The 126398-nt window shown below is 39.5% G+C and overlaps 3 protein-coding genes across 5 annotated transcripts in view; 2 read left to right on the plus strand and 1 right to left on the minus strand.

The window, feature by feature from the left end:
* Positions 1 to 4528, minus strand: part of vgll2b (vestigial-like family member 2b) — a 7417-nt gene extending 2889 nt beyond the window's left edge. The window contains exons 1-3 of the mRNA XM_059353921.1: positions 4361 to 4528; positions 3567 to 3912; positions 31 to 477 (exon numbers count right to left, since the gene is read on the minus strand). Of these exons, the coding sequence (XP_059209904.1) occupies positions 31 to 477; positions 3567 to 3912; positions 4361 to 4447 (880 nt within the window). The 5' untranslated portion in view covers positions 4448 to 4528. The remainder of the gene's footprint in view (positions 1 to 30; positions 478 to 3566; positions 3913 to 4360) is intronic.
* A 12410-nt stretch (positions 4529 to 16938) lies between these two features.
* On the plus strand, positions 16939 to 25881 carry ythdf2 (YTH N6-methyladenosine RNA binding protein F2). Its single transcript, XM_059353240.1, has 6 exons — positions 16939 to 17132; positions 17333 to 17357; positions 19385 to 19467; positions 20902 to 22587; positions 24374 to 24439; positions 24852 to 25881. Exons 1-6 carry the CDS (start codon positions 17106 to 17108, stop codon positions 24873 to 24875), a joined length of 1911 nt encoding a protein of 636 aa, XP_059209223.1. The 5' UTR covers positions 16939 to 17105; the 3' UTR covers positions 24876 to 25881.
* A 26170-nt stretch (positions 25882 to 52051) lies between these two features.
* On the plus strand, positions 52052 to 116173 carry msrab (methionine sulfoxide reductase Ab). 3 transcript variants are annotated; one of them, XM_059353792.1, is made up of 6 exons: positions 52052 to 52364; positions 70618 to 70686; positions 70837 to 70956; positions 76740 to 76844; positions 94447 to 94553; positions 114698 to 116173. In XM_059353792.1, the coding sequence occupies exons 1-6, from the start codon at positions 52052 to 52054 to the stop codon at positions 114869 to 114871; spliced, it is 888 nt and encodes a 295-aa protein (XP_059209775.1). In that variant the 3' UTR covers positions 114872 to 116173. The 3 variants fall into 3 exon arrangements, with proteins under 3 accessions (XP_059209775.1, XP_059209776.1, XP_059209777.1); XM_059353793.1 differs by lacking the exon at positions 52052 to 52364 and adding an exon at positions 66120 to 66263; XM_059353794.1 differs by lacking the exon at positions 52052 to 52364 and adding an exon at positions 66122 to 66474.
* Positions 116174 to 126398: the final 10225 nt, after the last annotated feature.

Below are 126398 nucleotides of genomic sequence, written 5' to 3' on the forward strand. Positions count from 1 at the left end.
TATAAAAGCCTGACAAGGCTGAGTGGTTACCTGCATCCATGTTCAGTGCCAGTGTTTGGCCAACATCTCCTGGTGGAAGCAGGCCAGGCCAGGAGGCAGTGGGCTCCAGCTTGCTTACTTCGTAGTGGCTTGGCAGGGTGGCGAGATGAGGGGGCCTCACCGTGGGCATGAGCAGGGGCCCGTAGTGGGGCTCCAAAGCTGACGGTGAATACAGTTCGTGGAGAGGCCGTGGGTGGCCGTAGGCTTGGGCCTGGGGGTATCCCCAGCTTTCTGGTGGGTGAGGGTGGGAGTGAGGGTGAGCGTGTGGGTGAGGGTGAGCGTGAGGGTGCGGCAGGCCCGCGTGCAGTGCTGATGCGTATGGGTCCATGGAATAGGAAGGAGCACCCGTCTCACAGTGGGAGCGGCTCTGTGGCGAGGAGTAGTTACTGTCCCAGAAGGATGGAGGGAAGCTTCTTCGACTGCTGGGTGAAGGGGTGTCTAACGAGGGAGGGGGGGATAAACAATAAACACTTTTAGGCCAAGTCACGAACACAAGCGTGCAGTGAATCACTTGATTCATAGAGACAAATGGAAAAGGCTGGAGCATCCCGTGCTAAAACGTAGATGTCACTCACATGACTGCTACACCCTGTGGCCCAGATATCTTCCCCATTGGATCATACTGTCACACAGCCCTAGCCCCAACAAGTCACAGAAATAAACACAACCACGTTCTAGCAGACAGAGGGAGAGAGAGGAAGAGAGTGACAGCAGTGGCAGTTCTAGACCAATTTTACTGCCAAGGAGGGGCCAGTGTTTAATCAGAGGGGCACATTAAAATCGTCAAAAAAATGATATTTAAGCATTCAAAACCTTTATTTTAGCTAAAAGTCTCATATTTGGAAGAACTACATTGATTGAAGCAATGAGACTTACCAACATTAACCCTCTATGGTACGCATTATGATGCCAGTTAGGAAAAAAATGTTTGAAGTGTTTTTTTGTCTTAAAATAGACTAAATAAACATAATCTGAAGAAATTTTATAATTTTAAATTTTATACGTTTTTGGGGTTTGTTGCCCGTAGGCAACATTGTACCATAACGGTGGACAGTAATTTTTAACATTTTAAAACAGGTTTCTTGTCTTAATGTTTCCTGTAGGCATTGAACCAATGGCCCATTGAAATGATTGTCTTGAACAGTCTAAGTGTATGAAACTATCCAAACTGAAGGTTTACTCAACTATCAGTAGGAATATATTTTTTCAGATGGAAAAGGGCCAGGAAATTATGTTTTGAGTGATTTTTTGTGGTGCAAAATGCCAAAGCTGTTTCCTTTGGAAAAATCTGCAAAATAGGGTTTCAATCTGGCCTCCTGGAGGTCATGTGACAAATTAAAGCATTGCTAGTGGTTCTCGATACTCTTCCCCTTTTTTAAAGTATTGCATCACTCAAAAACATGCATTGTAGAAATTTGACAGGCCAAAAATGGGTATGTTGCCTGCGGGCAACACCGTACCATAGAGGGTTAACAGTTATTTTTGTACGACAATGACATTTCTCATTTTTGTGCACAATTACTTTTTTTGATTTTGAAAGTGCAGTACAGTGAGAATGATCTTTATATTTAGCTTTTATTGCACAATTAAACTATTATACAATGTACACATTCTGGGTTCCTTTTGTGTACAATGAGATATTGTTTGAACAAAAAATAGGTAAGAATTGTTCCGTCGTTCATCTTTATAAATTGATCATTTTACTATTAATTTGACACAGGGGCCACAGCAGGGGCCAAGGGCTTCTTCACAGGGGCAGTGGCCCCTGTAGGCCCCTGTGTAGAACCGCCACTGAGGGACAGACAAACAGAAAGAAAGAAAAGGTAGAAAGAGAGACGTACCTATATCCTAGAATTCTATATAAGGTAGAGGCTCTGAGCTGGAGGCTCACAGAGCTTTAAATCACTTTCTGTGGTGACATCTCTCACTCTCATGTCAGCCGAGTGCTTCTGAAAGTCTCACAACACACTTATACACACACACACACTCAGACATGCAACTCTGGTCTGTGCTAGCACCCGCCGCCCTCTCTTCTGTCTCCTGCACCCCCACCTGTTGTTTTCTCTGCTCCCCCCTCTCCTCGCCCTTGACAGAATGTCAGCGGGCCATTATATGTTTTTAGCAGTATACTTATATACATATACATATATATATAGAGGGAGAGAGATAGATATTCCTCTGAAAAGAGACACCATGCGGCACCTCGAGAGCTAGTGTTTCCCTCAGCCCCTATCACACAGACCGCAGCATGTATAAATCTGACCAGAAGGCAGGCAACTGACTGAGCAACCATTGTGGGGCGAGAGCTGGAGCGCTAGTCAGAATGGCAGCCGCAGAGACGTTTGAAGGGGATACGCTGGCGAGGCTGTGCGCTTACGGCCATGTATAAACATAGCATCTGTTGTGAGGCAGGAAGCGTGCGTTAGTGCCGAAATGAAGACGTCCGACTGAACTAGGAAAGAGACTAACAGCGATAGCAGAGAGAGGAAGAGAGGAGAGGCTCTGGGCCCTATATGGGTATTCAGGGGACATCCGCAGCCTGTTGGTAGGAAGGGACTGACTCAGTTTGTACTTTGCATTTAGGTGCATTTTTGCAAGCAAAAACAAGCAAAGAATAATATAAACATCCAATAATGCTGCTTATTTTCTTTTCTATTTTAAAGATCTTTTCAGATTAACAATTATAGAATATGTGTGTTTTTTTTTTTTTAAAGCCTTAAATTATCTAACAATAGGTTATGGACCCAGCAGTATCTACAGTTGCAAGGTTGCCAAAGCATACCACATAACCCCATGTAATGTCTAAACTGAAGCCAACAAAAGCTGTCTACAATCATCTTTGGATTCCTGATTTTCACAAGCACAAAAAAAGAAAAAGAAAATTGATCCCGATACACAGTGTGTGCTTTCTCTTGCTCTTTTTCTTCTCTAGCTGGGGTAACGATTTCAAGAAGTCCCTTTGGACTCTCAACAGCTCCTGACCTTGGTGACCTTTGAACCCTCCTCCTCGACCTCTCCAGGGACAACAGTCCCAACAAGCAGCTTTTGAATCCTGTCACCTGATCACATCACCTGTCTGACGCTCTGCTGTGCTCTGCACAACTGTCAGCTCACCCTGTGTGGCCTCAAAAGCAAGACACGACACAGACAACTGTGGCGTAAATAAATGGATATTATAAAGCTGCAGCGAGGGCAAAACCAAGCTGAACTCAGTTCATCAAACTTTTGGTTGGAGGGAATCTTTAGCTAATAAAGTGAGTCAGCTTAACTGGTGCAATAACATTCAGATTAGGTCCCTAATTAATTTAATGAGAAAAAAAATTGATGAGGAGTTTAGCAAAATACAATGGTGGTTGGTTTTTCTTTATTTGGCCAGAGGATTTACTGGAGTTTACGTTTGTGTTTTTCACAGAGAGTAGCCAATTCATTACAACTGGAAGATGCTACTGTTATGGACATGAAAAGCTCTTTTAGTGTCCGAGTCTCTCCAAACTCTCTCTCAAAACAAACTAGAAATAGTGATATACCTGTGCCCTGTTGGTCTGCTGCCCTGCGTTTGCCCTCTCCATCCATGTATGAGCTGAGAGCCCTGGAGAAGTGCTCGTCCACCACGCTGCTGATGTCTCCCTGGTAGTAGGTGAAGAGGACACAGCGAGACGTCAGGTACTCTGCCTCAGGGGCCTCCTGCTTCTCCTTGGGGCCCTCCTCTGGCCTTAAAGCTGCAGGTGTGTACGAGGAAGAGGAAGAGCTGGTTGAAGAAGAAGAGGAAGTTGATCCTCCAGTGCCCGGGCCCCCAGACATCCCCTCGGGACCCCTGGGAGTGTCCATAAAATCCCGGCTGAGAGGAGAAGTGCTGCTCAGACCTGCGGGAGCCTGCAAGGGGGGTTCGAGGAAAGGCGGGGGGAGGAGAGGGAGAGGGTTAGGACAGGTGTCGCAGTGGACAGTTCTGGAGCTGTCTATGAGACATTTTGACATAATGTTTTTCTTTGTGTGTGGCAGCGTTGGCATGTGTGCGTACGTGCGCGCGATCGAGCGTGCGTGCGTCAAGATATGAGTTTTGTGAGTGCAGGACGACTGTGTTCTGTGTTTGGTAAGACACAAACAGCTGCTATTCTAGACATTTGATATCCAATAAAAACGGATATTGCAACACATAGAAAACACTTTTAACGATCCATCCGGTTACTTGCTTTTACGCACAAGCTGCATAAATTATCCGCTGTTGCTCACCTCAATGACCCATCATCTCCAAGCTAACACTGAAAACACTGAGCATACAATAATTATCACGAAAACATTTGAATATGTGCTCTCTTCCTACCTGAAAGCTATTGATAAAAGCAGGAGCAGTCGGTGCGTACGGTGCGTAATGTCCATAGGCTGGGTACATAACATCCAAACAGCTCATGGTAGATGAGCGGTATCTTCACTGCTCTGTGGAAACCGACCTTCCTGCGAGAGAGAGTGACAACATCCCGGGGTTTTGCCGAAGAGAAGCGGGCTCGATGATCGCTGATCAGTGGGAAACAGCCGTTGGCAGACTCGACATAGTCCCCCCCAGAAGGAGCGCACCTCTCCGCTCACTGTGTGCGCCACAACAGCTGCGGCAGCAAAATGTGGTGAGGTTTATGGAGCAAGCATGAGGGTGTCCTGTCCTGTACATCTCTGTGTCAACCCCTCCCACCTTTACCAGCCCTCCACCCCCCCACATCACCACCACCAACACCCCCATTACCACCACCACCAAACATTTTAAGCAGATTATTAACCGCACTCGAGTAAAGTGATTGTTTCCTTTGATATTAACAATTAATTGGCTAATAGCTGTAATCATTGAAAGCTTTATGATAGTGATCCAAAAATCAGGGATTGCAACATTTCCATTCAAACATAAAACAGTTTAAAGTCTTTCTAGAAATATCCTGTGACTAATTATGGCTCCACAACTTCTTAATCCTGGTGTAAAATAAAGGTTAAATAGAATGTCATCCAGTTACACAAATAGAGAGGGATGAAGTCATTGATCTTTTTAACCAGCCACACGACAATGATCACATGATACATGCGATTAGGTGACGTTTTATTTCTTTCCATGTACTGTGGATACTTGAAAACTTTGTGCTCAGTCCAAGCTGAAAGTGTATCCGTGGTCTTAAAACAGCCGTCGGTTGCCAAGTAAACCTCCAAGCCATCTGAAGTATTTAGTGTGTTCCCAGAATGACACATAGGTGTCGACTATAGGTAGCATACACTGGCCATACCAACATAGAGGAGAAAGGGACTCTGCACAAATCTATGACAAATTATCACCTATCAGCAGTGCAAACAAAAAGATATTTTCACACACACACACAAACATACCCGATGACAATCACAACCAGACCCAGGAGCACAGATTTCCTCATGCAACCGTGTACAAAATGACTAAAAATGCAACATGGAAACATAAAACACCAAGTTAGACATTATGTAGAAAGTGTAGTCTGTTTCTCTTGTTTTAAGGGTTTACAGGTGCCTGATGTTTGGGCATGCCAGTCTTTTTGACGAGCACTTCAGAATGCCTGGGAGAATAGTGTGGAAAATTTGCAGAATTCCATGGACGAGTGTCAGATGAGGTGGAATGTCTCTGATGTATGCGAGTGGACGAGCTCCTCGGGAAGTTACATCGTCCCTCTGCTGCGTTCTCTAGATGGAGAACATGACCAACGTCTCACTATGCATACATCACACATAGTATGAATATCTAGTGGCTGGTTATTGGCATGCTAATGAATTGAACATGATGTTAAATAGCAGTGGATAAAGTTGACATGCAAAACGGTAGTTCTCACTCATACTTGATCCCCCATGATATTGATCATTTTACAGCATAACACTGCAATATAACACTATAATTTGTCAAGGATTGTATTGCATTTAGCATCAGGGGAGTATCAAAAGAGTATTTCTGTGTCTAAAACAAGCTAATGAAAAGGTTTAAATGTGTAAATCCACTTTTCAAACATACCGGTGTTAATGTTAATGGGGTATTTCAGCCCATTACCCTCGCAGCATGATGTGCAACCTAACCTATTCGATCCATATTCATGCAGGGTAATGCAGGACAGCATCGGAGGGAGGGAGAGAGAAAGAGAGTGATGCAATGCTAGAAAGCTCCCTGTTACACCAGCGTGATCAACAGCTGCAGCTGACAGAAGGGAAGGGAGGCCACTATTAGTATTAATGGCCATGACTAAATTTCTCTCTGTGTCTCTGTCTCTCTTTCTGTCTCTGCCTCTCCCTCCTACTTGTCCTCCCTAGTGATACACACACCTTTTCTCTATTTAATCACCCCGTGTTCCCCCTGGAACAGCCACCCCCGACTGTCACACTGTGTGTGTGTGTGTGTGTGTGTGTGTGTGTGTGTGCACATACATGCCGCAACAGTTGTCATTGACTGACCAAACTAGGAAGAGAGATAGAGAGACAACCAGCTTGCAGAAACATGGCAAAGATCCCAACGTTCATTACTAAGTCAGTACATTTGTGTTGGTCAGTGATACTGTACTGTGCATGCTGAAATCTTTGCATGTAAAGAACAGTATGTGCGGGCGTCTACAGTTGCTGTTGTGTATGTGTGTGTGTGTGTGCAAGTGTGCACGGAGGTGTCCGTGTGTCTACATTTACGTGTATATGCTCAAAATAAACACAGGTTACATCACTCCTTGTGACCCTGCAACACATCTAGGCCCTGCCTCTCTTAAAAGAGGTCTGACCAGGCAAAGTCTCCCATTGGCTGAGATGTTGCAGGGCCTGTTGCGGTAGTAATGGCAACCTAGTTTTATTTAGACCACTATTCACATTGCAACACCACCATTAATAGTTTATATTCTATGCTGCAAATACCTTGAGTACATTAAAGAAATATAAGTGCACACATGAACTGTTATCAACCCTTTATGTTACTGTTAAAGTGGCCTACATGACATTCAGCACGTTAATATAGCAGTAAACACATATTTGGCATGGACAGATATAGTTGAGTAATGGCGTCCGGAGCAGAGAATGAAGTCACGCTCCATCTGAGTGTTGTAAGCTTTCTGGTCCTTGTTTTGGTAGCCAGTCAGACTGTTGGCCCTGCTATGTTTATGTCCCACTGGGTAGCTAATCGCCGCCACTCTGGATGGCGGACTACCCAGACTGAGACGACCTGGCTTCCACAACGACGCCGTCCCACCAAGCAGGTTGGGTAACCTTACTGTGGGTCAAGATGGCGTCGTCCCAGGAGTCAGGTTGCCCAAATGAGTGTGAGCTAACCCTCATTAACACTGTTAGCTCTGTCAGCACTGTTAGCTCTGTTAGCACGGCTGCTAATGCCACCTGACGTACAATGGCTGTACAGCATAATAAGCTAGGTTGCCACAGTGAGTGTGAGCTCCAGTAGCATAAGGCCCGTTTCCATTAGATACTTTTCCCTCTAGTGAGCCGCTATGGGTGTGGCTTGGGAGAGAGAATCCGCCAAAGATCCGCCCAACTTCACCGGTTAGCGGCTCAGGTAGCGGGTCAGAAAGTTCCTGTCTCGGGTAGGTACTTTTCTGAGCCGCTACTGAGCGGCGATTTCGTGCATGCGTGATTCATTTGCTGACTGGTGCAAACTGGACGCTGAGGGGTTCACATCTCCTGCTCTGCTGACTGCAGCTGGGGGAGACTGCTGCGGGAGGACAGGGCCGCTTGTGAGTGCTTTGGGATGGCGCCTGCTACTCGTTAAGAAGAGTAGGAACGGATCTCAAAGTTTCAAATAATGCCAGAAAAAGTCGCTAGATTTGCAGCTATTTGCTTTTTTTGAAAAAGCTAGAGGTCTCTAGAGGTCTGAATAGTCGCTAAATATAAGTTGACAGCACTGCTTGCTGCGTCGGTCTGTTGTCACATTAACTCAGTTGGTTAGCCGCTACAAAAGTACCTGTATGGGAACAGAGGCCGAGGGGAACTAACTGGTGGGTGGAACCAAAACACTCAGCCGGTTTCCAAAAAGTACTCAAAAAGTTCTCAGTGGAAACATGCCTATAGTTAGCTCTGTCGGCACCGTTAGCTCTGTTAGCACTGCTCATAACACCACCCAACACATGATAGCGGTATGGCATAATCAGCCAGGTCGCCCGATGTGTGCGAGTTAACCCTTATTAGCACTGCTAACTCTGTTGCTGTTTTTATAATGCTAATAGTGCAGCTAGCATTGCTAGCCGCTGCCATTTTGGCTCAGCTACCTCCATGTAGATTAGATTAGATTAGATCAGGTGAGAGCCATGTGCAGATAGTGAGTTCTTGAATGATTTATTCCAAAAGAAGGGATTACTTGGCAGAATGAAAGGTACTGAATCCCTTCCTGAAAAGTTTCGTTCTTTTCTCAACTCCCGTCCCGTCTCGTGTCTCTCTCTCCAGAACATACTTGCAAAGTAGCATGCGAACGGAGTTGCTCAAGTCCGCCCCTCACTCCAGACTTCTTCTTCTTTTTTGTTTTAATTTTTCTTATTTTGTGTTTTACCTGCGGTTGGCAACCAGCAATAGGTGCTCTAGCGCCACCTTCTGCCCCGGAGCTCCCTCTCACCCTCTCCAAGGAACTGTCATTGGAGCCCTGTGAGAGTCGCCTGTTTTGATAACGGGTACTTCCTGTATATCGGAAAAAACTAAATCAACTGAGATTAAACTGTAAAGATATCGCCAAGGAGGTCAGTGTTTTATGTTTTAGCCCCCGAAAGAGGCATGAGGTTATTTTTCACAGTAATCTTGCATATTTAATAATTTTTTGTGTTTAAATAAGTTTTGGATAAAATTAAACCTAGTAATTCATGCTAGCAAGGTTTGATACTGTAAGCTAGCTTTGCTCCAATTAATAGTCTTGTATTTCTGTGTGTTTTATAATTATTATTGCAACTCTGACTTTGCAAACTGTAGCTTTATCCAACTTTATTCTCAGCATATTGGCTTTTTCATGTTTGGCCGTTAGCGAGCAGAACGGATCGCTCGGCCGTGTTTCAGTTCAGTGAGTACTGATACACAGTCAGAGCTCCGGTTAAGAACTGAATGATTCGTGGTACGAATCTTTTGTACTTATCTTTTTAAATAACGGATTCTAAAGATTCAGTACACTAAAAAGAAGTGCCGTTCCCACCACTATGTGCAGCTAATCAAGACCCAGACACTGGATGTCAATCAAACCTTGGTGAGAGCTGTGTGGAGGCTTTCGACAGAGACCGGGCCCTGACTGGATCCGGTTCCAAATTTCATGCACAGCACCGTGAAACTATAAAAAACTAATTAAAATTATTCATGTATATAAATACAAATCAGCACAATGTGTTCAGTAGTGGTCTGTAAAATGGGGCTTGTTGAGAACCTGAAACCACATAAGCTACCTCCTGAAACAACAAGGCCTTTATTAAGGTCCAAGTCTGGCTTGGTCCCAAGGGGGTCGGACCTCAGGATTCCACTGTTGTTTATGTGCCTCTATCTGTATGTGTGTCTGTGTGTATGTGTGTATATGTCCAAGACAGAGATGTACAGCTGCCCCGTTGTCCAGTTCCACACAAACTCATCTCAGCTGTTCAAAATCATCACCGAGTGTCATCGGAAACACAGACACACTTGCACACACACACACACACACACACACACACACACACACACACACTCACACTCTCACACACAAAGGGCCACATATGGACAGGTCTGGCTCATTCATCCTTCCACACAAATGTTGGTGATAAATCTTCTGTGATAGAATGTGCAAGTGTGCAGCTATTTTCTTCCTAAAACAACTCCCTCATTGTGTCTACACAGACCACCAGAGCTTCAAGTGTACAAGTCAGTTAAATAAATAAAGTGAATAAAGAATTTTAAGGATCATATTCGTTTTAGCAGCATTATAGGACTAAGATTTTACATTGATTAATGCATTTTGCATTTATTAATGCATCAGTTTGAGTTCATGGCAGCAGAGTTTGTAACTTGCAGGGACATTGTCTTTTCCTGCTCTTAACACATTGAAGTGACTATAAGGGGGACGGAACAACTGCAAAGAGACTTAAAATGAGTACAGAGACACAGAACAACTACAAAGATAGACAAAATTGCTACAAAAAAACAATTACAAAGAGACACAAAATAATTACAAAGAGACACAAAATAATTACAAAGAGACACAAAATGACCACGGACCCAAAAAAACAACAACAAAAGGAGGCTAAACAACTATAAAGTCTGTGTCTTGTTCCTATATATGAGGTGGTGTGCAGGGCCGGTTCTAGCCCATTGGCTGCCCTAGGCGACATTGAGATTTTGCGCCCCCCCCCCCGAACCACATCCATTCCATGTATTCATTCTGATATAGGTACACTATGTTATATGTATTATGCTGTACACTAATATTCGATACATGAACTACAAGCAAGGTAATGGTCTCAGAACATTTTTATTTTTAGAAACTTTGGAACTTTACCAACAACTGAATTGAAAATACGAATAAATAAAAAAAACACAGATCTTCATCAAATTAAGAATGGCAAAGACTGAAAATAAATAAAATGTAGACATACAAATGCAATAAAAATAAACACAAAAATGAAATTTAAATTGCCCATGCTTTTTAAAAAATGTTTCGTTAATGAATCTTGTTAAAACAAAGATGTATGCTTGTGGCGCCCCCTGCCAATTTGGCGCCCTAGGCAGCCGCCTTGGTGGCCTGTAGGAATAACCGGCCCTGGTGGTGTGGCCTTTTGCACGCCTTTGCCTAGGGGCCCATTATCTCATAATCTATCCATGCTTAAAATATATTAATAAAATTCATAAAAGCACCAGCAAAATACTATCCCATCATATCAATTTTCAGTATTCCGAATCTTGACTCTTGTCCTTATCTCCCACCCCTTTATTGATTGTTTTTCTTGTATCCACGTTGACCGATTTTTCTGTAGTTCCAAAACTTTTCTCAAGCAAATTCCAAGTCCATGCAAGTTGGTTTTCACACCAACAATACTGTAGAGCAGGGATGGGCAACTTAAATGCTGGAGGGGGCCACTATTTTGCATCAACACTACCACAGGGCCACATATAGGACCGTGCACTTAACTAGATATGATGAAACTGTTATTTTAAATATGTTTACAGTGCGGTAACTTAACATATTTCATGCTCAAATGCATGTATAACAGTATAAATAGGAATGCAAAAGGTTTGAAGCAAATAAAAAATAACCACTTACTGTGGGTTTTTTTTCAGTGCAAGAACAGCAGACCCTAATTTTGTGCATTTTTACACTGCACTTTTAAGATTTCATGCTCAAATGCATGTAGTTGTACTGAGGGCCACTTCAAGTGAGGGTGCGGGCCGTATGCAGCCCCCCGGCCTCCAGTTGCCCATCCCTGCTGTAGAGTATAGTGAAAACTCTATAAATATATGCTTTAAAAGTGGTTAGCAGAACTATATGTCAATTTGGCTTAAACATGCAACAAAACAGGTTTGGTTCTTCTATCACTGCATTCTGTTGGTAATGATTCCTGTGTGGTAGCTTTAGGGGATGCAAGCTGTCTGAGAAACTGTGTAATAAAGCTGCAGCAAATCAGCAGAGCCTTAAATCTCATTAGAAAAAGGAAGAAGTTAGCACAACACATAGAGAGCTCGTACACAGGTAAATACACTGAATGTTGACGGTTTATTAAAGGCTAACCTTCTGAAATGGACAGAATGTGAATTAACAGCATCCTCGGAGAGGCTGACAAGTGCTACATTCCTGACATCCTATTACCGAGAGTACCCTGCTGCCACGCTGCCGCTGGGTCACTGGAGTTATGCACACACAATCACAAATTCAAACACTCAAAGACACACAGATATAAAGCCATAGGAACTTGTACAAATGCATGAAAGATGCACACAGAAACACTAATCTGGGCATGTGGGATTGTCACCTTGCTGCCTGACATTCTTGCTACAGCGTGCGAGAGGGGGCTGGAGTGAGAAGGGCGCTATGGGTGGTGGGTGGAGGGTAAGAGACGCGGAGGGTGGATGAGAGGGCAGAATCACAAATTTGGCATGTCACATGGTCAAACAGAGAAGATTTACGACTGATCAGGTTCCACATCGGCAGCATGGTGTTGTGGCTTCAGAATGCCAGGTATGGGAGTGAGATCAGACTCCGGCTTTAGACTGTACACGGTTTCTGGCAACTGCAGCCACTGTGACTGGCTGAAGATGGCAGTGTTATTGGGGTTTGGCGTGGGGAACGTGCTCTCTCTTTGTCTGTATTTGACGTGTACCTTGTAAAGGTTTACATACTTCTGAGCTTGCATATGTAGCGACATAGGTGTGAGGAAATGCACAGAAAGACATGCAGTGATGCATGCTTGGAGGGAAAGCAAGAAGACAGAAAGTAGTTTGAAATCAGTTTCATCCTTAGAAGTCTAAGCATTCACATTACTTAACCCTTTGGAGTTTGGGGCTATTTTGTTGGTTTTTGACTCCTTTTCATTCTGCCTGTATAAACCACTTAAAAATGTTACCATGACGTGATGGTATCATTGTTTTCAGCACAACATCACCTATATGACCTGATTATTATTTTTTCATTTTGACTTACTGGATCAACATTTTGAACACAAAAAAACACAAAAAAACACAAAAAAATTACAAAAAACACATACAAACACACGAAAAACATAATAAAAATACAAAAAAACACACAGAAATGACAAAAAACACAAATAAAAACACACAAAAACACAAAGAAATTACAAAAAACAGTAAACACAAAAGATTGCATTACAAATGCTAAATGCACAAAGTTAAATTAGAAAAATATCTGCAAAAAAGTAAAATCATGTTATTACACTTCGAGGTGTTTTTTTTAACCTTTGCTAAAAAAAAGGGTTGATGCATTAAATTGGACATGGAAACTTCTGGAAAGGCCAAAACTTTAGAGAAAAGCTGACAGCAGGGCTCCATCCTGCTTAGTTTTTACATTGTGATGTCATGAAGAAGTCGTGCTCCAACGCTTTCGTGGACTCCAGAGGGTTAACCAATGAAGAAACATGAAACTGTTCCTTCACAACAAAACTCCTCTTTTTTTCTCCTATTTTATTATTCTCCTTCCAGTCAGGAGCCATGATTTACTCACCGGTGACATCATGGAGACCACAGCTATTTTTATTGGCTGGTTAATGGCCAGCTCTTCTCCATGATATGCCACCTGTCCAATCCGCACCAGTCAACAAGCCCCTGGGAAAAAAAAGTCAAGCACCCAAAAATGATTGAGAGTTGAAAGGCAGAATATGATACATGCATGCCATGCTACTGTCCTAGGCATGTTTCACAAGTCAAATGTCTTGTCACTGCTACTGGTTTGCTTCTCCTATTCACCCTCAGTTAGTCACACACTCACACACACAGTTTCATGTCTTTTCTGTTTCATTCAGCATACATTCTTTTGAGATTTGCATTTCAATTTTGAATAATTACCCCACTTTTGAGTCTCAGCCATACTCTGCCCCCCTTGTTCTCCCTTGCAGTATGTTTGTGTGACTCCAATGGGGGGGTTATTCCTGGCTGTGTGTTGTGTGTTCGGAGGTGCAATTTAGTCACATGCCATCTGACCAACCCCTTGGCCCTGAAAAATGATAAGTACAGTGGGGTCATTGGATAACCCCGCTGCCCTGCATGATGTCAACTTTTAGAAAAAGCAGGTCAGGGGATCTCTATGCTGATATTTACGGTAAACAATGGCTTTTTTTTATTCTTTTTCATTCTGCCTGTATATGCAACTTAAATTATGATTACCATGCCATGCTAGTATCATCTTTTTCAGCACAACCTCACCTGATTATTATTTTGTCATTTTGACTTACTGGATCAACATTTTGAAACACAAAACACACACATAAAAAAACAAAAACATACACAAAATTACAAAAAACACAAATAAAACATGCAGAAACACACACAAAAATTACAAAAAACACAGGAAAAACACAAAAAACAAAAACACACACACACACACACACACACACACAAAATACTAAAAACATACAAAAAACACAAAATATACTCCAAAACCACACAAAAAAACTGTAAACACAAAAGATTGCATTAAAAATGTTGAAACGCACACTGCAAAATTTGAAAAATCTAAGTAAAAGTAAAAGTAAAATCATGTAACACTTGGTTGTGGTTTTGCTGAAAAAGAGTTGATGCGCTAAATGAGACATGGAAACTTCTGGAAAAGCCAGAAATTTAGAGGGAAACTGGCAGCAGGGCTCCATGCTGCTTCATTTTTACGTCATGACGTCATGAAGAAGTCGTGCTCCGGCGCGTTCGTGGACTCCAGAGGGAAGTAATTATTTGATCCCTTGCCGATTTTGTAATTTTTGCTAAATGTATCCACTGACAAATAAATGAGCAGTCTACAATTTTAATGGTAAATTTACTTTAACAGTGAGAGAATATTACCAAACAAATCCAGAAAATCACATTATAAAAAAAGTTATAACTTTATTTGCATTTGATTGAGTGAAATAAGTAAATCACAAAATCTGCAAGGGATCAAATAATTATTTCCCTCACTATAATAATAATTATCATCATAATAATCATAATCATATTAATAATTAATTTAATTTTAGTAGATAACAGAGTGAGAGAAACATTTTAAATAATTAAAATCATAAAATAATTAAAATTAATCAAAAATAGTCGAATAAGGATACACATAAAAAGAGAACATTTTTTAAAGAACATGTTTAAATATTTGAGGAAAGTATTTATGTGTAAATAGAAGCTTTCAAAAGCTGCTTGTTTACAGAATCACACAAAGGTGTCAGGATCAAAACTGACTAAAACTCGAAGAGTCTAATGTATTCTGTTTTGATGTTTGTAAGGGTTGTTGAATGAGCAGGCATCTATAGGCTCAGTGCATTTATAAAGGCTGCTCCACCAACTATAGAGACACTTCTAATTAGTATCAGAACCGCCGAAGCTTTGGTGGACACCAACAAGAGCATAGAATGACCTGTAGACCAAGATGTAACAGCCATGAAAGGATCTGCTCATTACATGTCTTTTATGCATATGTGAGTGAGCACAATAGCTCCCGGTGTGATTCATTAGAAGGGAAATAGAGGACTCAATGGTCATGTGTGACAGAAGCTTCTATTCCCCTTACTGATGTTACTTAAATCACAAATTCAAGACAGTGACTAGGAGTCCACCTTGTGGCAGAGGCATGGAACTGCAAGTAATGCTCTTTTTTCAGAGTTTCTGAGTAAGATAAGTTTATTCTGTGAAACAACACTAGTGGGTGCTAGAAGGTTTAATAAACGAGGAAGAACAGAGTGCTGTAACTGTACTTTGAGAAACTTTCATATTGTGCAGTGGTGGAAGAAGTATTCAGATCTCTTACTTCAGTAAAAGTACTAATACCACAATGTGAAATTACTCCACTACAGTAAAAGTCCTGCATTCAAAACTTACTGGAGTAAAAGTACAAAAGTATCAGCATCAACATGTACTTAAAGTATCAAAAGTAAAAGTACTCATTATGCAGAATGGACCAACTCAGACTGTTTTATATATTGTTAATATATGCTATTATTATTATTATTATTATTGATGCATTTATGTAAGCAGTGTTTCACTGTTGCGAAGGTAGGGCTCATTTTAAATTCTTAATATACTGTTATTTGCTTATATATATATATATATATATATATATATATATATATATATATATTCACACTGTGAAATTACTCCACTACAAGTAAAAGTCCTGCATTCAAAACTTGCAAGTATCAAAAGTAAAAGTACTCGTCATGCAGAATGGACCAACCCAGATTGTTTTATATATTTTAAATATAATATTATGTTATTTGTATTGATGCTTTTATGTAAGCGCTAATTTTTTTTCCCCCTGTAAATGTAAATTCTGCTAAATGACTAAATGTAAATATTAAGTCTAAAATACACAAATCTTTGAATAGAGTTGTTAATCACTTTCAAAATAATGTTATAGTTGCTGCACTCTGTTTGTGCATTACTATTATAACCTTTTACAGCATTGGAAAACCAGAGTGCAGTCACTACATTTTTGGGGACAAAGGTCAAATAAATCATCATGATTTTTGAGCATTAAAATGACATCATCAACACATGTGGAAATAAGTGTCATATCACTTATCTACCTATAATCTGTTTGGCTTGCCAATTAAAAAACATTTAAAAACTTTAACCCTCTAGAGTCCATGAAAGCACCTGCACATTACTTCTTAATGACGTGACGACATAGAAATGAAGCAACATTGAGCCTTACCATCATAAAGTTCTGGCGTGAAACTCCATGCCAGATTTTTTTGGGATTATATTCGGTCAAGTAAAAACGGAGATAATGTCAAATATATTTAGTATAAAAATATAGAACTAGAGATTATCCTCATTTTACCTGTTATATGTAATATTTGCAACCTATATTCATATTGGAACATTCAAAATTCTGTGTATTGAAATATAATTTTCAATTTCCGCAATATTAACCCTTCAGTTCGTATTGATGATTAAAATTATTATTTATTTATTTATAACTATATTATTTTACAGTACAGTAGTTATTTGTAAAAAACAAACAAACAAAAAAAACAACAACAAACGTTTATACACTACTTTTATTTGTTAAACAAATGCTTGGGCCTGTAAAAAGGTTTTGTTCCTTGCTTTCAATGTTTTATGGAGTATTTCATTGTATAATAACTGTAAAAAAATAAAGGTTTCTACTTCACTGTATAAATGTGACAGGTAGTGGGTTAAACGTGGCTCCTCCGCGCCACCAGGGGGCGCCTGTCCGCTGTAAATAAATGCCATCGTGGGTTGACGAGGGCCGCCCAGCCATGTTGAGGAGTCTGTCAAGCAAACTGCAGCCCGCCATTGTGTAGAAACCAACCAGGCTCTGTAGAGAGATAGGGGTGAAACTCTCCAATAGCTAGACCAATTCTGCACCCTGTCGCTTTTATTTAGGAGTAAATACAGTTACACAGGCTCCGGGGGGGAAAGACATGTCAGCCAGCAGCCTTCTTGAACAGGTAAAGAGAGGTATTTTCTGAACATTTACGAGGGCCAAATTTGTCAGCATCGCGACGGCTAGCGAGGTTAGCTTAGCTTAGCTCCGAGGCCTGACCACCTGCTAAAGGAACTGACTGCTGAAATATATCTCTTCATCTATTTTTCCCCTTCCTCTCTTCTCATAAATCAAACCTTCATGAATCACCTGGACCCAATCCAGAGACCGAAAGGCCAAGCTAATAAAGGTAAGGATGAATATTGTCTAAACATTATATATCGACTGCTTGTTGGAGTGAATGCGGATCTTTTTTTACGTGCGGTGCGCTTTGAAAATCTTACGTTGCGCGTCTCAAAATTGGGCCTTTGGTGTCTTTTTAAGTTGTAAATATGTTTGCATTTTATGTGCCACTTCACTGAAATGCATATTGTGTTTCATAAGAGTGTTCTCGCCCCTTGACTAACCACTGTTGAGTTTCCTTAACAACCCTGAAATGGCACTTGTAAGGTTAGCATTAGCTGCGTTAAATGGCAACATGATACACATCAGCATCCTTTTCCTGGTTAAACTTGCAACGCTTTTTATTGCACTGACAGGTGCGAGAGTGCACTGCTAACTCAGTATCTCTTTATATGGGTCATTGTAACAACATTGTAGCAGTGTTAAGCTACAGGTGCCTCATATCACGGCTAATGTTAGCCCGCTCCGTCATGGTGAAAGGACTCTTCGCGCTCGGTAACATGGAGACTCTGCGCATTGCACGCAGCTAACCACAACTAGCGTGCTAACGTTAGCTTGTTGCTAAGTTAACCCATTTTTTAAAGAAACTTTACTAAAGCAACATGGTGCAAGGCAATACACCAACAAAACACCGTCAGGGGGTTTCAACAATGCAGAGGCAAGCTTTCATACAAAAACATTGTAAAGTGTACATAAATTACAAGTTTGTATAGCTTTCATGTTGGTAGATTTCTTAATAGACTTTTTTTTATTTTTTTTATTTAACCTTTATTTAACCAGGGAATATCCCATTGAGATTAAGAACCTCTTTTTCAAGCGAGCCCTGGCCAAGAGGCAGCAAACACAGAATACAGTTACATATTTACATAACATACAGACCTTAAACACATCATGAGAAACAAGTGCATGTTGTGGAATTGGCCTCAATAACTCTTAGTTTGGATTTAAAAGTGCTCAAAGAAACAAATTCAGTTAATTTCCATTCTTTCTGGTGCATATTCCAGCATAAGGTGCAGAGTAAACAAATGCCCTCTTACCCAACTCTGTACGAGCATAAGGGACAGAAAGCAACAATTGATCTTGTGAACGAAGAGAATAAGATCCTGCATTTCTCACAGTAATTAAGCTGCAAATGTACGAAGGCAGCAGTCCCAATATTGCCTTATAAATGAAAGTATACCAGTGACTAGCCCTTCGAGTGGCCAGAGCAGGCCATCCTACCCGAGAGTATAATTCACAATGGTGACTTAATATATTGTTTGGTTTCATTTTCAAAGAAAGAGAGGTTTTTGATTAACGTAACGATATTTATGGATATGCCATTTGGCTAACTGTATCATGAGATTGATGATATAGTATTGTTTTTCTTTTGCAAAAGGAAAGTCAGTGAAAACAAACAGTATATGTTCAAAGCACCGGGAAGTTAACCCAAAATGACACGTCTTCCGACATGCTTTTCCTGTGACCAAATGGGCCTCCTGTTTTCCCGACATCATGCTGTTCTAACTGTAATATAAAATACAGTGTATTGAGTTACCTGTCTGTCATAATTTCACTTTTAAATGCACTCTAAAGCTCTCTATGAGCTCTCTCTGTCGCCCAACACAGCTACAACAAACCCCTCTGAAACTTCTCAAATCAAACCAGAGAGCACCTGCATTAAAAATGGTGTAACCTAGTATTCATTTTAGTTTTTCTATGTTGAGAGACTCATAATGTCTTAACTGTTATTTTGTATCAATATGTAACCAGTGCCAAGTGTGTTTAATTCTTCATTGGGGCTGATTCATCTCATATCCAATATTATGCTGTGTAATCTGAAGCCTATTAAGGAGTTTTTGATTTCCTATGATGCTCACCTTAGTAGCATTTCCTGTTACTCATAAGAATAAGTGCAAGGAGTGGTTTTATGTAATGATTGGTGATGATTCTGATATAAAATGATCAGATAATAAGGTCTTTCACCGCTCACGTATCTGTTGTCACACAAATTTGTATCTTCAGTTTACATTAGTGTTTTTTTTTCCCTTTCAGTGCAAAACGGAGCTGTGACCCAAAAGGATACTTTGAATGACGATGAGTTTGATCGTTACATGCATAATAGTCACCTCAGACAGGTAAGCTACAATTCGTTGCCAGTGGATGCTGCTTTTCAGTTTAACAACTTTTTTTATTATCAAAGAGAAGATTTAAGTTTTTGTTCATGGTTTATCACAGCTCTTTTAAAGTATGTCCCTCTGATGATAAAGTGGAATTCATAGCATAAGTCAACAGGTTCTAGATTTAACCTGGACTTCAATAGTCACATTTTGTCGAGTGTGTTGTTGGTTCTTTCTATTTGTTGGTATTTAGATCAGAATCCCTTTTTTTGGCCAAATATGTGTACACATCGAAGGAGTCTGACTCTGTCTTTTTATTATTGCTCTCAATGTACTTGCATAGAAATGGCTCAAACGAATGCAACTAAGCTGGGCAAATAAAGGTAAAGAAAAGATAAACTGCACAACAATGTGAAGAAATGGGTGTTTGTATTTATAACATAAATGCATATAAGAAACAATCAATAACAAACAATAAAAATACAATATAAACATCTTTATACAAGCCAGCTGTCTAAGTGACAGACTATAAATACTGCAAATAAATAAATAATGAATGGATGCAGTACTGGGTCATTGTGTACAGCTGTATTTAGCTGTATCTAAGATAAGGGAGCTTGATTCCTTAAATGACCTGCATTTACCAGTCAACAGTAATGGTGGCCTGATCGCTTAGGTCAGACTGACCTTGCAGTTTGGCTCAGAGCATCTGTAATATTGACATATACCTTGGGTCAATGTATTTTTGGTTGGATATATTTGAATGGGATCATCCAGTTTATTGTTGAATATGAGCCTTGGAAGTTAAGAGACTTATTTGTGAAACTTTTTGGCAACAATAAATCTGCCTACCAGATTATAATTACACACTCTTCTAGACTGCATTGAGGCTTCTTTTTGTATGCACATATCATTGCTTTTGCATCACTGAGAAAAAGGGGTGACCTTAAGGATGTGCAGCAGGAATGACTGCTTTGTTTAACTATCAAGTTTTTTTAGTGGCCTTGGATTTTTATTTCTCTTTGGTAGACTGATTCCCCTTGTGTGGTTACAGACACACTGTCTGTGAAGTGGGCTGTGGAGGAAATGAATGGAGCCTGTATTATCCTCCACTCAAAAGAATGCATAGTTCTTTTTTCAAAGAGACTGTTGCACTTTTCTTCTCTTTTTGTATTGTTTAGTCTTATGCATTTTTATATCAGGTCAGAGGAGATTGGGGAGGGAGGGGGGGTACTAAGAAAGCATCATTATTGTGTAGTGAATCCTTGGTTAATGATGACAATAATTTAATATATTTGCTCATCTTTTATCTTGGTCTGACTTTTTGGATCTACAAGAACAAGGTATAACTGTATGAAACAGATGGTTGTTTTAACAATTCTCAGTAGTGTTCTGTTTTAAATTGTTTTTTCTGTTTTTATTACCTGCTCACTAAAACATTTCTTTTTCTAGAGTGCCTATACGGCCATGTCGGACTCGTACATGCCCAGCTACTACAGCCCCTCCATAGGATTTTCCTACTCCTTGAACGAGGCAGCATGGTCCACTGGTGGGGACCCTCCTATGCCTTACCTGGCCTCCTATGGACAGTTGAGCAATGGGGAGCCCCACTACCTCCCGGATGCTATGTTTGGCCAGCCAGGCCCCCTGGGGAGCAACCCTTTCCTGGGTCCTGGTTTCAACTTCTTCCCCAGTGGCATCGACCTCTCGGCATGGGGCAATAACAGCTCTCAGGGACAGTCGGGGACACCGCAGAGCTCTGGCTTCAGCAGCAGCAGCTATGCCTACGCTCCCAGCTCGCTTGGGGGTGCCATGATCGATGGACAGTCCCCGTTTGCACCTGCTGCCAATGAGCCCCTGAACAAGGCACCTGGTATGAACAGCCTTGACCAGGGGATGGCAGGGCTTAAGCTCGGTGCTGCTCCTGGTGGTAATGGGGACATGGCTCCTAAGGTGGTTGGCTCTGGCTTACCTGGTGGGGGTCCCCTTGGCCCTGTATCATCAGTAGGACCTCCCAGCATGCCTCCTGTCTCAATTGCCCCTGCCAAGCCCGCCTCCTGGGCCGATATTGCCAGCAAGCCAGCCAAGCCTCAACCCAAGCTGAAAACCAAGGGTGGCATGGCCGGTGCCAATTTGCCTCCTCCGCCCATTAAACACAACATGGACATCGGCACTTGGGACAACAAGGGCAGCATGCCTAAAGCTGCCACCCCTCAGCAGGTGCCCCCTATTCCCAGCAATGGGCAGCCGCCCAATCAGGCTTCCCCACAGCCCGGAGCTACTGCTGTAGGGAACCCACAAATGCCCCTCAGCAATGGACAGCTCGTACCCCCTGTTTCCCAGATGGGGCAGCATCAGCTTCCACCCGGTGGGCAACCAGGTATGGCTCAGATGCCCCAGCCTCCCCTCTCCCAGGGTCCTCCTCCAAGCCAACAACAGCAACCTTCTCAACCTACACGTTGGGTCCCTCCACGGAACCGGGCCAATGGATTTGGGGATGGCAGCGGGACTGGTACAGGACAGTCACCTCCCACTTCTTCTGGGGTGGGTGTGGTTCCTGGAGTCCCTTCTGAGCCTCACCCAGTCTTAGAGAAGTTGCGCATGGTCAACAATTATAACCCCAAGGACTTTGACTGGAATCCCAAGCAGGGCAGGGTGTTTATCATCAAGAGCTACTCCGAGGATGACATCCACCGTTCCATCAAGTATAACATCTGGTGCAGCACGGAGCATGGCAATAAGAGGCTTGATGCAGCTTATCGTTCATTGGGTGGCAAAGGGCCACTTTATCTTCTGTTCAGTGTCAATGGGAGTGGTCACTTCTGTGGGGTAGCAGAGATGCGCTCACCCGTGGACTACAACACGTCTGCTGGCGTGTGGTCACAGGACAAGTGGAAGGGTCGTTTTGACGTGCGCTGGATCTTTGTTAAGGACGTTCCCAACAGTCAGCTACGGCACATTCGACTGGAGAACAACGAAAACAAGCCAGTGACCAACTCTCGGGACACACAGGAGGTACCACTGGACAAGGCCAGGCAGGTGCTAAAGATCATCGCTGGATATAAACACACCACTTCCATCTTCGATGACTTTTCTCACTACGAGAAGCGTCAGGAGGAGGAAGAGTGTGTGAAAAAGGTAACAAAGTTACTGTTGAATAAAGTGAATGATAAAACAGATGAATATTGAAAAGAGTGCTGTGCTTTAACTTGCGTTGAAAAAGGTGCAGAATATGAAGCCGGTCTGAATGTACGTATGCATGTACAAACTTTTCTTTTGCATTCTGAAATAATTAAGCAACTTCTCAAGGATTCCCAGCTGGATTGGGATTTTTATCAGATTTCAGTGTGATTATACAAACGAGGATATATTGTGACACTTCTTTCAGTTTTTTACTGTGGTGTTAGTTGTGTTTTCAATCACTTGTACTGATCTGCTTAAAAGAAAAATCAGACACTGAAGAATGAACACCAGAAACAATTTTACTGGGTGATATTACTCAAAGCTAATATAACTATATTCAATGGATTACATGAAAGCATATCTGAAACTTGAACTGATCGGTTTGTATTGTGGTTGAGTTGTTTGATTTTGATAGACTTATCAGAGACTGTTCCTGTCGTCAACACATCAGTTGTGCAGCCTTCTAAAAATATGTGAAATGTCTTTTATGCCTTACTGTCTGAACGCATATTTTGGTATTGGGTGAAATCTGTCGAGCTTATATTGTGTTTAACTGCAGCATCAACAAGGAACAGAAATAGAAGAGCAAATTTGTTTTCCAGCTGATAATGTAGTGATATTTGTTTGCATTTTGTTATCGTAAAAAAGTGTTTAATAATGGGAATTTGGCGTCCTGCACAGGTGTATTACACGTGCCATTATCTTTTTTTTTTTTTTTCCCAACTCACTGAGGGTCAAGTCAAAGTCCAAGATGACATAATATTCCCTTACCTTCCTGAACACAAGTCGTAAACTGTGATTGCAAATATTTTCCTACATGCTATTAGAAGTTTGTTTTATCCTGTAGATGTAGAAACATTTATCACCCAGTGTTGATCTTCGTGAGTTCATGCCAAGAACTGTTTATGTGGATCTTTTCTTTATATTTACTCCACTGTATCTTTGTATATTTTGAAGTGTGCTTTAAAAGCCACAAATGTGTTGCTAATAGGGGACTGATTGGTGCTGAAAAGCCAGCATACGTGAGATTTAGAAATAAGTGAGTTTATAAATATTTAGTGTTAGGAATACTTTACCTGCTGCTCACTTAACAGCAAGCAAGACATCTAAATCTATGTAGCAATTATAACTATATATTCCATAACCTATTCACAATTGTTGTGTATATATTTGGTTAAATTGAAATTGATTTTCAACACATTTTAGAGGCATCTGATGTAAAAAAAAAAAAAAAAATTTAATCGTAATAAGCAGGGCAGCATTTTTCTAAAACAAGTGATACATGTGAAATGTTATATTATCGACAGCCAGACATTGAACCTTTAGTGACTTGTGACCATGTTATTGACAGCATAGTGATACAAGACATGGTCTCTGTCATGTTTATATGAACTATCAAGCACACATTACTCCAGGTTATACTTGTTTGTTTGAGATTAATAACTGGTTAAAGTCAAATTTTGAAAGGTTTTAAATTTGGATGTGAGACATTTGTACGTAAATCTACTACCTGTGTGATATCTGTTGGCCGTTTTAATCTACGCTTTGGCCTTTCGTCACGAAGTGTTGTGGTTAATGAAAAGTTCAGACTTTTGTTAAAATACTCCTCTGTTCCAAAGGATTTTGATTAGGCCGCTTTCTCAATAATCTTGGGTCAATTTTTTTTTGACAAAGCTCTGATTTAACAATTGTGTTTTGTTTAAGTTGTGCTCCGTTTTCACTCCTCCTTAATGTGTGACAGGTGGAGGTCCAAGGCAGTGAGCCATATCCCAGCAACCCAAGCAACAGGAGTCATTACCGGCTTCAGGTAACTCGCTTCAACTGTCACTATGCAGAAGCATTTTTTGAGTCATTTTGTTACTTGGATACTGTCTGACGTCTTTTCAGATTAGCATTAAGTTGCTGGAGTTCATGAATCTATATAGTGTATCTGAACTCTTCATAGTTTTCATAATGAGCCAATGGAAGATAGGAGGGATGAACAACACTTGGCTCAAGATAAATGGCTTAATTTTCTCAAATTAATAGAATGACTATGGATATTTATTTGGGATCTAACTGTGTGCAGACTTTATTTGTGTCCTGCAGTGAAATGTTTTGCCTGGCTGTACACACTCGTCCCTGTTCATAAAATAATGAACCATAAAAATTCTGTCGTTGTCTCTGAAAAGCTTTGAAAGTTTAAATATTAACTTGCTGTCTTTGTTTCTTGTTTCCAGGAGCGCCAAGGACGAGTCAAGTAACAGTTGGTGCTTTGGTCAAAAGACTGCAATGGCCCCCCCTAAAGCCCTGTCCACCCCATTACATCATTACATCCAGATCTCTAAGAAATTCTAATAGGGGTGAAGAATTAACCAAGGACAAAAAAACTAAATGAAGACTTTCTTGATTTCTTTTGACTTTAAAGACTTACTTCGAACTTGTAGTAAAAAGAAAAGGAAACGATTATTCATAGGACTACAACTAAGTGCATAGCATCCTTAGGTGAAATCTTTTTTGCCCCACCCCATTCCACTACATATGCTTTTTCCCTTGTATGCTGCTTTTTCCTTTTTTAAATGAAAGGATCATCCTCTGTTTTTATGGTCCAAGAGCAAGTCTGTAATTCTCAAACACACAAATCCAATAGAAATTTGTAGTGTTGGCTTATAATAGTGTCCCAAAGTCAAGAATGGGCGGTTTGTCTCATTTTCTTTGTAAACCCCCTTCACCCCACCCCAGTCTTCTGAGGATGCTCAAATCGGCAACCAGGACCCGTTGGAGTTTCCTCCTCAGTGGATTTTTCATCGTAGACGGGTTTCAACGACGCTCACAACAGAACCGGTTTCCTACATGCTTGCCATGTTTTTGTTTGAGAGGACTGCAGATGTTCAGAATGGCCCTCTATTTTGTTTTCGCATGTGTTGGACAGAGTGTGTGGGGAACGTAGAGTACGGAGGATCTGGAGAGGAAGAGTAGGGAAGGGGGGTCAAGAGTTTGAAAGCAGAAGAAATGTTAAGTTGATGAGCCTTGCTCTGTATAATTTTATGGTCTAAAAAAAAAAATTGGGGCCCTCTGTTAACAGTCTCTATTGGACTTTATTTACCCTCTTTTTCTTGGACAAGTTAATTCATCATTGCTATGGGCTGCTTTCTTTTTTTTGTTTTTTCTCCTTCCTCCGTTTTTCTAAAGACAGTGATGCGAGTGGCCTTGCCCCCACTCTTTCTATTAATCAGTTCAAAAGTAATAAATGTGGTATATTCAGCAGAACTGGTGTGCATTCCCCTTGTTTGACTGTGTAAAGCAATTTTGTCACGCAGCGTGTCTGTGCATTCTTTTCATCTGTTTTTTTTTCTCCCAGATGGGTATAATGAATGAATGTTTTTCTGCTAACCTTCATACTCAACCCGTCCACTCCCCACCCTGACTTCAGTTTTTACCTGCATCTCTCACCTCTCTGTTCTCCTCCCCCACCTTGTCCTCCACACTCCCATTTCTGACTGCTCAGCCAACCATACATACTATAATATCACAATCAGCTTCCACCATTTTCAGAATGTCATTGTTGGTGAGTTAAAAAAAAAAAAACGCAAGGTCCTCTTTCAGAACTACTGGCTTTTATTTGTGGCATAATAAAGATGCTCCACAAAGTGGTGTGTGGGTTTTTCCTCAGTAGCTTTTTTCCTCTTTAGTCACGTGGGTGGCCTGTTGTACCTGTTTCCTGGTATGTTTTCATTTTCTTAAAGCAGGCGGATCATACTGTCTGTTTGGAATTTCCCAATGAGTAAAATCTGTTTTCATTATGCTGTTCATTTGTATTGTGGCAAAACATCACCTCTGACATTTTAAGTTATTTTTGCACAAGGTACTATATTATGTAATTTATGGTAATATCTGGGCTCAAACAAAGAAGTTGTGAAGATGTGATTACTGGGGGAAAATGTTAAAAATGCCGCTCCTTACCCGTATACCTGCATGTGTATTAATGACTTAGGAAATTATCTGCAATCCGCCATTTTCTCTCCCTGTCATACGGCTGTAATAACGTTAGCAGCCAGGAGAGGGAGACACAGCCTTAGTTTAGTCTCCTGACTGGAGGACACACTGCTAAACTCTTCAGCTCGGGGTCGACCGGGTTTCGAAACGGCTCCCAGCGTTACGGCCTCTACACTCGGCGAGTAGTGTCACTATTTGTTTAGTTTTATGTTTATTATAACCCTAGATGCTACCTCTTATCACTGGCAACAGAAACTGTAAACGCAAAAAATGTAGTGTAAAACTGTATCGACATATTGATTTACATTTTGAGATTTGATGGTTTTATGTGGCCTGTAAGTGCAGGAGCTGTTAAAACAGTCAAAAGCAGATTAAATTTACCTGAGCCATAAAATCACAAACTGGTAAACCTATCACCAAATTTAACAACTACGTCCTCAAATAAAAAATATTTTTAATAGTTTACAATCGACAATATGTCGACTAGAGTTGTCTCGTGTTAGATTGCTTTTATAGCCTATGTAGCCTATATTATAGCATCCCTCATAGTTTCAAACGATAACGTGTATTCATATATATATATATATATATATATATATATATATTGTTTGAAAATATTAAGAATATTCCATAGTCATTGTAAACCAAAAAGTCAATCCTTGCTTTCAGGTCAAATATAAAAAGTAGAAATATATTTATTAATTAAATCATATTTTAATTAACTCCGAATTTTGCACAAGTTGCACAGATGTCGCACTGCCACACAATTTTAGTTTAATTTGCTATTTTATTTTATTTTTTAAATATCTAAATGATGACATCCCTTCACCCCTGGCCAGCCTGGTGTATCCTAGGTCTGTATAAGAGTAGTGGGCCTACTTATAACCAGAGCCTACACAACGATGACCTTAATAGGCCAGATAATAATAATAATGTCATGACTCAATGTAGTCCGTCAAAGAAAGGCCTGTTTCAAAAGGCTGCGAAACTCTGGCTGGTGATGTAAACTGATGTACGGGGCGAGAAAACTCAGCTGTTTTGGGGGGCTAAAGTGCAAGTCTTAAAAAGAGAAGATCTGTGTGTGTGTGTGTGTGTGTTGTGTGCGGGTGTCAAGAGGGGGGTCGACGGCACGTGTCGTGTCTGCGTTGAGGGTGCGTGGCAAACACGCTGCCTGGAGGGGATCTCCTGTGACCCTTATCTGCGCGTCTCTGGGGACGCCTTTTAGCCCCTCCTGGGATGCAAATGAACGGCCATAAAAGAGAGGCAGATACAGCCACCGAGACGATGGAGGAGAAGAAAGGGAAATGGGACCATGGGGAGAAAGTGGAGGAGGAGGAGGAGGAGGTGGGTGGGGGGGTCTAAGAGGAGGGGAGGAGGTCAACACTCACATCTCAGAGCACACATGAAGCTAAAGAGGAGATGGAGAAACAAAATAAGTTGCCCTGCAGTGGTGAGAGGAGACATTCCTCCCTGTTAGGATGACGTGTGTGTGTGTGTGTGTGTGTGTGTGTAGTGAGGACTTGTTTCTTTATTATGTGCAGTCAGAAAGCTCCTTTAGACTATGAAAAAGTAAAAAAAAATGTATATGTCAGTAATAATTCACTGGCTATCCAATTTCTGCACGACTCATTTTAGAGATATGATACTTGTTTAATATTACACTCTTGACCTTGCATTTCTTTTATCATATGAGAGAGAAAAATATTTAAAATTATGAAATATTTTTCTGTTGTATTTTGTCATTGTTCAGTCACAGAGCTACATATTCGGTGTGTTGTGTCTGTGGGTTCATATTGCACTGCAAGGTCATGGTTCTGCTTTATTTTCCCTCATTATCATAAGGCATCCATCTCTTTCTTCCATTAGTGACGCTTCACCATGTCGCCAACCCGACCTCTATTTACATGACTAAATTAGATTTCTTCTCTTTTCGGGCGTTTTGCTTCATAAAAAAAAAGCCTGCCTCTCTTATTAAAAACCAATGTAAAGATGAAAAACCACAGCACTATAGGACAATAGCAATTGTCTGCTTCATTTAAAAACATATTTTATTTGGATTTTACACATACTAAAGGCAATAATGGGTTCCTTTTATATATTTCTATAATTTATTTTATTTATTTATTTTTCCCTCTTTTTTTTAACATTGACAAAGATGTTCCTGACTATAATTCTACACCTGTCACCATTTTATCAGCAGTATTTTGCATCATAACTAAAAAAAAAAAAAAAAAAAAAAAAAAGGCTTAGGGTATGTCATGATGATGAGTGTTTTTAGCATGTGAGGGGGCCTACATGCGGTCACCTGCTCTCCATCGCCAGGGGTCCCGCACTGTTGACATATTAGTTTTACCCCCTCGTTTCTCCTAGTGTTCCCAATTCTATTGAGAGTTTTTTTGAAAATGCATAATGTGCAGACGGGCGAAGGGGCCTTCAAACAGTTGATGACCTCTGTCTCAACATATGTGGCACACTTGCCCTCTGCACGCTCTAATTGTGTGGAGATGTCAGGCAATAATGAAATGTCATCCATTGATATATCAACACATAAAGGAGCTCACAGGCCTAATATAGATGCAGGGTGTATTCTAGGGGGAAATAGTTTTTATCTTAAAATCTCTCTAGCCTAAATTTTGTGCTTATTGTGATGCTATGGTTGCTTTAATGGCATTTTTTCCCAACCATAAACACACTGAGTCATATGTTAAATATACTTTAAAAAAAATGTAGAATTGAAGCTTCAGCAGTAAGTAAAATACATCTAAGAAATCTAACCAAAAAATCCACAATCCCTTTTTTTCTTTTCTTTTTTTTTTTTTTTTTTTTGCATATTCCGCCTCCATCATCTGAGATGTAGGTCAACTCACATCTCTATTGCCAACAGCGATTTACAGCCTGAATCATTTGATGCAGTTCTGTGATTATAGGAGTAGGAATGAAGCTCATTATTTAAATCACATGATGTGCTTTGGGCCTTTTTTTTTTTTTTTTTTTACTTTGAAAAGAAAACACTAGGTAGTACAAATAGAAATGCAGCAGTCTGTGATATGACTTCTTTATTGAGACTTTTTGCAGAACAAAAACACAAACAAAGGCGTTAATATTGAAACCCACATCACAAATAATAATTTGAAATAAAGTGCATTTCAGAGTATGGATGCTCATGGTAATATGCTCAGTTGAACTAAAAAAAAAACCAGCATGCATGAGATTGATTTAGAAAAGTATTGCCTTTAATGATAAAATAATTCTTCTACAACAGCACACCATGCTCTTATAGCATTCTCACCCTGTTTTCCCTTCTTCCTCTCAGACAGGGTGAGTGCACGCTCATGCGTAAACACACAGACCTTTGAAGTGGCCCTCTGTCACCACATGGCAAATCCCCCTGGTGTGATCCCTCTGTCCATTTGGCCGCAGGACCGACACCGGTAGGCTGCCTACGGCTCTGTCTGTTCTGTCATTATGGAAACCAGTACATTACCTCGATGATTCTGCTGTATTTCTCTCTACTGCTTCTTAACTGATCCGTTCTCATGCCTCGGGTCACGGCGCTGTAACCTCTCCGCCTAATGCTTCTCTGTGACTATTTAACGTCGTCGCTCGTTAATCTCATAGGATTGTAGGGAACATCCATCTGTGCAGCGATCAGCGCCACTCTGCTGTCCTGTAGCGGCCGGTCTCTCTCAGGTGAGCGAAGACTGTGGCTTCTCTCTTGGCATTCACCGCGTGCCTTAATTGTATTGAAATTAAATCAAGGTCCACTGTGAACACAAAGAGCTCAAACCCAAACTTCCCAAAATGTTCCTCATCATATCCTCTGTGACTTACCCAACACTTTCCCTCCTTTGCATTCACCTTGAACACTATTCGCTGTCACTTTCTCAATCTTAAAAGCACATCCTAATGTAGTGTTTCATCAGTCCATCTCTGTTTGACTGTCTCTTTCCTCTCTCCTCACCTGTGATCTGTCCTCCCTGTGGGCTCAGAGGCGGCTATGCGGTCCTTTCACACGTCAAAGTACATTGCATGCTAATCCCACACCAGCATGCGTTCTCCCCTTTTTTGCAATGGTTTTTCTATACAGACAATACAGGAAAAAATACATACATGATACAAGCCAATGACATTGTGATTGCTCTGCCTGGAACAGCCCAGAGTGTGTAAGTAAATGCATGCATGTAGATGTGCAAGAAAGGCTTTCCAGCAACAAAATGTGAACAAAAAAAAAATACATCTAGTGATCATCAAAGCAGCATTCGCAGCATTAAGGCATTCTCTGTATACATCATTAAAAAGCACCACAGAGAGAGGAGAGCACAGAGAAACAGGGAGGGAGATAGAGCGAGCGAGCGAGCGAGCAGCTACCTTTGTTGCACCATAAAGAGAGCAGCAGCCCAGCTACCTGATTGCTACCATTCCTGCAGACCATCTTCCCCTCAGAGCAAAACAAAGGATGACGACTAGATATTTATGAGTACACACTGCGATGCGCCGCTATGCCTTATCCTCACCATAGCACTGCCTCCGCTGCTCCTGGTTAAGAGCTTGGTACGGTTTAATCAGACCAAGCAGTTCTTCATTACAGTTGGTAAAGCTGTGTCGTTATCTCCCCCTTACCCTCCCTCTCTCCCTCCCTCCTACTCTCCATCTCTTCTCTACTGCTCTCTCTCTCTCTCTCTCTGTGCACTCTGCGCATGTAACCATAGCCATGTACAGACTGGAAAACAGGATCTAAATGACAACATCCTCAGATTAATAACTACATACACAGATAATTTAGCAAATTGTAAATACGGATGTATAGAAAAAGCAAAAAAAAGAGGAGAAATTTAGCTTCTTTGCCATTACGCATGACTGTCACATCCAGAAAAACTGTAAAAATCCCTTTTTTAACTCTTGACCGCTGCAATTTCTATCTATGTTTGCCTATAGAATTCTACAGTAGCACAAGCAGAATAGTTTTTTTTTTTGCTCAGATCAAATACATCCTTCCTCTCTAAAGACGAGGCGAAAAATAGCTGAGGAGCTGCAGAGTATTTCCTCCTTCAGGTCCTTGGTCCTGGTTTTGTTATTGTTGCTGTAGTTGTAGCTGTGACTGCGCAGCTCCATCCTGTGAAGGTCCTTGTGGGTTGGGAAGAGCAGGGGAGCACGGGGGGTGGAGGGATGGCGGACAAGGGGGCTGAAGGGACGGGAGGCAGGCAGGTGTCACGCATGCAGTCAGGGGAGAGAGGAGAGAGGGTAGCAGGAAAAAAAAACTAAATTCTACCCAGTCACCACCATTAGAAAAATCCATTTGGATCTGCTCAAGACAAAATCAGGAAGGAAGACAAAAAAGCCCAAGATGTAAAATATACATATATAAGCCAGGTAGGTATATATGTATAAGGATCCAAGGGAGAAGGAGGAGAAGGACAGAGAGGAGGGATGGACGGACGAGGAGGAACAGGCAACTGGCTCACACACAGACACACTGCGCCGAGGCGAAGGCACCGCTTCAATTTATGCTTTCTGGTCGACACCACCCCCCACCTCACACGCACACACACACACACACACACACACACACACACATATAGAGCGTCCCGCCCCTCTCTGCCCCTGTCCCTGTCCTGTCCCGTACTGGATGCGTGGCCCAGCTGATCAGTGCAGAGGGATTAGCCAACGGGGCCAGCTGGCAGGGATTACACAGGCAAAGTGGGGGAGGTGTGTGTGTGGGGTGGGGGGGTTGGGGGGGTGGGAATGGGAGGGGGGACGAGGGGTGAGGAGGGTAGGCCTAATACTGGGGGTGGGGGGGGAGGCCCTGTCTTGTCCTGCACACACACACACACACACACACACACACACACACACAGATGTGCATGTAAGCACAAATTTGCACATACACGTTTCATGGAGATGCACATATGTGTCATGCACAATATAAAACGCTTACAAATATGGCGTAGCGGTGGATGCACGAGCTGCAGCGGCGCAGACTGCGGGGCAGCGAGGCAGTAATGCATGCGCTGCATCCGCCATGGTGACGCACAGTGTTGATAAATGTATGTAAATGTGCAGGAGGCAGCGGGGGGATGGATGGATGGAGGAGGGGGAGGGGGGAGGGGGGGAACCCCACGGGAGAGCGCGGGGCCAGGCTGACAATGCAAGGCTTTGACCCTTGACCCCTCTCCGCTCCATCATCCGCGGCCATCAGCTGATCCCGGGAAATGGACAGCCGCAGTCACACCCCCACCTCCTCCTCCTCTCTTCTCCCCCTCTCATACACACACACACACATACTGGTCCACAAACAGAACAGCGCTGAATCTACCAGGGCACAACTCACCTTTTTCTTTTTTTTTTTTTTCTTCACCAATCCTTTTCCATCCCGCTCCCTCCAGCCCTCCGTTGCTCTTTCCCGTCTCATGCCTCACTTCACCACTTAGCTCATCCCGATATCCTCGCTGCTAACCTTTCTCATTATTTTGAAATGTGTCGACATCTACAACTGTCATATCTCTGCAGGAAGAGAGCCAATCTGTATGGGTATATTTTTATATGTGTTCATGTTTTGACTGATCCCACTCTATTCAAGAATTTCTGCTTATACTGGCTGTCAGTCTTAGTTTTACCCCTTTTTTTCCCTCAAGAACTGTTTAGACCAGGACTTTTAGACCTCAGCCGCAGTGCTCCCATATTAAATGTATTTTATATAGGAGTTAGGGCAATGATATTTAACAAATAAAATAACAGAAACACACTCTTTATTTCTATTTCTAATGCATTCATGTGCTTGAAAATGACTGCCGTGATTGTTTCATGAACACATATTTTAGGATAAATATGTCAGCTGTTTAGTTTTGCTTGCTTAAGTTTTATTTTTTGTGTTCTGTTTCGATCGTTTAATGTTCAGTTTATATGTTATAGTGCAGCAATGTTAGAAGTTTGAGTCGTTGGGTTCAGCCGCTGCTGCTTGTATGATATTTGTCAGGCATTCGCAGGCTTAACGGCTGCATGTCTGCCCAGCAGCGATTTGACACACATTTACTTCACACCCTTTGATCTCCATTTGAGTAAAGGCGTAAAATATCTATTTCAATATCAGGCAGAATTACATACCTTGATGGGATAAAATGTCCTCGTATTTGATATATTATTTTTCATGGAATATACGATCTGTCTCTCAGTCTGTCACCAAATCTGCAAAAAAAAAAAACTGCCAGGTGCAGCAGGATAATTCAGAGACACGTTCACTTAGCATTAGCTGCGTCAAGTGTTATTTTGTGAAAAGCTAAATGTCAAAAGTTTTTGCAGACTGTCAACAGCAGTTTGAGCTACAGTGTATAAGACAGAGACGCGGCTCAGTCCAAACACACAAACACAGAATCATGCAAACACACACACACACACACACACACACACACACACACACACACACAGGGAGAAGCAGACATAGAGTGATTTGTGTAAAATCAAAGAGACGTTTTGTAGGGCCTCGCAGGCAGAAAACAGCAGCAGTGTTTTATACTAAATATATAGAATCGGACATGGTTGATGTGTGACAAATAGGACATTAGTTTAGATCTGTTTACATGAAATGCACAATAATGTTGCAGCAGAGCTCTGGGCTGGAACGATAAAGACAGCTTGGCCTTCCACGTCTGAGGGATAGAGGGATGGATTTTAAGAGAAATATGAGTGAAGGCTATTTGAATGGAAGGGAAATTAATTCTATTTTCCTTTATTTGTTTTTGAGGAATACACTTGTCCACTCTTGTCAAATATTTTTTTGTCTATTTCTCGCAGAAGGCTGAAACCTTATTATTTATGGGCATAAATTACACACCATAAATTTCACACATTCTATCCCGTATGTGTTTAAATGTTTAGGTTGGGTTTTGTTTACGCTTGTTGGCACGGAGAGAGGAAAGGAGATTTGTGAATGCATTTTGATGTCCTGCTACCCCGTTCTCCATTTTAAAAGCTGGAACATGTGAGGATGAGAGCGGGCGAACGGGCACGCAACCCTGCTAGCAGACAGCTAGGGAGATCACAGAGAGGCAAGCAAAGGTTTTTATTTATTTATTTATTTTTGATCATACTGAGAAATACAAGGGAGCAGTTATACAAAGAGACAAGCTGCGAGAGACAGACAGGCAGGAAGACAGAGAGACAGACAGGCCGAGACGAGTAGACAGTGCTCGTCCCTAGTTCGGTAATCTGATGGAGAGATTAGCAAGCAGGCAGCATTTGGGTCGGATTATCGAGTCATTAGAAAAGACTGGTGCTCCAGAGCCTCTCTCATGTGTTAATGTGGCTTTACAGATCCTCAGTGCAGTCTGTGCAGATTGTGGAGATTGTGTTGAGAGTATATACTTTAGATAGTCTGTCAATATGTAAATAGGGCCACATAACCTAAAGCCCCACAGATTGATTTGCTTCTATGTATACATGTATTATTTAGGTCTTTCTTTGTTACTGAATTTTTATGTTAATTATTTCATGTTGGTATGTTAATTAGAATGTTTAATATTTTTAGTTTTTAGTTTGTTTTTTTTTTAGTTGAGGGAGTTCCACAGAGTTAATAATAGCAAGTGTATCACACAGAAATGTCCCCTATATGTCACTAAAACTAATCAGTATAAATCTTTTTTTTTATTTTTGGAATCTCAACTTTATTCGAGCAAAAACTGCTTAAATTTTTCTTATAATTATTATTTCTCATCCTATAATTTGCAATTCACCACCTGGCTGTCACCAGAATTTATTTTTATGTAAAACACTACTTTGCATTTTTATTGAAAGTTTTTTTTTTTTGACCCCTTAAAAAATGTAAGTGAGTTTGCAGCAATGACACACAAATTCCAGGCCCAGAGGAGAAGCAGGTGAACCTGGAGACAAACTAAATGTTGAAGGAGTCCATGTCTCAGTGTATAGCTGGATAAGCTGCAGCATTTAGCACACAGGTCAGTGGAGAATAAAGAGGTACGTGGCCTTCGTGCTCTTGCAAATCATACAGCTGTGATGTTCAGTGATGACGGGATTTATACAGGATCAGGAGGAAGCCGGAGAGCTTACGAGTGTGTGGGTGTCTGTGCAGGGGAATACATGTATTTACAGTAGGTTATGTGGATTTACTCTGTAAATATCAGTGGCGATACACACAGCTCGACTATGTGTGTGTGTGTGTGTGTGTTTAGTAGTGTCAGGAGTTGGGGGGTAGCTGGGCAGTTCATCGACAGCTGATCAATGCTGCTCACACTCTCTGTGTCAGATGTGCTGATATGGTCCAGTGACCGCAATATCAGTTTCAATTTCACCAGAGTGGGCAATGGAGCCTCTGATGAGTGTGTGTTTGTGTGTGTGTGTGTGTGTGTGTGTGAGTGTGGTTTGAAATATTTACTAAATACCAAAAGAAACGTAAATGTACATGATCATGTGTCAGCAAGAAGACTTTTTTTTTTTTTTTTCAATTCCTCACTGACCCAGCAGTTCTTGAATGAGCTTGTAACTTTACTTCCAGGTCGCACCTTAACACACTCTCTCACACACACACACACACACACACACATATATATATACACACACACACACACAAATCTGATCTGCGTTTCCAAAAAACCTTCCCTTTCGCTGCTGCCTCTGCATACACCATGCCCCAGTTCCCCACCCCCATCCCTTTTTGTCAAATAAATTGCTATGTGACCTACTTCCCATTTTGCACCATTTCTGTCATGTTCAGATATTATTGTTTGAACATGAGTGATTTGCTTTGGGGCATACAGTATCAAAGAAAACACGGTGTATATAATATGGGGCATATCGTACTGTAAAGTGCAATGAATGAAATGTGTTTTAAAAAATATTGAAGCGTTAACATCAGCATTGACAGTTTTTTTTTACCCCTCCGAATGACTATTTGGTGTGGTTGCAGCTTCTTCTAATGTGTGGGCAACATTTTTTTTAGCCTTTTGTTTTTAAAATTGCCCTTGTATGATTTGTAATTAAAATACATGGTTCACGTATTTTCTGATTAACACATACAATAATACTCACAGCCCTCATAATAACAGGATGTCTTTGTGATGGTCATAGACTGGGGAAATAAGGTAAATCAATTTTGCAGCCTAGTTAAGCAGAAAGCGCAGTGGTAATTTTCAGTAATAAGCATGGCTAATTCATTGGACCACATTGCATTTATAACCAAGTTAGGTCTGCACTAGTTGGCATCCAGTATACTGTTTGGACTTGAGGTGCATATTTAAAAAAAAAAAAGCTCCTCATGATGAAAGGGATCTTATGGCGCGGCACTCTGGATCCAAAATATCACATGTAGGCAGATTATACGGCGGTGTTAGGAGGGCTGCGGTGACTTTTATTTCATATTTCTGTTTATTTATTAACCCTCTGAAATCTTGGGCTATTATGTCCTCTAAATAAGCTGTTAAAAATATTTACCATGCCATGTTGGTATCATTTTTTCAGTGTTTCCTCACCTATATGTCCTGATAATTAATTTTTAACTTTGACTTCCTTGATAAAAATGTTGAACCCAAAAGAAACAAAGGAAAACATAAAATCTGATCTTGAAAATTATACTTTGATACACAGAATTTTAAATGTTGCAATATGAATACAGGTTGCAAGTATTACATATAACAGGTAAAATGAGGATAATCTCTAGTTCTATATTTTTATACTAAATATATTTGACATTATCTCTGGTATGGAATTTAAAGCCAGAACTTTAGAGGGCAGCTGATGGCTGAAGGCTCGACGTTGCTTCATTTTCATGTCGTCACGTCATGAAGAAGTAATGTGCAGGTGCTTTCATGGACTCTAGAGGGTTAACATCTCATTTCATGTTTTACACAATTTTTTTTTTCTGCTTCCACATATTTTATTTTTTATCTCAGAATTTAGTCAATACATGCATGAAGTTGAACAAAAATTGCTTTGGGATCATCACATTTCTCACAATTTGAATAACAGTGTGTGTGTGTTTGTGCATGCATATGAATGTGTGTGTGTGCCGATCAGATCGAGGTTCTCCCTGGCTTTTCCCAACCATGCAGGGATGGCACCGGAGACCACACTGACCCTGATTTATTGGGATCAGAATCCACATGACAGCAATTAATTTACATCCATTAACTACATCGCTCGCTCTCTCTTTCCTGCTCTCTGTGGACATTTTGCACTCTTGCACAATCACTTTGAACATTCTTCGTTTCGCCCCTCACTCTCCGACTTTTTCCTTTCTCAGCATGTTCTGTCGCTCTCTCGCCTTTAATCAGTCACTCTCGCTCTACCACTGTCTCCTGCATCTCACTGCTCATTTTGCCACTATTCCATATTCCTAATGGAATTAGAAGATCTTTAGCATCCCGCGCTACCTCTGCGCATTAAGGTCTGCTACATAAACGATAATGTCATCAAGTTGGTATTGAGCATGTGTGTTTCTGTTCATGTAGTGTGTGTGTGTGCTCTTGGAGGAACCTCCGGCTGTCTGGGAATCATAAGAGCGAACCCTATAAATAATCATTATGTTACATGTACTCAGACTTTTTTAATAAGCGAACAGACTATCTGTGTAATCGTAGCAAATTAAACAGTGCTCAACAAATTGGCTGATTATGATTGCGCAAGGAATTTGACATTAACATTATAAGCTCAGCATCTTGTGATCATTTCGACGGATCCTCCATGCCGTTTTCTCATTAAAGCGCCCAACTCATGCAGGTTCTCATGCTCAAGGGTCTTTCTCTCTGTCTTTCTTGCTGGCCTACATCCCTCGTTGCCTCTCTACCTCTCAATCTCCATTCTACCAGTTTCTGTCTGCCAAGTGCTTTTTGCTGGCTTTTCAACTCAAGAAAGGAGACTTTGCTTCAGGGAGAATTTGCCATTTATTTCCAGAGACAAAAAACTGAAAAGGGGCTTTAGCACTTTGTATCTTTTCCCCTTTTTGTCTTCATTCTCTACGCATCTTTGCTCTCTGCACCATTGTGGAGCCTCTTCATCCAACCCGGGCCTCCATGCCTCCACTGTGTCCTCGGGGTGAGCGCGGCTGGATAAATGCACTGGGGGTTGGGTGATTGGGACAGCGGAATGGAGGGCGATTTTTTGTTTGCACAAAAATGCACACATATACCATTAAACCATTGCATGCACGCCATTACGGCACTCTTTGTAAGTGTAGCCGTGCATTACAGCATGCTCATATGCACACATATACAAGCAAGCATTTCATTTCATCATGTGTCTGCCTAATTCCAAATTTATTCTATAGAGACAGACAATGCAGGAATCCTTTTCTCACATCTCTTAACCAACATAGCTTGGGGACAGGTTCTACCAGTATCTGTTTAAGGATTGGCTGAGGATGTGGTGCGGGAGGAAAAGTTGCAGTTGGCAGCAGGCAGAGAGACACTGCAAGGGGAGCGGCGGTTCACAATAAAGGATTTTAAACCAAAGCCTCTTTGGTAAAGAGGAGGGAGGGAGGGGGGGAGGAAAGAATGGGGCTGTGGGGGTGGTGGATAGATACAGGATGACACAAGGTCCAGATTAACCCTAATCTCAGGCCTGGTGGTTTAGGTGAGGCTAAGGGACTGGTGGAAGCTATCCCATGCCAGGTGGTCATGATGAGGTTAAAACTGGGAGAGGGTGGGGGGCACTGGGAGGATGAGGACGGGACGGGGTGTTGCTAGGGAAGACAGAGAGAGAGACAGAGGGAGGAAAAGATGCGGGGAGAATGACGTTTTTTCTGATATCGCAGCTTCCAGCACGCTTTATTCGGATAGAAATAAAACCGAAAATCCAAAATGACCGACCAAAGACAGAAACGGGGAAGATGTTAGGGATCGGGTTGGGGTGGGGTGGGGGGGTTGCACAACTAGCAGAACAGCAGGCGCTGTGACGGTGGCTGCAGGGTGATTGGGTGGTTGGTGCATGGTGACAGGGGCACATGCCCTGGTGCATGGGATTAGAGGGACAGTCAGTAATCTGCTGTTTAGGCTGTATGTAGGGCAAGAGTGGCTTAGCCCAGCCACACTTAGCCCGGGTGGAGCGCCACAGAGAGGGAGAGGAAGTGGACTAGCCTTATATAGCTGAACTCTCTGCGTTTGTCCGTCTCTTTTCTCTCCTGCTACTTGTATCGACATAACACGTCCTATGATTTAAAAAGTCGACAGGCTTTTCTGAAATAAAATGCAACACAAGAAATGTCTGAAAAGGTTATTTTAGAAATGACTGAACCCTCTGGGGTCTATGATCGCGCCGTCCTGATCAGATCACGTGAAGTTTAACAAAAAACATTCAACATTGTCATTCCCAGGTCATGTAAAACCAAATATATGATAATAAGATAAGATAAGATAATAATGATAATATGTAATTTTGCACATAGTTTGTTTTTGAAGAGTCGCAGCTAACAAGAAAAAAAACACCTAAAATATATATGGTTTTATTGGAGTTTTTTGTATATAGTTTTATTATATTTAAATTTTACCTTTTTATATGTGTATATATTTGCATCCTATGTTTACATTTTCAAGTTCCAAAAAAGTTCATTGAGCATATTTGTGGTTTTTATTGTAGTAAATAGTATAATTTTTCAACTCGGATTTCATGATTTTTGTGTATTTCTGGGCTCAATATGTTGATAAAGTAGGTTAAATCGAAAAAATAATTGTCAGATCATATAGGTGAAGAAAAAATGGACACCAAATATGGGTATAGTATACATATTTTTAATGTGGTACATGAAGGGCAAAATCAAAAGTATTCAAAAACGGCCAAAAACAGCTCAGACCCAGAGGGTTAAATGATAGGGTGAGGGGGGAACATGTGTAGTAAATATTTGTACTAATATTGAGTGAAAAAAGAATAAAAGTGTTCTGTCAAAGAGGCTGTGGGAGATGAGATTGTAGTATAAGTCCTATTCAGCAAATACGTACAAATGTAACCATTTGTCAGTAGTGGAAAGTCCCAAAGTACAGTTACTCAGACACTTTATGGCACTTTGGGTACATTGTATTTTTCAGAGTAAGATTCTAACTGCAAAATATATAAAATATAGCACACTGTTGTAGGTTAAGTTACCCGACAGTATATAAAGCTGTTAAAATGTGGCCCACTTTGATCAAATAAAACTTAAATTTCAAGGGATAGTTCAGATTTATTGAAGTACAACAAGTTCTCCTGCATAAACGGCACAGGAGGTTGTGTGTCAGTACCACAAATTACGACACGTAGGTACGTATCACAGCCATCGCGGCTCATGTTTCACAGCACAAATATACTATACACAATACAACGGCGTGTTCTAAAAATAGCTCACAGGTACGTTCCGCGGTTGTAAAAAAAAAAGGCTGCAGTTTCTGATTTATGTTGTAAAACCACTGACCTGATGGTAAGGTGTTATAAAAGACAGTTTAAACAGTAAATAAATGTACGATGCTGGAAGTTACGTACAAAACGTGATTCACGTAACTTATGTAAACAACATAACTTAAGTTGAAAATGGTTCACATTTGTTTTCAGGACCAAACCCTGCTCTCCTGGGTGAAAGTCCACCGTTTGTTTGACCCATCCATCACCCCAACCCCATGTTTCTTGTCGCTTGTGACTATTCCCTACTTCTCCGGCTTTTACAAATGTTGTGTGTTGTTGTGGCGTTGAGTACTACGCTACATCCTGCTTAGCGTTCTATCCAATCAGCAACCAGGCTTTTTTCAGGGGAGAAAAGTGGCCCTGCTCTTCGACAGGGCCAAAAAAAACGGCCGGTCAAGTGGCCGCTAGGGCCGACTCACATTCAGATTTGCGACGTTTCAGAGAGGGAGACCTGCCTTGTTCCGGGTATTCGATTACAGTGGCAACGCGGCTTATGCTTTTGTCAAGGCTACCAGACTCATTTGATTGGTTAATTGTTTCTTGTCTTTCTCTTTATGCTCTTCTTCTGCTTCTGTAGATGAATTTGGTATGAAAGTAGTAGTCTGACTCACCAGGTGTTAGTAACAAACCGTAGTCGGCTTCTCCTCCCATATGGCTCCAATCTGGCCTTAGTTTAGCCAAAGACAGTTATGATTGGTTAACCCTCTGGAGTCTCCAAAAGCACCAAATCATGACTTCTTCATCACATCCAGACTAGAAAACAAAGCAGCGTGGAGCCCTACTGTAAATTTACCTCTAAAGTTCTGGCTGTAAACTCCATGAGGCCAGTTTCAGTTTGATGATGATATACCAAGTAAAACTGGAGACAAGGTCAAATCTATTTAGTATAAAATGATAGAACTGGATGTAACCCTCTTATATGTTATATTTGACACCTTTGTTCACATTTGCAACATTCAAAATTCTTTATTGAGCACGATCATGTTTTGAAAGGAAAAAAAAGATTCAAAATCACATTTTATGTTGGACTAAAGGACTAAAAAAGACACAAAATTACCTAAAATAACACAAAATGACTAAAAAAGACACAAAAAAAGACACAGAATGACTAAAAAAAGACACAAAATGACTAAAAAAAGACACAAAATGACTTAAAATACACAAAATGACTAAAAAAAAGACACAAAATGACCAAAAAAGACACAAAATAACAAAAAATGACACAACAACAGAGACTTACAAAGACACAAAAAGACATGAAAAGGATTAAACACAAACAAGCCCAAGAGTTTCTTCCTTTATCCCAGAGTGATACTGGATACAGCCAGACCTCTCTCCAGTGCTGACACAGTGCTGTTGAGAAAGGTCTAGATTTATGAGACAAGCATAAAAGTGAATGATACCAAATAAAATGTGTTTGGCATTTGACTAAATTCTACAAAATTGGGTTATACAAAAATGGTGTAAAAAAAAAACTGTTGTGCTGCTGTAAAAAGGGACTCAACAAGTTTATTACATTTTATTGAAGGGACAAACATCCAACAAAGATCCAATATAAACCAGTCAGAAGAGCTCATGAGAAAGATTCCCAAACAATACATGTATAGCAGAGTTTCTATTATTCTTCTATTAAACAATAGCTTTTAAACCTAAGATCTAGACCTGAACAATCCCTGCAGTACTGTATAAAGCCCTGCATTGCAGAAGCTCTCCAGATATACAACATAAGCAGCCTTTACTCTGCAAACATTGTACAATGAACCAAAATCACTGAACAAATTAAATCTAATTATTTGAACCACTGAAATAACAAATCCAAAACTCACAGTAAAACGATTTGCTACACGGCTCTAAAGAGAGACTACAAATTGGCAGACTATCTCTTCAGAAACAGAGGCACCTCCCTCCCGCCCCGGGTATAGACTCATCGACCATTAAAACGAGAGGAATACACAAGAAGAAATGGCTTCCCGAAAAAGGGTTTGTAATCACTGCCGAACAGGAAATGGTTGAGACAGAGGTGTACTTCCTCCTTTACTGTGGAAAGTTTTCACAGTTCTGTAACACAATTAACAGTCGTCTGTCATGACTGAGAATATGTGAATAAGAGCAATATTTCTCTGTTTTGCGAATGATACCATGATACACACTTCTGGGAAAAGGCGAAGAGATGGACAGAAAATTAATCTGCAACTACAGCATATTTTGATAGCCACTTCAGTAGCAAAAAGGCTCAAACATGAACAGATATGATCATCTGATGATGAACAGATTGTTGACTTTTTTTGATCTTCTTGGACAGTAAGCTGAATATCTTTGAGTTATAGACAGTTAGACGGACAAAGCAAGACATCTGAATTATAATGGACATTTCCATTCGTTTTTGGGCATTTTATTGAAAAAAAAATCACAAAATAATCCAGAAAACAGTCTGCAGATGACTCAATAATGAAAATAATGGTTGGTTTCAGCCAGTGGCATAAGATAGTTATGATGGGCCCTCTAGTCATTGGAGAACATCATTACATATCTGAAGTGGTGGTATCTTGAGAGAATTAAATCGCTGCTTGCAAAAATGCATCAAAAATAATAATACATAATGTATTTGGAATATATAAAACAATCTCAGTGGGTTCATTCTGCATAATGACTACTTTTACTTTTGGAACTTTAACATTTTGATGCTGATACTTTTGTACTTTTACTTCAGTAAGTTTTGAATGCAGGACTTTTACTGTAGTGGAGTAATTTCACAGTGTGGTATTAGTACTTTTACTGAAGTAAGGAATCTGGATACTTCTTCCACCATTGCTTTTTTTTCTTTTTCTTTTGATGCTCGGCCAACCTGTCACTCAACACTGGGAGAATTGTATGGTCCATTTAAGACTATCCCATAAGTCATCTTGGCATTTTAAAAATATTATGGCGACTTAATATACATTTATCTCCTCACTATTCCATGTTGTGTCTCCTTATCTTTATTTTTTTGTAGTTTATACCTGAAAACCAGTGGTGGAAGAAGTATTCAGATCCTTTACTTCAGTAAAAGTACTAATACAACACTGTGAATTTACTCCACTATAGTTAAAGTCCTGCATTCAAAACTTACTGAAGTAAAAGTATTATAAAAGTATCAACATCAAAATGTACTTAAAATATCAAAAGTAAAAGTATTCGTTATGCAGAATGGACCCACATTGTTTTATATATTCTAAATATATTATTTGTGTTGACGCTTCATGTAAGCAGTGTTTTAATTTTGTGAAGACAGAGCTTATTTCACTACTTAATATACTGTTATAAGATTTAATTTTAAAAAGTCATCACTTTAAATTGATCATATATTTTATGTTAAATCTCAACCTGAAAAGTAACTAAAGCTGTCAGCTAAATGTAGTGGAGTAAAAAGTACAATATTTGCCTAAAAATGTAGTGGAGCAGAAGTAAAAAGTTAAATAAAATGGAAATACTCAAGTAAAGTACAAGTACCTGAAAATTGTACTTAAGTAAATCTAAATAAACTATTTGAGTAAATGTACTAAGTTACTTTCCACCACTGCATATATGACAAAAATACCAGAAAATAAGAAATGTTCCATTAAAGTGGAGATCTTTAACAGTTTATGTATAGTTTGTATAGTTTATTTCTTTCTTCATCTTTATTCTTCTAGTTTAGATTTCTAGTGACTCAAAACCATGACAGAGACCGGTTTGCCTATTGGAGATTATATGTTATATAGTAGCAATTATTGTTTGTGCTTTTTTTTCAATAGTTGCAAGAGTTATTGTTATTCATTTTGCACCTTGTGCCAATAAAGTTTACTGTAGACAGTGGTGGAATGTAACTAAGTACATTTACTCAAGTAAGTACAATTCTGAGGTACTTGAACTTTTCTTGAGAATTTCCATTTCATGTAACTTTATACTTCTACTTGACTCCATTTTGAGGCAAATATTGTACTTTTTACTCCACTACATTTAGTTGACAGCTTTAGTTTTTTGAGTTTTGGCTTTTAAGATTGAACATAGAAAACATGATAAATTTAAAGTGATTAGACATGTTTTTAAATGATACCTAATAACAGTGTATTAGGTAGTTAAAATGAGCCCTATCTTTACAAAATGAAAACACTGCTTACATAAATGCATCAATACAAATTATGTAATAATATATTTAGAATACATTTAACAATCTGAGTGGGTCCATTCTGCATAATGAGTACTTTTGATACTTTAGGTACATTTTGATGCTGATACTTTTGTACTTTTACTGCAGTAAGTTTTGAATGCAGGACTTTTACTGTAGTGGAGTAATTTCACATTGTGTTATTAGTACTTTTACTGAAGTAAAGGCTCTGAATACTTCTTCCACCACTGTGTAGAGAGAGGATGTTAGATATAACACACCATGGCCTAAGCAGAGTTTATTCTCCTCTCTGGACAAAGTGACTGTAAACACAACAACCATCTTGGAAAGGTACCACATGCATTCTCCCTTCAGCCTTTCAGACATTCAAATAAACCCCCGTCTCTTCCCTCCATTTTCCAATGAGCCAAGTGATTTATGTCAAGTGAAGTCAAGCATGGGCCACCGTATGAATCAAAATTTGTCAAGTTGGCTTTTCCTACTCAGGTCTATGAATTGATACGGCTTAGTTTTGAATATGAATCCCCGGAGAGCGGCGCGTTGCTTTTAACTGACTGTAGCTTCATCCGAGCAATCAAACCCTTTGTTTTTTTTTTTCTCGCACCATCCCACAATCCCACCTGCTTCGGTGAGACGATGGAGGGCCCTTTGAAAACAACGAGGCGGCATGATTTATTATTCTAATTAGGCGAAGTGAGACTTTAGCAAAGCCACAATTACACTAAATCGCCAAAACAGTTTTCTGGTTGGCTGGCTCCTGTTGTGTTCAGATGTTAATCAGAGGCAGCTATTGAGTCAAGGTGCAAACTGCTTGTGAGTCACACTATTGCTTGGTAATATCTCTCACAAACAAACAAATAAACAAACAAACGCTAGAGTCCTGTATTGAATTACAAATAGGCAATTTGGCTTATTAAATAAAATTTAAACCAACGTCAACATACAGCTTTCCAACTAGCTCTCAGTCGCAGAGGGCTTAACGTGCCGCGATACCCGGGAAAAATCTACTGCGGTGTTTAATTCCAGGTCATTTCATAATCTCTTTGATACTCACTCACATCTGCACATCTCTTCGCTCTCACTCACTGACAATCAAACAGCTGCAAGCTGGCAGACTCACTAAATCCACCGCTACGACACACAAACCACACACACCAACATATGCAATCACCCTCCGAATGCACACACACACACACACACACACTACAGTACATACACAAGAGCCCATTAGGCTGCACGCACACGATGGTGCACACGGGCTCATATACCCACATGCCTACGTGCACACAGGCACCCAGGCGCAAACACTTATGCATGCATATGTACACACACACACACACACACACACACTTCAACTCAAACTGCTACCGCACTCATGCAAAAAAACAGTTTTTATTCAGCGCAGATATTCTTCTGAATTAAAAGTCCTCCGTCACAGCACAGAGCAGAGACTTGGGGGAATGTATTGAACATTTGTTAAAGGAACGTACACACACACACACACACACACACACAGAGGGGAAATGAACACACACCGTGGGCTCTCTGTATACGTTGTTCCCATCCATCCCTGTGCTTCTCATCACCTTTTTGTCCCCTCCTCTCGTCTCCCCTTTCCTCTTCTTCCATCCCCACACACCCCCAAAACACCCCAATCATCCTGCATCAACAGGCATGTGAACCCGGTGCTCGGTTCGTCTCTTTCTTTCTCTCTCTGCCTGCTCTATTTTCATCTGTGTGCTTCCACTCTCCTAGCTTTCGGGTAATTACCTGGCATTTGCATTGCAAAGTCCCCTGTGCCGCCCTCAGCTCCTCCGCAGGTGATTGAGCTTCATTTCCCCAGCAGATAAGAGAGAGAGAAAGGGGAAGAGAGAGGAAGAGAGAGGGGGAAAGGGGGTATTGCAGCAGGGTGTGATGTTATTCTGGCTTGCAGGATATAGGAACAATGGCCCGGATTCTTTGTTACTGGTAAATTGGCTGGTTCAGAGCATGCACAAGAAGTTCCCACACGTAAATAATTGCCCTCATTACTATCACATTACTGTTCTGGCTCCATCTAAAGCAGAATGTAAAGCACATATCACTTTTGATGACTGAGATGCGTCGTGGACATCAGCATTCACGGTTGCACAGTTGTTCAGATGATTGATACAACTTGCTTGAAGAGTTGGGATTGCAATTTGCAGAATGACAGCAAAGACGACATAGCTTGCAGTGGTGGTGTTTTGGACCTCAGTGTTGTTGGCTTTAATTACCTCCAACCTGGTTATGTTCTGGGTTGGTTTGTAAATGGTGTAACATGGGCCAAGGTAGAACCCCATTACATTTAGGAAGGGATCAGAATCATGGGCCGGATACATGAATTCTAGTTGAAAATGCCATCGACGGACCAGGTATCTCAAAGGCAAATACTGTATACATAAAAAATCAATATCAGTTGAAGTGTAGGCTATATTTATACATTTTTTGCCACCTTACCATGGTGTCAGACAGTCTTGTTTAACTCAATGGAGTCTGGGGCTATTTTGTCCATTTTTGAATCCTTTTCATCCTGCCTGTATACACCACTTAAAACATGTTTAAATACCATTTTGGTATTTTGTTTTCAGCACAACCTCAACTATATGACCTAATAATATTTGATTTTTTATTCTGACTTACTGGATCAACAGTTTTGGTCATTTTGGTCATTTTGTTGTGTCTTTTTTAGTTATTTTGTGTCTTTTTTTTGTCATTTTGTGTCTTCTGTGGGTTTTCTTTGGTTATTCTGTCTTCTCATTTTGTGTCTTTTTTTGGTCATTTTGTGTCTTTTTTTAAAAGTAATTTTGTGTCTGTTGTGTCTTTTTTTTGTCATTTTGTGTCTTCTTTGGTCATTTGTGTCTTTTGTTGTGTCTTTTTTAGTTATTTTGTGTCTTTTTTGGTCATTTTGTGTCTTTTTTTGGTCATTTTGTGTCTTCTGTGGGTTTTCTTTGGTTATTCTGTCTTCTCATTTTGTGTCTTTTTTTGGTCATTTTGTGTCTTTTTTTAAAAGTAATTTTGTGTCTTTTTGTGTCTTTTTTTGGTCTGCTTTGTTTTTACGTCTGGATGTGATGAAGAAGCCATGCTTTGGTGCTTTTGTAGACTCCAGAGGGTTAATATCTTGCCCAAGGATCCATTGACATGTCGGCTCAGTGTATCAGTGGACTGCTCTACCAACTGAGCCACACCATGTGTATGTTTTGTGATGTGAACATGAACTTTGAGTCAACCACACATTGAGTGTCAGCAAAAGTCTGTTGGGATGTTTGGTGGTTTACATATAGTTAGTGATTAAATCAAGATAAAACAATCTAATAGGATAAAGTTCCGACACAGACACACTGGTGCTTTTAGGAAATATATATTCAGCTTCTACTCTTTAAAAGGTTGCCTAAAGTTAAAATTTAGTCAGTTTCAGTGCATGTAAACATGTTCTTCTGGCTCAAAATCTATCTATATGACAGATGGTTGTCTGACCCCGTCAGCAGCTCTCACATATCAGAAAACAGGTGTTGTTTTTTGTGTGGATGAACTGATCAGAAGTAGGAAAGCTAAATGGTTACTTTCTTGCCTAAAAAATATTGTAACTAAATCTTAAAATAGCTTTATGCAATCTAAGGATAATAAAGCTTGTGATGCTAAGCAAAGTAACCACACTTCTGCTCTAAATTGAAAGTTATGCTAAAAACGCAGCAGACAGTGTCAGTGTGGCCAAACTGGAAGTTGGGGATAGTCTATATTTTGAGGCCAGAGAATACACGCAGCCATCAGAAAACACAGTACTGTAACTCCTGTGACATGTTGACCTACGTTACAAGGACATCTTCCTGCCCTGTGTTTTCTGCATAAGATTACAAAATGACGTATTATAGAAGCGCCCTATTAGACAGAATACTGTTTCACTATGTAGTGCAGGGATGGGCAACTGGAGGCCCGGGGGCCACATACGGCCCGCACCCTCACTTGAAGTGGCCCTCAGTACATCTACATGCATTTGAGCATGAGATCTTAAAAGTGCAGTGTAAAAATGCACAAAATTACTTCTTGAAATTAATGTTGGTCTGCTGTTCTTGCACTGAAAAAAAAAGAAATCACAGTAAGTGGTTATTTTTTATTTGCTTCAAACCTTTTGTATTCCTATTTATATTGTTATACATGCATTTGAGCATGAAATATGTTAAGTTACTGCACTGTAAACATATTTAAAATAGCAGTTTCATCATATCTGGTTAAGTGCACGGTCCTATATGTGGCCCTGTGGTAGTGTCCATGAAAAATTGTGGCCCCCTCCAGCATTTAAGTTGCCCATCCCTGATGTAGTGCATTGCCATTGTTGGTATGCATTTCTTCGTAATTCTCCATAGCATGCATTGGTAAACTCTGACCAGTTTGACCTGACACAGGTATGTTTCATCTGTATAACATGTTGAATATGTATGTACAATGTTCAGCAACCTGCAATGTCCAAAATAGCTGGCACCGTGCCATGATTACCATAATATGGTAAAGTGTCCAGTCTCTGTCACAATTCATTTATCTTCTGTCAGTATGTCAGAGATGAGTCTGATGTCAGATGGAATAAATGTGCATTAAACAAACACTTCTCCACTTGTTCTCTTCCTCTATCAAACCACAAAATGCAAACTATCTGACATAAAACACAGTTTTCAGCAGTGGTGGAATGTAACTAAGTACATTTACTCAAGTACTGTACTTAAGTATAATTTTGAGGTAATTGTACTTTACTTGAGTATTTCCATTTTATGTGACTTCATACTTCTACTTCACTACAGCTTTAGTTACTTTTCAGGTCGAGATTTAACATAACATATGATCAATTTAAAGTGATTTTTTTTTTAGTTAAATCTTATATCAGTATACTAAGTAATTAAATGAGCCCTATCTTTACCAAATTAAAACACTGCTTACATAAAAGTATCAATACAAATAATGTATTATATTTAGAATATATACTAAAACAATCTGAGTTGGTCATTCTGCATAACTAGTATTTTTACTTTTGATACTTTAAGTACATTTTGATGCTGATATTTTTTTACTTTTACTTCAGTAAGTTTTGATTGCAGGACCTTTACTGTAGTGGAGTAATTTCACAGTGTGGTATTAGTACTTTTACTGAAGTAAAGGATCTGAATACTTCTTCCACCATACTTATTTTTTAACTGGGCATCAAAATTGGTTATATGTAGATAAGTAATGACACTTTTTTTTCTACATGTATTGATGATGTCATTTTTATGCTCAAAAATCATGATGATTTATTTGACCTTTGACCCCAAAAATTTAGCTACTGCACTCTGGTTTTGCTGTAAAAGGTTGTAATAGTAATGCAAAAACAGAATGCAGTAACTACAATGTTGTTGTCTTCTTTCAGCTTTTATATTTTGTTTTCAGTGAATAAACATTTACAAATTGATTTTGTTATGAGTGTATTTATAGTATAACAACTTGATTTAGACTGAATATTATAAAGAAATGTCATATTTTAGTCTTAATATAATGTTATCTCACTTTTTTCACTTAATCACTAAAAAATAAAAAATATAAAAATAAAAATAAAATAATTGAATAAAATAAAATAAAATAAAATAAAATATCCTTCATCCAGATTTCAACCAACAATCGTGTATCATGTGTCCCTTTTCGGCTGATTTTTCCGCTACTGCAGATAATTTTGTCAAATTGTTAAATATACTAATTCTGTAAGTATATTAAAATGTGCTTTCTCAACTTCTTAAATTTTGATTTGAGCTTAGAGCCGGCCATGGTGGTAAGTCCAATTACTGCTTTGGTTTTGAGTTGGATTTTGTAGTTACTGCAAATTTTTATATCATTATTTCTCTGAATTGAAGCAAAGTTGAAATCTAAAACTTTGTCACAAGATAAAACAGACATCGAGGAGTTAATTTTTAGTTAAAACTAGGGACGGGACTCGATTAAAAAAATGAATCTAATTAATTAGAGGCTTTGTAATTAATTAATCGAAATGAATCGCATTTTAATCGCATATAAATATTTGACCTGAGAACAATGAGAAGTAATTTTTTTCATATGGATTTTTAGTATACCGTTGAATACCACATTAATTCCACGATAGCTGCTATATGTTTAGCATTGAGGTGATACTTGAGGCTCGATGTGCTGCAGTGATATGCAAATTCCTTGTTGCATAGCAACACAACCATGCTCTTATCGACGCTTCTATCCGTTCATTTTTTGTAACAAAATTTAAAAAATCCACGGGTCCAACCAAAGCGCTCTCATCAGCTTCTTCCTTCATGTTCACTGTGGTTTGTTGTTGTCTCAACTCATCAACGCTAGTTGGTGCTCCAGTATAATCGGTCCGCCTGAAACTCATCCAGTGAGAAACGTTCCGCGGTGCAAAAATAAGTGTGATTAAAATGCGTCCATTTTTTTACGCGTTAATTTTTGTGTAATTAATGAATCTCTTAATTAACGCGTTAAAGTCTCGGCCCTAGTTAAAACTCAATTTTGACCAAAAATGTAGTTACTGCAGTTGGGCTTTGTAGGGCAGTACAGTACTTGAGTAAATGTACTTAGTTACATTCCACCACTGAAAATAAGCAGTCCATAGGATCATTTAAAAAAAATATTTACACAAGACATGCAGGGCTTTAACCACTTTGTAGGTTATTACCAATGGATGCACAAAGGCAGACCAAGCCATCCATCCACCCATACATACATCCACACACCTCCAACCTGCTCCACCAACCACCTCCCACCTAATGAGAGCTCATAATTGGCGCGAGCTCATTTGCATGCGGAACGGCGTGGATATTTATTTAAATTTAATTTCGTTGCCGCACACGGTGCACTGTAGGCTTTTGTGCCAAAGTCATATTAACCCCTTGATTAGTTAATATGCAGTGCACGACGTTGCCCACGCACGATGAATATTCATATTGCTGCCGTTTTTGCCGCCGTCTCTCCAGCAACTCCCTCCCCCCTCCCATATCTCCCCCCCCTCCCCACGCCGTAAAGCGTGGCGTGTCGTTATGGAGGCATCCCGGAAGAATGTGCCATAACTCTCAGCTGTCCTCCTCACTAACACTTTGGTTGCTTCTAGTTTGTGTGTCGCTGGCTGCTGCTGCTGCTGACTCAATGGCAGACAAGTCTCAGATGCCGAGCAGAGAGCGCGCTCTGAAAGGAAGAGAGGAGAAAATGGTCGTGGCAGGTAAATAACACGCAGTCACAAGTTGTATCACAGATGATGGAGTTGTCCTCAGCTGACACCTCGTGAACTGTCTTTACGTGGCAGGAGGGTGGCCTCTGAAGTTCACTTATGACAGTTTGATGCATGAATATAATACTTGCAATAACTGGTGGGCAGTGGTGGAAGAAGTATTCAGATCCCTTACTTAAGTAAAAGTACTAATAGCAAACTGTGAAATTACTCCACTACAAGTAAAAGTCCTACATTCAAAACTTACTGAAGTAAAAGTACAAAAGTATCAGCATCAAAGTGCACTTGAAGTATCAAAAGTAAAAGTACTCGTTATGCAGAATAGACCCACTTAGACTGTTTTATATATTCCAAATATATTATTACATTATTATTGTTATTGATGCTTTTATGTAAACAGCCTTTTAATTTTCTTAAGACAGGGCTCATTTAAACTACTTAATATACTGTTATGAGTCTAATCACTCTAAATTAATCACATTTTTTGTGTTAAATCTTGACCTGAAAAGTAACTAAAGCTGTCAGCTAAATATAGTGGAGTAAAAAGTACAATATTTGCCTCTAAATGTAGTGGAGTAGAAGTATAAAGTTACATAAAATGGAAATACTCAAGTAAAGTACAAGTACCTCAAAACTGCACTTAAGTACAGTACTTGAGTAAATGTACTTAGTTACATCCCACCACTGCTGGTGGGACACTATAACCAGTGGTGGAAGAAGTATTCAGATCCCTTACTCAAGTAAAAGTACTAATACCACACTGTGAAATTACTCCACTACAAGTAAAAGTCCTGCATTCAAAACTTACTTAAGTAAAAGTACAAAAGTATCAGCATCAAAATGTACTTAAAGTATCAAAAGTAAAAGTATTCGCAATGCATAATGGATTCACTCAGATTGTCCAAATATATCATTGTATTATTATTTTTGATGCATTTATGTTAGCTTTGAATTTACTGTTGTCAACATAGGGCTCATTTTAACTACTTAATATACTTTCGTGTGGTTTAACTAGTACAAATTTTAAATCTATTATGTTTTATGTTAAATCTCGACCTGAAAAGTAACTAAAGCTGGCAGCTAAATGTAGTAGAGTAAAAAGTACAATAGTTGCCTAAAAATGAAATGAAGTAGAAGTAAAAAGTAACATAAAATGGAAATACTTAAGTAAAGTACAAGTTCCTCAAAACTGTACTTAAGTACAGTACTTGAGTAAATGTACTTAGTTACTTTCCACCACTGACTATAACTTTGACCAAGTTGTTAAGCAGTGGTGGAAGAAGTATTTAGATCCCTTATGCAACACCAGAAGACTTTGAAAAGATTTGGAAAAGACTCCTGCACTGAAAAAAATTGGAGTGACATTTACTTAAAAAAAGCTCAGCAAGTTTTTCCACACAGAAAGTGTTTGTAATCTTTACTCAGGCTGTTTCTAAGTAATATTTATTTAATAGAACCACTTATTTTTATGAAAATGCACAAGTAAATTGCAGATTCACTGATGTCCCCCAATTACATTTTATTTGGAAATATCAACGAATTAAGCCAATGAGCTGGTTTAGTGAATATTACTTGGAACGAATGATTCAATTTACATACAAAACTAAGGACACATAATAACAAACAATCACTAAGTAATACACATGGAAAACTGCTATTTTTAAGTAAAAGCACTGAAATCATATTTCTTTGTAGAATTTATATAGATGATTGAAATAATAATGACAAGGCCAAAAAAATATTTTTTTTCTGTGTGGAAAACTATCTGTTCACACCTGCTCACATCTAAAGACAAGTGTTTAGAATTTTTAGTCCCAGCCTAGTCTCACACTGAGATTTTAGACAGACTGTGAATATTGCAGGGTCACTATTTACAAGACTACAACTAGATTCTTTTAGCATTTTTTTTCTTACCATGCATTTTTTTCTCTATCATGCTCTTAGTAAAAACTTTCAAAATGGAGAAGCAGCTTTTGGCTCCAGCTGCTCTAGTGTGTGCAGTGGTTTGTGTTGAAAAAAAAAAAAAAAAGAGAAGACGCCACAAAATGCCCTTCACAAAGCTGAAAATGGGTTTCTTTTTTTCTGACATAAAAAGTTGACTATTTTACAGTAAAAATTGATATAAGGAAGAATAAAGGAAAGGAACATTTAGAAATGAATTCATGATATACATTTATGTCCTATTTTATTATAATTTGTTTAATTGAACAATTATATTTATCAGCTCTGTCAACTTTCATTTAGTTAATCATCATTGATTATTTATTACTTGTTTATGTATACATTTATTTAAACATTTTAACTGGGTCTCCTTACTGTTCTCTTTACTAAGAAACAGCACCCCCAAAAATCTAAATATATGACATCACTATATTTTTATTTTTTATTATTGGTTTATAATTGAAGATATTGATCATTTCACTATTGTCAATATTGGCTTATTGTAACTATTTAATGTACTTTTATGTGGTTTTATTTATAAACATGCATGCACATTTTAAATTTAGTTAGTCATGTTAAATCTTGACCTAAAATGGAGTGAAGTAGAAGGGTAAAGTTATATATATTGCAATACTCAAGTAAAGTACAAGTATGTCAAAGTTGTACTTAAGTACAGTACTTGAGTAAATTTACTTAGTTACATTACACTACTGGTTATAAGGTTATGAGACATACAAATAAACATATCTACACACAAATGGGCTACTTTTACACTGAAAACTTCACATACTGTGCATGCTTTCTGTGTATTTGTATTAATATATACAAGTAAAGAACTGTTTTATTGTTCTAATTCTATTCTACTTAAATATTTATACGTAGGGTAAAAGGCTGCAACTTACATTTCATTATGCAACCCTGTTATAAAATGTCAAATGAGTGAACCTTGAACAGGGACGGAGTGGGACTCCTTTTCAACCTGGGAGTTTCACTTTACTTTACAACCTATTATACTAAAGTAATATAATTATAACATTAGTATTTAAGTCTGCGATAGCTGCAGTTATTCAGTGTATTTAAAGAATAATATTATTCCAAATCCAGTGCAAATAATAGAATAAAAAAGAATAGATGGTTAGATATTTGAACTATTAACTTTTTTGTATTTACAGAGTAAACACAGAATACAATAAAAAGTATTTCACTGTTCTGACTTTCTAATCTCTTTTGTGCTGTGTAGCTTTAAGGAAACATGACCAACCTTAAAACATTAATACACACCTGAGCAGGGCACTGCAACTTTATCACCCTGTCATTGTCCAAAGGCATGAGACTTTCTTTCTCAGTGCACATGACCAAGAATGGCTCCAATTTCTTGTTGGTTAAGTCACATTTTTCTTTTGATAAATGTCACTGTTGACAAGCTTCTCTCACATGCTACTCGTGTGATGGGCAGTGTGAACAACAACTTGTAGGCCAGTCGTATCACATGGTGCAGGAGGAGAATGAATGCATGAATGCAAATTACACAGTTTTTACAGGAGGAACAAGTTTTGCTCTGTAGTTCAACATGCTGCTGTTCTGTTTTATTTGAATAGCTCAGATAGCCTACACTGGAAAAAAATTGTTTTTTTTGGCCCTGTAATTATTATTTCAATCATCTATATAAATTCTACAAAGAAATACGAATTCAGTGCTTTTACTTTGAAATAGCAGTTATTCATGTAGTGCATTACTTAGTGATTGTTTGTTATTATGTGTCCTCAGTTTTGTATGTAAATTGAATCATTCATTTTCTTCCGCTTATCCGGGGCCGGGTCGCGGGGGCAGCATTTGTTCCAAGTAATATTCCCTAAACCAGTTCATTGGCTTAATTAGTTGATATTTCCAAGTAAAATGTAATTGAGGGACATCAGTGAATCTGCAATTTACTTGTGTATTTTCATAAAAAAAAAAAAGTGGTTCTATTAAATAAATATTACTTAGAAACAGCCTGAGTAAAGATTACAAACACTTTCTGTGTGAAAAAACTTGCCTAGCTTTTTTGAAGTAAATGTCACTCCAATTTTTTTCAGTGTACTTTGTGTTTTGCTCCACTGGAGCTTTCGTCTCTCCCACAGGCCTGAGAGAGCACAGTTTGTCTTCCCACAGAAGTCAGATGTGACTACAAGCTGTATTTGATCATGTTTAGGCTTTGTAACTCAAAGATATGCGCCTGTAAGAACAACACACACACTCATTTTGTATAACAAACATCGTACGGCATGATCAGCTGTTGTCATTGGTAACTGGCCAATACAACTCGGTTGCGTATAAGTGTTCTGTAGGGGGGCGGGGGCCCAGCCCAAAGAAGTGAAAATGTGAATTATTTCAGAAATCGGGGCTCATTCTGACTGGGATCCTGCAGAGCGATGTCAGTCTGAGTCCAGTGCTGCATAACTTTACCTGTAACCTGAATAAAGCTGGCATTGAGACCAGACTTTTTCTCCGGTTGTGTTTACTTTTGGTCTTCCAATCAAGGAACCTGAAGCCTGAACAGTTCCCTGGAAGGATCCTCCTCACTTCCCTGTGAAATTTCACTGTAAACCTCCAGAGGGGACGTCTTTAGTCTGATTCTTTTAGAACTGAGCTTGGAGCCCATTTCCCCTCACAGCAGCAACGTTTCTCGGGTCTAGGCAGGCAAAATCTGAGCAAAGTTTTGCATTAGCAGAAAACCTCCTATGGATACTGTCTGCCAATGTGAAGGCCTGTCACCATAACACATTTTTTAAGACGATATATTTTCCCAGAAACTATCACGATAAATGATAGTATCGTTGTATTGATGTTGTTTTAGTTTTATAATGATATTAGAGCATAATAAGAACATATTTTTCCACAGCAATGAATTTTAAATCTTAAGAATATTAAACATTGGAATTGAAAAGTGGAAAAGAAATAAATAAATAAAACATAAAAAAGCTACAACCAAAACGAATCAAATAGACTTTCAGGCTCTGTTAACAAAACATTGCACTGAGATAATCATTATGTGTTATATTATTTTATTATTACAATATTATTATATTATATATTATTAAAACATAATATAAACAGCTGGAATGGCTGCTTAAGAAATGTGAATATATATATATATATATATATATATATATATTGAAAATTTGTGCTGCCTGTCAAACACTTGCACCATTACTTTAAACACAAAAAAGCACAAAAACACGTATGTCAACGACAATATATTAAGTCCAGAAAAAAAACTATCGTGTCCATTTTTATGTATCCAACGATAAGTGGATATAGTAATTATCGTGACGGGCCTGTCAATGTGTCTACTTTGACATTGTGTACTTTGACCTTAAATTCAGTGTCAGGTGATGCTAGTTGTTCATCATCTGCATGCTCTGTTTACGTTTGTTTTTCTCTCAGAAAGGACAGTCTGGACTTCTAACTCACAGTCTTCCTCCTCTTGCTGCACATTTAACTCCTCGAGCACATCTGTCCTCTGTCCTCTCAACCAGATGTTGAGCTGTTATGATATCCATTCCCCTTGTCTTGTCTGTAAGGAATTTGACTAAGAAGAGGAAATGTTTGCTGAAAATGCGTAGGCAGATTTGAGTATTGAACACTGTCGAAAGGCCTTTATGGACCACTTAGCCTTGGCCCTCACAGTAGTCTTTTGTGAACTGTCCTCTACAATGGTCTGTAAAGTAGGGGTGTGCCATATCGTATGGTTCACCATAATACCGGTATATATTTTTATGGTGGAGGAGCTGGACGTTGTGGCTGGGGAGAGGGGCGCCTGGAATGCCCTGCTTATCCTGCTGCCCCCGCGACCCGGCCCTGGATAAGCGGACGAGAATGGATGGATAAAAAAAAAATGCATATCATGATATTGGCAACATTCCTACTTCTTTACGTAGTGGCCTACGGGTTTTCCATTAATGTCCTAGACTGTGGCGGCCCTCCAGAGTCTCATGTGCTGCGCTAACGTCACATTTCAAGCTACTGAAAGTATATCTACACAATTCATAATATAAAGTTATGTTGCTCAGCAGAGTGTTGAACACACTGTTTTATGCCATTTGTTAGCCGCAAGCTAACACTAGTTAACAATTAAAGTTATTTTAATCACAAAAAGCTGCTATACTTCCTGTCACTAAACACATGCAGCTTTCAAAATAAGAGCACAGTGTGTTAACAGAATTTACAAGAAGACCGTCAAAATAAGATGCCTTAAATAAAAAATACAAGAACCCTTATTCTCCCAGACACCCCTAGTCAGCTGTTTTCCACACTGGCTGGCTGCTTCATGTCCTAGTGGAAAACACGTTGGCGGCAATTGAAAATGTCACAGTAGGAAACCAAAGATTCAATATCACAGTATTCACAACTGTGAAAAATGTTATGTGAGGTGTTTGCTCACATTTAGCTCTCAAAGTGCACAAGATTGATGCATTTTACTTAAAAATGTAAAATGCCCCCTGGAGCCACTAGATGAATATTTCATTATTTGCTAACACTCAAGAGTTTTTTTTTTGTATTTGGCAACTCTTGAGATTTGCACTTTGCACTGCATTTTACATTTGTATCATGTTGTACGATTTTTACGAAAAAAAAAATCACATTTTCTATATATTTTTCTGTATTTTGTAGTATCGACAAGATCACTATGGCAGAAATACCCTCAAATATGGTAATATTCTTTTAGGGCCATATTGCCCACCCCTACTGTAAAGTAATTCCACAAAACGAGGCTCCCTGAGGATTCCCCATGCACCCAAACACTTTACTCTGTGCCCGATCCTTGGCCCAGCACCGAGTTGGTCCTATTGGACAGTCGTCTGTTGTCCTGACTCATCTCTTCCCACTTCTGAATGTGCTTTCCACAACACTGTTTGTTGTGTCTGCCAGTAAGATTCAAAAGATGTGCATGACACCATATATGAATCTGTTTGGGAGCCTGGAGTGCAGAAAACCCCCGATACTGTCCCTGCATATTAGCTGCACCATCTGTTGAGTTGCCCACACATGTGCTAATGTCGATATTGAGCTCCAGCAATACTTTTTTTCAGGAGCAAATCAGTCTTTCATGAATGACATCTGTTACATATCTCAGTATGACGGAACACTGGACTTTGGAGCTGATATCTTGAATTGTATCTATACACAAAATGCAGTTTAACAGTTAAATCGCAATATATTGTATCTCAATACTCATCATATCGCGCAATGCTTACCCCGGGATTCCACTGGATGCGATACGTCTCCGAAACGTGTCCGTCCGTCAACACACACCGGATCCGTCTGTGATCCGCACTGTTGCAGACAGCAGAGTCCCGAGGACGCACGAGATCTCGCGAATTCACGCAAGTCATGGGTTTTCTACATGTATAACTGGAGAATGTCTCATTTATTGGACCATATTAGTAACTTACCATCCACTCCCATTACTCCTGCAATGGTTTTCCAAGCCACTTCCTTTTTATGGTTGTCTTTATATAAAGGATGTGATGGGTTATAGATAATAGAATGATTTCGGACCTCCAGAATCAACATCTCCTCAAAAAAAACCCTCTAACCTGTTGACTTTAGGTCTGTCCCCGCCCACCATGATGTCTTCAAGTTGTCAAATACGATCCGCCTACTGAATGTTTTATTTTGTGTCTGTGCACGACTTCCTGCCCCGAACGATCCGTCGTCCGTCAAAAATAGAAGCTCTGCTCTGCTCTCATTGTGGACAAATAAAAAGACTGAAGTGAGATGGATACACTGATGATTTTCTCTTATTGGACAAAACAATTCTTGATTGAATTTATTGAAGTTAAACAGTTAAATCACAATATATTGTACTATATATTGTATAATACTCACCATATCGTAAAATGCTTAAAATTGCAATAATATCAGTATAAGTATCAGGATAAAATGGTATCATGGAGCTTCTGGTGATTCACACCACTATTACATGCTGTAGGAGGAAAATATATAGGTGATATTTGCTCAAGAGTAGAATCAACTGTAGGAAGTTGTGATGATTAACAGCAATGTTTCCATCTATAACCAGCCTCTTCTTTACTCCACTATGCGCTCCACCACCTGACGTTTCTTTCTCACTTGTTCAGCATGTAATGACATTTGGTTGCCAGTCAACAGGCTTTTCACATCTGCCTTCTGTGCATTCAAAAACTAAACATCTGCACTTTTTCCTCTGTGCCTTGCTTTGTTCGTGTTCCTCTGTCCTTTGGTGAATGTGATGCCAGGCTTTCATGCCTCTGTTAATGAAAGGGCTTTCACAACCCAAAGGAGCAAGTACCAGACATACAGAACAGTGCAGAGATTTTTTTTTTTACACAGTAAGTCAGCCACTTACGGTTTGTTCCATTTTTTCTGTTGAAAACCTCTGGTATCAGGACATTTGGGGGGTAAGATAAGAAAAGAATGTATCTGTATCCTGTGACTGAGGGAGGGCAAAGTAATCAAAACTCTCAACAGCTTCATCTGTCTGATCTGAGCTTGTGGTTCAGGGTTCTGCTGCTGTGTTGTCAGTCCCTGAGCAGGCTCCGCTCCCCTCACTTGAACCCTACATTTAATCACAATACAAAGCAAACTGTAAGGCTTTAGCACATTTGACATGGAAAAAAAATATTTTAAGCAAAACCATTCAGATTTTTGCTATGGCAAAATATGCAGGCTTATTTCATATTATTTTCATCCTACTCCCTTTAAGTTATGGGCTTTGCTATCCTACTTTTAAAGATACAAATCATAATGTGTCACTATGTGGGTTTATAAAGTGGTTATATTGTAACTAATGTGATATGTTTGTCTTATATTCATGTTTTTTTTTAACCCTATATGTTGTTATATGTCATAACATCACATAATTCATTAGAGGTGGGATTCATGATACGATTTTATCACGATACTTGAGTCACGATACGATATTATTGCGATTTTAAGCATTTTACGATATGGTGATTATTGCGATACAATATATTGTGATTTAACTGTTTAACTTCAATAAATTCATTCAAGAATTTATTGAAGTTGTGTCCATTAAGAGAAAGTCCCTGTCTATTCATCTCACTTCAGTCTTTTTATTTCTCCACAATGAGAGTCAAACCCACAGTCTGACCAGCAAAGTATCCAGTCAAACTGAACTGAACTGATATCCAACATGTATGGACGACAACTGCAGCATTTTATCAAACTTAAAAAAAAACGCCAAAAATACTGACGTCCGTCGGAATGCTAAATACCGATACGTGCCAGCCATGAATCGATATAATATTGCCATGCAACATATCGCAACACTATGCTGTTTTTCCCCTCACCTCTATAATTCATTGACTTTCCTATAGTTGAACGGTGGTTTACTGAATGTCGTAGTTTCCTTACTGCTCCTAGCTTACCGCTCTGATCGTTTGCCGCTTCTTAAGAGCTTGTTTTAAAAAAATTTTTTGCTAAGTTTTGCACATTTGGCCGCATCCGTTTGTAAGGCTTTTTTTTTTTTTTTATCAAGCCTTTCAGCTTTGCTTCTTCTATTGTCCATCATACTCAAGTTGCTGAGTCAGTGTTGCATCCTCCATCAAGCCTCGCGGCGCTGATCATCACCGTGATGTCGGCCAGGTTCCAAACCAACCCAGAGTCAGCCTGCATGATCTATTTCAACTCAGTGCCACGCTTGTACACCAGCCCTCGCCGCTCGAAACCAGGCCGGCACACCGGGAATTTTCCCGCTTCTCCCCATTAGCCGCTCCAGGCCTGACCTGACCCTGACCTTAATGTAGATGACACACGTTCTCCAGAATGTGTTGGCTTTCAGTCCAATTGTCCAATTGCAGCCCTCGTGACGCTTTTTTGTGGCCCCCACCTTGATATGAAATTTTAATGTGAGTTTTATATGAATGGCACCGTGTTGTGTGTGGAAGGTCCCTTTATTGCGCAAGCTGGAGCTTTGTTTCAATTGTTTCTATGACGACGTTAACAAAAAGAAAGGCAGCTGCTACCGGACCGTTTATTATCTGCCGTGTTGTTATCAGAAGAAGTGGAAATGTTATGTAATGTAATTTTGTGTCTTTTTTTGTGGTAATTTTGTGTCTTTTTTTGGTAAATGTCTTCTTCTAATAATTTTGTGTCTTTTTAAAATAAATTGTGTGTCTTTTGTTGGTCATTTTGTTTCTTTTTTAAGTTATTTAGTTTTTTTTCTGTCATTGAGTGTCTTTTTTTTGTAATTTTGTGTCTTTTTTTGGTCATTTTGATACTGCCTCCAGCGGCCCCCTGGTGATTTGAGTTTGAGACCCCTGGTGTAACTGTTGTTTAAAGTTTTTTTTAAAGAAGGCTTCCTTGACATTAAAAAATATTGTGTTTTCATTGCAAATCAGATTGATATCTGGAGTGGACTTTGACTTTGGCTAATTTTTGCTTATTGTCCTTTTGAAAGATGAACTTTCTCCCCAGCTTCAGTATTTTAAGGAGACTGAGGCCACATTGACACAAAACCAGCAGGTGTAGCAATTAGCTCAGGCTTGTGCTGCAGTGTGTGAGTCTCACTTAAATGGCCCATTAGTGTGTTGTCACATTGTTAAATACGTAAATTAAGTAGATTTTATATCTCACAATTCTTGTTTTGTGCCAGAGCTCTTTTATAATCTCAACCTTTCCAACCATCCACCTGAAGGCTTCATTCATCTTACAGCAGCTAGACTTTTGTTTTTGAACCACCACGTCCTCTCAGGCGGCATTTTTCCAAAACTTGAGTCTGTTTCAACTTTTTGGGCCGACCTCTGCAGCCCAAATACACTGCCACTTCTCAAATGAAAGGGATTAATGGCAATTTTGGCGCACCACCCAAGCTCATGTGAATGCAGAGTGAAGCAGGTTCTCTTGTTCTTCTCTAGCTCCGTCCATTCTTCCTTCAAATCAAACAAAACGCCCAGTCCCTGCTGAGGAAAAGCATCCAACAAACACCAACAATGTGGGGAAGTTTTAACCCAGAACCTTATCTGACCACAAGAGCTTGTCCTACTTCTCTGCTTGGTACCCCCCATGCCAAACTCTGGCAAACTCCAGACATGCTTCGACGTTTTTCTTGAGCAATGGCTTATTTTTCTTAAGCTTCCCTCTCATACAAGCTGGAATTGTTGCCAAACTCCTTTTAAAGTGACTGTTGAGTTTCAAGCAACACCCTTGTCCAGGCAGAGCCTCAACTATTGTTTAAAACATCTGGATGTAATTTTGTAAGTCATTACCCAATTGCAAACTCAGTCAAAAGTATCACAGTTTTGGTATTATCACCATCATGTAGAAAAAATGTGCCTAAAGCGATTTGGCTTTTTTTTTTTTTTTGGTTCTGTGCATGCACTGTAAAACCCAATGTTGCTTGTTTGTTATCATAACTCATTTTTCCTTTTCAGTACAACAAAAAATTGTGCAAAAAGTCATTTTAACTTAAAATATCGAGTCAAATAGCAAGATACATTTGAGTTAACTCCATTGTCTTTGTTGTGTTGATATGTCAGCATGGACACTCAAATATTTAAGTTGAAACAACAAATTGAGATTTACAGTGTGTGAACATGTACGCCTTCTTCTGCATCCTATTTGTATTTTTATCCATTCTTGTAATATAGTACTGAGTCATTTCTGCTTTATCCCTTCATTCAGCTGTTCATCGTCCTATTTTTGGACAGGAGGGCTCGTAGGTGTGCGCAACAAAGTTTGCAACGTGGTGCGATTTGAACTCGGCCCCGGTCTTCACCTACTCAGACTGAAGCGTCGGCAAAGTGCATTGTGGGAGCTGGGTGTGAGAGCATGGGAGGAAGCGGTGCCGCAGCGTCCAGGGGCCCATCTGGGCATTATGCGCATGAAGGCTCCGCCCCGTCGTAAGTTCCTGCTCCGTCTGTCGGAGCAGCTCGGAGACACCGCATGGCAGAAATCTGTTCCTCCCCTTTCACCGTGGGGGGCAGCTTAGGTGGGGACGGGGTTGTTCTCGTGTGTGTGTGTGTGTGTTGGCGTAAGCATGAGTAATTTAGGGATTGAGAGGACTGTCTCCACATATGCCCTGTGCCGTCCCAGCCTTGTGTGTGTGTGTGAGTGCACACATTTGTCCTCTCTAAAATGAAGATCACTTATTTTGAAAGTTGCCTGTGCCCCTCCGGCCTCTTTAAAGAAGCTCCTTGTTCCGTGTTCAGATGTCCTGCCGTCCCTTCCTCGCTCCACTCTCTAGAACATACTCTGTGACCTTGGCGACAATGATCCAGTGGCAGATTGCTACATGGTAGGGGCACAGTAGCTATTATTTTGAGTCAGTGCAGGATAGACTGCCAATATTTCTTCCAAACAGGATGGGGGGAGGTCAGCTGACCAAAATCAATCTCTGTTACATGCTTCGCTATAACTCTTCAAAGCAGGTTCATGGCGGAGATATATTTCTGGCATTATTGCTCTGTTGTTTTCCCATCTCTGCTGTCTCCCGATGCCCTTGATTTTTTTTATTTTTGGGGCTTTTGCAATAAGCTCGGAAGAAAGAAATATGTCAGTAATTTTGGAAAGCATGCAAATGAAGTATACAGACAGAAGATAAATGAATGAGAGGGGTTAGCTCATGGGCAGTGCTGTGGCTCACTGATTAGGACTATTGCCTCCACGCAGGAACGTCCTGTCTTCTGACCCGAGCTTCTATGTTCTCCTCATGTCTGTGTAAGCTTCAGGAGTCTTCCATACAAAGGTTGTCACGGTTCAAGAAATGTCAATTTTGATTCAATAATAGTTTAAAGAAACTGATCATTGTTACCTCTCTGATACATGACAAAAAAAGAAAGAAAACATCCCAAAGCACAAAAAACTCCAAAAATAATACTAATCTGCACACATAGCTGGTATAAAAGTCGCTGAACACATAAAACTCTTGATTTTCTTCCCCATTGTTTCATGAGTGCAGCCTTAGTTTGAAAAGCTGATTTCTGATCAGGTTTTCTTAAAGCTTTTGCACTTTTGATACAAATGGAATGTGCAAATGTGAAAAACTATCAATGTTGCGATACTTTTGACCACTTTATTCCAGACACAGTCAGTTAGGTGACCCTGTATAGTGCATTGTGCATCTTGCCCATTGAATGCTGTGACATTTTGTGCGATATTGAGATTTACGGTGATATATCTGCACAGGAAGAGTGCTGAGGTGCATGTTTTTAGTTTGATTTCCTGTTACAATCTAGTTAAAACGAGATTTATTCATTCCTTTGTGCAGCCAAGGTAGATGCCATCCTCTTCTGTCCTCGTCAGATGAGTATTTGAGTAAATATATTCATGCAGGCCCCAACAGGATGTGCCTCCATCTTGCTGGAAGGGATAATGGAGCCACTGCTATAGTAGGCAGTCTTCTCCATAGCAACTGTTTCCGTTGCTAGGATACAGTATGTATGGAATGCATGGATGGCTTCAAAGTTTTACTCTTCAGAGTCTAGACAGTTTTCCCACCCTAAACAGAGGCAGCTTTACACATCACCGTGTTGGGTTGGTGGTTTTAAGGCCACAACAGCTTCGTTTCATTTACTTACCTCGCACTGTTTTTAAAAAATCGACCACCTCCCACCCGCCTTTGCCTCTTTCCTCCCCACCCCTCCTTTGCCCCACTCCTTCTCGCCCCTACCCATCCTCCCATACAGCAGAGGGTAGTTGGCACCAGTATAAAGCTTCAGCCTCCTCCGACGACTCGTGCCTGACTCTCTGCCAACCTGTGTGAAGCTAGAAAGAGGAATAGCGAGAGGGAGGGAAGAGGAAGAGAGAGAGGGAAAGAGAGAGAGAGAGAGAATGGATTTTTTGGAAGGAAATAAACAGAGCAGCCTGGAAATCGACCTTTCCGTCACCAGTTTTGGCATCCAGGGATAGTACCTCTCCCGTGTCTCTGCATGAGGGGGCAGCAGCGCTTGGACTCCAGTTTAACGGGTGAGAAACACAGGACCACGGGTAGAACCGAAGGGTAACAAAGACTAAATACCATCCGAAACAAGTCAAACTGGACGTTATTATCCGTTCAGCACCAGATAAATTGTTGTGCTCTTGACTGGTGGTAACCATGAGACAAGCAGAGCGGCAGGGTCCGATGTTTTGGTTCGAGTCCAGCCGCCTACAACCACCAAGCTAAAAGCAACAAAAGGTGACCAAAGTATTCCGCTTCAGTCCCGCTGTACTGTATAGCCTGCACTGCGCTTTCCAGATATCCTCGAAAACAAAGGCGCACAAAAGAAATTACGCCCATATCTCATCCAAGTTGGGAAAAAAATCCTTTTCATGAATCCTTCCCCCATATTCAGCCTGTTTTTCTTCTTTTGTAAACTCACTCAGTCACCCTCCCTGCTTGTTTTTTGTCGTCCTCTGTTCTTTCTTTTGCTGGCGTAGTGAGGCAGCGTAGTGAGGGTATTCAGCCAGCTCTTTCTCTCTGTTAGGTGGGGTAATTCTGGCAGAATGGGGTGTGGGCGCTGGGCTGGCAGGGGGGAATGCTGGGCTAGGCACAGTGAAAGGAGCCAGCCTGGCACCACCTGGACCTCTGCCAGCTGCTCCATGGGAGAAATACCCTCAGCAGAGGTTGGTGTGCGAGTGATTGTGCGGCTGATTGCGTGCTTGTGTGCGTGCAGGAGGGTGTGCACGTGTTTGTTAAGAGGAGAGTGAGGGATGATGGGAAGGTGGTGTGAGGAAGAGAGTGTGAAGCGAAGATGGAGAGGGGGGGAAGGGGGGGGGGGGGGTTGGCTCGGAGCTGGCTTCTCTGGACAGTGCTGTGTCGGCGTGTTCTTGGCTGTCTTCATTTTTACCTCTCTTTTTTTTTTGTTTGTTTATTTGTTTGCTTGTTTGTTTTCTCTGTGTTCTCTCTTGGATGAAGTGCTTGGTCTTTTTATATAGCGCCTAAAGGCATGGTGGTCTGAAAGCCAAAAGAATCCTTCACTGCCTCTCTGCTCCCCTCATCTGTTGCTTCTCACTGGCTATTTACTCCTTTTATTGTTTTGGCAGGCTGATCTCTCCTCCTCCCACTCCTCCTCCTCTATCGCACACTTGTCTCTCTCTCACTCTCACATTTTCTCCCTCCATCGTTTGGCAACTTCACTACTTTTTATCTCGGCGGCCAGAAAATGCAGGACAAGAGGGCGAGAGTGAGCCGAGGATGGGAGACTAAACAGATTCGCAGGAGAAGGATGAAGATTTCTTCTGTCCTCCTACCACCTTAAGTCACCCCCGTGGACTGGGAATATTTAGCCCGGCGCTCGCTGACACAGATCTACTTTGATTGCAGCTGACTGCGCACGTGAACATGACCTGGCAGTGCCAAACAACCTGCTGCTAGAAGACAGAACTGTCTCACAACGGGAGGGCAGGAAGGGACTGCCTGAAGGCAGACCAGGCCTCTGTGACATTTTGAGGAGTCCTTCATGCTCCTGCAATCTGTTCCTGCACAGAAAAACCAAACAAGTTTGTCTAATATCAAAAAGTGCCCTTAAGGTGGCACACCAAGACAGGTCTTATCAGCTCCAGTGCTGTGGTGCTTCTTTTGCTTCCTGTATACTTCAAAACACCTGTTCATCTTTAAAGGGACAGTTCACCCCAGCATCTAAAATACATGTTTTTCCTCTTATCTCAGAATCAGAATCGGCTTTATTGGCCGAATTTGTGCGCAACATATAATAAATTTGACTCATAACATATTGATAAATGGAGCAATAAGTTAAAGAGAAAGTGCACAAATAAAGAAAAATGAACAAAAGTTGGGCAAAAGTTTTAGGCAGGTGTGAAAAAATGCTTTAAAAAAGAATGCTTTCAATAATAGAAAATGTAAATAGTTTATTTTTATCAATTAACAAAATGCAAAGTGCGTGAACAATCAATATGTGGTGTGACCACCCTTTCCTTCAAACGAGCATCAATTCTTCTGGGCAGTTTTTCACACCTTTTGCAGATTTTTGCACAGTACTGTATACAGTCATGGAAAAAAATATGAAACCATTTTTTCTTAAAGTTCTTGTTCATTTTAATGTCTGGTACAACTAAAGGTACATTTGTTTGGGCAAATATAATGATAACAACAAAAATAGCTGATAAGAGTTTAATTTAAGAGCTGATATCTAGACATTTTCCATGGTTTTATTGATAATAACCAAAATCATTATCAAGAAAACCATGTGAGTTTTATATGAATGGCACTTTACCGTGTTGTGTGTGGAAGGTCCCTTTAATTACTTTTTTTGGTCATTTTGTGTGTTTTTTTTTTTATTATTTTGCGTGTTTTTTTATAATTGTGTCTTTTTTTAATAATTGTGTGTCTTTTTTTAATAATTTTGTGTCTTTTTTGGTAATTTTGTGTCTTTTTAAAAAAAAAAAAAAAAAAAAAAAAAATATATATATATATATATATATATATATATATATATATATATATATATATTAGTACTTTTGTGTCTTTTTTGGTAATTTTGTGTCTTTTTGGGTCATTTTGTGTCTTTTTCAATAATTTTGTGTCTTTTTTTTGGTCATTTTGCATCTTTTTTCAGTCATTTTGTGTCATTTTTGGTAATTCTGTGTCTTTCTTTGGTCATTTTGTGTCTTTTTTTGTCATTTTGTGTCAAAAAAAAAAAAAGTAAATTTGTGTCTGTTTTTTGGTCCTTTTGATACTGCCTCCAGCGCCCCCAGGTCATTTGAGTTTGAGACCCCTAGTTTAGATAGTTTTGCTGTGAGTTGCAGATTGTTGCCGTAGAGTTATCTGCCTTCTTCCAAATATAATGGAACTAGATATGACTCGGCTTGTGGTGCTCAAAGTGCCAAAAATAAATTTGAACTCAAAAGCAAAGTCTCTTTGCAGACATCATGACCCGGTTACTCAAGAAAATCAACATACTTTGTTGTGAGCAGTTTCCTGTAGGAACTATGTTCTTTCTACCAAACATTTCTACACCCACTAACTGTGTCGCCACACAGAAAGAAGCTTGCATCAACTTGTGGACGAGAGGCTCATGCTCGACAGCATGAGATGTAAAAATTTGATGGCGTCCTTCTCGGGCGTAATGTCTTGAGCTGTAATGTTAGCTCGTAACATCCAACTGTTCCTTCTGCACGGTGATACGGTTGGCAGGTGTAGTTCGGTAGAAAGAAAAATAGTTCCTACACGAAACTGCTCACAAGAAGATCTGATTATTATCAGTATCTGGTCATGGTTTCTATAAGGAGTCTGAGGTTTTCAGATGTGTTTTTACGATCTAGATTGATAAAAAGTACGACAGGTAAGAGGAAAAACCTGTATTTTTGACTGTTTCTTTAAGGCCCAGGCTGATTCTTATCAATGCTTGTGTCCTCTACAGTTAACACTCGGTCTGAAATAACCTGCAGGTAACTGGTTTATGATCTGTTGTCACAGTTAGAGATCATCCCAGGCCTATCTAGGAAATGAACTGTTGTGGCTCTATCAGATTAGAGATTGTTTGTATTCAGGTCAATGTCACACATCACGTCTCTGAGCGACCAGGGAGCAATCACACATTGAACTTAGAGCAAGCGTCCATTATTGGTATGTGCCTAAGCTCTTATACCCTGTACCCTGTGGCCTGTTTATCTCTAGACTAATATTAGTGGTTGCAGTACAAACCAGCCTTGCTTAGTGGAGATTTGCACGCTAAGTCACCTCAGTCTTCTTAAACCCTAATCCTCCTCACACATCTGTGGGCTACACACACACACACACACACACACACACACACACTTCCTTTTTAGCGCTCTAATTCCATGCAGCACAGTTGGCAGTAGAGTGCCACCCCCCTGCCACCTCTCAGCACTCCAGTTTGTTTTACTTATTGGGTATTTTTAACATGGAGAGATTAGGACGGCACTGGGTCTACTTCCGAGGTCCTCCCCTGCTCGGGAGGTTATGCAGGCGCGTGCCCCTGAAGTGTCATCACTGGTTCGCTTTGTGGGCACCCAATGGTGCCAAACTTAGCACTTAATACACTCACATTCAAAGGCATATAGTAGAGCAAGAGAGAGATCACGAAATAAGTGCTTAATAGTGTTTAATTGTGGGTATTGAGGAGAGGACAGCAGGGATAGAATGGCGGTCAAAGCCGTGTAATCTCTTAAATGTCTTCCAGCACAGAAGCCTCTGGCTCTGATCCGCTGGCCCGGGTCAGACTGTAACCAAGCGCAGACCTACGAGGCCTAGTTGAGGCCGCTAATGGGCCCCTTTACACAGATACTGTAATTTGTGCTTGTTTGCGACACAGTGTTATGATTTGATTTCACATTTGCATGCTGTTTTTCTTTACAGACAAGCATGCAGTCAATGGGAATCCCACTGTGGAGCCGTTTCCAGAAGGCATGGAAACCATCATGTTTGGTGAGACGGCACAATCACACATTTGTGTAATCAGAGTTAACCCAATATGGAATCCCCTGTTCCCAGTTTGTGGTTATTGACACATTCTGATAAAATGTGTGGTTGATATGGCAGCACAGAAGCACTAACACTGTGTGTCTTCATGTCCAGGCTTGGGCTGTTTCTGGGGAGCCGAGAGACTCTTCTGGCGTCTTCCAGGAGTCTTCTCCACTCAGGTGGGCTACGCCGCTGGCTTCACCCCCAACCCCAGTTACCAAGAGGTCTGCTCAGGTAACACACTCTGCATCACATGTGTGCATTTGTTCACCAATGCAACACTTTGATACATGCTACCTGACGGTGCTCCCTCCCTGAGAGGAGGTGAAGTGGCTTGGCAGGACATTTCTCCCTGAAGGGTTCAAGAGAGCAACAAAAAAATAAAAATGCAAAGGGAAAAGAAAAAGATACAGAGTGGAAAAGGGTGTTTAAAGTACAGCGCTCTCATCCTCTCGCCGCCTTCCCTTCATCTGCAGTCAACTACTCAGAATGCACTGCTCCAGATGGGCTGCACCCCCCGTCCCCACCCCCCCATGACCTACTTGTAAGGATTGGGCTCTGTACTGTGCTGTACTGCGGCGTTTTTTGCCAACAGAGGTTACTGTGTATGAAGCGCCATAAACAGGCTTCTTTTCTTCAGACTGTGATTTGGCGAACATGATCTTGGAGATATACAAGCTTGATGTCTATGTATTTGCTATCAAAGCCTTTAAAAATGTTTGGCTACCTGTCTTCACCCGTATTAGTTTTCCTTTCGTCTTTGTGAGATTCAAATAGATTCATGTGGGGCGATACATAATTGAAATGAAGATGTCTTATTCTGTGCGCCTCTCTTCGTTTTTTTTTTTGGAGTCGTGAGCTGTTATTTTGGGGCTCCTCCAGTTCTGAGGGCGCATCATTACAGGCCAGTATGAAGTCTAGGTGCAGGCGCAGCATGGGGGACTAGAGAGGAGGGGAAAAGACGCTTTGGGCTTGGCTGGCAGACTTTCTGAGCAGAGCCCTTCAAGGGAGTGTATGTTTCCTATCTGTCTCCCTCTCCCAGTCTCTCTTCCTGCCAGCAACAAGATGGTCAGCTATGGAGGAGGATGGAGACAGATGACAGGAAAAGAGAGTGAGAGCTGCAGCAAGTGAAGGAAACGGGCGAAATAAACTTTTAAAGGGGGAAAGAAAATTTGAGGCAAAGAGTGTGAGAGAGAGAATGGTTGCCTGTCCATCGGCTGAGAGAGTGCAGGCGTCGCTCCAGTGGCCATGACGGAGCAGAACACTGCGACGGCATGAGACCGAGGAGCTGTCAACACAGCCAGGGCAGGACAGACAGCTGGACGGACAGACAGACGGACAGAAAGAAGGGCTGATGGAACTGTCAGCAGAGCCAGGGAAGGATGGAAGGACAGGCAGAGAGAAAGATGGATAGATAGGTGGATGGTCTGACAGACAGGGATGGGAGAGGTGGAGCTGCAGTCAAATTTGTCTTGGGACGACAGACGAGACAGACAGCTGAGAGATGGATAGCAGGAGATGTTATTAGCAATCAGCATATTTTATCTCCACTAATTCAAATTGTAGTCCATTTCACAGGGCATTTGCAATACAGAATAAAGTTGATGCTGAAACCTACCCGTAGACCCTGAGGGAGTGGGTTTTCTGCAGTAAATTTGAATCTAAATATCAGCAAAAACTGTAGTTTAGACTAAAAAAAATCCTTTTATTTTTAGGCTAATTGTGTCCTTGTGACAATATGGTATTTCTCCATTAATTTTACATGAAAATGTTATATTTTTACAGTAAAACTGTAGTTTCAACTACGGTTATATGCAATTTTTAATTTTACGTCCTATTTCTCACTCATTTTGACAGTGTTTTATACTGTCATTTCTACAAATATTTCTTATAGTGTACAATATACAATCTACAGTGTCATTTAGCTGACGCTTTCATCCAAAGAGACGTACATTTGAGAGAAAATACAACACAAGCAAGGATGAAGTCAAGAAACAACACAAGAATAAGTAAGAATAAGTGGCATGGACGAAGCTGAGTCCTGTTAGGATATAAGTGCTTTTGTGTTTCAGCTCTCCAGTGTTACAGGGGTTAAATCAAATAAACCTAACTGACGAAACAGGTTGCTGAGGTCGTCGGCGTCTTCCAAAACAACCCATGTTGTCGCTCTAAAACATGGGTCTCAATCTCGCGGCCCGCTGGCCAATTGCGGCCCTCGTGGTGATATTTTGTGGCCCTCACTTTGATATGAAAGTTTAATGCGAGTTTTATATGAATGGTACTTTACTGTGTTGTGTGTGGAAGGTCCCTTTTAATTCCTTTTTTTTTTTTTTTTTAATTTTGTGTCTTTTTTTAAATAATTTTGTCTTTTTTTTTAATAATTGTGTGTCTTTTTTAATAATTTTGTGTCTTTTCTTAATAATTTTGTGTCTTTTTTGGTAATTCTGTGTCATTTTTTGGTAATTTTGGGGTAATTTTGTGTCTTTTTTGGTCATTTTGTGTCTTTTTAAAGTAATTTAGGGTTTTTTCAGTCATTTTGTTTCTTTTTTTTGTAATTTTGTGTCTTTTTTTTGTAATTTTGTGTCTTTTTTTGTCTTTTTTTGTCATTTTGTGTCTTTTTTGGGTTATTGTGTCTTTTTTAAAGTAATTTTTTGCTGTAATTTTGTGTCTTTTTTTTGCTGTAATTTTGTGCCTTTTTTGGTCATTTTGATACTGCCTCCAGCGGCCCCCAGGTAATTTGAGTGCTCTGCTCTGGTTTCAGCTACAGCTATTGGTTAAAGGGCAATGGTGGAATGTAACAAAGTACTTTTACTCAAGTACTGTACTTAAGTACACTACATTTAGAGGCAAATATTGTACTTTTTACTTTTTACTCGGCTACATTTAGCTGACAGCTTTAGTTACTTTTCAGGTCGAGTTTTAACATTAAAAAAACAGCATTATCTTGATTATGGATTATCTTGAGTAACCGGGTCATGAAAGACAAATCACCGATGAGTTTTTCAAGTGTGTTTTTTGACACTTCGAGCATCAAAAGCTGAGTCCCATGTAGTTCCATTACAGGTGCATCTCACTAACTTAGAATATCATAGAAAAGTTTATTTATGTCAGTAATTCAATTCAAAAAGGTGAAATAACACATTATATAGATCCATTACACAGAGAATAAAACATTTCATGTCTAATTTATTTAATTTCTTCTAAGTATAATGATTATGGCTGACATCTGACAAGACCTAAAATTGATGAATGAATATTACAAAAGACCAATTCTAAAAAGTATGTTTAATATGGAAATGTTGCCCTCTGAAAAGTATATGTCCATCTATATGACTCAATACTTGGTTGGGGATATTTGAAATGGACTTTTACATCATATTCTAATGTATTGAGACGATCCTGTATATTGAAGAGAAGGCAGACATTTTCCCATGCCTGTAGGTCTTTTTAAATGTTGAAACAAGGAGCCAGAGTTGTGTCACTTTTGTGGTGAGGGCATACTCTTCATGAAGTTTAACTTTATCCAACAGCAGAGAACAATTAAACAAAAAAGGGCACTGTGATGTCATGGCGATTTAGCCATCCTCACACAAAAGGCTGTTCACCCTGCTGAAGTGTCCTCCAGCAAAACATTGACTCTCTAGTGGCATCACTTCTCAGCCTTTCACCCCTTTCAGATTGGACAAGCACAAAAAATCATAGTACATTTTAAATTTTCATTTTTTCCAGCAGGTCTTGACAGCTATTTTTCTCTGCTTTCTACCATTCCTGTTGACTCTCCTGCTCCCTGACTCCTAGCCTACAACCCAGATCACTGATGTCTGCAGCCACAGCAAAATGAATGCATATGGTGAGAGTTTGTGCATTGAGGACTGTGAAGGCTGTCCCTGCCAAGCTCAGGAGACAATTGGTTGACAGCTCACCTGGGCCTCTGGCTATAGAAACTGGCACATGTGCTTCCTCTTGCCTCTCCTTCCTACAGCTGATGTCCACCCTGCAGCCTCCTCTTTAGTTTTTGCAAATGTAACACCTCCACAGCACACGTGTCTCACATCCATGCATTACTTTGATGGATAACAGTGCTAACTTCCACTTCTTACTATTGTTTATTTGCAGGGTTCGTATGGGTGCTTGAAATCTTTTTTTTTTTTTTAAAGATATTTTTTGGAGCATTTTGTAGCTTTATTGACATGAGAGATATTGAGAGTGAAAGGGCGAGACAGAGGAGAAGACATGCGGGAAAGGGCTCCGAGCCGGATTCGAACCCGGGCCGTCCGCTTACGAGGACTGGGCCTCTGTGGTATGCGCTCTACCAGGTGTGCCACCGGGAGCGCCCCTGGTGCTTGAAATCTTTGAAAAATGCTTGAATTTTAATGTTGAATTTTAAGGTTTGAAAAGTGCTTGGATTTTGTGCTTGTAAAATGCTTGAAACTCTTACTGTATTTATTTTGCAGTCTGACTATAGATAACCGCATTTTCAATGGAAAAAAATAAATAAACTGAATAGCCTATAGCCTATCTGAAATGAAGACCGCTCCGCCTGCATCTTCTCGTTTCTGAGATGTTCCTTGTTGCTCTACCCTGTATCTTCTTACTGAAGGGAGTTTTTCTAATTCCTAGTGGATGTGAGGGCTCCTGAAGTAGCCTATTTGTGGGTCGTGTTTAGTTCCACCAGCTGCTGGTTGATGATTTTTGTGAGCTTACTTTTGCTCCTAGCCCCTAGTTTCCCATACCAGTATGTTTTATGAGACTAGCAAACTACTTTTAGTTGTTAAAAGTGTAATACCATTGCTGGTGGTATGGTTAAGTGAAATTACCCCTTTTAGTATCGAAGTACTCATCTAAAACATGCCATTTACAACCGTTGAAAGGTACTGGAAAAGCTTGAAAATGGACCTTGAAAGTCCTTGAGAAGTGCTTGAATTTGACCACTGAAAAAGTCTATGAACCCTGACTTGTGTTAACCTTCATTTGTTATATGTGGACATTCTTTGAGCCAGTTTGTGTCTTTTTTTAATATATTGGCATTTTATTATTAAAAAGGGGGGAAACAGCTCCAGCAAACAATGGCTTTTTGTTGTCAGATACTCATGACAGATTGCTACTATCCACTGAAAAGTGTGCCTGTTTTTGGTTTTAGGTAACAACTGTTTAAACAGGTGAAGATGTCCATGTTCATTTGGCAAAAAAAAGATCTGCTGGGCATGCCAAGTGTCATTTAGAGACAGGAAGTGGGTCTCAGGCCAGATGCATGAATTTGGCAGCCATTCTCCTATTGTCTGCAATGCACCTGATGCATTTATCTGTTTGTGTGTGTGTGTGTGGGTGTGTGTGTGCGTGTGTGTGTGTGTGTGTGTGTGTGTGCGTGTGTACACCTGTGCACGTGTCTGTGTAATGTGTGAGGGCAGAGAAAGCCTGCTATTGATACAATCCAAAGCTAACACTTCTGTGTTTACATTTTGCAAAATAATATGTTTGCGTTGAGGTGTGTGAGTACACCTTTTCCACTGTGAATATGTGCATGTGTGTGTGTGTGCACATGCACCTCCATGTGAGACCTAAAGCCTCTCCTAGTTTGAGAATGCCTGCAGGCAGCTTGTTGAAGCTTTGGGGTCCTGGCAGCTGCAGACAGGAGCGAGTGTCTGTGTGCTTTTGGCAACTTTCACCATAAGCCTTAACCTTTACTGTGCCTCCTCTCCCTCTATCTGCACCTCTTTTTATCACTCTCTTATTCCCTCCTATTGTGCCATAAATGTGGAGACAACCTGAGTGTCTCCTACCCGTGGCACATGCACTCACTGACATGAAGGAGCTATTCATAAGCTCTCTTTTGCAATTTTAAGCGTGCAATTTTTCCAGTTTTGACAAACATGCAGACATTGTGAGACATTGTGGTGTTTGGTGCATCAAAAAATTTGCTGCATTTAGGGGAGAGGAGAGAAACGGATGAGGGAGCAATAACCGTAAATGTTCCACAATTTATTTTGGATTAATGCAAGTTTGTGCTCCTCCTTCAGGTCTGACTGGTCACACTGAGGTGGTCAGGGTGGTCTTCTCCCCCAAAGACATCAGCCTCGAGGAACTCCTCAAACACTTTTGGGAGAACCACGATCCTACACAAGGTAGCAACACACATACACTCACACACACACACACACACACACAAAAACTCAAAAAGTCGCCCTCAAATAAGACCCGTCCCGAGGGTCACGGGGTGTATTAGAGCAGAAGGATGATGCCCAGACGTGTGCCTGCGTGTGTGTTGTGATGGGGGGAGGTCTCAAGGGTGTAAGTCAATGCCAGACAGTGTTAATGTGTCTGAGATCCAGCCAGCCATGGAGAGACACACCAGTGTGGTGCATGTTCAAGCCCTAACTGCAGAAAAGCCCTCTCTGTGTTAGAGCATGTGCACTCTCTCCAATTGAAAACAGCCTTTTTCTCATTCACTTCAACGCAATGATGCAATGATTTTCCAAGATCTGGTATTTTCTGGGCTCATAGATGTTTGTAAAAAAAATGTTTATTGTGCATAGTGTGTTTCATGGCTGGATTTAATCCCTTAATGGCAATTCTGAAGTTATAAATCATGGGAAACTGGTGATGGTGTAACATTTTGTTTCTTGCAAATACTTTTTCACTGATCCATATTCATAAACTATACGCTCTGTACAGGGTGCCGAATATGTTTAATTTCCTAGCATTACAATCCCCGCCTCTCCTTTTTCCTGACACACGTCTTTTCCCCACCCGTCTCTCAACCCCCCGACCTCCGACGGCGACAAGAACCCCATCCCCCATAACCCATCTCTCCATCTCTTCCAATCTCTTGCTCTCTTGTTTTCCCTGCTCACTGGAGGAGGTGATGTAAGAACATTAATGCACCGCGAGGGCACTGTGTGTGTGTGTGTGTGTGTGTGTGTGTGTGTGTATGTGTGTGCGTGTGTGTGTGTGTGTGTGAGACGGGAGAAAGGACAGGCAAAGAGGTACTCTGCTCACTCATATGGGATGTAGGGAGGGGCATGACAAGTTGGGAAGAGATGGATCAAAGATTCATAGGCCCGACCTTCAGCCTTAAAACAGGCTCACACACACACACACACACACACACACACACAGTGACGTTGCCCACATCACCTCTGTCATCTCTTCTGCATCTGACATGCTTGTTTTCTCATACACCATGTGACCTCAATACACTAAAATGTCGGCCATGCTTGTGCGTCTACCTCAGAAAGCTGACAGATCAGCTGTATGTTCTTCACGTCCCACTTCACTTGTTCAACTAGAAAAAAAAAAAAAAAAGAGACAGAGGCGGAAGTAACTGTTGAGGTTCATGCGAGAGCCGCATCATTCCGATCAGAGGAGATTCTCCCGTTCTGTGTGGCTCCGGGCAGAGACACGTCTCACTACGGGCAAAGGCACCGGCAGAGTGGAGCCGCCACGCCACGGGGCGAGGCAGCGAGGCCGGAGAGTAGTCATGCATTCCCCCTGACTCACCGCCTTGTCTCATCTTATGTTTTATTAATAGCGTGCGGCTTATTGACGATGAAGTCTGCTTTTTTTTGTGCGTTACAGTTAAGACATATTCCGAAATAACGGCAAACTCAAGAATACTTTTTTTGTTGCTCCTTGTGCGTGACATAAATGTGAATCCCTGCCGTTCCTCTCTACACTGATTCTGGGTTCACGTGTAGCAGAAATTCCTCTGATTTGACAAATGTGGCGTGGAGTGGTGGAGAGGGGCCCGCTGGCTGTGCCTTCACGCATGCTTAAGCTCCAATTTATTCTGTCCACCTTAGAGCCGGGCTTAAAAGAGAATGGAGAAATTAAGGAAGTTCGCTCTTTTCCCTTTCAACTGCGCGGATTCACTAGAGATCATCATATATGGAGACGAGCCCAGGAACATAATGAATTCTGTTTCCTCCTGACACGAGCCCATCCTGCTTTATATATACACTCTGTGTTGGAGTGCATGTGGAACTATCATGTACAGATGCATATTCAGTTGCATGCAATACTTCCTTTTAATGCGTGTGTGTGTGGGTGTGTGTCTGAAAGTGTGTATGCACGTATGTGTGTGTATGTGTTTGGAGATCTGTGCCTCTCTGCTTTGCCTCAGTTCAAAAGGGTTTAGTCCCGACAACGTGATGTCGGGCTGCGTCAGCTCCACCAATCCCAGCCTGGATAGCAACATTAGCAGCCAATCAGAAACTCCCAGCAGCCTTTGCTGTGTGCCCTCTTTCCATATTCAGCAACACTAGTCTCAATCTGCTGGCTTCCCTGGGATGTTGCATAAAGACCCCCCATTCAACACGCTCCCATATTATAAGTTTCTTATGTCTGCAACTCTTCAGTAACATACCTTCACACGCGTGTGCACAGAAACTCTGGAGCACAGACGAACTCTCAGCAGTCAGAGTGACGTGCGCGTGTCAGAGGGCAGCAGCAGCAGCAGCGGCTCTGTTTCATGGCGGGGGTTTGATTTGATGTATTTAGAATGATCACTGGTGAGACGCAAACACATCTTGCTGTTCTTTCACACACTGCAGATCAATTGCGCACACATTTCCATACGCGAGCATACTGTTCACTTCACATTATGCACAAGTGCTCATTATGCCTACTCATAGACAGCTTTACTCCATTTGTGCGTACATGCGAATAGGCAGAACACACACACACACACACACGTAGTGTGCATGCAGAGGGTGCACACAGCTGCACCGATGGCACGTCAGGTCGGTTTATTGGATACTTCCTTGTTACAGGCCCAGTTTCTCTCCCTGTGTCCCAGTGGAGGATGGGAGCATCTTATGTGGCCACTTCTTCACTGCCTACCTGTCAACTCATCCCTCTGTTCAGCCACACTACCGCCGTTTTCCTCAGTTTAACCTATTCAAACGTGCAGTCACCTCTGTTCCTCCTTTTCCCCTTTTTCTGGGATTTCTTCCGCCTGCTTTTTCTTCCACCTTTTCCATCATCCGTTTTCCACATTCTTCCCCAGTTTCCCACTCTCCTCCTGTCCCCCCCTCCCCCCCCCCCCCACCCATCTCACCTGCACCCTCCCCCCCCACCTCCCCCACCCCTGTCCTCTTTGCAGCGAGCAGAGCGGAGGGGCGAGTGAGTGAGCAAACGGCCCGGAGCCCGTCAGCACATCCGCAGAGCAGCGCAGTGAGTCGACCGCTCCCCGAGGCCATCCGCTCATCACACAAACACACTCGCATCCACTCACTCCACTTTTATCTCTTAGTCACTCTCTCCTCCCTGCTCCTCACCCACCCCCCATTTCCCCGTTCTCCCATCCCTTCCCCCCCTCCCCCCTCCCTCCGCCGCCCTTCTTCTTAACAACCGAAGCTTTTCCTCCTCCTCTTTGTTTCCTCCTCATCTCTTTTCCTCCTCCTTTCCTTCCTCTCGCCTCGTTCCCTTCATCCTCTCTATTTTTTGAGGCCATGCAGTATTTATGGTGTGGGCTGGTGATGCTGCGTCAGTGAACAGCGATAGACACAAAAACACAAATGCACAGCTAAGACACTAAGATGGCCGAGGCGGCTGTCCTCGTTTGATAACGTCTGCACGTACACGCACGCCCGCCCTTATAGGTAGACGTGGATTCACACGGTAGAGAAGAGGTATGTTATATTACAGCTCTTTTAAAGAGCTGAGTGCAATTCATAAAACGGCTATCGTGGCCATTTTTATCCACCTGAGCCTCTTTTTTTTATTTTGTCAGCTGTGTTTTGTCGTTCATTCATAGTGTTTCAAACTACAAAAATAGCTCATCATACACCGCCCTACAAAGCCTAACTGCAGTAACTACAATTTTGGTCAAAAAAATGAACCCCTTGATGTCTGTTTTATCTTGGGACAAAGTTTAAGATTTCAATTTTGCTTTATTTCAGAGAAATAATGATATAAAATATTGCAGTAACTACAAAATCCAACTCAAAACCAGTCTGATACAATGTCTGATACAGTGTAGTCTTCTATTTCTTCATTGTGTTGAATAGTGAAGACAAGAATAATAGAAATTATAAGTTTTTTTGATAAGGAAATTATTATCGAGATAGTGCTCAAGTAAAAAAGTGAGATAAAATTATACTAAGACTAAAATATAACATTACTTTTCATAATATTAAGTCTAAAATACACAAATCTTTGAATAGAGTTGTTAAACACTTATAAATACACTTATAACAAAACCAATTTTAAAATGTTCATCCACTAAAAAACAAAATATAAAAGCTGAAAGAAGACAACAACATTGTAGTTACTGCACTCTGTTTTTGCATTACTATTAGAACCTTTTAATGTCAAATCTGAGCATAAAAATTACCAAATCAATTCATGTAGAAGTAAGTGTCATATCACTTACCTACCTATAACCTATTTTGCTAGCCTGTTAAAAAATGTTGAAAAACTTTAAAGCAGTTTTTCTCAGTTTTACTCTTGACGTAGTTACTGCAGTTAGACCAGGGATGGGCAACTGGAGGCCCGGGGGCCGCATACGGCCCGCACCCTCACTTGAAGTGGCCCTCAGTACAACTACATGCATTTGAGCATGAAATCTTAAAAGCGCTTACTTTACTTAAAATTAATGTTGGCCTGCTGTTCTTGCACCGATAAAAAATAAATCGCAGTAAGTGGTAATTTTTTACTTGCTTCAAACCTTTTGTATTCCTATTTATACTGTTATACATGCATTTGAGCATGAAATCTGTTATGTTACTGCACTGTAAACATATTTAAAATTGCAGTTTCATCATATCTGGTTAAGTGCACGGTCCTATATGTGGCCCTGTGGTAGTGTTGATAAAAAATTGTGGCCCCTTCCAGCATCTAAGTTGCCCATCCCTGAGTTAGACTTTGTAGGGCAGAATAGAGGACAAAAATAGCTCATCATATAGAGTACAAAAATAGCTTATCAGACACACACAGACACGGGGTCACATCACATAATAGACATAAATCAAGCTGTCTTCCATCTGCCAAGTCATGCTGGTGGCAGTTACTTTCTGACAATTAAAATGAGCATGAATATTCCCTTATATAATATCGTCACCCCAGCTGGCAGCGACACACGCCAATTCCCTGTTGGGGTCCCCCCTGTGTCCCCCCGTGTCCCCCCGTGTCACCACATCCCTCAATTTAGGGATGCCCCAGTCATCTAAAGCCAAATCCCGCAGGAGTTGACCTTTCACCCCTGACCTGCAACCTCTGCCACCCCCACACTTCTAAACAAACCCTTTGCCTTTGCACTGGTTGGCTGAGAATGGCGTTCTCATTACCAGGTGTCAGATATTACACCCTCACACACACTGACAGTCCTAATTTATGGAGATTGCGGCACGTGTGTGTGTGCACGCTGTGGGGGTTGAGTTATGTGTGTCCATTTGATTATGTTGAACTTATAAGTCTTTTTTATAAGTCAGTTTAGTTTAGTTTAGTTAGACAAAATTCTCAGTATTTTCTCCGCGTGCTTGTTCACCTTGCATGAAAAATAAAATACCCACAGATAAGAATGTAATTGAAACAATATGGGAGGAATTAAATTATTGTTCGGGTAGTGATAAGAAAGAAAGAGAGCAAAAAACAAAGATGGTTACAAATTCAGAAAACAAAAAAAAGCCTCAGCCTGAGCTGCAGTTGTGATTATAGACGAGGACCTCAGCATCAGTGTTCTGCATAATAAGTAATGTCACCAAATCACACACACAAACACAGATATGCACACAGAGCCCAAATATTTGCAGCGCTAATTTCAGGTTGTCAAATTGTCAGTTGAGTGTTGGAAAATTGAGTTGAAATCATATGAACTGTAATTAAAAGACTTTTTTTCTCTGAAATAAGATGTGAAGCCTCTAAAAAGGATCCGTCTCTGACTCGCCTGCAGGGAAGTGAAACTGACAATGGCCAAAAAAAATTGAAGAAGTTATAATAATCAAATTATTGTGATGTTTATTGGAAGATATTCCTGTTTACTTCAATTTGAAATTGTTATATGATAAATAAAAACATGCACCTGAATACTACAGTCATGGAAAGATGTATTAGACCATTGTTTTCTTCAATTTCTTGTTCATTTGAATGCCTGGTACAACTAAAAGTACATTTGTTTGGACAAATATAATGATAACAACAAAAATAGCTCATGAGAGTTTAATTTAAGAGCTGATATCTAGACATTTTTCAGGGTTTTCTTGCTAATAACCAAAATAATTATCAAGAAAACCATGGAAATGTCTAGATATCAGCTCTTAAATTAAACTCTTTTGAGGTATTTTTGTTGTTGTCATTATATTTGTCCAAACAAATGTACTTTTAGTTGTACCGGGTATTAAAATTAGCAAGAAACTGAAGAAAACAAGGGTGGTTTAATACATTTCTTTCCATGACTTTATATCTTTTCTTGATGGCCAAACGTTTAACCCTCTGGGGTCTATGATCACGCTTGTGTTTGGCTTTTTTCAAAGCCCCGTAACAAGATATGATCGTTTTAATTTGATAGTACAAATATACTTATTTAAGTGTAAAAGTAGGATGGGATGAGGCAGGCGTGGCATTCTGTAAAAATGGGAAAAAAGGGGTCTAATCATCTAACACTGTTCCTATAAATAAACATGTTTTATGGTAATTTTTAATGTATAGTTTTATTATATTTGAATTTTACCTTTATATGTTCATATTTGTAACCTATGTTTTACATTTTTCAGGTCTTAAACAGTTCATTGAGCATATTTTTGATTTTTATTGTCATAAATAGTAAAATTTTATTTCAGATTTCATGATTTTTTTAATGTATTTTTGGGCTCAATGTGTTAATAAAGTGGGTTAAACTGAAAAAATAATAGTCAGATCATGTTGAAGTTGCTGAGAAAATACCAAATACCAAACATGAGTATAGTAAATATTATGTGGTATATAAAGGGCAAATAGGCTCAGACCCCAGAGGGTTAACTCACAAAATCACAGATTCCAATAAATATGATTTATTAAAGTTGTGCTCTCATCTGGACTGATTTGAGTACAACAGTAAAACAAGCTCTACTTGTTAGATTTAGATGCAGCTAAAAATAAACAGCGTAAGGGCCGGAGTCACAGTGCTCTGACAACATGCCCAGAACCATGAAGTGATCATGTTAGAGAGCACTGCTCCAGCAGAGAAACTAAAATGGGAGCTAAGAAGAGATGGAATAGATGGAGTCGATTTTAAGAACACATACAGTAACCTACATCATGTGCACGCACTGCAAATTATTTGCTTCTTACCAAGATAAAATAACTTAGATTTCGAAGTGTTAGATAATTCATCTTGTTTTAAGAATTCATTTCTTTTTTTTAAGCCTTGTACAACCTGATAATGTAATAATGTAATACTTTATTACATTATTGGTAAAAAAAAAAAAGCGTATTACATTATTGGGAAATGCACTTTATTACATTATCGGGAAGTTATTACATTATCAGGTTTTATTACATTTTTAATGGACTCAAGTGCAGATTTTTATTACATTATCGGGGTTATTACATTATCAGGAATTTATTACATTATCAGCTTCTACAAGCCTTTAACATGTTTATTTCTAGATGCAACAATCCAAATTCAAGAAATCTTTTCAAGTGAGATTATCTGTCCATGCAGCAAGATAACTTCCCTCAGATTGAGTGATTTTATCTTGTTGTTAGACACCCCTTTTTTTGCAGTGCGTGCATGTCAGAGTCATGTATGCACACACATGCAATTTACTATTTCCAAGACACACACAGTCCAACTGTTGGTTTAAGGTTCCTCTGGATGTGCAGTGTCGCCATCTGACAGCCAGCAGAGCATCGCTTTCTGTTTTGCTCTGTATGTTTGCATATGTCACATACTCTCTCCCCTTAGTATATATAATCTATTTGTGTGTGTTTTGCACGTGCAGGCTAGTGTATGTGTGTGTGTGTGTGTGTGTGTGTGTGTGTGTCCGCTGGGGATGCTCTCACCATCCCAGCTCCGTACTCTGCCTCTGTCTCCAGCGCGTCAGGAGCGGCTTACATAAGAACAGGGCAAAAATAGCAGCTGAGAGGGGAGAGGAGGAGAGGGCTCTGCTGGCACGCACACAGTCGTAACGGGACCGCGGGGCACGGCACAACCCAGAGTACTATCACGCGCACACACACACACACACACACACACACACACTCACAGAGGGAAGACTGCAGTTATCAGGCATTATACTTCTTCTTTTTTTATTCCTGGTGCACTTTTTTTGACAGAATAGTAGAAATAACTGTAGTTGCCAAATAATCCTCGCTGATTTTTCAGCTCTCCAGACCTGAAGTGGCTGAACAAGCATGACATGGTGTGACAGTAGGGGAATGGTGGTAGGGGTGAGGCTTAGAGAGGTTAAAGAAGAAGAAAACATCAGATTGTTCATTAGCGCTCACTCTGCTGCAGTCTAATTGGTACACACTGCCAAGTGCAATAATTCCAAATTCACTTCAAATGTTTTTCCTCCACGTTCAGAAGGATGCAAAAAGTCACCAATTACGGCGAAACATTTCTTAATTGCAGATACTGACAATAGCTTGACTGCTGAAATGTTTATTCTTTCTTCTCTGTAATCAAATGGGGTGTTTTTTTTTCGCCTCATTTGAAATCTTTTCTTGTTTTACATCTATTTGAGTGCTGCTGAAATATAGAGGGAGCTGAAGGAGACAGAGGGAAAGGAAAGGAAAGGAGGGATGGTGCATGAGGAGGTGGAGAGGTGAGGCTAATCTCAGCTCTTACAGTGGTTAACGGATGAAGGATCGTTGTGTAAAAAGACGACAGGGGACAATAAGCCGGGGTCAGGCCACCGGCTCTGTAGAGGGGCGTTACACGCATCGCTACAGTGCTCCTCTGTAATTTCTACCTCTGTCTCTTCATCTCCTCACCACTTCTTCACCAGCATCCCTGTTAATCTGATTACCTTCTTACTGTTTCTTCTTCTGTTTTTAGCCTGCAACTTAAAATCACAAGCCTGGCGGTGCTTTGTGCATCCTCATCTGTTCTGTCACCGCACGTATGCACACATGAGGTTCATATAGGGCTGGGCGATATGGACCAAAAGTCAGATCCCGATATATATTTATTCACAGAAACAGGTAAATTATAAGGCAAATTATATTATAGCCCTTTAAAAGAGGTGAGTGCAATTTATAAAACAGCTATCATGGCCATTTTTATCCACCTGAGCCTCTTTTTTAAAAAATTGTCAGCTGTGTTTTGTTGTTCATTCATACTGTTTAAAACTACAGAAATAGCTCATCATATAGAGTACAAAATGGCTAATATTTTTATCGCAAAGTGAGAGCAAATGTTCAGTCAAAGTCAAATATGACATGTCACAAGTTTTTTTATTGAAACAATTTATTTAAGTGAACATAAATACTGTGTAACAACAGGAGAACCTTTTTTTCAAATCAAAGCTCAAGCTTTCAAATAACCTATGAAATAAAATAGGCCAATCTTTTTCTGAAATCAATATATTTACATGAGAAAAGAATAAGGAACATTACAAAAGAATAAAATATGACAAACCCTAGTAAGGGCAGCATTTATATATAAAAAAGGGGGGGGAAATGTTAACTATATCAATATATGTGATATGGTCTAATTCCATATCACATTAAAAAAAATATCGATATATCTTTTATATCGATATACCGCCCAGCCTTAGGTAGATGCACTTGTGGTTGCAGAGAGTGAAAGTGAAGGGAATGTGGAGGGAAATAAGGTAAGAGCCAAAGACAGAAGGTGAATGAGCACCATTTGCAGGAGGAAGGAGTAAAGGTGAAGTGGGAGAAATAGCAGTCTTTTATCCTCAACAGCCGGCAGGGACAAGCTGAGCGGTGCCATTTTTTGCGTGCAAGGGTAAACACTGGAAGAGATTTTACAGAGTTGCAAAGAATCTCAGCGGGTTTAAACACAACAGGGCCAAAAAGTGTACGTTTGTGTGCAGGTTTGCTCCTAAATGTGTGTTGGCGAGCGCAGCTAGTCCCCCTGAGACCTGAGATGCCCCGGCACCTCCCACTTTGTCTGATTTTGGCTTTTGTATAGAGGGGGCTACTTTTAGATTTTCTTATTTAGGGTGGGGGGTATATTAATTAATATTTTTGGCTTTGTGGGCGTAGGTCAGTGACCCTGAGATGAGGTGTGTGCATGTGTGTGTGCGTGTGTGTGACCCGAAGCCCCTCCCCTTCTGTCCACCCCCCATTACCCTCTGCTTTCAGAGGCAAGGCTCTCATGCATAATGCAGAGAGAACAGGGAGGCTCTCATTAATAATTACTGCCGCCTTTGATGGATGGAGAAAATAACGAAGGGGGCTGTTAAAAATGGAGAGAGCAAGAGAGACGGCGGAGGCGGTGGGGGGGGATCTGAGTTTTTTGGGTGGTATTTGTTGCCGTTGAGGACCGAATGCTTCTGGGAATGAATTTGGACTTAGTATAGTCAAAAACTAGGCTGATGTTTTGGATGGTGTTAATATTTTGATGAGGGAGTAACTCCTCGTCTGATGGTGGAGAATCTCTGAAGATCTGATGAATCTCAATTGTCTTTGTGTTGGAAGCTGCTTCTACCACTCAAGGGTGTTTGTCTCTCGACTTTTCTTTGATATTCTATATCATTAACCATTAGTTTGTGATGAAAAGCCTTTGTCGTCTTTACTTTTTTTAAAATATGAGATGTTACATGTCTACCTTTCCTACTTATTGCACAGGTTTCCATTAGAGATAGACATATATATCGGCCGATATTTGCGTTTTTTACTTGAATCGGCATTGGCCGATACGTGCGTGCGTCCACCGATCAATTAGCCCATTTCACTGAGTCAACACCAGGCAAGGCTCGGTGCAACAACTGCCATTATCTGGTGAGCTGCTGCTGATACCGGAAAAAAGAAAAACACATCAAATATGTGGATCATCTGAGGCGCCACCACCTCGAAGCCTAGAACAACATACACATTGTTTGCTATCTAAATGTATTTTTTTTTGTTTAAATTGAGACTTGGGTAACATTTGTTATCATTGTGTCATTTTTATCATGTAAATGGAGGGAGAAAAGGCAATATTGGCTTCAAGAATCGGCATATCACACATATCAGGGACCAGTTAAGACTGATGTCAAAATAATTGGTATCGGCCTTAAAAAACCCATATCGGGCGACCACTAGTTTCCATGTTAGATTGTTCCACAGCTACACGGCAGCACCTTCCACATTACATTTGGAACCCAGTAATGTGTCTGAAGATGGATTTATAAACGAGTTGCTGATGATTATTTGTGGTTTTGAGGGGTATGTAGCTGTAATATGGTCAGATATTTTATCATAACTCAATGAAAAGTTATACATTATTGCCTAAAACTCACTTTGTGGCAGATTTTTAAGGTGTGTGTGTGTGTGTGTGTGTGTGTGTGTGTGTGTGTGTGTGTGTGTGTGTTGGTCACAACCTCGGGGTCAGCAGGGAAGGTCACAGGGAGCAGCAAAGCTACAAGACCCCTGCCAGCCAGCCAATCAGAGCAAAGGCTCTGGTGGACAGCCAATGGCGGAGCGGCTCGGTGGCCTTTGATGGAGGGGCCACCATTAGCCTCGTCGCTGAACAACAGCGCTGGGGGCAAGATGGCCGACATCCAACACTGCAGAGAAGGAGGAAAAGGGAGAGAGGTGGAGATGGATGCAGAGACAGAGGGAGAGAAATAGGAGAGTGGGTTGAATTGTGAATACTAGAATATAAAATCATAGATGTTTTTTGCCAAACTAGAAGCAGAGCACTATGGAGAGCTGTAGGGCTGTAGGTCGGTCCACCGCTGTGGTCCACAGTGATATATCTCAACAGATTTTGGACGTTTGTCATGAAATTTGGGACCAAGATGAGGTGGAGGGGTGCACACTGTTATTGGAGAGGTGCTGACCACGAGGAAAATGCAAATAAGTAGTAATAAGTAGTACTAGTAGTAGTAGTAGAATAAGTAAAGATGTGGAATGAGTTGACAATTCTGTCTGGTATCAGGCAAAGCTCATGGTGCATCTTTGGGTTGTAGCTGTTAGCTAGCAGGCCGCTCTTCTTTCTCCTTTCTGTACTTTACCTCTAGTGGGTCCTGACTTCTGACAGGCTCATATTAGATAAGACCAGTGTTGGAAGACGTATTCAGATCCCTTACTTAAGTAAAAGTTCTAATACCACACTGTGAAATCACTCCACTACAGTAAAAGTCCTGCCTTCAAAACTTACTGAAGTAAAAGAACAAAAGTATCAGAATCAAAATGCGATACTTTTGAGATGCGATATATATTCCGATACTTTTATCCCAAAGTGAGAGCAAATGTTTAGTCAAAGTCAAATATGTCTCAAGTAGTTTTATTGAAACTGTTTATTTAAGTGAACATAAATACTTCATAAAAAACGAGAGAACCTTTTTTTTTTTTTTTAATCTAGCTCCATAAAGTGCACATTTAAATAAATAAAAAATCTTAAATAAAAATAGCTTATGAAATAAAATAGGCCAATCTTTTTCTGAAATAAATGTATTTATATGAAAAAAGAATAACGAACATTACCAATGAACTAAATATGACAAACCCTAGTAAGGGCAGCATTTATATATAAAGAAAGACATTTTTTTAACTATATCGATATATGTGATATGGTCTAATTCCATATTACATTTAAAAATATGTTGATATATCGATATAAATAACATATATAATATATATATCGCCCAGCCCTAGCAAAAAAACTTATTTGGGTCACATTTGCCTGCAGTCTGAACGTATATGTCACTATAATCAAAAAGCATGAAAAATGCTTATATTCTCGTTAAGATGTATTGATGAGACCAACAATGGAGATAAAAAAAGTAGTGTAAGAGGTTATCAATGGACGAAACAACGAATGACAGATTGTGTTGTGGCTCTAAACTATTAAAAATCTACAAAGATGGAGGTTACATCTCTTTGTTTTTCTCTCACTTCAAAGCGAAAAATATTACAGTTAACTCTAGTCAGGGCTGCTATAGAAGAAGAAAAATATGAAATTTGTCATATTTTTGATAGAAAAGATATTCAAGAGATTGATTTACACACTTTGTTCAACAGATTAATCTCCACAACAAACATTTTATCACAAACCAAGCATTTAATATTGTTGAGGAAATTTTCAGTGAAGCGAATTGTGCGAGGCATTGGGTGTGTGTCAGGGAGCCGCCACGTCTTCTTGTCTGCTCTGATCTGAATGAAGACCAGATGAATACTTATAGCCATTATATCTGAACAGACTGTGTCATAGATTGTGACACTCTATAATGTAAAGCAACATTTAATCTAAAGAGAACAAGATATGCAGATCAATTCGTCATGGAGATGGCAGCATCCTTCGGCTCCATCACATTCAGTGAATATCTGTTTTCTCCCACAATATAAATAGAAAACAACACAGAGATATTAACAGGTGTCACTTCCAGTATGTTGTTTGACAAAATGTAAAATGTGAAAACTTAAAAGGGTAATAGAGCTCATCTCCTGAGGAAATCCTATGAGGAAGAGCACAAATATGGCAAGGGAGCACAGTGGTCATATCTGATCGGTTAATATTAGAGAAGGGGGGGGGGGGGGGGGGGTGGATCGATACAGCATATATCGCTATATGCTTGCAGAAGACACACAACATTCTGAAGGACTCACTCCACCCTGCCAATCATCTGTTTGAACTGCTGCCCTCAGGGAAACGTTACAGGTCCATCAGAACACGCACCACAAGATTCATGAACAGTTTCTATCCCATAGCCATCACCATACTCAACTCAGACCTGAAAACAAACCCACAAGTCCGACAGCACTAATCAGGGACATCCACACCTAACACAATGCTCTGCACTTTATATATTTACACTACTGTTTCAATGCATACAATGGCACTGAGTTGATGAGACAGGATGAGCAGTGTTTTATTGTTGAGTGAACGTGCATTTTGTAACATGAAGGTTGGAGTGTTGTGAAAGGATGCCGTAACAGAGGTTGGGAGGTGGATGATGCTGTCAACACAGAGGAACGCTCTCAGGTTGCAAGTGCACGAAAAAAAAAAAAAAAAGGTGCACGTGTGATTTGTTGTGATGACGTCGTATCTGTGCGGCGGAGCACCGGTCAGACAGTATTGTGGGCAAGGTTGGAATAAACAAAGTTGAGTCGGGCTGCTCTGTGCACATATCGAGGATGACGCAGGAGTACGAGGGATTTAATTTCAGCGAGGCAGTTTGGAGTAAAGTGGCAGGTAATATTCCTGAGTTGAAGAGCGGAGTATTAGCGGAGGACCAGAGATGCAGCAGCTAGCTGCTAGCTGTTAATGACTGGTTCACAGAAGAATGGAGAGAGCAAACGGAGTAAGGAAGGTCCAATCTGGAGGCAGACGAAGGCCAAGCCCGGGTAGAGACATTGGAGAGATAGCAGCTGGCGGCTAGCAGGCCTAGAGCCGGGCTGTTCGTCTCTGCGCCGGGGTGGACGAGGGCAGCAGCTAGTGGCCGCAGTGAGCAGACAGGACCAGACGAGGAGGTAAATAAAAAAATAAGGAATAGTGCAGCACGCTTGTTAATCAAAGACGTCAAATGAAAACGGGTTGAAATCAATGATCAGTTTAAAGTTAACGCCGTTTAGGTACCGAAACATGGTACCGTTTAATTTTACATGAATCGGTACTCGGTAGTACCGACGGAATTCGGTCGGTACCTATAAAAGTACCGAATTCGGTAACCATCCCTATTCAGGGTCTATGAGTGGGATTGTCGTGACCGATAAGACCAACTGTATCAATCATCTTATGCATCATTCATTAACTGCAATGTGGGTGTAGCAGGTTAGTCTTAGCTTACAACAAAGTCTAACATTAACATCTTACATTCAGTGTTAATAAGAACGTAATGAGGGCAGTCAGTGGCCTAGAGGTTAGGAATCGGGCTTGTAACTGGAGAGTCGCTGGTTCAACTACTGACAGGTCAAGGACTGAAGTGCCCTTGAGCAATGCACCTAACCCCCCTGCACAGCTCCCCGGTAATGTGCTGCACACTGCTCCTTGCATTGTGTGTTCACTTGTGTGTAAAGAAGGATGGGTTAAACAGACACAATTAATAAAAAAGACAATTAATAAAAGTAATTAATCATCATCATCATCATAACAATCCATAGCATCAAGAAGAGCAGAACAAATGTGTTGTAGACGTCGTTTTGAATGCCAATGTAGGGTCACAAAGCCAGGAGCAACAGAGACAATGTGCTATTGTTGTTATTATAGTCGTGGAGAGCTGAGGCGTTTCCAGACGAATACAGTGATGTAATGACGTGGCTGTGGAAAAGCAAACAGGTTCTGAGACGGTTCGCATGTTGAACCAACAGTGAACCAGCACCAGCAAAAGAACTGGGTTCATGTTGGTGGAAGAGGGGAATCTGCAACCCTTTTCTAGGTGCAGCAGACAACTGTTTTCAACAGAAAAAAGCAGCAAACAGCAGACAACGTTAGCAACTAGCTGGTGAAAGTAGTGGAGCATTTAACAGCTAGAGAACAATATGTTTCCCTCAGGAGTTGGTGGAGAACAAAACAAAGCTAAAAATGGAGAAAATGGCTAAACTTTGCTTGATGGACACATGACAAACATGTCTCCAGATTGATGCTTATGTTTCTCTGGAACTGACGTGTAAAAAGTTTACAACATGTTCACAATGTCAGTGTTGTCTTAACTGATTTTTATTTTCTGCTACTAATTAGCCCAAAAATAATTAGGTTATAATGCTTTGAAAAAGGCAGAATTATAAGAAGTTGTCCATTTTTGTAAACCACATTCAAAATGTGCCCCTCCTCTCTGGTTTAATAAGACCAGAAGAGCTCGCCAGCAGGAAAACCAGCCCTAGTTTCACTTCAGTTTTGGAAAGAGATTTGTCCACTTGTCATTTTGCCTCGCTTTATCTGCATTTTAATTTGGAGTTGTGTCCTCAATTTTTGAAGTTTGTTCTAGGTGTTAGACATCCAGTGGCTAAAGGCTGATACCCAGAGAGAAGATAAGATGAGATAAGATAAGATGGTAACACTTTACAATAACAACTAAATAATGTTTATAGATGGTTTATAAACCAATTATTAACCATTTACAAAGTGTTATTTAATCGTTAAATGTTTTGAACTAATTTCTTAAACGTATATGAATAATTTCAAAATCATTAACATACTTAATATGGTGTTAAAAATGTTATGAGTGCAACTAAAACATTAATAACCTATTAATTATAATGTAATTGTTTGTTAATGGTAAATTAACTATAAACTGACATTAATATACCATCTTTCTAATAATTTCTAAATTATTTAGTTAGTAAACATTAATAAATTATGTATTTACCATTCTAAATGGCCTATATACGCTTTATAAATGATGATTAAACATTAATAAACTATCTGTTTACCATTTATAAATGAGGGTTATTGTAAAGTGCTACCGATAAGATAAAATAGAACTGTATTAATCTCGAAGGAAATTCTGGTTCCAGATTGTTACAAAGTTACAAAAACAATGACAAACAATCACAATATAGGATAATATAAGAAAAACAATGAACAAAATATGAATAAAATAATAAAAATATAACTATATAATGATATAAAATTAAAAATAAAGTGTCTAAGGAGTAAAGTGAGTAGAGTACAGATGATTTAATATACAAATTATTGCACAAGAGACGTCCCGAACACAGCAAAATGAAAAGAAAAGAGAAAATCCAGGTTGAGGGCATCACCGCATACTTCTACTGGATCATAAGTGATTATTGAGAGGGTTTAGTTTCATATGAGTCAATAGGTTTTTCAGGAAAATCCTTCTCATCCTGCCTTTAAGAATATACTTTAAAAATTGTGGACAGAAATGAACATGACAGCGAGACAGAAATCCAGCAGTAATGTTACACGACAAAGACTCTGTTCTTCAACAGAAGCAGCTCCTCCACTGATGCAGCCTTTGATATGTTCCACTGATCTGTGGCACTTACTGAACAATAGCCAAAGTTTGACCAACTTAAGTGACGGTGGCAGTGAAGAGGAGGAAATCTGTTGTTCAGATGAACTAAGCCACTGTTGCTGTCTTCAGGCTCAAAGGCAAAGCTGTAAAAGCCTTAAACAAGATCACACACACACACGCCACTCTCCCCAGCCCAGAACAGGATGCCAGAGATTGAAAAAGACAAGGATTTAGAAGGATAGATGAAGAAAGGAGTGTAAAGAGGAGAAAGAAAGGCTGAGTGGGAGAGAGGGTGAGAGATAAAGATGGCCCATGGGTGCCAGAGCTGCTCAGGATTGTACAGCTGAAGAGCATAAAAGTGGTGGCAGCTGTTTGTCCCTCTAATCAAGGTACACTAGGCCTGGGCCTCCTCCAAACACTCTGATGTAAAGCTGATGAAAATTTTGACAGTGCCACATAGATGACAAAAAAAGAAGAAAATACGCCCACCTACATGAGCCCGTACACCTCCACACCGCAGGCCTCCCCTAATGAAAGCCCAAATCTGCTGTGATCTTTGAATTCATTTGGCTTCATGAATTCAAGATGCAGGATGATGACATAATTGTGAAAACCTTTTACATGCAAATGACATTGTGTCTGTGGTGATTGTGGTACTTATGCTTATTCGTGGGGTGTCTTATTTTCCCTTTGTGTGTGTGTGTTTACGCAGGTATGAGACAGCAGAACGACAGAGGGACTCAGTACCGCTCAGCCATTTACACATCCAACCCCACTCAACAGGAGCTGGCTTTGAAGAGCAGAGTGGCCTTCCAGCAGGTAGAACACACACACACACACACACACACACACACACGCACACACACACACACGGGAAGCATTCATTATGACTCTTATGGGCATTTTGGATTGGCTTTCTGTTTCCCAGCATTGTAACACCAGTTGGTGTCAATAGATGACTGATGGATGAAACAGGAAACCTACACTGTTTCATTCATCAAGTGCTTAAGTACAGTTTTGAGGTACTTGTAGTTTACTTGAGTCTTTCCTTATTTGTAACTTTATTCTTCTGCTTTACTACATTTAGAGGCAAATATTTTACTTTTTACTCCACTACATTTAGCTGACAGATGTAGTTACTTTTCAGGTCAAAATTTAACATAAAAAACATCATAAATTTAAAGTGATTAGAATTTTTTTCTTAAAATTAAACCTCATTACAGTATATTAAGTAGTTAAAAGAAAGCCCTACCTTTACAAAATTACTAGTGAACGCTGCTTACATAAGTTCATCACGACAAATAATCTAATAATATATATAGACTATCTGAGTAGGTCCATTCTGCATTAATAATACTTTACGTTTGATACTATGATGCTGATGCTTTTGTACTTTTACTTCAGTAAGTTTTGAATGCAGGACTTTTACTGTAGTGGAGTAATTTCACATTGTGGTATTTGTGCTTTTACTGAAGTAAAGGATCTGAATACTTCTTCCACCACTAATAGTGACCTGATTCTTGTTGGGTTACAAGGGTAGGGCAACTCACACTCAAAAGCAAGTGTTGTAAGAAATTCTTTCAAATAATCTGCAGCAAGATGGTTAACGCTGCACAATCAAACCAGAAAAGGGTGGAGACTTGACCAGCAGCAGCATTCTGCTAGTGATGTGAGTAAACGATTACTTTGGCTGAAAAACACAAAGAAAAGAGCGATAACTACAGATGTCGAAACTTAAAATCCAAGTGAAAGTTGGATCTAAAAAACACAGCTGCAATTACCGCCTATTGATATAGTTGCAGCTAAAATGGAGATTTTCTATATTTTAACTTTTATATTAACTTTTAACTAGAAAGCTAGAAATGTGAGTATTTTCTATGTGTTACGCTATTTTATTTGTGTCTTGTGTGTTTAGCGTAACAATTTTAGTCATTTTGTGTCTTTTTTGGTCATTTTGTGTCTTTTTTAGTCATTTTGTGTCTTCTGTGGGGGTTTTCTTGGTCATTTTGTCTTCTATTTTTGTGTCTTTTTTTTGGTAATTTTGTGTCTTGTTTGGCCATTTTGTGTCTTTTTGTGGTTTTTTTTTTGTCATTTTGTGTATTTTTCAGTCATTTTGTGTCTTTTTTTTTTGTCATTTTGTGTCTTTTTTCGTCCTTTAGTCCAACATAAAATTTGATTTTGAATCTTTTTTTACTTTCAAAACACTATCATGCTCAATAAAGAATTTTAAATGTTGCAAATGTGAACAAAGGTTGCAAATATAACGTATAAGAGGGTTACATCTAGTTCTATAATTTTATACAAAATATATTTGTCTCCAGTTTTACTTGGTATATCATCATCAAACTGAAACTGGCCTCATGGAGTTTACAGCCAGAACTTTAGAGGTAAATTTAGTTAGTTAGTTAGGTTCTTTATTGTCCCCAAAGGGATAATTGTTCTCACACAGGTTTTTCTCAGGACAGCATACATTTAAAAGAAAAAGGCACAGCACATTGTGGCAGTAGGGCTCCACGCTGCTTTGTTTTCTAGTCTGGATGTCATGAAGAAGTCATGCTTTGGCGCTTTTGGTGACTCCAGAGGGTTAATACAGATTTAAAATAAAAATGAAAATGACTTTTAAAAAAAAGATCATATTATGTTGATATGTAAGAGGGTCTTGAAGGGTTGTCCCTCCAAGTTTAAAAACAAGGAGCACTTGGAAACAAAGGTTAGGGTTAAAAGTAAAAAATTGGATTTGGGCCCAAATTGACCGTTAAGCAGGTCTTAGCTGTAGTTTGGCTTTTTTTATTCTTATTCAAATAACTGGGATCACTCCAGTCTCTGGAGTGGTGACCTCTGAGAGTTTGATGCTGTTTAGTAAAGCACAGCCACCTCTGTTAGCTTGATCTCCAGTGAAAGTTGGGTCTAAAAAACACAGCTGCAATTACCGCCTATTGATATAGATCAGGGATGGGCAACTTAAATGCTGGAGGGGGCCACAATTTTTCATCACCACTACCACAGGGCCACATATAGGACCGTGCACTTAACCAGATATGATTAAACTGCAATTTTAAACATGTTTACAGTGCAGTAACTTAACATATTTCATGCTCAAATGCATGTTTAACAGTATAAATAGGAATACAAAAGGTTTGAAGCAAATAAAAAATAACCACTTACTGTGATTTCTTTTTTTTTTCAGTGCAAGAACAGCAGACCAACATTAATTGCAGAAGTAATTTTGTGCATTTTTACACTGCACTTTTAAGATTTGATGCTCAAATGCATGGAGTTGCACTGAGGGCCACTTCAAGTGAGGGTGCGAGCCGTATGCGGCCCCCGGGCCTCCAGTTGCCCATCCCTGATGTACAGTAGTTGCAGCTAAAACGGAGATCTTCGATATTTTAACTTTTATTTTAACTTTTAACTAGAAAACTAGAAATATGAGTTTTTTCTTAGTTAATACTGATTTAAAATAAAAATAAAAATGACCATCATATTATGTTGTTTCTCCATCAACGACTACTGATATATCTCCAAGTTTAAAAACAAGGAGCACATGGAAACAAAGGTTAGAGGCAAAAGTAAGAAATTGGATTTGAGCCTAAATTGACCGTTAAGCAGGTCTTAGCTGTAGTTTGGCTTTTTTTATTCTTATTCAAATAACTGGGATCACTCCAGTCTCTGGAGTGGTGACCTCTGAGAGTTTGATGCTGTTTAGTCAAGCGCAGCCACCTCTGTTAGCTTGATCTCCATCTACATCCAATTGGTGACCCCTCTCTCTTCAGCTAAATGACAGGAAGAGGGTCAATAGGTCATCAAAACCCATTTCTAAAGCTCGTCCTTTCAGTGGCACACGCGTCGCCCTTTTGTTCTTCCACCCATCTGTCCGTCCGTCCGTCCATTAGTCCGTCCGTCCGTTGATCCTTCCGTCGCTCCGGTTTCTTCCTCTCTGGCCTCTCTAAATGCTATTCATGGACAAGCTGGCGGGGGGGCGGAGGGGAGCAAATTATGATCGTCATGGTTACTTAGGGGTCCTGGGGTCAGCGGTTACGGGCCACAGGGCTGCTCACGTTGCCATGGCGACAACCTCCCAACCTTGGCCTTGGGCTTGGGTCAGAGGTGAGAGAGGGGTGGCAGCTGAGACCAGGAAGGTGCTGAATGAGGGGGAGCAGGAAACGAAAAGCAAAGGAGGCAATCAGATCAGAGGGCCATGACTGACTGACAGGGTACCAACTGACTGTGACCTCACACACACACACACACACACACGCGCACGCACGCACGCACGCACGCACGCAAACACACCCACACACAATAGTGAATTCCCTATCAAGGTTATAATAGTTTGGAATTTTTCATTAGTTTTAGTTTTAATTTCGTTGTGATTTTTTGTTTTCAAATTCAGTTAGTTTTAATGAGTTTTTAGAGTGAGTTTAATAGTTTTAGTTTATTTTTTATTTTTTTGAAAAGCTTTAGTTTAAGTGTTTTAGATTTTTGTTCTGGGGTATTTGTTGGGTGGGAGATTAAAAGAGGTCACAGTAAATTTTGCCTTTATTTCCTTTGTCTGATGCATCTTCATTATGTATGAAAAAAGTTGACAAAGATGAAAACGAAGGACATTTTCACTATAATTTTAGATTAGTTTACTTAGCTAGTTTTTGTAACCACACAATACAGTTTCAGTTTAAACATAAACCTAATGTAACCTTAACCCTTAAAACAAAGTCTGAAATTGCAAAAAAGCCTTTAAAGAAGTGAGGACCCTCCGAAATGTCCTCACTTTGCAAAAATGTCCTCACTCTGTTGGTTAAAAACGTGTACCGGTCCTCACTATGTAGATAGTACAAGAACACACACACACACACACACACACACCACCTGGGTTTATAAGCATAAAACCACAACTGAAGTGGAGGAGTTTAATATATATGTTGTGTGAATTTAACAACACACTGTACATGTAGGGGCAAAATAAATTGATCACAAATTGACATAAGGAAAATACACATTGAGTTAAATTCTGGACCTTTTTGCATCTGTTCTGGAACTTTCAGTAACATCACATGATCTTTAGCAGCAGAAAGGAGTTTGCCTCATTCTCACTTTTCTCTGTCTCATGCTTTTTATGAGCATTATATTACAACTTTTCATCCATGTTGTCTTGAAATTTGAGTTTCTAAGTTCTGTCTTGGTCTTGGAAAACAGCACTTGACTAATAATCTCACCTCTAATGATGTAATTTGATAATTAGCTGTTGATATTATAATATGATGTATAATAATTGTTATTGTGACAAGTTGACAACAACAACAACAACAACAACATGACAAGATTATAAAATCCTCAGAAAAAAACTTAAACAGACCAGCAGCTAAATGGACCGTTGGGCTTCATGTGAGATTTTTCTGTCAAAGAAGTAGTAAGAAATTCAGTAAAAACATCCATTAACATTTACTTGGTTATGTGTTTTCATTTCATTAGTCACTTCACTTTCACTAATAAACACTTTTTTTCATGTAGCACCTTTAAAAAACAGCAGCTTACAAAGTGCTTCAACAAAGAGCAGTTAATCACAACGAGAATGATGCCATAAGGCTAAAAACAATTCTTACGTTAAAAGAAAAACAATAAAAGACAGAGCAGGAACAATCACAAGACATTCACAGATGCACAGAAAATAAAAGGTAAATTATGTAAAAAAAATTAAAAAGGAATGGTAAAATGGAAAACATTACGTTAAAGGAAGTGGGTTTTAACAAGTGATTTAAAAGAAGTTACTGACTCTGCGCACCTTATCTCCTTCCGATTCCAAATCCATACGGTTCCCCGTCCTATAAATGGAAGAAGAACACTGATATAGGCTGTTTGTTAAAAACATTTGGATATTCAAGTAAGCCCCGCCCAACTCACCATTGCATTTATGTATTTTTACGAAATACTTTGAAATGTAGTCTGTTACTGAACACAAATTTGATGGCATTTTTTGTAATTAAGTAATATAATTAATTGGATTATAAAGATGTGATATCTCATCTGAATACTTTAAAATCGGATTACTTTAAAATCAAACAGTGGAGATAATGCACCTAACACTTTAATGAAAATGGAAGTTAATATGCAAATAAAATACATTTAGCATATTCAGCAACAGTTACAGTTGGTCAGATCAAATTACAAAAACAGTACTGGCATATACTACAGGTGTACTGTACCATATTTTAAAGATGTAATGAAACCACGATGAACCACTTGACCAGTGGTGAAAGAAGTATTCATATCCCTTACTTCAGTAAAAGTACAAATACCACACTGTGAAATTACTCCACTACAGTAAAAGTCCTGCATTAAAAACTTACTCAAGTAAAAGAACAAAAGTATCAGCGTCAAATTTTACTTAAAGTATCAAAAGTAAAAGTACTCGTTATGCAGAATGACCCCACTCAGATATATATATTCTAAATATATTATTAGATTATTTGTGGTGATGAATTTGTGTAAGCGGCGTTTTAATTTTGTAAAGGTAGGGTTCTTTTAACTATATATGCTGTTATGAGGTTTAATTTTAATCACTTTAAATATATATGATGTTTTTTATCTTAAATCTCGACCTGTAAAGTTAAAAGTACAATATTTGCCTCAAAATGTAGTAGAGCAGAAGTATAAAGTTACATAAAATGGAAATACTCAAGTAAAGTACAAGTACCTCAAAATTGTACTTAAGTACAGTACTTGAGTAAATCTACTTAGTTACTTTCCACCACTGTTCTTCACAATGTAACTATACTCTGATTGCATATACAGTATGGACTTTTTTTCCTCTAATCCTGATTAAATGTAATCCATTACTACCCAACCCTGTTTATTTAGTAGCCTAACCTTTTCTGAAGCTAAGTCATCTAATGACGACACCATAAGACTACAAATAAACCAAGCGTTCAATGGGTTTTATTCTATGGAGCTCTATGTTTCTGTCACCTCCATGCCAGACTGCTGAGAACCATAACCCAGTTTGCAGCAGACACTCAAAAAACACACCCATTTAGGAACATCCGGAGGAGAAACAGCACTCAGACTCTCTCCTTCTCCCCGTCTCTCTCTCCCCACCAACGCTGCTGACACCACCGATCTGTCAACCACTTCAGTGGCACCCCGGTTTCATCTGAGGGCCACTGGGACACGTATCTTCTCAAAGCAGCTGACACGCTCTGAACCAAAATGGCAGCTTCCTGCCCTGAAATGGTTGCCTTGCCGCATTGATGCTGAGTCTCAAGAACGCCCTGGCTTGAAAATGGCAACTCTACAGAGGAAGGGCTTGCTGTGTGTGTGTGTGTGTGTGTCCGTGTGTGCGCACGAGGTCGTGTGTGTGTATGTGTGTGTGTGTTATCCTAAAAGGCCAATGCTCTCTTATCGGGAGGAGTGAGTGCATGTTCGCGAGAGTGACAAGAGAGAGTGGGTGGAGGCGATCCAAGACGATCGCAGATAAGACAGGCATCACAAAAATCCAGATTCCACCCCACTGCCAGCCCATGACTCACACACACTCACATGTACGTAAAGACACACACACACACACACACACACACACACACACACACACACACACACACAGAGACATACATTTGGCACATACACGCACAGCCCAATGAATAATTAACCCATACCAAGAGTCTCTTCTGCAGGGCTTTCAGTTTCTTAACTTCAGCATTGGGGGGTGGGGGGTGGGGGGTGAGGGAGAGTGAGGCAGAAAAGCTTGTTTAAGCGCGAGAGCAGAGAGGGGGAGGAGAGGCGGGGGGAGGGAGGGGGGGAGAGGAGAAGGGGGTTCTCTATAATGAAATTTGAAATTTGCAGAACATCAAAGGCTTCTGTAGCCAAGCCGCTGTGGCAGCAGAGCAGAGAGGAGGAGTGCATCTCTTTCTCTCCCTCTGTCTCCCCCCCGTCTCTCTCACTCTCTCTCTCTCTTTCCTCCTTCTCTCTTTCTCTCTATCCCTCCCTCTCTGCTAAAATGTGTCTCCCCAGAGGTGGGGGTGGGGGTGAGTGGAGGGTGAGAGAGAAGGGAAGAGTTGATTAGGAGGAGAGGAGAGTGGTGGTGGGAGTGGGTTAGAGATGGGTGAGGGTTTGGAGAGAAAAAATGGAAGAACAGGGCTCTCTCTCTCTCTCTCTCTCTCTCTCTCTCTCTCTCTATATATATATATATATATATACACACACACACATATATATACACGTGTGTGAGAGAGAGATGAGTGTGTGTGCATGTATGAACAATAGGTTTTATCAAGCCAGCTTGAGTGCTGTGTGTGTGTGTGTGTGTGTGTGTGTAGGGCCTTGGAGGGGTGAGTGTGCCCTCTGATAAGGCATCCTAACTTAATGAGCTTGAAAGGGGGGAAGCGGCGGGGGGAAGTGGGGGTTCGGATGATGGCTGGGAAAAAAAAAAGGGGGATCGTTTGGGGCTAGAAGTCTGTAGGAGCCGCCCGGGGGTTTAAAACGGGGCACAGCATCAGCAGGTTTCGTAATCGGGCTTCAAGTGGCACGTCTCTCATTTTGGAAAGTCTTCAAAAGTCAGATTTACCCTCTCAGCTATTCCCCAGCTCCCGCATTTTATTTAATAGTCTGTGTGTGCTTTACATGAAAATCTTTTTGCTGTGCGCCGAACTGATCGATCGCAACGAGACGTCTTTCTAACGCAACCACCGGGCAGTATTGGCTAAGACATAACCGTTAATAGGAGATAATAGGAGGCATATTGTTCTCAGATAACTTTTCTTTAATTGCCAGAAGGCGTCTGCCCGTCCCCCAGTGAGAGCAGCCGAAATGTTGAAGCGCGATCGCTTTTCACAAGGAACGCAGGGATCATCTTCTGCGTTTTTCGGTCTTCAGATGTTGAGCTACTTGTTGTCTGCCCAGGAAGAAAAAAAAAAAGACAAAAACAACAACAAAAAACAACGTAGGAGCACACACCGCCTCGCTCCGAGACTGAAGTGTGTGCTTCCTCTCAGAATGTAGGAGTGTTGGCTTCCTCGCTCACAAAATGTAGGAGCGCTCGCTGAAGATTAGAGCCCAGCTAAAATGGATGCCTGACCCGCGCTGAGAAAGAGAAAGAGATGAACAGAGCAGGGCAGAGGAGAAAAAAAGTCTTCATCCTCTGTGCATAGGCAGACAGAGGCACAGAGGGAATACACACACACACACACACACACTGATGTACACGAGTGTTTTACACATATGGCATTTTACAGAAACCTCACAGGAGCAAGAGGCATAATGTACTACTTTTTCATTATCTTCTCTCTTTCAGACTATTTTTTCACCACCTCACGACAGTCTGTTTTCATTCTGTCAGCCTCTGGATAATCTCTCTCCTCCTTCTACTTCCCTCCATCTCTCCCTGTGTGTCTCTGCACCATCTCTGTCTCTTTTCCCGTCCTCCGTCCTCTCTCCATCCCTCCCGCTCCGTCTCTCTCTCCCTGAGGTCATCGAGGGCAAGCGTGGTGCCGCGGACTCGTCGATAAGTATCATGTCAGCCTACCTCATGTGTTCTCGGGCAGAGCTACAGTCCTTCTGTTAGCAGCGGAGCAGCTCTGCTTTCGGCACTACTCAAAGTGTATTTACATTTTTAAGATGTTGAAGGGCTTTTTGTGCTCCAGCGTTCAGGTGTGCAGCTGCAGCGAACGTTGCATCGGTTTTAGATCAAGAGTTTGCAGTAACGTGCAAAAATTAAGCATATTTAAGTGCTTTATTAAGTGCAACTTTTGTTTGAATTATTTTATTTCTTCTTTGTTCTGCTGCACTACATTTCAGGGAATCTTTTTTTTTTTTTTACTACATTTTTTGTGCAGCTGTATCACTAGTTTAATATCAATATTTTACACATAAATATATGAAATATTATGCAATATTATAGATCAGAATAGCCCAATCTAGACCAATTTATTGCTGCATACACATAGGTGCATCAACAGTGATGATCCCCAATAATAACCGCAATATAAAACCTTTACAGGCATCATGAACTTCTGTACTTCTAATCAAGTAAAATTAGGACAGTCATACTAATTGTAATATTTTTACCTCAAGGTTTTGCTATTAGTACTTCTTCCACCACTGCTGAATTATTAGATCTACATTATAAGCTTTGTGAAACATGCTTTGGCATTACTGTACCTAATTAGGGTAATGCCAATAAAGTAAAATTTTAATTTGCAATCAAGATTGAGGTGAGGACACCAAGAGAAATTGCTAAAATGACGGAGGAGAGGAGTCAGAGGAATAGTAAAAGGCGGTAACCACACACCAGTAACAGGAGTGGACTAAGGAATGATTACATAAATCTCTGAATTGAGGTCATATCCCTCTTCAAATGTCTTCACCATGAGTCATCGGGTGTCACAAACTCTATGTCAATGCGCGTCTCTTCCCCACCACTCTGCAGCCGTAGGCCTTCCGAGGGAAAAAACAGAGAGAGAGACAAGACAGTGGGGTAGGACGAGAGGAGAGAGTACATTTTCCTCCTCCTCCTCTTCCTCCACCTCCTGCTCCTCCACCTCCTCCTCCACCCTCTCTCGGGGTGTCACGTCCTATTTGTGTCCCGAGGCCGTCTCTCTGGCGATGGTGATGGCGAGAGGGGCTCTCTCGCTTGGCTGGAGAGCAGGGAAGGACTTGGTAGCACGAAGCGGTGGTCTGTGCTCACATGGGAGAGAGAGAGAGAGAGAGAGAGAGAGAGAGAGAGAGTCAGCAATGGAGGGAGATGGAGAGAAAGGAGGAGAGAGAGAGAGAGAGAGAGATATGCACCCGTTCAGCCATGCCTTTGACAGGGGAGTCTTTCCGACAGGCGTGAAGAAAGGAAGGGCTGACTGGGCTGAGTGAGCTCACACACACATACATGTTTTTGTCACTTAGGAGGACATTGCATTGACTTGCATTCATTCGCCGCCGATCCAACCGTAAGCAGTACATGCCTGGTCCTCACCGTACACACAAACCCGAAGTCTCAACCCCAAAATTTAAACATTTCTCTTGTGGGTACCCACTTTTTTTTTTTTATCTGAGTCCCCTTAATGATGTGATTTGTGTCTCCACGGTTATCCAGATACACACCCTGAGCTACACCTGCCGTGTCCTGTATTCATGACCCTTCACGTGCGCGCACACACACACACACACACACACACACACACACACATTTCTTTCCCATCATTTCGACATCAACTTGGAAGACGTTTTCTCTTCCTCTCTAGTATTTTCTCTCCTCCATCTTTTTTTTTTTTACACCCCACAGTCGTCCCTCCATCCCTCTGCTGCTGCTGCTGCTGCTGCAGTGAGAGAGAGAGCGAAGCCACATAAGGTTATACACAGTGGCGTGACGCCATGCATTCTGATTTATAGATCTAAAATGGCCGCCGTGTTGTGACTGCTGTAGAGGGCTGGATGGAGAGCGAGGGGGTGTCGGGGTGGGGGCGTACGTTAGCTCGGAATAGCAGACCTTTTCTTGGACATTGTGTTCTCCTCACATGATGCGTCCTCTGCCCCGGAGCGCTTGCTACTACAGTGGTTTGGTGATGATGACTGATTAATTAGGCCATGATGTACAAAGCTTTACTACAGTGCTGTTGGATGCAGGCGGGCGGGCGGGAGGAGAAAATGGGTTCTCCCTGTGTCAGGCTGCACACAGTGTGTATTTGATAGGTAAATATGTCCGTGCATGTGAGGTTGGTGTTCTGGCTGCAGGTTGGTTTGTGGACGTTGGGTCCTTCCTGCAGGGAGATTAGAGCCCTCACATTGTAGCGGCAGCCACCGAGGACTTAGAGGTCAGCCGCTGCCTCAGCCTCTCTGTGGGGCGCAGAGCTTTGATTTACTGACTCCACTGCATCACCTCCAGCACACACACACACACACACACACACACACACACACAGCTAGTACCACACTGCCTCCATGTGGACACAATTAAACACTACCCAGCTGCTTTTCACTCCCATTATTCTCTCTAAAAACTTCTTTTTATACATGTCTTCCTTTTTAATGCACAATTTAATTCAGCTGAATTTCAGCAGTTTTATTTATATAGCCCACAATCACAAATTGGCCTCAAAGGATTTTATAGTCTGTATTAGGGCTGGGCGATATGTCGATTAAAAAAATATATATCGATGTATTTTTAAATGTGATATGGAATTAGACCATATCACATATATCGATATAGTTCATTTTTTTCGTTCTTTCTATATAAATGCTGCCCTTACTAGGGTTTGTCATATTTAGTTCTTTTGTAATATTTGTTATTCTTTTTTCATATAAATATATTTATTTCAGAAAAAGATTGGCCTATTTTATCTCATAGACTATTTTTATTTAAGATATTTTTTTATTTAAATGTGCACTTTATGGATCTTTGATATTTTGAAAAGGTACTCCTGTTTTTATAAAGTATTTATGTTCACGTTAATAAACTGTTTCAATAAAACTACTTGTGACATGTCATATTTGACTTTGGCTGAACATTTGTTCTCACTTTGCAATAAAAATATCAGGATTTTTTATCATATATCGATATTCAGCCTAAATATATCAGGATAAGACTTTTGGTCCATATCGCCCAGCCCTAGTCCGTACAGCATAAAACAGAATAAAACTCCTGAAACAACAAAAAACAGCCTTTAACTGGAGAAAAAAGGAAGAAAAGAAAGATCATGAGTATGAGTAGATCAACATAATACAATTACAATACATAGAATAAAATTACAATATATAGATGGATCAGTTTGGATTTAACTCAGGAGCCAGAAACAGAAAATCAGCCTTATTTTAACATGCAAATATAAGTGTGAGGTCGATTAATTTTAAATTAATCTCAAACGATTCCAATGATGGATTAATCAATACAATCATTCATCACACTTTCTGCTTCCAGACTGGAGGAAATATTCCCAGAAACGTCACCTCTCAGTGTGAAATGATTAAAGGACGAGGGAACATTGTCTCATTAGTTCTTGCTCTGTCATAACTTACAATCATTTTGCCGTTCATTGTGTGATTTTTTTCTTTTAACAGGGAATTTAATCCAGACCCATTTACTGGCTGGTTGTTAACGTAAAGACTGAATGAGACTTTCAACACCGTTAGCCAGAAAACTAATGCTGTAACTCTATAACTCTGAAAAGGTACATTTGAAATGTAATTAGGTACATTTTATCAACTTGAGAGAAAATATTTTTGAACATTTTGGCAGCCTTAAATTAATCTAATAATTTACAGTTAACTAAATGTCTCTGGGCTGTTCTTTATGTCTTGTCAAAAACTCCAATGTGCAGTGGTGAAAGTATTCAGATCCCTTACTTAAGTAAAAGTACTAATACAACACTGTGAAAGTACTCCACTACAGTAAAAGTCCTGCATTCAAATTCAAATTCTTACTGAAGTAAAAGTTGCAGCATCAAAATGTACTTAAAGTATCAAAAGTAAAAGTACTCGTTATGCAGAGTGGACCCACTCTGATTGTTTTATATATTCTAGATATATAATTAGATTATTTATATTGATGCAATTATGTAAGTGCTTTAATTTGATAAAGACCGGGCTAATTTGAACTACTTAATATACTGTTATGAGGTTTAATTTTAAAAAATGTTTAATCACTTTTTATTCATTATGTTTTTTATGTTAAATCTCGACCTGAAAAGTAACTAAAGCTGTCAGCTAAATGTAGTGGAGTAAAAAGTATGATATTTGCCTCAAAATGTACTGAAGTAGAAGTATAAAGTTACATAAAAATGGAAATACTCAAGTAAAGTACAAGTACCTCATAAGTACAAAAGTATCAGCATCAAAATGTACTTAAAGTATCAAAAGTAAAAGTACTCATTATGCAGAATGGAGCCATTTTGATTATTTTATATATTCTAAATCTATTATTAGATTATTACTATGATGCATTATTGTAAACAGCATTTAATTTATCAAGATATGGCTCATTTTAACTACTAAATATACTGTTATGAAGTTTATTTTTTTTAAAACAAGTCAAATAACTTTTGTATGTATTTACCTGGTGACTGCATACCAACTTTAGTGTTTATGTAAGTATTCCTTTATTAAATTATTAAAACTAAAAACTAAACACAAAATGTATCAAGAAATAATAATACAGTAATAATACATTGTCTGGTGGGCTCTTCAACAACTCCAATCCTTTAAAATAACCAGCAGATTAATAGATTATGCAATTAATTGTGAGGTGCAGCCTGAATCTTGTTGACCAATCAGAATCAGAATCATATCAGGTTTTTTCACATACAAGGAATTTGCTGTGGTGTAAAACAACAAAGTACTAAATATAAATTTATATTAAGAAAACAAGTCCTTCAAGTCAAAAAACAGCAGCATAAATACAACAGGTAAGATAAAAAAAAAAATAGGAAGGTTCACAATAAATTGTTACAGGTGGGCGACAAATAAAAGTACAAACCTGAATAATTATAGGAAAAACATTTTGGCTTGATTAGTATGAAAAATTATGTGAATAATATTCCTTTGTTCTATGGTTTCTGAAGGCTTGTTTTGATCCATTTTGTATTGTTTTTTCCTCTAGATTGTCATGGCTTGAATGTGTTTTTTTGCCTCAAAACTTCATTCACTGATTATTTTGGTTACTGGCAGAAAGCAGAACAACCTGTAAATACAACTGTTATGTTTTCTTTTTATGAAGTTACAAACCTGTTAGCTGCTAACCAGCAGACACGGAACATTTGGACTAATTAGGAGTCATGTTTCTGGCCAAGGGGCGAATAAAGCTGCAACTAAAGATTATTTCCAATTAATTAAAATTAACAAGAAATTGAAGAAAACAATGGTCAATTTTTTTTTCCATGACTGTAGTGGTCTAAAAAAAACCAATAAGCTAAATCCTGCTCAGATGCATCACAAAGTTGCGTGATAATTCTGTGGGTTTATGATTTTACGATTTGATTTTTGCAGTTTTAAAGTGACAACTTCATCCCGAGAAAAGCTCTTCACCGTCCTGCTAGGGTTGTCACGATACTATCATTTTCAACTCGATACCGATACTCAGGAAAATATTCAATACTCGATACCATGTTCGGTTTTAAGGATAAAAACAAAGACCCCAAAATTTAACGGAAATAAATATTATATATATGTTAATATTTTTATACATGTTAATATTTACCGGAAAAATGCAACATGTAAAAATTAACAGAACCAAAATGAAATATATAATGTTAAATATTTATAATAAAAAACAGTTGTGCAAAAAGAAACTGCAACTATGATAACAAGCTTCAGATACTCGACACTTTTGAAAATGAGTATTGTTACAACGTTTTAGTATCGATACTTTTTTGAGTATCAATACTATTGACAACCCTACATTAAAACGAAATACGTTTCTTTTGCAATATTTCTGCAAAAACATGACTGTTTTAAACATGAAGAGCATTACAGTCTTTTGAGGAACCTTTAATAAATCTGAAATCTATAATAACCTCCAGTAATTCAAGCTGACCACAGCCTCCATAAAGGGACCAAACTCCAATTTTTAATAGGCAATTTAGACGTTTTATCACCTTAAGAAGAAATGAAGAATCCTTAAATTCTCCAACAGTATCCATGACAGTCTCATGCAGGGAGCTGATGAGAACGGGTGGAGCCAGGATTAGATACGTTCAGCTTCTGTTTCATGGTGCTTGCTGAATAAAGCAGAGCTCCTCAGTGCTTCTAAAGGTGCAGTGTGCTACATGGAGCTACTTGTTGCCCACAGACTCTCCCAGTGCACCCCGAACTTGTTGTTTTGTCAGCTCCCAGGCGCACTGATCTAGAGAGGACTGAGTGCTTGTATTATTAGATAGAGAAAACCACTCAGCTCAGCAGGTATTTGATATATCTGTCAGAGGTGTTTAGTGTGTGTGTGCATGCGCGTGTGTCTGCGCCAAGCAGTGTGCTTTCTTAGCGTGTTTGAAGCCCTTTTCTCAAGGTGTTTAGAAAAGTGTAAGTATGAAAGTGTCTTAAGGAGTTCTCAAAGAGAGCGGATACTCTTTGATGCTTTGTCCCACGGAGAGAGCCACAGAGGCAAGCTGCACTGCTGAAAGAAAAAGATGTTCCTTTCTTCTGTCACTCAATCAGCCCGCTTTCTAGCCGAGGAGCAGAAACTCTTTACTGTATTAGTGAGAGGTATTGAAAGTTCACATCCAATACACCACAGAATAAAACAACCATTTAAAGAGCCGTGTTCATTTTGAGGAAGTTACAGAAAAGGGAGAAAGTAGTGCTGAATGTGTGCCACGACTGGTGAAGAACACATGAAGACAAACTGGGAATTTTTTCCTTCCAAATTGGTCTGTCATAGTGGTTTTAACCCTTTAATGGCAGTGGTTCTGCCGCTCCAAATTTAAAGGAGCACTCCAGGAGCTGGTGTTAGGGGCTCTGTTGGCATAAAATCATTATAAAATCTATAACAGTGTTGATTTTGGCAGCTATTTAAGACTTGTATATACATTCTATACACCTTATATACATTAATTTCTGCTGCTATATTTTTGGTGTTTGTTTGTTTCCTGAAAGTACTTTACATTTTACAGATATTGCACATTGGAGAAAATATATTTTAGCATGTTAAATAGGTTAAATAAGTTGTTGCATGTAGTAATAAGAACTTCAATGAATAAATATATTTATAGCGTGCTAGAGTTAGGGGCTCGGTTGGCATAAAATGATTATAAAATCTATAACAGTGTTGATTTGGCAGCTATTTAAGACTCTATTTAAGATATACATTCTATACACCTTATATACATACATTTCTGCTGTTTGGCATTTATTATTAATATATATTTTGGGTGTTTGTTTGTTTCCTGAAAGTACTTTGCATTTTACAGATATTGCACATTGGAGAAAATATATTTTAGCATGTTAAATAGGTTAAATAAGTTGTTGCATGTAGTAATAAGAACATCATTGAATAAATATATTTATAGCGTGCTGGATTTAGAGGCTCTGTTGGCATGAATTGATTTTAAAATCTATAACAGTGTTGATTTTGGCAGCTATTTTAGATTTACTCTTCGTCTTTAGAGATAAGATTAGATATGATTTATTTATTCCGAAGTAGGAAAATTTTGTCATCACAGCAGATCAAGATACAGACACATAGATTAAAAAAAAGAATACAAAAAATAAGACATATATACATACATTCTATACACCTGAGATACATTACTGCTATTAATTATTATTAGAAAATATATTTTAGCATGTTAGATATGTTAAATAAGTTGTTGCATGTAGTAGTAAGAACATCAATGATTAAATACATTTATAGCGTGCTATATTTAGGGGCTCTGTTGGCATAAAGTGATTATTAAATCTAACAGTGTTGATTTTTGCAATTTTATTCTTAAGTCTTTAGAGATAAGATAAGATCTGACTTTATTCATCCCGCAGTGGGGAATTTTAGTCGTCACAGCAGCTCAAAGTACATAGAATATAAAAAACAGAAAAACAAATAGAAATAATAAGACATATACATATGTTTTATACACATTCTATACATACATTTCTGCTATTTGGCATTTATTATTAATATATATGTGTTTGCTTTCCTGAAAGTACTTTGCATTTTACAGGTATTGCACATTGGAGAAAATATATTTTAGCATGTTAAATCGGTTAAATAAGTTGTTGCGTGTAGTAATAAGAACATCAATGAATAAATATATTTATAGCGTGCTGGATTTAGGGGCTCTGTTGGCATGAATTGATTATTAAATCTATAACAGTGTTGATTTGGCAGCTATTTTAGATTTACTCTTCGTCTTTAGAGATAAGATAAGATATGATTTATTTATTCCGAAGTAGGAAAATTTAGTCGTCACAGCAGCTCAAGATACAGACACATAGATAAAAAAAATATATAGAGACATATATATACATTCTTTACACCTTATATACATACATTACTGCTATTAATTATTATTAGAAAATATATTTTAGCATGTTAGATATGTTAAATAAGTTGTTGCATGTAGTAGTAAGAACATCAATGATTAAATACATTTATAGCGTGCTATATTTAGGGGCTCTTTTGGCATAAAGTGATTATTAAATCTAACAGTTTTGATTTTTGCAATTTTATTCTTAAGTCTTTAGAGATAAGATAAGATCTGACTTTATTCATCCCGCAGTGGGGAACTTTAGTCGTCACAGCAGCTCAAGGTACATAAAATATAAAAAACAGAAAAAGAATAGAAATAATAAGACATATACATATGTTTTATACACATTCTATACATACATTTCTGCTATTGGGCATTTATTATTAATATATATTTTTGGTGTTTGTTTTCCTGAAAGTACTTTACATTTTACAGATATTGCACATTGGAGAAAATGTATTTTAGCATGTTAAATAGGTTAAATAAGCTGTTGCATGTAGTGGTTTGAACATCAATGAATAAATATATTTATAGCGTGCTGGATTTAGGGGCTCTGTTGGCATGAATTGATTATTAAATCTATAACAGTGTTGATTTGGCAGCTATTTTAGATTAATTCTTAATCTTTAGAGATAAGATACAACTTTATTTATCCCGCAGTGGGGAAATTTAGTTGTTATAGCAGCTCAAGATACAGACACATAGATATAGTAGACAGAATAAAGAATATAAAAAATATGAAATAATACATACATTCTATACACATTATATTCATACATTACTGCTATTCGGCATTTTTTGATAAATATTTTCTTTATTTGTTTGTTTCCTGAAAGTACTTTGCATTTTACAGATATTGCACATTGGAGGAAATATGTATTAGCATGTCAGATATGTTAAATAAGTTGTTGCATGTAGTAGTATGAACATCAATTCATAGTCTTTAGAGATAAGATAAGATAAGACATAACTTTATTTATCCCGCAGTAGGAAAATTTAGTTGTCACAGCAGCTCAAGATAGAGACACATTGATATATAAGACAGAATAATTCATTACCATTAACCGCTTATCCGCAATCGGGTCGCGGGGGCTGGAGCCTATCCCAGCTGTCATTGGGCGAGAGGCGGGGTCCACCCTGGACAGGTCGCCAGACTATCGCAGGGCTAACACATAGAGACAGATAATCACGCTCTCATTCACACCTACGGGCAATTTAGAGTCACCAATTAAACCTAAGTGCATGTTTTTGGACTGTGGGAGGAAGCCGGAGTACCCGGTGGGAACCCACGCTGACATAATAAGAATATAAAAAAAATATGACATATACATACATTTCTGGTATTTTGCCTTTATTATTAATATATTCATATGTTTGTTTGTTTGTTTCCTGAAAGTACTTTGCATTTTGCAGACATTTTGCACATTGGAGAAAATATATTTTAGCATGTCAAATATGTTAAATAAGTTGTTACACACACACACACACACACACACACACACACACACACACACACACACACACACAGATAGACACTTATAGTTATACACAGTATAGTATAAGTGGTATATGGCATATTTAATATAGAAGAAATACAGAAGGCCTAATATAGGCCTAATGTGGTTGGATGTAAAGAGAGATAGTGCAAATAAACCAGTAAAACCGGTAGTTTTACTAACAATTCTGGTATTTTCTATAGCTTAAAAATGTTTAAGTCCAGTTTTTACATTATTAGTCAAAATGTTTTCTCTCTTAAAACAAGTGTTAATGTTGCCTGCTGTCTTTTAATTTACTCCTAGTCTTTGTCCTTGTTAGTCTTTATCAACCTCATCCTCATTATCAGATTGAACATTTCAGTCAACTTACTTTAGCCAAAACTAATAATTGTGTCATTCTAGTCAAACTTGTTTCTCATAAGATTGTATCTTTTCATTTTAGGCCTAGGTAATTAATTACACAGGTTGAATGATTAATAATGCAGCTTTAACTCTGAGTCCTCCTGACTGCTCATTAGTGATGTGCAGGTCAGTTGCACCCACCTGGCTCGTTATCAGAGCCAATCTGCACCATCAAACATGCAAAAATATGCATTAATTAAGCGCTTGAACCTAACCCCACCTGCAAACTTTATGAATTATAGTAGAACAGTTATCAGGACTGAGACGACAGAGAAGGACTGAAAGAGTGACAGAGAGAGAAGAAGTAGGGCTGGGCAATATATCGTTATTAAGAGTTATATCGATATATTTTAGAAAGAGATCTGTAGTTGAGACAATACTGCCATACAAAAGATCTATATCTAATCTTTCAGTTATTAAAAGTGTAATACCAATGCTGTAGTATGGTTAAGTGGAATTACCCCTTTTAGTATCGAAATACTCATCTAGATTTTTTTTTCTATGCAATAAATCTATGCACGACACTTTGCTATGTTATTAATATTATTACTATTATTATTATTATATATACTGTTGCTGCCATTACTATTATTACTATATACTGTAATATACTGCTATTATTATTATTATACAGGCCTTATTTATTATTATTATTACTATTATTATTATATATTATATATCATATTATTTTACTTATAATTACTTTACTTATATTTTTCATTTTATTTTCATATTGTTTATTATCTATTATTACATACTATATTATATATATTATATTGTAAATATTATATACTGTACTATTATTATTATTATTATTATATACCGTCGAGTCACTATAGCATTGTTGCCATCATATCACCAGTTTAATTATTACCATCATCTTGCCAACCATCCTACCAACTGATGTTCTTTTTTTTTACTTCTATCTATCTAAAACATGACATTTACAACCGTTGAAAGGTACTGGAAAAGCTTGAAAATGGACCTTGAAAGTCCTTGAAAAGTGCTTGAATTTGACCACTGAAAAAGTGTATGAACCCTGTGCGTGTCATCTGATGTTATATTTCTCTGCCTCTTGTCTTCAGTATTAGCTCCCCAGTCACTAATGTGGATCATGTTTGTGCTTTGTCCCCAGGAGCTGGATAAGAAAAACTACAGTGGCATCACCACGGAGATCATGGAGGGGCAGACGTTCTACTACGCTGAGGACTACCACCAGCAGTACCTGAAGAAGAACCCTAAGGGTTACTGTGGCCTCAAAGGAACCGGAGTCTCCTGTCCCATCGGAGCCGGCAAGGACGAGCTGTGAGGGAGGAGTGGTGAGACATGAAGGAAGGGTTTATGAAGGCTGTTATTTTTTCATTTATCATACTTAATCTTTCATTTTAAAAATATGTTATACGCTAGTTAAGTATATCTGCTCCAAGTATCTTTAAGTATTTTATATTCAAATATGTTACTTAGCCTCTGTTAGCTATGGAGAACAATATAGAATCAGATTCAGCTTTAATGGCCAAGTATGTGTTAGATTACACATAATAGGAATTTTATTTGTTTTTGTTGTTATATGTACAAAAATAGACATACAGCTAAACACAAGCACACCAAGCTAGACAAAGATATCACCTTTTAACTACCACCTACAGATATAAATATACAGTCATGGAAAAAATGATTAGACCGCCCTTGCTGATATCTAGACATTTCCCATGGTTTTCTTGATAATGATTTTGGTTATTATCAAGAAAACCATGGAAAATGTCTAGATATCAGCTCTTAAATTAAACTACTATGAGGTATTTTTGTTGTTATCATTATATTTGTCCCAACAAATGTACCTTTAGTTGTACCAGCCATTAAAATGAACAAGAAATTGAAGAAAACACTGGTCCAATCATTTTTTCCATGACTGTATATATATAAAACTATATATATTTTATATGTATATTAAAACCAGACTGTAAGAGAGCTTTCTCTGTAGCATCTGTGAATCATAAATTTTATAGCACCTAAAATGCAGTACCAAGAGTATTAAGAAGACAATATGAATGGAAATGGGGTTAAACTTGAAGTTTTAGTGCAGCTTTAGCAGCAAAAAAAAAAGGATGGGTTAAATGCAGAGGTTAAATTTCCCCATTGTGGGATTAATGAAGGATAAATCTTAATCTTAATCTGTATCATGTTGGACTGCAGCAACAGTCAACGTCCACAAGGTGGCAGTGTTTCTCAAAGAACAAAGTAGAGCCCCTGTAGAGAGTTTCTATTTCTTCCCCTTTAATACAACATAGTTGTAGCTGAGAAACCATGAGAAACTTTGTCTTCCAGAGTCAGTTGATTGGAAGAAAATCAACCAGCCTTAATGCTTTTACTATCCAGGAGCCTTTTTATGCATTTTAAAGCCAGAACACGATAACCATGTTCACACTTTACTGTTTACTGAGTAGCAATTTGTCAGGTTTCTGAAATGCATATTTTAATATAATCAAAAGCTTTGTAACCGTTTGAATTTTAATGGGTCTTATTTTTGTATTTCACTATGAATAACTAATGTGAAGGAACTTTACTATATCAAGACTGAACTAAGCAATAAAACACATGTAAACTTCTGTCACATGCATGTGTGTGTCAGTTTGTTCATGCATGCATGCATGGTCTACCCTTGCAGCTATATATATCTTAAAGATAAGCACTGTTTAGATTATTTCCCCCTTCTTTTCTGCTCCATTTGAGAAGGGACCAGACCAACGAGGGACACATGGGTCTGACTCACATACACCCACCAGGGACCACTCATTGTGGATTACAGAATGAGACATTTGAGGCACTGATGTATGCGATATGATACACACTTTGCTTAAACAATCCGTCCTCTCCGCGTAAACCTGTGATTATGGATTAAAGTCCCATTATATAATTATATATCAGAGAGAATTACTGTGATACGTTTTATCACCAAACAACTGAAAGTCTATTTAAAAATTAGAATCACTCATCGCTAGATTCTAAAATACAGAGATGATATCTAGAAAAAGCTTTTTGGTCGACCGCAGCAGTGTGATTCACCCCGCTCTCGTTTTCCCCCTCCCTCTCTGCTATCTCTCTTTCTCTGTCTGTGTGTATGTGTCACATCCTGACACCTGTGTGTAGGTGTGGACCAGGGCACAGGTGCAGGTGCAACCTCTCAGGGCCTATTTTAGTATTGGGACAGATATTTTTTGCATGTGTCTGCATGCAGCAGCCGTGTGTGTGTGTGTGTGTGTGTGTGTGTGTGTGTGTGTGTGTTTATGTCAGGGCATGTGAAGCTGTGGCTTGCTTGATCGAACCGCGATGAGTGGTATGTGGTTGGGCCAGCTAGCTGTTTTCCAACACCCGCCTATAATTTTGCATGCTCTTGTGTTTTGTCAAGTGTTTGAGAGGAGATAACCTTTTAATAAAGTCATCTTCATTTCCTCGGCTTTGAAGTAAGGATGGCATGAAAAGCTTTAATCGTGACGTGAAATCACTTTTTCCGCCATCTGCGATGGTGTTTTGACTTCAACAAGAGACAGTAAACCAACCGAGGCATAAGTCTGTTTAAACGGCCACATTGCGGGTCGGCGTTATCAAAACTAAGGTCATGAGTTAATTATATGAAGAGATTTTATGTTTAAAAATGACCACATTTAAAGGTGCAATGTGTAAGATATGGCCAGAATTGATTTTTTTGTTTAAAACTGTTAAATATTACCTAACATTGTTAATAGAATGTAAAGAAGAAACAGTTTTGACATGTCAAAGACGTCTATGTATTGTAATGCAGAGATATCTATTGAGATTAGCATGCTAACCAGCTAGCCTCAAGGCTGTCTGTCTTGTAATATCACTTGTGACTGGAGGCGATAGTGAGTCACTGTAGTGTCCAGTCTGTAGTAACAAAGCTACATTGTTCAGCAGTTAGCTGCTTTAGACATAAAACTAAGACTGAAATGAACACAAACTGAGAGTCTGCATTAAAGAGAATGTTACGATGGGTAACTATCAAGAGAGTCCCAGCAGAGTTTACTAGCTCAGTAGAGCACATGGAGACCAACAGTCCAGCAGAGCAGAAGTTCAGGAGGGACCTGGCCAAGAAAGCAGCATAAAAAGAGACAAGTTACAACATTTAACCACAGTGATCATAAACAATTAAATACAAATCCAGCCATCACAGCAACACTGAAGGAGCCTCAGTAACCAACTTATAAGGAGCAGTCACACCGACCAAGGGAAGCGATAAAGCGAGCCAGGTAAGCTCAGAACCAGGCTAAGCTAAGAAGAACCCTGTATTTTGTTGTGTCCTTTGCGCCAATATCGCACTTTCATCAACAACCTGCATGACATGGATTACCATCAACTGCACAGATAGTTGTGTTATGGTAATAGACAAAGATGCACAAAACCATCTCTGACTTAGCTTAGCTTGTGAGCTAGTAGGCCTCATCATTTATTGTGCAGACCCCTGCATCAGGCTGTGCCTCCTCTCTGCAGGGCTGTTGGTCTCTGTACACTACACTGAGTCAAGTCAAGTCAAGTCAAAGTTTATTTATAGAGCACATTTAAAAATAACCTCAGTTGAACAAAGTGCTGTACAGTTATTAAAGTACAATAAAAGCATAGACAAAAATAGTAATAAATAAAAACAATGAAAACAATAAAATACTAAAAAAAACAATTAAACAATAAAATAGTAATAAAAACGAAATCTAAAAACAGAGTTACAGTTAAAAAAGGAAATAAAAAGTAAAAAGCCTAGGATTTTTGCTTAGCTGGGACTGAACACCAAAGAGAATGAGTTAAAAATAAACTCCCGAGATAAAGATTCTCACAATCTTCTCACAATCTCTTAAAGCAGAATATCAGTTTAGGTTTAGGTCTTATTTTTAGTTTGGAAAGGCCGTGGTTAACTGTGTGTCTGGCTCTAATGTTACACCACCTTGAACAGTGTCACCGCTGAAGTTACTAAATAAAATCTTGCACAAGGTAAAACACTGCCCGCTCTTTTTTTGGAGCAAGGAATCACACAGTGCAACTCTAATGCAGACACATTAAAACGACCTCTAGGAGTAGCTGCATGAGTAAGTGTATGTTTTCTGTGGATTCCTTTGTAATAGATTAAAATGGGGCATGGAAATGCATGGTACTCTCATATACGCATCCATACACAAACACAGTGAGGCGAGTAGGACAGGAACCAGGCTGTGTGTGCCCTTCAGACAGAGCCTATTGTCTGCAGATGGGCCTTTAATGGCCCCACAGCTGGCCACAAAGAGCATACCGCTCTAGCTCACTGCTATGCCTCTCACTGGCCTATACTCAGTCACCCTGAAGAGAGGAGGCACACCAACACCACTGTGTGCATGCATTTGATATCTTATTCTAGGTATTATACCCTCACCAGCATGCATTTTCCTGTTTTTCAAATTCTCTCCACTTTAAAAACTCATAAAGAGAAATCCTGGGCCCAACGATTTGAAGAATAGTTTGAGTAGAGTGGGCTGAAACAGAGAGAGGTGCTGGTTGTTTATCAGAAGTACTCTGCACTCTTACCCACACATGTACACACATATAAACACACGTCCCAACCACTACCTCCGTCCTGTACTGCCGCCTAATGCAAAAGGCTTCGCCCACGCAAAAGAAACAAACACACCAAAAAGACACCTTGCAGAGACGTGCACCCACACAAATTTCTTGCACTCTGATACGCTCTCTATTGTGTCCTCCTTTTCACAGCTTTTCATTTATCTTCCCCATGACAGCTTTAATAGATCTTACCGTATGTATATAAAGTACCACGTATGTATACATCGTTAAAAACAGCATGCCATTTCCTCTTTGGCTGCTACTCCGCTAAATAATTTGTTTCTTTAGACGGCAAACACGGCATTGTTTGGTGAGCTTTATAAATAGAACAATAGCAGAGAGTGGTGTATTCTGGTGCTGTCCTACCAGCTGGAGGATTGTTGTGACTTCTTGTCCTGTTCCTCACGTAATTACTTTTCTAGATTGTAGAGGTAGTAGGCACAATTTGGATGTGTGTGGGTGTCTGCAGCATGTGTGATAGCAGAGGGGGGAAAACAGAGCCTGCTTATCTATACGGCCTGTACATTTCTCTCATGATGATATGAGAGTAGTGTGCAGGGTTTTTTGCAGATGCCAGATGTGTTTGCATCCCCTCCTTCCCCTCCCCTCTGGTTCCTGCATGGGCGCAGGGTCTCAATCAGAGCATCAGGGCTCCAGGAACCGGAGCACAGCAGTGTCTCTGTGCTGCCCAGAGAAGTGCAGCCTTGTCTGGGTCGGTGCATCTGCAGCCTGGGGGCGAGCCGGGGGAAGAGGGCTCGCCCTGGTGCCCCCTGCATGCTGGTTTGACTCGAGGTCTTCTCCGTCGGCGCAGCCTGACCCCTGAACTCTGGAGGGAAACACAGGCTTATCCCAGACAGACACAGTGGAACAGTTTGACAGGTGGATAAAACTTTAAGACCTCAAACAGGTTAGTTTAGTCCACCCTCATTGAAAGTAAAAACAAAAGAAAGGCGAGCTCACACTTGCTCACACGTTCTCATGTGTTCTTTCACATAGAGAAAATGTCACAAGCCTGTTCCTCCTTTCCACTGGGAATAGCAATGGGTTAAGGGTGGGGGTGGAGGGCAGCACGTGCTGCAGGGCCTAGTTGGCTTGCTAACTGGCCCACTGGCTTTCTGGCTGACAGCCCACACTGTGACACTCTGCACCTGGGAGCCTGTGTGTTGTCAGCCATGCTAGCTAGCACGAGCTACCACCACATGACACACAGGAAACACAGAAATAACTGCTTAGTGTCTTCAGCACAGTAACCACTTAACTGGGGGTGTGCTGCTGAGAGAAAGGGGTTGAGGAGAGGGGTTAAAAGAGGAGAAGACAGAGGGATACTGGGGCAGGGTGATAGCATTAAGGAGTAAGAATAGAAAACTGGAAAGGAAAGTGAAACACAAAGATTCTAGGTTGTTTGCACCTGTTCAGTCTTTTGTCAGAGGAAGATTCCAGCGGCCTTGGTGCAGACAATAAACGGTGCATTTACATATTCACTGACAGATGTACTATATCCTGTTTATCAACTGATTTTTTTTCTTTAATCAAGCTCCTGCAAAGATGATTGTGTAACTGTGTAAGATTGACATTTTTCCAGCTGAGGTTCTGATGCAACGGTTCAGTTTCCAAAACAGCTTTCTTATGTTAATTCTCTGGCTTTATCTGCTGTCCATCTGCGCCTTGAGTCATCGGAGCCTCACCTCGCACAGGTGTGAGAGCAGCAAAACCAGCAAGCCCTCGATTAGAGCTCTGAACAGGAAAGTGTTGTGCAACATTTTAGGCTTTCAGGTGGTGATGTGCTGGTGTGTCACCATTCTGTGGAAAGAGGACAGAAACAGGACACACACACACAGACAGTTTGTGTTGCAACATGCACCAACTGTGTTTTCTGTAAGCCAGATCATTTCTGTAGATTGAATCACAACATATTGGGTTTAGAGCCAACATATGATGGTGCTACTGGATTTACAGTGTGTTGTAAATATGTCTTTGTTTGAGCTGATGAGTAGATAGAGGAGAGAAGAGAAGGAGGAGAGATGCTGGCTGCACCAGGAGGAAGCTGGGTATGATGCTTCTCCATGCAGCTGCTCCCAAACACCCACACTCTTCCTGTTGGAGTGTGTGTGTGTGTGTGTGTGTGTGTGTGTGTGTGTGTGTGTGTGTCTGTGTGTGTGTGTGTGTGTGTGTGTGTGTGTGTTTGTGTCTGTGTGTGTGAGTGTACTCATTGATTTAATGTGTTACTTCCACATGAGGAAAAGGAACCTAATTGTATATTCTCCAGACTTTTTACCTGTATGCTTATTTTAATTATGTATATAATATGCAGTGGTGGAAGAAGTATTCAGATCCCTTACTGCAGTACTACCCTACTTAAAAGTACTAATACCACACTGTGAAATTACTCGCCTACAAGTAAAAGTCCTGCATTCAAAACTTACTGAAGTAAAAGTACAAAAGCATCAAAATGTACTTAAAGTATCGAAAGTAAAAGTACTCGTAATGCAGAATGAACCCACTCAGATTGTTTTATATATTCTAAATCTATTATTAGATTATTTTCATTGATGCTTTTATGTAAGCAGGGTTTTTAATTTTGTAAAGGCAGGACTCATTTAACTACTTAATATACTGTTATAAGATTTAATTTTAAAAAAAAAAGTCTAATCACTTTAAATTGATCATATATTTCATGTTAAATCTCGAACTGTAAAGTAACTAAAGCTGTCAGCTAAATGTAGTGGAGTAAAAAGTACAATATTTGCCTAAAAATGTAGTGAAGTAGAAGTATAAAGTCACATAAAATGGAAATATGCAAGTAAAGTACAAGTACCTCAAAATTGTACAGTACTTGAGTTACTGTACTTAGTTACTTTCCACCACTAATGATATCATATATACTATAATACACATTTTGTAACAATATTTAAGTTCAGTCTGCATTATTCCGCCAGTGATATTGGCCTTTTGTTAAGCATTTCTGTGGAAAAATTGATTATTTTATACTTAAGGCGGACCAATAATCTGGGATCAAACAGAAAGCTGGTTAAGAACAAAAAGAGTTCAGCGGTGCAGCTTGAAAGCTCTTGAAAAGTAGAAGAACTTCAGGTATCCTACAGAAGATGTAATCTAAAATAGCTGATGTAGGTTTCTCCTGCCTGGTTGAGGCGCTCTGTGTCTTTTCAAAGAAACACTGGCCTCAAAAAACATCCGCTGGTGGAAAGACTGGCCCGGCAGTCAGTGAATGGAAAGGTTTGAGGTGAGAGTGTGGCCACACTGGGGTGTCAGCAGGGTGTGCGTACGTGTGTCTGTGTGTGTGTGTGTGTGTGTGTGTGTGTGTGTGTGTGTGCGTGTTTGTGGCGGGCTTTTTTAACTTTCCATCACAATGAAATGCAAAGGGCTTTTTCATCTGCAGCACCTTTGTATCTGTTCAGGTTGACCTTTGGCACACAGCACCACTTCATTTTTAGAGGTGGTTATATGTACATTACAGTATTGTTTTGTCAATTATCTTTTTATGTGAAATCATGGTTAAATTATAATCATGTAAATGTAAAGATATAAAGTAGATGCTGTTTAGGATTTTATTTTTAAACTGACACATTATCTAAAATAGCTAAATATACATTTTTCAACAAAAATATATATAATTTAAATAATTTTGAAATAAATTAAATAAAAATCTACAAAGATAAAATAAATGTGTTTATACTTATTAAAATAGATATAAAAAAATTTAAAAATCATGTGCATTCACAGATATAAAGTACATGCTATGTAGGATTTTATTTTGAAATTGACACATTATCTAGAATAGCTAAATATACAAAATATATATAATAAAAAATATATAATTTAAATAATTTTTAAATAAATTCAATAAAAATCTACAAAGATAAAATACATTTTTATATACTCATATTTAAAAAAATCAAAAAATCATGTACATTCAAAGATATAAAGGAAATGCAATGTAGGATTTTATTTTGAAATTACACATTATCTAAAATAGCTAAATATATTTTTATATATAAAATAAAAAATAAATAAAAAACATTAAATAGTTTAAAAACTATTTAATAAATTAAGTCATTCAATGATACAAAAATAAATCTACAAATATAAAATAATAACATTTTTCAAGTAAAAAAATAATTCAATAAAAATCTACAAAGATAAAATAAATGTGTATATACTAATTAAAAGAGATATAAAATAATCAACAATATGACAACATCTTGACAAATGCATTGAAAATAAAATATTGTGGAATTCTAATTACATCATCTAGCCCATGTAGTGTATTTATATTAACCGATAACAAAATAAAACCAGATAAAATTGGGTTTGTCACTGATGAGGGATGTAATTTATGCAACATAAAGTCAACAAATGTAATTGAACTAAACTAAACACACATTTGTCATTAAGATAACATCATCAGCTCATCTGTAGCAGCACATCGGGATATTCAGACCACAGCCAGTGTGTCAGCTGGTCAAATGCTGAGATAAAATATTGTGTCTGGCTGCTGTGATGTCTTTGTATGTTGAGTGCTACTGGTTGAGCATACTGAGGCAGGATACAGTACATCTGCTTCACGCTCCATAATGATGGGGAACAGCACGTGTTCAGCACCAAAACTGTGTGACAGACTATTACATTACAGTGGTGCCAGTTCAAAGCAGATGGCTATTATTGAAGGAAATGAGCGTTTTTTTTGGCAAATCACGAAAGAACAGAATTCAATCAGGAATGTTTGTGGTGATTTCTGAGTAAAGTTACACATTGAGTCTGAAGGTAACCCAAAAGGACTTAAAAATAATCCAAAATGTATTTCTACTGAAGTGTAAAGGGCATTAGTTATTATTTTGATTATTTTCTCAGTCTCACTGCTCTATTCATATCTGTGAGGGCTGTATGATGGGTGATGATAGAGCTGAAAAGAAATTGTCAGTTAGTTGATGGAGAATGAATGCAGAAGAATGCTAAAAATGGCCACATCCAGCCTCTTGCTTTCTTTGTCATATATTGAGTATTGAATATTTCTTTCTTTGCTTTTATTGTTCAGACTAACAATTGCATATTAGGACCTGAAACTGTCAGAGCTGATTACTGTGGGGGAATTAAAGTCAGTTTCAAAGGGTTGAGAAAATAGCACTCGTGGTTAATTGCTCCTAAAATGATCACTGAAAAAGTTTAAAAAATGGAGTTTTATCTGATTAAGCTGTTTTCTTTTTCTTGCACCTTAACTGAATATTGTGCTCATATTTTTATATTTATATATATATTTATAAAATATATTAATACATATAAAAAAAGTATATATTACATTTTAATATTAAATAATAAGATAAAATAAATATTACAAATAAATATTATATTTATAAAATATAATAATACATATAATGTTATATTTATTTTATTATTAAATAATAAGATAAAATAAATATTACAAATAAATATTATTGTATTCATAAAACATAATGATGAATATACATTTTTTATTTTGTATTACATTTTATTATTAAATAATAAGATAAAATAAACTAAAAATGTTATATTTATTTTCTATTAAATTTTATTATTAAGTAATGAGATAAAATAAATATTAAAAATAAATATGATTATATTTATAAAATATTATACATACATAATTTTATATTTATTTTAATATTAAATGTTATTATTAAATTATAAGATAAAATAAATATTGTATTTATAAAATATAATAATGCATATAAGGTTATTTTTATACTTTATATACTTTTATATTACATTTTAGATAAAATAAATAGTATTATATTTATTAAAAAAACGGCAAATTAACTGGTGAAATAATCATTAGTTTTAGCCTAAGTTAAAAATATTTAATTATTTTGTCACAGGGCTAATTACATTTCATTTCACTGTGTTATTGCTCTTTGTAAAGTAAACGAGGTACTTCTGAACTTCCCCAACATTCAGATGTCAGAATAAAAGCTCATTTAGAAAGACGTGCAGTGTACTTAATCTATGACTGAGTGAAAAAAAAGTGAATGAAAGCCTCTGTCCCAGCCACCAATACGTACTGACTCATTACATGAAACCCATATATTGCCATCACCTTTGATGACAAATACCTCTGCAGCCTCCTCTTCTTCTTCTTCCTCTTCATCTACTTTTACTTCTCTGTCTTGCTCAGCTGCTCCTCCGTCTGTCACACTCTTTCCCCCCTTTCTTCTCTTGGGGCCGTGTGAGATGAGTACAAGACAGGGGAGAGTGTGAGCTGTGGTGAGCCACAGACCAAAATAACTGGTACTTTTTTATAAGAACACATGTGCATCCACCCACACATAAAGTCACACATGCATGCACAGTCGCACACATACACACTCGCACAGACAGAGGTCCTTTTTACTTGAGGATCCCTGGAGAGAGGTGTAGTTGGATGTATTTTGGCCGTGCCATGAGAGATTGAGTGTGTTGATATCCAGAGCTGGAAATGGACCTCCATGGAGAGTGAAGTAGGCCATGTGTAGACGCTGTTTATCAGCTAAGAAATTCTAAGTTTTGTCAACTGTCTGGACTTAAAACTAGAACATAATGTTCAGACATAAAGTAACTGTTTCTTTCTTTCTTTCAGCTTCCACTTTTTTTTCTCAAAGGGAGATGCTCCTCTCCGTCTCTGTCTCACTTTCTCTGTGTTGCTTTCTCTGCTGACAGATCCTGCAGCCTCCCTGTCAAGCTGGCATAGTGGCATCATTCTAAAACTGGTATTAGGCATTTCCTGCTGCGTCCGTTGGCGGGTGTAAGGGTGTGTGTGTGCGTGTGTGTGTGTCCGTATATATGTGTATGTGTGTGTCAGTGTGCGTGTGTGTGTGTCGGGGCGGAACGCACCTGGTCCGCGCAGCTGTGGGGATCCTAGCAGGGGGGAGAGAGAGAGAAAGAGAGAGATAGAGGAAGGAGAGAAAGAGAGAGGGATGGGAGGAGACGAAAAGGGCGCCCTGTGTGCTGTACTGGGGACCCAACGAGTTCAAATAGAGAGACAGAAAGATGTGGGGAGAAATAAGAGGGACACCATTTCTACACACAGTAGTTGGAGCATGCACAGGCTCACACTTTGACACAAAGTTGCTGGAACTGCCCTTTAAAAATGAGCTATTTTATCCGTTGAAGATAGATTTATAAGGTAAAGTTTCTGCATCCACCACGTGACGGAAATCAGAGTGCTCTGTTTCTTTTCTCCGGTAAAGGTTTGACAGCAATCTTAA

The sequence above is a fragment of the Centropristis striata genome, chromosome 16 (genome assembly GCF_030273125.1).
Source record: "Centropristis striata isolate RG_2023a ecotype Rhode Island chromosome 16, C.striata_1.0, whole genome shotgun sequence".
In the NCBI taxonomy this organism is placed as follows: domain Eukaryota; kingdom Metazoa; phylum Chordata; class Actinopteri; order Perciformes; family Serranidae; genus Centropristis; species Centropristis striata.

Coding starts and splice junctions, on each gene's coding strand:
- ythdf2 (XM_059353240.1), top strand. CDS start 17,106: ATGTCAGCCAGCAGCCTTCTTGAACAG. Junction 17,133..17,332: donor CCAGCAGCCTTCTTGAACAG/GTAAAGAGAGGT, acceptor GACCCAATCCAG/AGACCGAAAGGCCAAGCTAA. Junction 19,468..20,901: donor ATAATAGTCACCTCAGACAG/GTAAGCTACAAT, acceptor TTCTTTTTCTAG/AGTGCCTATACGGCCATGTC.
- msrab (XM_059353792.1), top strand. CDS start 52,052: ATGCAGTGCACGACGTTGCCCACGCACGATGAATATTCATATTGCTGC. Junction 70,687..70,836: donor CATGGAAACCATCATGTTTG/GTGAGACGGCAC, acceptor CTTCATGTCCAG/GCTTGGGCTGTTTCTGGGGA. Junction 76,845..94,446: donor GAACCACGATCCTACACAAG/GTAGCAACACAC, acceptor GTGTTTACGCAG/GTATGAGACAGCAGAACGAC.